Source organism: Durio zibethinus, chromosome 28 (assembly GCF_047325235.1).
Source record: "Durio zibethinus cultivar Kanyao isolate XHJ-2024 chromosome 28, ASM4732523v1, whole genome shotgun sequence".
Classification (NCBI taxonomy): domain Eukaryota; kingdom Viridiplantae; phylum Streptophyta; class Magnoliopsida; order Malvales; family Malvaceae; genus Durio; species Durio zibethinus.
In genome coordinates this window covers 4,276,723-4,413,037 of record NC_143189.1, presented here as the reverse complement: position 1 = coordinate 4,413,037, position 136,315 = coordinate 4,276,723, and the positions used below count along the sequence as shown (strand labels likewise).

The 136,315-nt window shown below is 31.4% G+C and overlaps 10 protein-coding genes and 6 pseudogenes across 18 annotated transcripts; 7 read left to right on the top strand and 9 right to left on the bottom strand.

Annotated features, from left to right (window-relative positions):
- Positions 1-3,485: 3,485 nt before the first annotated feature.
- LOC111280798 (subtilisin-like protease SBT1.5 pseudogene) lies at positions 3,486-6,326 on the bottom strand (annotated as a pseudogene). Its single transcript, XR_016335193.1, has one exon. The product of XR_016335193.1 is annotated as a subtilisin-like protease SBT1.5 pseudogene (transcript).
- An 8,619-nt stretch (positions 6,327-14,945) lies between these two features.
- Positions 14,946-17,913, bottom strand: LOC111281157 (uncharacterized). The gene is made up of 5 exons (XM_022868794.2): positions 17,289-17,913; positions 16,048-16,200; positions 15,795-15,936; positions 15,348-15,589; positions 14,946-15,242 (listed from the first exon to the last, which is right to left on the bottom strand). The coding sequence occupies exons 1-5, from the start codon at positions 17,748-17,750 to the stop codon at positions 15,036-15,038; spliced, it is 1,206 nt and encodes a 401-aa protein (XP_022724529.1). The 5' UTR covers positions 17,751-17,913; the 3' UTR covers positions 14,946-15,035.
- Positions 17,914-20,959: 3,046 nt separating this feature from the next.
- LOC149510670 (1-phosphatidylinositol-3-phosphate 5-kinase FAB1B pseudogene) lies at positions 20,960-22,663 on the top strand (annotated as a pseudogene).
- A 1,596-nt stretch (positions 22,664-24,259) lies between these two features.
- LOC111281127 (1-phosphatidylinositol-3-phosphate 5-kinase FAB1B-like) lies at positions 24,260-30,231 on the top strand. The gene is made up of 7 exons (XM_089757016.1): positions 24,260-25,050; positions 25,138-25,469; positions 25,872-25,995; positions 26,088-26,258; positions 26,758-28,299; positions 29,146-29,412; positions 29,570-30,231. Exons 1-7 carry the CDS (start codon positions 24,631-24,633, stop codon positions 29,891-29,893), a joined length of 3,180 nt encoding a protein of 1,059 aa, XP_089613142.1. The 5' UTR covers positions 24,260-24,630; the 3' UTR covers positions 29,894-30,231.
- Positions 30,232-30,704: 473 nt separating this feature from the next.
- On the bottom strand, positions 30,705-31,306 carry LOC149510669 (uncharacterized; the record flags this gene model as incomplete). The annotated part of the gene is made up of 4 exons (XM_089757052.1): positions 30,705-30,762; positions 30,857-30,984; positions 31,018-31,049; positions 31,111-31,306. Coding segments are annotated over 4 exons (414 nt in total), but the record flags the coding sequence as incomplete, so codon positions are not given.
- Positions 31,307-34,166: 2,860 nt separating this feature from the next.
- Positions 34,167-38,736, top strand: LOC111281203 (uncharacterized). 2 transcript variants are annotated; one of them, XR_016334906.1, is made up of 5 exons: positions 34,167-34,718; positions 34,805-35,387; positions 35,671-36,190; positions 36,258-36,339; positions 37,080-37,134. XR_016334906.1 is itself a non-coding variant. In XM_022868857.2 (5 exons), the coding sequence occupies exons 1-5, from the start codon at positions 34,662-34,664 to the stop codon at positions 37,284-37,286; spliced, it is 1,440 nt and encodes a 479-aa protein (XP_022724592.2). In that variant the 5' UTR covers positions 34,172-34,661; the 3' UTR covers positions 37,287-38,736. The 2 variants fall into 2 exon arrangements, 1 of the variants encoding a protein (XP_022724592.2); XM_022868857.2 differs by having other exon boundaries at positions 34,172-34,718; positions 35,671-36,181; positions 37,080-38,736.
- Positions 38,737-38,833: 97 nt separating this feature from the next.
- On the top strand, positions 38,834-42,087 carry LOC111281373 (proteasome subunit alpha type-5). The gene is made up of 10 exons (XM_022869106.2): positions 38,834-38,925; positions 39,024-39,069; positions 39,141-39,222; positions 39,402-39,482; positions 40,177-40,290; positions 40,372-40,473; positions 40,697-40,755; positions 41,282-41,384; positions 41,623-41,688; positions 41,789-42,087. Exons 2-10 carry the CDS (start codon positions 39,056-39,058, stop codon positions 41,879-41,881), a joined length of 714 nt encoding a protein of 237 aa, XP_022724841.1. The 5' UTR covers positions 38,834-38,925; positions 39,024-39,055; the 3' UTR covers positions 41,882-42,087.
- A 1,403-nt stretch (positions 42,088-43,490) lies between these two features.
- Positions 43,491-50,152, bottom strand: LOC111281371 (alanine aminotransferase 2, mitochondrial-like). Its single transcript, XM_022869104.2, has 15 exons — positions 49,795-50,152; positions 48,168-48,218; positions 47,830-47,880; positions 47,297-47,362; positions 47,147-47,208; positions 46,380-46,458; positions 46,191-46,295; positions 45,986-46,096; positions 45,577-45,714; positions 45,407-45,481; positions 45,169-45,289; positions 44,905-45,059; positions 44,481-44,555; positions 43,985-44,188; positions 43,491-43,734 (listed from the first exon to the last, which is right to left on the bottom strand). Exons 1-15 carry the CDS (start codon positions 49,990-49,992, stop codon positions 43,618-43,620), a joined length of 1,608 nt encoding a protein of 535 aa, XP_022724839.2. The 5' UTR covers positions 49,993-50,152; the 3' UTR covers positions 43,491-43,617.
- A 12,683-nt stretch (positions 50,153-62,835) lies between these two features.
- Positions 62,836-70,195, bottom strand: LOC111280562 (uncharacterized; annotated as a pseudogene).
- A 2,363-nt stretch (positions 70,196-72,558) lies between these two features.
- On the bottom strand, positions 72,559-74,101 carry LOC111280561 (uncharacterized; annotated as a pseudogene).
- Positions 74,102-85,848: 11,747 nt separating this feature from the next.
- Positions 85,849-91,182, bottom strand: LOC111281369 (pectinesterase 3-like; annotated as a pseudogene).
- Positions 91,183-94,096: 2,914 nt separating this feature from the next.
- On the top strand, positions 94,097-101,091 carry LOC111281368 (pumilio homolog 23-like). 5 transcript variants are annotated; one of them, XM_022869098.2, is made up of 12 exons: positions 94,097-94,228; positions 94,732-94,974; positions 95,060-95,423; positions 95,645-95,947; positions 96,526-96,693; positions 97,405-97,548; positions 97,842-97,961; positions 98,254-98,439; positions 98,781-98,929; positions 99,221-99,403; positions 99,704-100,119; positions 100,623-101,091. In XM_022869098.2, exons 2-11 carry the CDS (start codon positions 94,826-94,828, stop codon positions 100,077-100,079), a joined length of 2,142 nt encoding a protein of 713 aa, XP_022724833.2. In that variant the 5' UTR covers positions 94,097-94,228; positions 94,732-94,825; the 3' UTR covers positions 100,080-100,119; positions 100,623-101,091. The 5 variants fall into 5 exon arrangements, with proteins under 5 accessions (XP_022724833.2, XP_089612905.1, XP_022724832.2 ...); XM_089756779.1 differs by having other exon boundaries at positions 95,042-95,423; XM_022869097.2 differs by having other exon boundaries at positions 94,728-94,974.
- LOC149510668 (uncharacterized) lies at positions 100,292-100,848 on the bottom strand. The gene is made up of 2 exons (XM_089757051.1): positions 100,610-100,848; positions 100,292-100,513 (listed from the first exon to the last, which is right to left on the bottom strand). The coding sequence occupies exons 1-2, from the start codon at positions 100,846-100,848 to the stop codon at positions 100,447-100,449; spliced, it is 306 nt and encodes a 101-aa protein (XP_089613177.1). The 3' UTR covers positions 100,292-100,446.
- Positions 101,092-110,601: 9,510 nt separating the features above from the next.
- On the top strand, positions 110,602-113,885 carry LOC111281374 (uncharacterized). 2 transcript variants are annotated; one of them, XR_016334907.1, is made up of 8 exons: positions 110,602-110,941; positions 111,642-111,710; positions 112,299-112,353; positions 113,044-113,082; positions 113,211-113,274; positions 113,369-113,430; positions 113,525-113,669; positions 113,804-113,885. XR_016334907.1 is itself a non-coding variant. In XM_089756781.1 (7 exons), exons 1-7 carry the CDS (start codon positions 110,780-110,782, stop codon positions 113,617-113,619), a joined length of 546 nt encoding a protein of 181 aa, XP_089612907.1. In that variant the 5' UTR covers positions 110,604-110,779; the 3' UTR covers positions 113,620-113,718. The 2 variants fall into 2 exon arrangements, 1 of the variants encoding a protein (XP_089612907.1); XM_089756781.1 differs by lacking the exon at positions 113,804-113,885 and having other exon boundaries at positions 110,604-110,941; positions 113,525-113,718.
- On the top strand, positions 113,762-128,704 carry LOC111280560 (proteasome subunit alpha type-5-like; annotated as a pseudogene). The gene is made up of 8 exons (XR_016335034.1): positions 113,762-113,884; positions 114,513-114,626; positions 114,708-114,809; positions 115,033-115,091; positions 115,619-115,642; positions 128,138-128,216; positions 128,420-128,525; positions 128,617-128,704. The product of XR_016335034.1 is annotated as a proteasome subunit alpha type-5-like (transcript).
- On the bottom strand, positions 115,948-122,194 carry LOC111281372 (alanine aminotransferase 2, mitochondrial-like; the record flags this gene model as incomplete). The annotated part of the gene is made up of 13 exons (XM_089756782.1): positions 115,948-116,207; positions 118,365-118,568; positions 118,871-118,945; positions 119,276-119,430; positions 119,540-119,660; positions 119,725-119,799; positions 119,895-120,032; positions 120,304-120,414; positions 120,509-120,613; positions 120,698-120,776; positions 121,443-121,504; positions 121,591-121,656; positions 122,132-122,194. Coding segments are annotated over 13 exons (1,428 nt in total), but the record flags the coding sequence as incomplete, so codon positions are not given.
- Positions 128,705-136,315: the final 7,611 nt, after the last annotated feature.

The window sequence follows — 136,315 nt, the reverse complement described above, 5'->3', positions numbered from 1 at the left end:
ATATGAGTTTGAGTTTTATTAAATTAAATTTATTATTAAATAATTATTCACAATATAAAAAAAATAAAAAATTTAATTATTTAATCAAATCAATCAAACCGAACTAATTTTAGTCTATTAAGTTATGATTAATTATTTAAAAATTTTTTATTGATTTGATTATTCGTTAAATTAAAGTCGATTAATTCAATTATTGATTTTTTTAAAACTAAACTGATGAAACCGATTAATTGCTTACCTTTTAAGTTACAGTTAAACTAATTTCAGAGATTGCCTAGGAAGAATCACATCCAACAATGATTGAATGGAACTCACGAGTAAGAGATAGCCTTAAATAAACCAAATAGAATAACTTGAACTTCAGCATAGTGCGGAATTTTAGTCACCGCTCTTAAGAGGACAGAACATTGCTATTCTTTTTAAGAAGATTAAAGTTTAAGATAAAATTTTCTGATGCATGTGCATGTGCTTATATATTTTGATTGTTGCGTAAATATATATTCTTGTATTGCAAATCACGAGCCATGATGACCATGCGGATCAAACAAAAAGAACGTCAAAGTTAGATATGAGATTCATTTCCAGAAAGGTAGATTTCTTTCTGGTTTGATCCTGATTACAATCATCCAAGAGGCTTGGGTCATTTTCTTTTGCTATCTGAAATATATATAACGAAGTCAACTACTTACACCAAGGGAGAAGAAAATTATACCACCATTTTCTTCGAAGTCTTTATATTGGACACTGAGAGGCCGCAGTCAGCACTGCTTAAAGTTGATATCAACAAGTAAAAGCTATATATACCTAACAGAGAAAATGGTTATTGCTAGATTTAATTCAGCTATCAAATTCTGTATACAAAGTGATTTCCCAATGTAGAAGCAAAAGGAAGGGGAACTAGATTATTCTGGAAATTTTCAAGCGAGATTTTTACTTTATAAAGTTTTAAACAAACTGATCCAACATATTTTTTTTTCTCTTTCTTTTGTCAAAAAAAGACAAACGTGGATGGTGTACCAATAAGTTGTTGGTTCAGTGGTATTAAAATGGGTTCCAAAATTGAGAGTCTTGAATTTGAATCTCAGTTACAAAAAAAAAGATAATACTTTAAGAGAAGATTATAGCTTAAAATCAAGAATCTCAATCAAAGAGCAAATATCAGAGCATTTGGGTGCGAGAGGATCATTGGGGCAATTGTTGGATAGGCTCAAATGACTTGGATGAACTATATTTTTTTTCCCAGCTAAAAATCTGATCCAAAAATAATGCTAACAAAAAAGGGTTTACGCAATTCACTTTCTACTTGATGAAAAATGCTTTCCTTTACATTCAATGTTTGAAGAGGCTTTCATTTGTCTTAACATTGGAATATAGAAACGCTGCAGGCTATCTGCTATGGGCTTGATTTTATATTATACAGGGAAGCAGCCTAGTTTATAGCCAACAGAAGCCCAAAATAGGCATGAGATATTCTTAAAATATGCTCCTCTCGTTCATGTAGACATGCTGATTTTAGTTGCAATGAACAGTTAGTAACTTAACATTAGCTTTGATGGCCATGGCATGCACGGTCATTAGATTTTGGAGATTGTAAGTTTGACAGAAATTAGACGTATAAAAGTTCTTGTAGTACCCTAACAGATCTTGTCCTTCGGCTCAAATGGTCCAGTCCTCACCTTAGTTTTATAGTTCCAGATCCTGCTAAATTTGGGGGTTCATTGTTGAGAAAAAATACTCTCAAACACAAATAATAAAGCAATTCAAAAGTAAAAATACATAAATATATTGGTTTGATTTAATCTAAAATGATTTACTTCAAACTTAATTCACGGACAAAATAAATTTTTAAAATTATGAAACTTTTAAAATAAAATAAAATTACAAAAAACCCTTTATTCAAACTTAATCGTAAAGCTTAATTATACTATTTTAATAACTCATTTATCTAGTTATTTTTTCAGTATTTAACCATTTAGAATGACCACTAAAATTTATTTATAAATATGAAATCTTTTATAATTTTTTTAAATTTTTTATTGAAATTCAAGATAAAGTCTCAATAATTTTATAATTCCACTAAAATTCTTGTATATTAAGAGATTCAAGGTAAATTCTCTACGTTTCCCCCATTAACCATAAAAAAAAAAAAAATCAGTAGATCCCAAACGTAAAAACAAAACAGAAGGATAAGCGAGGAAATTATTCGGGGAATACGCAGACAAGACACAGATAAGTATTGATGATGACGCAAATGTAAGAATATTGGGTTTGATAGGCCTGTCTCTCCTGTTAAGCCTGGATTTGGTTGCTTCGGCCATCCTCTAGCCAAGTGCGGTTTTAGATATCGGCTAGACCCAAGTGAAGTGGAACAAACGCAAGTTAAGACCATGAATTGATCTTGAACATAAAGTTTGACACATACTGTTTTGTTTTTTTATTCCCAATATGCACAAGAATTGATGATCAAGATTCAAGACCGAGCTTCTTTTTGCCCGCAAATTGCTGCTTTTAGCTTCAATGGCTAAGCTACACGACGAGATTGCTTTTCCCTACCCTCAACTTCATAATTTACAATTAAGGAAATGATCACAAGATGTTAGAACTACCAACCAACAATGAAAAATAATCTAACTTACAATTTTTAAACAGGAATAAAATTAAGTCAAACAAAAATGCTGATAGAAACCGTGGTATAATCATCCAATTTCGAAAAGTGACATTTTCTATCTAAGTTGGGTTTTTTTTTTTCAAAAGATATCATAAGCTAAGTTAAGAGAACAGATTGTAGGTAATAAGATTTAAATCTCAAATTTATTGATATCACTTTTTAAAGATGATCATTGAATGTTATTTTTAAAAGATGATCGTATGAATCAATTGAATTAAGTTTTGAATTTTAAAAAATATAGGAACTGAAATTTGAACCCAACTAAGTTGCTATTGTTGCACGGGTGAGGATTCTTAGGATTACCTTCGTAACGATTAACATTAATTTTGTTCCATTTGTAGGCAGAAATTGGCCTACTTATCCGCATGATTGAGGAAGCACCGATTAGGATTAGGCCTTACTCATACGCTCAAACATTTAACTCTATGATTTTCCCAAGAAAAGGATGAGTGTTACTGATGATGGAAATTTTCTCTTCATTTGAACTGAAAAGATGATAAGTTTAGCAGGGGGACTTTTAATTTGCTTGATATTATTCAAACATGACCACCTAAGGTACTGCCAGTTGAGAAGGATGGTTTATTGCAATAGGATTCTTCTCACTTTTGTTTTTTGTAAACAATTACTTCCCACCAATACTGGCAGACAACATTAATTCGCAGACAAACAACCAAAGTTGACAATTTTACTTGATCAAGCAATCCCACATGATTTTGTCCTAATCATTGTCATTATTGTGATGCCTTTGCTGTTAAGCAGTTAAATATATATATATAATTTGTCTAGACGATTACATGATAATAGTCACCAAGAGAAATTGAATACAGTCAATGATTTATTCATCTGATCAATGTAGTAAAAGATTTGAAGTTTAAATATGACAAAACATTCTTGCTTCTTCATCTTAACAGTAAAGATAAATTGTACCAGCACTTTGCTGTTGCCAGTGCAGCTTATAACGTTGCATTACAATTCAACTCCACCAGATTTCTGATATAGAAAACGCCAGCACAATCTCATTACACATATAGAGATAATTTTTATAAACCCTATACAATGAGGGGACAAAAATCACCAAGACCCAAAAGTCAACGTACAATAAGCTACAGAGGTTGCTGCATTGTCACAATTAAGGGACTAGTTACATTGTGCTTCCCATCAGACCACACTATTGAACCACTTTTCATGCTAGTGCTGCCAGGAGAGAGCTCGACTGCCATGGCCTGCACTCTTACAAGGAAATTCAATTTCTGCCCAACCCTTCTAAATACAAGCTTCTCTGGTTCCACTGTCACAAGTGTGCCACTAGGCGGCCTGATTGTAACTTCGTATACTGACTTTGGGTTCCCAACATTAGTCACTTGCCTAATGAAATGTGTAGACATCTTATGCTTGCTATACTGTTGAAAAACAGCAGAAAATGATGGATAATTCAGATTCCCAACATGGCCAGCCCTTTTTGCCCCACTACAATCTGCACTCCTCCTGGTGATCACTTGAATGTTATTAATTGTATAATTCGAATTGCACAAGAAATCTACATAATCCATTGAACTTGTATCATAAACCAGCCCAGGATTCATCGCCTTTGTGGGATGAACATGACCAGATCCAAAATCCAACACAGTGGAAGTATTCCCACTGGATTCATCGAGCATAGTTTCCCCACGATTATCGACTGTATAAGCAGTGGTCATTAGGGCAGATTTTATGACTGCAGGGCTCCACTCAGGATGAGCTGCCTTCAACAAAGCGGCTAATCCAGATACATGAGGACATGCCATTGAAGTACCTGAAAGAATATTAAACTCTGTCCTTCGCTTATCTGATGGAACCCCAGATGGCCCAACTCTATCCGGCCAAGCAGCAAGAATGTTCAATCCAGGAGCTATCAAGTCAGGCTTCAAAATTTCCGGAGTCTCAGGATTAGGCCCTCGAGCTGAAAAAGAAGCCACAACAGGAGCTGGACGGACCCTTAACCGAGTCCCTTTAAAAACAATAGTGGCAGTGGCTGGTAAGTTGGATTTAGATGCAGAATCAATGTACCTCCTTATCTCATCTCCATTTGATGCACCAACAGCAGTAGCTGGCAACACATGGCAATCGGCAACCAATCCTTCCCCATCAAAAACCCCATTGGCCAAAATCATTCCAATCCCTCCAGCTTTTTTCACTACGTCCCCTTTAGCCGCCCTGGAATTAATCCCTCTATCACACAGAACAATTTTACCTTTCACAAAGTTAGGATCCAAAGAGCCTTCCAAACACAAAGAAGAAGAATAACCATCACCACGGCCACTCCCAGCATAAACCAACGGGTACATTCGACCTGGAGACAAACTCGGTCCATTATAGACACCGACTCCAGGCACAAGTTTCCCATTTCCAAGCTTAACATCAGCTGGAAAATCCCTATCAATGGTCCCAGCACCAATCGTAGCCACCCAAGGAGCCACATTAGTAACAGTCAATCCACCAGGACCGCCGTTCCCAGCAGAAGCCGACACAAAAATCCCTTTATCAGCAGCACCGAAAGCACCAATCGCAATGGCATCAAGATAATAAGGCACCACAACACCACCAACACTCAACGAAATTACATCAACCCCATCAGCTACGGCGGAATCGAAGGCAGCGAGAATATCAGAGTCATAACAACCAGCATTCCAACAAACTTTATAAGCAGCAAGTCTTGCTTTAGGTGCCATCCCAGCAGCTACTCCTCTGGCATATCCTAATGTAGAAGCTGGAAACACATACCTTCCGGCAGCAATAGAAGCAGTGTGGGTCCCATGACCATCCGAATCTCGTGGAGAACGAAACTCCGAGGTTTCGTTCATTTTCCCATTAGTTGCTTCGTAACCATTGCAGAAAAACCTTGCTCCTATCAGCTTTTTATTACAAGAACTGGAACTGAAATCTTTTGTCGTAACACATTGGCCTTTCCATTTAGAAGGAATAGGCCCCAAGTCACGGTCGTTGAAGCTTTGACGCTCGGGCCAAATACCCGTGTCGATTACTCCGATAACAAGATCGGACCCAAAGTCGGATTCTTTCAGAAGGCCAGCGCTGTCGGTGGTTTTGAGGCCTAAGAAATGAGGAGAGCGCGTGGTTTGCAGCTGCCGGACTTGTTCAGGGATGACAGCGATGATATGGGGAAGTGTTTGAAGCTTGAGGGCTTCCGTGTGGGAAAGCTTAGCAGAGAAGCCGTGGAAAACGCTGTCGTAAACGTGAAGAACTTGTATGGGAGTTGAAGGGGAGACAACAGAGGAAAGGGAAGATTCGTACCAGTGCTTGTGAGAGGTGAAAATGGAAGGTTTGGCATCGTGTTGGACTCTAACGATGAAGGTTTTCTGATCCTCCCTGGAAGCTGAAGAAGCTAAAGAGAGCAATGAAAAAAGGAAGAAAAGAAAGACACCCATTGGAGGAAAAGAAGAGGAAAGAATGGAGCTTTGAAGAGAGTGTGTTAATGGATATTGGGGAGTGAGTGTGGATCAAAACTTACATAAAAAGGAGAGAGATTTGAACTGTGTGGCAGCTGGAGCCTTGGAGTAGGAAGTAAAATGTAAGGTACTGCTACAAGCTTACTAGGCAAAGCAGCAAATGGAACGACGAGAGATTGGTGGGGCTTTTTTTTTTTAATTTTGTAAAGGTTTTTTCTTTCTAAATATTTGAAAGGAATTTCTGCCATTGTATGTGCGTTTTTTTTTTTTTTTTTCTACTTTTTTGTATGTTGAAAATTTGTCCAAGTATTCATTGTTTGGGTAACGAGGGAGGAACTATAAATAAAAAATTTTGCTAACGGAAGTTTTTAAACACACTCTTTAAAATTATTATATTAAATAATATATATTTTTAATTATTATTATATTTAATAAAAAATATTTATATAAAATAATTCAATAAGTTTGAGTGTCAAAAATCAGATTTATTCAAAAGGAATTAAGCACTTAAATGCAGCCACCCCAGCAACGATAGTACAATCTACCAAAAATAAAAATCAGCATTGATTCCATGTCACGTGACTTCCATCTCCTCTATTTCACCGATGTTGTTTGCTTTGGTAAAAGTATATAATAATATGAAAATATAAATTATTCATAGGATTAGTTTTGTAATTTCAAGATTTTATTTATTATAGATAAAATGGAGTTTTGTTTTTAATTTTTTTTAATAAATAAAATTATTAGGTTGATCATCTCTTGAATCAATTGATCTATCATAAAAATTAATATTTAAATATTACAAATTAAAAAAAAATTATACGTGTAATGTTATTTTTAATTAGATAAATAATAGAGCAGGAGATCAAAGGTAGATTAGAAACTACGAAAAGTTTTGTTATATGAAATAGTAGTATTTTTGGGGTTAAAATATCCAAATTTTTTTTAAAAAAAATTTTACCATTCAATTATCTCAGTTACTATTAACATTATCCATTCTGGTAAAAGATTTACTACCATTCTCCGTTAGAATAAAAGGGTTAAACTAGATTTCATTTCCATAAGATGCATTTTGTCATTCGGAGTTTTTTTTTTTTTCATTAAATTTCAATTATCTATAACTCATGTGATATCTAAAAGAATCGTAGAAAGTTACACAGACATAAAAACATAAGTGGTAATATACATATAAATTTTTTTAACTCTTTAAGCTATTATTTATATATATAGGGGAGCAGTTGTAACTAAGTTCATGTGACCCTTTACCCCTTGTCTTTCCATCTTGTCGCTAAAGATACATAAGCTAACTTGTTCTCACTTTGTCTATACTGTTAAGAACGTGAACCTTTGACTAAACAAAATATATATAAACTATTTTTATCTTTTTTTAAACCCATATAGTTTATATATATACTTTACTTTTATATATTGATAGTGTAATTTTTTAATTTCACAAACAAAGTTAATATATTATCACATATCTCATTCTTTTTTTGTATTTTTTAATTTTTTATTATACTTTATTAGGTATATGTCATTTTTTAATTTTAAACTTATTTGTTATCATAACATTTAAATCCATGAATTTATCGATAGATGTTGACTTAAAGAGTCATTACTAATTTTTTTTATTTAAGTACGATTGATCATCTAACTGAATTTGTCCTTTTTTAAACAAAAATATTAAGTTTGACTTAGATATCTTTAAAAGGTAAATTCAATATCTATGAAATCAAAATCAGATTTGAGAGTATGGTTACATATGAAAAAGATTATAGTACTCTTACAACGTCCATCAAAAGGTGGTATCAACTTGATTTCGTGTTATCCGTTCAACCTTAAAAATCTTATTAAATAATTAATTATTTAAAATTATTTTTAATTAACTCTAATACTTTTGACAAAAAATTAAAAAAATTTCATCACTTCAAGAGTATAAAAAAAATTATTGTTTTTCTTGTAAGAGATCTGTTGTCGAATCATTTAACATTAAAAAAGAATTTCAATAAAGAAAAAAAATAATACTTCAATTTTTTCTGGAGATTGCTTTTCTTATTTTGTTTTTTTTTTTTAAATTTATGCTTTTATTCAAGAAAAAATTGATACTATCAATTTTTTCTTAAAAAAAAACATCTTTCGAAATCTTTATTTAAAAAAAAAATAATACTCTCAACTTTTTTTTAAAAACATTTTTTGAAATTTTTATTTTTAAGGACAATTGATACTCTCAATCATCCTTTGAAATTTTTTTTTTGAAAATTTCATCTTTAAAAAAAATTGATACTTTTAACTTTTCTTTAAAGCATTTTTGAAAATTTTATTTTCAAGAAAAATTGATACTTTCAACTTTTCCTTAAAAGTTTTTTTTTTGAAATTTTTATTTTCAAGAAAAATTGATACTTTTAACTTTTCCTTAAAGTATTTTTTTCAATTTGATCTTTAAAGAAAATTGATATTTTTAACTTTTTTTAAAAATATTTTTGAATTTTTCATTTTTCAAGAAAAATTAATATTTCCTTCAAAAAACAGTTTTTTGAAATTTTCATTTTTAAGAAAAAGTTATACTTTCGACTTTTCCTTAAAGTAAATTTTTTTTATTTTTAAAGAAAATTAATACTTTCAACTTTTTCTTAAAGTATTTTCTTTTGAAAATTTTATTTTAAGAAAATCATTGGAAATATAAAAAAAGTTTAATTAAATAAATAAATGGTTTCAATTTAATCAATAAATAAATAAGCAAAACATATATAATAATAAATAAATAATAAATAAATGGATATAAAAAAACTTTGGCACAGCTTGGTTGGGCTCAAATAGGATGCAACTCCGGAGACAAACATGGCTGAAGCGGCTTGATGTGTAACTCAGCTAGGTGACTCAACAGGGAAGAATGAAACGGGTAAGAGGGTCAACACGCTACGGGTCAGGTCGGATCTTGGGCAACATACGGATCCTATTCACTTTTAATGTCTCAAAATGGCACCATATCATGTTAGTATAAAAGGTAAAAATTTTCATTTTTTCCTCATATGCTCCCCCGTTCTCTCTCTCTTCTCTTCTTTTTCTCTACGTCTCTCTCTAAGATGTAAAAAACTTCGGTGGAATCTTGCTAGTTTTTGGGTTTTATCGTCGAAAATTAAATTTTTTGCTAGAAAGTCTTTGAAATATTTGAATTTTCGTCAAAAAATTCAATCTAATTATGAAATTTCCAAAAAATTTCACAAAAAATATAAAAAAATCCCCCAAAAAAATTAATCCTCCAATCAAAATTTCCCAGACACTTCTTACTAAAAACTAAAGTTTCTTCGAAAATTTTTTAATTCGATTTCTCTCCTTTTGTCCTTTTCTTTGTTTGTTTTCTTCTTGTGGTTGCTGGGGGTTTATGTAAGGCTAGGCACAAGATTGAATGAGGGTTTGAAAACTAAGATCCTCTTATCCTCTAATTTCTTTATCTTCGTTTAAAAAATAAATTCCTTTCTTGATCCCGTTTTCAAAATTTTAAAAATTTTTATCTTGCAATTTTATTAGGAATAAAACTTTATTTTTATTTATTATTCTTATTTGAAACCCATAGAAAAAACAAATTCAAAAAAATAGGTGTCTACGATTGCAATAGATGTAATAATTTTTTATATAAGAACATTATGATTAAAATCTAAAATGTCTATCCAAAATTTAACCATTTGAGTTTAGTTCAAGTTCAAGTGGCCTAATCATACTCCTTGCTCGAATGATCCATTAACAATCTAACATTAAAGTGGCTATTTAGATTCAAAATTAGGCTAGAATCCGACATACTCCTTGTTTTCTGACCAGTTACATCAATCACAAAAATCAGATTTGCATACGGTTTTGAATGACATATTTCATGGCCATAACCAAGAGGACCACCTTATCAATGTAGCATGGGGAAACTAGCTGGGACCAATTTGGCAAAGCATAGCATGGGGAAGACAGTTGTGAAACGATATCAATGTAGCATCACTGGCGTTGAGGGAGGGCTAAAATGAAGATGTGGGTCCTTGGCTGTAGAAACTAAAAAACTACTACATTTAAATAATGCACGCATGGATTAACCTGTGAGACACTGAGGCCCCAATGAAACTGTAAAACAATATTTGAGAAAGAATGGAGGGGTTTACAAGGATGTTGAAAAGTGGGGTTTTGGTACAGATTACATGCAATTATTAGAAGTTTCATTATTAGAGGTAAAGAAGGAGAGGAGTGGACCTTAAATGGTTGGGTTTTGAATCAAAGCAACTAAAAGCTTCCATATATTTGTCAAATCTTCTTTTTCTAACACCCTTTTTCTTTCTTTCTTTTTTTTTTTAGCATGGTCTTATCTATAAACCTTCTGAAAGGAAGTGTTATCTTAGACTTTAAAGCACTTTTGAAAGGGATAAAGGTTGTATGTAGTATTCAAAGAAGGTTCTTGCATCTTCCATGCTTATAGTCGTGTTCTTTTCCTTCCATTATTGTCACCTAATCCTTATTTTTTTACTTTGGCTGTGCACTAGGTTTTGGAAAGTGATGGCAAAGCAATAACATATATAATATATCAAAGCAAAGGGATTAAAGCTAAGTTAATTATCATGCTTTTTCATATATTATATATATAGTTACCGACACCAAAGCAAAGTTCAGTGATTCAGTTGGTAGAAGAAATTTTTTCTTATTTTTTTATAATTAATGTTCATTCCTTGTACGAAATGCTTCAAGAACAAAATTGTGAATGTATTAAATCCATATGAGAAAATACATCTTTAAAGTCATCCAAAAGAGAGATGCAGACCAAACAAATTAAATTTGAAAAAAATCTTTAACTGTATTATTAAAAGAAATATGTATAGTTACCAACTTAATCTATCAATAAAAAAGATTTATTATTCCTGAATTATATCTACATGATGATGATAACATGTTATACTTCATTACTATAGTACACCATGAATTATGATTTCAATCAGTGTAAAGCTCTATGCAACATGATTTATAATAATTCTACATATATATACTTAAACTTGAATTAATGTTGTATCTTTAATCAGCAAGAATAATACCCTATCAACAGCTAAATGATTAAAATTGTGTAGAAGAGCATCTAATGATGAAATTAGAAGAGTTTGAAGAAAGATTTATTATTCCTCTTGAAACAGGCTTCTATCTCAAATTTAATAAAATTTTAATACTACTTAATTATTAGTAATAAGTTGCTTATGAGAAATTGATTACAAATTGAAAAACAAATTTAATTCACTTTGGCCTCATGGAAGACAGTACATTGCACCAATAATGGTCAAAGGTCATATTGAATATGATTAAATGCTATGGATGGCATTGATGACCCATATATTTTCCTTTTGTTTTGGCATGTTCTTACTTGTGCAAGCATATATGTGTACATAGATAATAAATTTATAGACAAGAAAATATCTGAAAAATGAGAGTTGGGCAGTTTAATATTTAAAACTATTGCGTGCATGTATCTTTCTAATAAAGAATTTTTTTTTTTACTTAATTAAAAGGCAAAAAAAGAGTTGGGATTTTTATTTTTATTTTTTTTTCTTAAAAAAAAAAAAAAAAAAAAACAGTTGGCTCAAAGCATGAAATAGGAAATTCGAAAATACCAAAAAACAAGACAGTTCTTGTAACTTGGACCTTGGGAGGGCTTCACTTGTAAAACATGGAGTCCAAATTTGGGCCCAATTTCAAAAACAAGTAGTTTAGCACTCTACAGACTGTTGGCAATTTCCAATAATAGTTGGCACTCTTGAACAGATTGGCGAGGCCTTTTGCAACTGTGACTCTAGTCTAATGCATATTGGTAATACTGCTTCATCTTGATGTAGCGGGTGAGAAATAGAAATCATCTACCAAGTGAAGGTTGTCAGATCTTGCCATCCCCACCATCTTCGTTACAGACAGTAAGGGTGGCATTGGATTCCCCCCATGCATTTCCTACCATTGAAAGAATAATTAAATGATTGCTTTTTTCAAGAAAAGAAAGAAGTCCAAGCTCGAAATTGTGATGGGACCAATCAAGGGCTTCAATTCTTACAGACGTCCACTGATCCTGCAACTGTGACGATTGTTTCATTAGTCACAACCATCCAAATTCTTTCGATCATACTGTTAAGACCAGATAATAAAGATATTATAATACTTTTCTCCTTGCATACTAATGAGAGTTTTTTAATCAGGTTCACAAATGGATCCCCTGTATTGGTTTGTTAATATTTGGATACAAAAATTTATCATAATGTAACTTATAATCTCCACATAACACTATTAATGTAAAACTTAATTAAGAACCATAAGTAATTGGATTGAATTGATTGAAATGGCAGCAATGACAGGTTACAATTGACAAATGAAAATGATGACACTCTTAAACCACACAGGAAAATGCCAAGATAGCATCATCTATATGGCCATTTCATTATGCAGGCACATGAAACCCTTCTTCTCTCATAGATCATTTAATGTCAAAACCAAAGTATAATTGAAAAAGCAAAAAGACATACTTATCTGCCATTATAATAGCCGATAAGTATTAGCCATTGTCAGCTTTTTTTATTGTTGTAGCCAAGAAAGAAGGATAGTGATGGGCAAGAATGAGAAGGCATACTTATCTTAGAAAGTAATTTTGATGCAAAAAGACAATGCCTTAGATTAGAATTATATTTATCCATTGTTGTTTATAACGATATGTCACAAAAACATCCCAGCTACTCATCACTTTCTTTCACTTTACAACATTAATCAAATATCTTCCACTTCCTCATCTAAAAAAAATTGAAAAAAAAAAAGTTGTATAATCAATAATTTTCTTCTCTTTTATATAGAGAGGAAATCTCCTAATTCCAAACTAAAATCATTATATATATGTAATATGAAGTTATGAATTATGAGACTATTGCCCAATGCTTTTGGTTTTGATGAGGGGATTTATTTCTCCGGCAGAGATCGTCTAGGAGGATGCAGGTATCTCGTCCGCCGGATGCGCTACGATGCCTAGAAGATGCTAGCATCTGTTTAGTAGACAGTTAAAGTTCCCTCATTTCATCCAAAACAATTTGCCTGTCCCTGCACTCTATGCTGCAAAAGCCTTGGTCACCCCTGAATTCACATAATTTCTATCAGAATTTAGCCATATACCAAGATTTTAATCCTTTCTAATATATGTTATCAAGCCCCCCAAAAATATTGGAAAACACAAAATAGCAAAAAAAGGAAAAAAAAAAAAAAAAACAATGTGGGTATGAAATGATTTGTTACCTGTACATGTAAACTTCTTTATCTAGGCTTAAGTTTTTGTGGCATAGATGAAATGACTTGAGAAAACAAGATTGACTGGCAGGCAACCGGCCGGAATGGCCATGGTAGTGCTTTCTAGAGGTGGGGAAGCTAATTTTCAAGTCAGGTTTAACAACAACAACGGCAACATCCGGTTTTCCCTGTGAAATTTGTGTAAGGATTCTCAAACCAACAACTGATGATGAAGTCTTGCTGCAGCTTGCATAAGTTGGATTGTTCTTGTCCTCTCCGGTACTGTCCCCTTCCAGCTTGAAAGGGCTCCGAAGTTTCAGAATCATTGCTGTTTATTGAACAATAAGCAGAGAGCTAGAGAGACAAGAAGATGAGAGGAAAATTGGTGGGAATGAAGAGGCTTCGAAGGGAAGGAGTAATGGATATTTAAAAGCACTAAAATGTAGGCATATATTTTTTATTTAATGAGAGAAACTGGGAACATTTTCAGTCTTTTTGGAGTGTATTTGGCTCTTTTGGACCTTTTTCATTTTCTCAGTTGAAACTACGATTGATAATTCCTATTATAATGACATATAAAATATTATATTTATATTATATTTTATATAAAAATTATGTTTTATAATTTATATCTATATAAAAATATAAAATATAATTTTTTTGATTTTATTAAATTTATTTATAACTTTTTAAAAATTTTAAATTATATTATTTTTATATCTTTTATTTATATCACTTTTATATAGTATAATCATTTTCATATTTCAAATTATGATTCATTCTTTTACAAAACGTGAGAAACGTGTTAAAATAAATACTATATAGTATTATTTGTTTATTTTAGTAATTATTCTTTTTTTGGAACATGTGATCAACATTAACAATTCAGAACGTCCTAACTTCCCAGAATGGAGAAATTATTTAAATAAAAATAAAAAATATATATCACGGGTCATAAATTTCCTAAACAAAAACGTGTTCATTGTTTTTTTTCCTGTGACATAAAGTACATGTCAAGGACCCTCATTATATATATATATATATATCTGGCTTTTATTGCATGGCATGTTTTGTCAAAATTAAAATTTAATTAATTACACTAATCCAAAAAAAGCCCTAATCTTCATTGCCTTTAGGCAGCAAAAGAAAAAGTTTTACTCTGTTAAAAAATTAACTAATGCCTAACAGGTAATTGGCATACAGCTGGCTAGCATTTTTTGTTTTTTTTATACAGTCAAGGTGTCTTCCAATTTTTTTTGAGTATAATTTTGTCTTCTTTTTTTATGAACAGATTCAAAATTTTACTTTTAAAATACTCTTTACAATGATCGAAATCATCTTCATACATTCATAATTTTACTCCTAAAATGCTATCCCAATGATTGAACCTTGGTTGGCAAAAGAAGAGAATTCCTGTCCGTCTGAATTGGACTAATTAATCATTGTTGATATCGCTAGTGTTTTTGTTATTGATGAAGTTCCTCTAGCTAATTATGTACATGGAAAAGGAAATTCCTCATTTTTTATATGATGCATACATGATCCTCTGATTTGTGAAACCAATGGGATGAAACAAGTTTCATAACACATTCAAATTTTAATAATCTTTCCGGACATTTTTTGAAATTTTTAAAGAAAATTACATCCAAGCATCACTATAAATATAGCTGAATAAGTTCATCACTAACCACGGAAGGAGTAAGAACACCCAAATCTGTAAAGAGTAGAGTAAGATATTGAGGAGGAGTGTAATCTCTAGCAGATGTTTCAACCTCGACCTTGGATGGAATGGGTACCCCAAAATCAATGGGGCGTAAGGCAGGACCTATGTCCTTTTGGTCCAATGGATAAAGACGGGCAAACTGCAAAGAATAATATCACAAGTGATTATGCTTTGTAGCTAATCAAAACCTCAACTTCAATTCTATATCAATTCTTTCTTATGTTCTTGTATATGGGATAATCACCTTGTAGCTTTCAGCTGCCACATAAACAGGTTTATTCATGCTATGCGCCACCAATGCAATCTGGTATGTCCCCATCATATTTATGATACCCCCACTTTCAACCACTCCATCTGCCCCAACAAATACCATATCCACCTCATCCATAGTATATGCCACAGCAGAGTCTATTATAAGCTTTACAGGGACATCAAGCTTGGCCAGCTCATTAGATAATCGTAGTCCTGTTCTGTCTGGCCTTCCTTCTGTATTAAAAGCAAGTTTAAAGGTAAGATGGGCTCTGTCATAAACACATAATCTGATATGAATTACTAAAATATAGTCACTTGTCGGAAATAGAACATATGCAAAAGATGACTATGACTCTTTTTAAGACAGCACATTTGATTTAGTCCTGTTAAGAAATAGTTGCATGCAGATGACAAGGTACTTAAAAAGCTCTGGAGAAACCTGTGCAGAAAACTCGAAAAAGTTTCTTGTTTTGTGCTGCTGTCATCAATACTTCTAGAACAACTCTGGAGAAACCATGTACCAAAATGGTACAACCATCAAATATAAAATCTTGACTTAGCATTGCAATAATCCTGCGTGCCTGCAATGTTTGGCAATAATGTCTTTCGGACAGGAATGCTTGAAGTATAATTAAAGTAAAATACTGCAGTGGCGAAGTGGTTACTTAAAAAGCCACAATTATCCGAAATACCTTACAAGATATTTCCCCAAACTTCTCTGCACGTTCAATCAGGCGAGACTTAGCTGAATTAAAGTCCTCGTACTCTAAAGCTGATGTTCGAGTCACATATCGCACGAAGAGATCACAACCTGCTGTCAAAGAGATAGAGGTTGTGTCCCATGACTGGAAAGTAAACATAAGCTTAGGAGTGAGGCAAACCAGAAAGACAGACAACATTATTTAAACATCAAACTAAATGAAAACGGTTCAGGGATATTGTGTCAATTTTCTCAATGGATTAAAACCAACCATAATTCGGCATTAACTGGGATAATTTCTGCATGTTACCCTCTAATTTCCACATCTCCATAAACAGAATTCCTCACCCAAAGTAGTGCAAGAAAATATATGTTAAATTCTTACCAAGTTCACTCTTGCGAATCTAACATTAGTGCCTGGACATTTTGATTATAAAAACCTTATGCCATTAAAATGCTTCACTTCCTTTAATTACTATTACATTCAAATTCTATAAAACAATGTGACTTAGTGTTGTAAAATAGAACATGTATACCTGTCACATATTAAAGGGTAATACCATATACCATAAAGATAACTCATAAATCTAAGATGTATTGGCAACAGATAAGGACAAAGCATCTCCTAGATTTATCATGCCACCCGATCCCTTCCTTCAACACCATTTTATCATCATGTTAAACACCCAATAAGTCATTCTTTATCTGTTTAAAATATGATTTCTCACAAACTAATGTTAAACATCAGGGAGTAACATAAAAGAATTACTTCCAAAGCACCACTATTTACTAGTTACATGCACATTCTTTTGACCAAAAAGCTTCAGATATATCAAACCACACCAAAGTACTAAAGCATATTGCCAATGGTTTAAAATCACAGACCTAAGAATGAGAATGGCTTTATATCAAGAAACCTACGCAACTTATAATACACTTCTGTAACCAGGGTGGCAATACCACTCATAATGTCCATGGGAAACTCAAGAACAAACTCGAAAATGTTCCCAAAAAAATGCAGTATTATTAGGCGTTGACAATCATACAGGCATTAGCATTTAATCGCCTCGCAAAATTGAGACATGCAACAAGAAAACTGTGGCTTTGATAAATTTCAGCGTCCTAGCATAGCAATACAGTAAACACTAGACATAGAAAACAAAATGACTCGCTTTAAGCATAGAAAACTTAAAAAGCATTTTTTAAATTTAAAATAAAAACTAAATGACTGACTTTAAGTGAATCAGAAGCCTTTTTAATCTCAATTTCAAGCTCCATCATGGTGGTAGCCTGGCTAGCCCTGATAACCGCCGCGAGGGCGCGTATAGCCGCCACGGCCTCCGCCAAATCCGGCTGCTTCCTCCAGCTATTGAACTCACCAATAACGCTAAACGCCTTCTCGCCTCCTTTTCCTCCACCAGTCGGGGCGACTCTTACGTCACCTCCAGACGAGTCATCATCGTCGGGGTTGCGGCTGACAGCGGCCTGGGCCTGGGCGAGCCAATCGCTCGTTACAACGGGGTGTTGGGCGGCACGGTTCTGGTAATAGGCGGAAATATTAGATTTAGGGTTTTGGAGAGAATCGGCCATGGGAGGAGGTGGAGATGAGAGAAAGAGGGATTCAGGATTTGGTGGGCCGCCGTCGTTTTGCTCTTGCTGTCTGTCGAGAATGAAAGAAGCAGATCTCCGCCACATTTAATAAAAATTTTGTATTTGGGTAAGGGTTTTTTAATGTGTCTGTGTTTAGAAGCGTCACTTTCTAGGGAAAATTTGAAGGAAAGTGATGCAGTAAAAAAAAGCCAGGATCCTGTTCGGCTGTAGCGGTTGTGAGAGAGATTCTGATTGTCTGAGTGCTTAGGAAAGATATAATTAGGTGATTATCCGCATTATTAGTTGCATACGAATTAGTGAAAAACGATGTCGTATATCAAAGTGCTGCATGCTGCAGCTTTTTATGTACTTGAATTGCAAATGAAAAGAAAGACAAATTAAACTTTTGTTCATTTTTTTTAACAGTTTTTTTATTTTTATTAATCAACTTGAAACTTTAAAAATTTTACAATTTAATCATTAATATTTGCAAAATTTATTAATATTTAAATTTTTATTATCAATATTTCATTGTGATGTGATTTTATAACGATTTGATTATTAAAGTTTCTGGTCGAACAAGGGATTTGGTCTCCTCCCAGTCCAGGCCTTTTCCATAGGATGAACATGGGCCGCTCAGAGAAAGAAAGGAAGTTGGTTGCTTTACCAGTTGCTTGTCCAATCTCTCAACCTTGCATGGTTGGATGACACATGAAGAATATTTGAAGTTACTTTGATTCAGGAAATTTCCAAGGCTTTTTCTAGGAAGGTATAATAATTTCATCATTTCCAATTCTTGATAATATCAAAGCCTTTACTCACATTATATATAATAAAATCTAGATATAAATCCATAAAAAATAAATATGATAATTCGTATCATTGTATAATATAAAATATTATATTCGTATCATATTTTATATGAAAATCATGTGTTATAAATCATATCAATACGAAAATATAAAATATAATTTTTTAATTTTATTAAACTTATTTATGATTTTTTTTAAGTTTTAAGTCATGTTATTTTTATATTTTTTATTCGTATCATTTTTGTATAATATCATCGTGTTGTATTTTAAATTATCAAATCTATTAAAATCAAAATTTTTTTCACTATTTAATTCGATATTCCAATAATATCTTGAACTAATTTCCATAATCTTTAGTCAAGATTCCTCAATTTTCCATTAAAACTAAAAGAAAAAAAAAGACTCTTGCCTACAAAATTCTGAATTTTTATGATTTTTATTCATAAATTTTTATTAAATTTAAATTTAATTATTTTATATAATTATTTTTTTAAAAATAAAATAAAATTCAAATTCAAATATTAATATCCATAACATTTTATTTATTATCACAACTTCTTTTACAATAAAAATATCTGGTTTTTTGTTTATTAATTAATTGTATTCATCAATTTCAACTCTTTATATATCCACATAGGAGGTATATTTTTTAACTATTTATTTATTTAGGAGGTTAACAACTATGATAACTCTTTTTAAAAAATATACAATTCTTCTCAAGAAATTTAGTTTATTATCATTACAAAATCTGTTATTATCTATTGGGCAACATTCCATTAAAAAAAACACAGTACTATTTAAATCAAACACTATAAAAGTCAACTTAATATAATTTGTGGATTTACATTTCATCTTACCTCAATCCTTTCTTTCTTTTCTTTAAAAAAACCCTTTCTTTATTAAGATAACCCTACCAAAATCAGCATGATAATTGCATTATTATTATTATTTTATCTTATTCACAAACAAAGAAATATGTTTGCACTCAAAGCAATAATAAATTTGAATGCTTTGTTCACAAGTAAAACTCTTTCTTTTATTTTTTTAATGACATGAAAAAATAATTTAATAAAAATGTTTGTTTTCCAAAACCAAACTACCAGGTGATGATTATAGCTTCAAAGTTGAAGCGTTGGAGTGCACCGTCGCCGAAAAAACCGCAAACGCGGTTTGGACTTTGTGGGTGAGAGACAGCAAATGACTGACTCATCTGTTTCTGTTGCACAACAAGTCAAAACGTACAAAATGTCTGTCCCTTCTTAAAACTCTTTTTCAGGTCATTTTTGTCCTTCCACGACACAAAAATTGCTCAAAAATTCAATTTTTGTTTACATAAAGCAGAGTCTACAGTTCATATCATGTACCCATGTTGGAGGAGAGCCGCTTTCTCTGGCCCGGGATAAAGGGACAGAATAATATGAACCAGCATTGTCAACAAATTCAAGGACAAGAAAAACACAATTTTATAGAAAAAAAAAAGAAAATTTTGACTCAATTTTAATCGATTGTGAGACTAGAGATTATATACCCAGATTATCTTTTTGTATAAATAAAATGCGTAGGCTATTCCAGGTGTTCTTTTGATACAAATTTGTCAAATAGGAAAAAATGGGATTTTTATTTTTTTTGATTTTGAGAACTCGATGCTCATGATCAAGAATGGTTTTATCGTTTTATTGGTTTTTTGATAAAGAACCGCATTCTGGGTTGTGAGGGTTTTTTCCTTCCCTTGGCTTTCACCTACCCTTTTTTCTTTATAACGGTCTGTTTGCATACGTGGCAAGAATCTGTTGGCAGGCTGCTTCATTCTTGAAGAGGTTGATCATTGATTGATTGATGATGACGTTGTTGATTGGCAATTTGAGGTACAATGGTTGAATCGCGTATAAGTTTGTTGTTTTTATGTGTGGGGAAGGGAAAATTTCGTTTATTTATCGGTGGTTGTGATTAGGAAACGATATCTCTATTGGTGATTTTTTGCTGAATAATGGACTGTTTAATTTACGCGTGGGAGTGATTGGTGACAGATGGTATGAGTTGGTTCATGAGAAAAGGGCGTGGTTTGATCTTATTTGTAGTGACTGAGGATCAGTCTTTTACCCTTTGTAAGGTTTGATTTATTGCAATTTTGTGATTTTGTTCAGCTAGTTCTTGGTTCAAGAATTTGAAGATAGAAGAATTTTCAGGTGCGTATGTCGAAATTTTGAGTTCATTTTAGTTGAACTGTAGAGTAGATTAGGCAATAATTTGGATAGGGTTTGATGAAGTTGGCAGCAGATAGTCATTCTTAGATTGAGATGGTGAAGTAAGAGCAACTTTGATAGGTGGATTGCTGGACATAATAGTCGGTTATTGATTCTTAGAATTTTCAAAGATCTATTGTTGCTCTTGGTGAGATTGTGTCTTCATTTGAGGTGAATTTGGTGCTATCTATTTTATGGTTTGGTAAGAGTGTCAAATGAACATGACATAATAAGCGGGGGGTAGTAGGATCATTTGTAGATGGATGCCACAAACAAGACATTTTCCGAGCTAGTTAGTTTACTAAAATCGTGGCTCCCTTGGCGATCAGAACCTGCTAATGTGTCAAGGGATTTTTGGATGCCTGATCATAGCTGCAGGGTATGCTATGATTGTGACTCCCAGTTCACATTATTTAACCGTCGACACCATTGTCGACTCTGTGGCCGAGTTTTCTGTGCCAAGTGTACAGCAAACTCAGTTCCTGCACCATCTAATGATTCAAGGATTCCCCAAGAAGAGTGGGAGAAGATTCGGGTATGTAATTATTGTTTCAAGCAATGGGAGCAGGGCATAACTACTATTGATGATGGAGTCCAAGTGCCCAACCAGGATCTTAGTACTTCATCATCGTCCACTAGTTTTATCAGCACTAAATCAAGTGGCACTGCTAATAGTAGTAGTTTTACGCTTGGCTCAGTACTATATTCAGCTGGACCATATCAACAAGTTCAACCGACATCTGTTCTCAGCCCTCATCAACTGTCTAAAATGAATAAAAGCATGGATAGTCCTAGCAAGAGAGCACCAAAGAGGAACAATGATCTTATTATGGATGCAGAAGAACCATCTTCAAACCAATATGATTTTTGGTTGAACAGGTCAGATGATCTTGCCCTCTTAATTTCATTTTCTTAAATTTGTTTTGTCTATCAATCAAGCTTAACTTAATTCTTCATATTTGTCTTAGGCCCTTGGACACCTGAGTGTGCATGTACTTGTCTCAACTAGCATTTTTTTTTTTTTAATTTTTGATCAGTGCTATCTATAGAATAAGTCTCTTAGAAACAGAAATAGAAAAAGGGAAAGGAAAAGGAAAAATAAGTAGCCATTAAAACCAATTGGAAGAGTTGGTGGGGAAAGAGGGTCTTAACGTGCTATTCCAATTACTTACCTGTTACTTGATTTTCTTTTGGCATCAGGAGTGATGATGAGGATGATGAGCACAGCTTATATCTGTCTGATTCTGAGACAAAGCATTTCTCTCAAGATAATGGCTACTATAGTCCTATTGACTTTGATGAGATGAGCAACGATGATGGGCCACATAAAATTTATCCTGATAGAGAAAATATTGTCTCAAAAAGTTTAAGCAGTTTTCCGATGAGCCATGGTTTTCCTTCACCAGGTTCAGAAGGAATATCACATTTTGTGAAGAAACAAGAACGTGAAGTTGGTGAAGAAAGTGAAGCATCATCTTCTTTAGATGCTGCTGCGCCTGTAGATTTTGAAAATAATGGACTTCTCTGGCTCCCTCCTGAACCAGAAGATGAAGAAGATGAGAGGGAGGCTGCTCTGTTTGATGATGATGATGATGGGCATGCTACAGGAGAGTGGGGATATCTGTGCAACCCAAGGAGCTTTGGAAGTGGGGAGTCTCGTAGTAGGGATAGGTCAACTGAGAAGCACAAAAAAGCAATCAAGAATATAGTTGATGGACATTTTAGAGCTTTGGTAGCTCAGCTTTTACAGGTTGAGAAACTTCCTGTGGATGATGAAAATGATAAAGAAAGCTGGTTGGAGATCATCACTGCTCTTTCATGGGAGGCTGCTACTCTTTTGAAGCCAGACACAAGCAAAGGGGGAAGGATGGACCCTTGTGGATACGTTAAAGTTAAATGCATAGCTTCTGGACATCGCTGTGAGAGGTTAATGCTACAAAAGACAATAAATGTTTCTATATGATCCATTATGCCATTTTATTCTAATGAATGTGGATATCTCAATTAGTTAAATCACTGACATGACTACTAAGATTAATTTGTAAAATGGATAATCATGTTTCTTGTCTGCATCAACCCTTGACTTTCTCTTTAAGGTTTCAGCATATGAATGTAGTACAGTTTAAGCCTTGAGTCTGGCTACTGAGTAGCAGGTTCCTACTCTAAAACATGTGCAAAAACATTGCTATGGATACTATTAAAAAATGTGCAAAAAAAGAAAAAAACACTTATTTACTTGAATGGTTCCTTCTCCATTTGTCCACGTTCACATATAGAGCAGCAACCTGAGAAAAGTCATCAATTACTGATAAAAGGTTAGAAAATCAAAAGAATTAGATGATTGTGTCAGGAATGACTACCAGTTAGGTAGAGGCAGCTCTCTTTTAACTTTGGAAACCTCACTGTTTGCCCTTGCCTAAACGTGGCAAGATCTGCTACCTCCCTTCCATTCTTTCTTCTACCTCAAGCTATGAGTAAACTGCAAGTTTTCGTAATAGTACATTGTTAAGATTAGACTATTCAGTAGCACCACTTTTATCACTTTTATTTCCTGCATGATACTAACATGCCAATTCAACTACACTGCTGCACTGGTTGTCAACGTTTTCCTTTTCTATTTCTGATTTTGCTGTGGTTCTTATAGTATGGTTGTCAAAGGAGTTGTTTGTAAGAAAAATGTTGCTCATCGACGAATGACTTCAAAAATAGAGAAACCGCAGTTGTTGATCCTTGGTGGAGCTCTTGAATACCAGCGGGTCTCTAACCTATTGTCAAGTTTTGATACTTTGTTGCAGCAGGTGTTTCATGTTATATGTTTCTTTCTGTTTAGGATTATTGGTTTTTTATTTCCACAAGTTACTGTGTTTTTTTTTTTTTTCCTAAATTCTATTGTTTTGTTCTTTATGTTATTGGTTTGACATATTTAACAAGGAAACGGACTATTTGAAGATGGCAGTAGCAAAGATACATGCTCACCAACCCAATATCCTTCTGGTAGAGAAATCAGTTTCTCGATTTGCCCAGGACTATCTTCTTGAAAAAGACATATCACTTGTCCTCAATATTAAGAGGCCATTGCTAGAATGCATTGCACGCTGCACAGGTGCTCAAATAATCCCTTCAATTGATCATCTTTCTTCTCAGAAGCTGGGTTACTGTGAAAAGTTTCACGTTGAGAGGCTCTTGGAAGATCTTGGCTCTGCTGGACAAGGAGGGAAGCAATTAATCAAGACATTAATGTATTTTGAAGGCTGCCCAAAGCCATTGGGTTGCACTGTAAGTTATCAAAACTGACCAAAAACAAAAGGAAATGGAAAATAACAGTAGATGAAATTAAAATTTACACTGACATTTTTGTGGAGAAAATATTTTTGTTTCCAACAGTGTGGGTCTATATGAATTTACTGCTATGATTGATCATTTTATTAGTGTAACTGAATATATACCTGTTTGCTTCAGATATTACTTAGGGGCGCAAATGGAGATGAATTGAAGAAAGTGAAGCATGTGATCCAATATGGAATTTTTGCAGCTTATCATTTGGCTTTGGAGACATCATTTCTTGCTGATGAAGGAGCCTCTCTGCCAGAATTCCCTTTGAACTCTCCAATTACTGTGGCACTTCTGGATAAACCACCAAGCATTGTGAGGTCCATATCAACAGTTCCTGGCTTTAATATTCCTGCCAATAAAAGGTCCCAGGAGCCTCAATATGGTACTGAAACACAAAGAGCTTGCAGCATTCCAACTTTGGATCTATCATCATCAATCATCAGCCACAATATTCAGAAGACAGAAGAAACTCCACCAACTTGTTTACCTAATGCTACAAGCTTCTGGTCTACACAACCCACTTCTTTAGAGTGAACTGCCCTTTTACCATCTACTTCTGAGGAAGTTTTTTCAGATGAATTTTCCGAGAAAACTGAAATGGGTCCCAAAGAATCCTCAATGATAGAAGCTTTTGTAGACAAAAGTGACTCGGCTTTCACGAATAATCATCTCACTTTTAGTAGTGTTGGGCCATTAGAATCTTCGGGACAATTTTCTATGGCACACATTGACCAAGAGAATCATAGCACAACAGTTGAAGTTCAGCCAGGTGGTTCTGAGGCATCATTTGTGCAACAAGATGGTAAAAACCATAATAACCATTCTGAGGAGCCAAAATCATTAAAAGAAGAATTTCCTGCATCACCTTCTGACAATCAGAGCATTTTGGTTTCTTTATCATCTCGATGCGTGTGGAAAGGGACTGTCTGCAAAAGATCCCAACTCTTTCGAATCAAGTACTATGACAGTTTTGATAAACCTTTGGGTCAGTTTTTACGGGATCATTTATTTGACCAGGTAAACTTTCTCTTCCCCATGTTTATATATTTCTTCATACAGACCCCAGCAATTCTCTTGAAACTAAGGAGACTGCTGATTTTTCAGAGTTACCGATGTCATTCTTGTGACATGCCTTCAGAAGCACACGTTGACTGTTATACTCATCGACAAGGAACCCTCACCATATCTGTTAAGAAACTCCCTGAAATTCTCTTGCCTGGTGAAAGAGAGGGCAAGATTTGGATGTGGCATAGATGCCTCCGATGTCATAGGACCGATGGTTTTCCTCCAGCCACTCAGAGAATAGTGATGTCTGATGTTGCTTGGGGTTTATCTCTTGGGAAGTTTTTGGAGCTTAGTTTTTCAAACCATGCAGCTGCAAGCAGGGTTGCAAGCTGTGGCCATTCTTTACATAGAGATTGTCTTCGTTTCTATGGGTAATTTTCTTTCCCTAATGTTTTTATATTTATCGACAAATATCATATATTAGTACAAATAGTTGCCCTCATAAAGAATATTGCTGAAACACAGTCTTTGCAGTCTCTTGATCCACATAATTATAATTCACCACATTGTGTCATTAATCATTATTACATATTCTGTTTGAGTTGAAATCAACCTTCTTGGTCATACAAAGTCAGTCAGATGATATTAATCATAGCATATCTTTGAGTGGTCATAGAGACTTTGTGAATGTTCTAGTGAACTGATTATAAATTTGATATATTATATTGAATGATGTAGATCATGGCCTTGCTGCTGAAATAGCAGGAACTATTTGTGGCAAAAAACTCCATCCATCTTCTCTCTCTCTTGACTCACTATTTTAATAATTGTAGATTTGGGAGAATGGTTGCTTGCTTTCGGTATGCATCAATTGACGTTCATTCTGTCTACCTTCCACCCCAAAAACTTGATTTTGAATATGAGAATCAAGAGTGGATACAAAAAGAAACAGATAAGGTGCAAGGATAATAGTTTTGGTTTTTTGAAGAAGCCAATTTATATCTCTTTGCATTTGGGTAAATCTATTTATATCTTATCATTATAAACAGGTGGTTGACCGGGCAGAGCTTCTCTTTTCTGAAGTACTCAATTCCCTAAGTCAAATTGCTGAAAAAAGAATTGGTACAGGGGCACCTAAAAGTATCATGAAAACACCTGAATTGAGACATCAAATTGCTGAACTAGAAGGAATATTACAGAAGGAGAGGCTGGAGTTTGAGGTAAGACCTCCTTTATGTGTTGTACTTTTTTGCTTTAGCAAGACAGATTTTTGTCTATGCCTGATTGCCAGTGGATTATGTTGACCATATAAAATAAATGAGTATGACTGCTGATTATTCAGGCACTAAAATAACTGTTAGAAAAATGATATCTCTGTATTTTATAAACTTGTCAATACAAAATTTTCAGATATTCAGCAAATGTTTTCTAAAAATTTCATGTGTGTAGAGGTCCACCATGGTAATCCTTTGAATTTATCCATAAAGCCTTTTTTTTTTTGGGTGGGGGGGGGGGGGGGGGAGGGGTAATAGTACTTGGTTTCTTATTATCATAACAGAAAATTGTAGATAAAAATAATTAGAGGTGAATACTCAAAGTGTGTATGACTGAAAAAAATAGTCAAATTTCCCTTGCTTTTGTGTCTGTAAATGAAATATAATTGTCAAATTCATTGCTGTTTTTAATGTCTGGTTTCTTATTGTCTTGGCCTTGGTTTAGGAATCAATGCAAAAAGCTTTGAAAAGGGAAGTGAGAAAAGGGCAACCTGTTATTGACATTCTTGAAATTAATTGGTTGCAGCGGCAATTACTTTTCCAATCTTATATATGGGATCACCGCCTGGTTTTTGCAGCCAATTTAGAAAATTACAGCCTCCAGGACAGTTTCAGCAATTCAATTTCAGGACATGAGGAGAAATCCCTCACTGATAGTGAGAATATCAAAGACATGGATATGTTGGAACTTGGAAAGGACTCCAAATGCTATGACTCTGCTCTTGTGGATGCAAAGCTTGATAAGGGTTCTGACAGAAGAGATAATAACACTAATCAGACAGATGTGACGTATCAAGAAACAGACATAAGTGAAAATTCAAATCTTGGAAACAAAGACTACGTTAATCTTTCTGCTAGCCAGAGTATGTATGATCAATCTGACAATGAGAAACCTAGGGCAAATGTTCGCTGGTCCCTGTCTGAAGGCCAGTTTCCTGTGATAGAAAATTTGTCTGATACCCTTGATGCTGCTTGGACCGGCGAAATTCAGCAAACAACTGTAATACCTAAGAAAAATTCATTTTCACTTTCTGATTCTGCTGCTGCAGATATCGCTGCTGTAGGTGCAGTAACAGAGGGGTTCAATTTGGAAGACCATTCTGAGGAAAAGATTGGGCCAAAGGTTCTTCATTCTCCTTCACCTGCATTGTCCACTAAAGGTTCTGAAATTGTGGAAGACTCTGTAAGCTGGTTAAGAATGCCTTTCTTAAGCTTCTATCGTTCATTGAACAAAAACTTTTTAGGAAGTGCCTCAAAGCTTGATACATTCAGTGAGTATGATCCAGTCTATGTTTCATCATTTAGAAAGTTGGAACTGCAAGGTGGGGTTAGGCTGCTTTTGCCAGTGGGTGTTAATGACACTGTTATTCCAGTTTATGATGATGAGCCCACAAGTATGATATCATATGCTCTAGCATCACCTGAATACTATTTCCAGCTTAGCGATGATGGAGATAGACCTAAAGACAGTGGGGATTTATCGGCCTCTGTATCCTTATCTGATTCAATGAATTTTCAGTTGCTCCATTCTGTTGATGATATAACCTTTGATCCTCATAGAAGTTTTGGTTCAACAGATGACATTACTGGATCTTGCAGCTCCCTGATGAAAATAGATGATGCACTCTCGAGTACAAAGTCTTTGCATGTCAGGGTGTCTTTCGGAGATGATGGGTCATTTGATAGAGTGAAATATACTGTGACTTGCTACTATGCGAAGCGGTTTGAAGCATTAAGGAGAATATGTTGCCCATCAGAGCTAGATTTTATAAGGTCTCTGAGTTGTTGTAAGAAGTGGAGAGCTCAGGGTGGTAGGAGCAATGTTTTCTTTGCAAAGACCTTGGACGATCGGTTTGTCATTAAACAAGTCACAAAGACAGAATTGGAATCATTTATAAAATTTGCACCTGGATATTTCAATTACTTGTCGGAATCAATTAGTTCTGGAAGTCCAACATGCCTGGCAAAGATTCTTGGGATTTATCAGGTACTTGTTCTTAGGGCTTCAGATGCTCTATTGCTACATATCATAGTCAGTAATCTATTGTATAAACAAGAGTAATTGCTAATTTTGGTCATCATTTAAAGAAGCTGGAATAATCCTGACATTTTCTTTAATATTTGCTCCATAATATCTTATTAATGCCCAAATAACTGAAAGCCAGAACTTACCCATTTTTCCCTTTATACTTATGGAGTGCTTATTTTGTTTAATCTGTGCAGAGAAATAAGGTTGTTTTGTATAAATAAATTATAAGCTCACATATTGAACCTTGCCTGCATATAAAATTGAATCATTAAAGGGAATAAATTGTTTAGATATGCAAAATTATGCAGTTTTTTCAATTTACGAGTTCAATATGTTTTTCTACCATCACCACCTAGAAGTCAGCTAGTGTTATGAGCCCACTAGGATGTTAAGTGGTGCCTTAGTAAGTCAGGTGACAGCATTGCTACTTCTCATGTACAATATCTGCAGATGCATTCTGGAAATACTGATGAGATTGACCTCTTTATACTTATATAGCTTCGTTATATAATCTAAGAAGTATTTTCTATTTGAGGAAGGAAAAAGCTTGAGAAGTAGCTGAGAATTCGAGCTATCTCTAAGTTGTCGTATTCTATATTTTAAGATTTAAATTGTCTTGGGTGTTTGATGCTAATTGCTGATACTTTTGAATGAAAACGGTCAACAGGATTTAGAAAGGACAGAAGACCTTCACTTTTTCATTCATTTTGGAATGAGATGGTACCAAGAGTGTGTTTATAGATGGCAAATTGCATATATTTTCTGGGATCGTTATTGACTTCTTATTGTTGATTTTCTTGGAAGGTTACGGCAAAACAACTTAAAGGTAGGAAGGAATTAAGGATGGATGTTTTGGTCATGGAGAATCTTCTGTTTAGAAGAAGTGTCACACGCCTCTATGATCTCAAAGGATCATCTAGGTCTCGTAATAATCCTGATTCTAGTGGAAGCAACAAGGTTCTGCTAGATCAGAATTTGATTGAATCAATGCCGACTTCCCCTATTTTTGTGGGTAATAAAGCAAAGCGGTTGTTGGAAAGAGCAGTTTGGAATGACACTGCCTTCCTAGCAGTAAGTTCTTAATCTTTGCTTGTGTTTTTGGGCCACTGAAGGGAGGGGTGTAGTTTAAATGCCTGAGATCTGTTTGCATGACATGCATTTCTAGTTAACATTACTAAAGTGCACATCATCCAATTTTACTCATTTCTATATCTTTTCCACCTTGCAGGCAAGTGATGTGATGGATTATTCATTGCTGGTTGGAGTGGATGAAGAGAAGCATGAGTTAGTTCTTGGAATCATTGATTTCATGAGGCAGTATACCTGGGACAAGCATCTTGAAACTTGGGTTAAAGCTTCAGGCATCCTTGGTGGGCCAAAGAATGCATCACCAACTGTAATTTCACCCAAACAATACAAGAAAAGGTTCAGGAAAGCAATGACAACTTATTTTCTAATGATCCCAGATCAGTGGTCTCCTCCTACCATTCCAAGCAAATCTCAGTCAGAGATAGGTGAAGAGAATGGACAAGGCGGTACCACAGTCAAGTGATTCTAAGTGTCTCTGGTTGTATATTCAGAAATGTAATTTGGGAGTTAACTCTCCCATTCTGATTTTTCATTTCTTTTGGAGGGCAATTTTTCTTTTTCATCAAAAGATAAATTCATAGTTTTTTGTTAGGAGATGCGAAACAAGGCTGTTTAAAGCCATGGGAATTTCTGTCAGAGGTCCAACATATTTTGACCTCTGCATGAAATTTTTGTACAAAATATTTATTCTTGTATTTAGCATTCCATCATGTACATGTATTATATTTCAACCTTTTTTCATGTACAGTGTGAATTAGACTCTCCTGTGAATTTCCAAAGTCTTCATATATTCTTTCTTTCTGTGTGTATGCTGCCTTTTCGTTGTTAATTGTTCTGGTTTTCATTTACAAAAGTCTATGCTGATGGTTGGTAAGGAATTGCTATTAAGTATTTCCAGCATTCACCTTTTGCTGAATATTTTTTCATGTACAATTTGGTCAGCAACTGCCAAAAAAATCAATCGACAGTTTCAGAGTCCAGATAGTCAATTTTTAGGATACAAGAATCAAGCAAGACTGCTGTTAGCATGTAATCAACTGAAAAATAACAAGAAAGATGAGGGGGCTGTGAGCTTTGATCATCCATATTGCAAAAAACAAAGTGATTACAAAGAGAAAGACGTTTTCTGCTGTTTATATACAATCTCTAATAATTGGAGTGTCTTTATTGTAAAAACAATTATTTCATGAAATCTGTGGTGGAATTTGTTAAAATCATTCCACTTGGAGTCATCTTGCAAAATGGTCACTAACACCTTTATTAGCATTGCTGAATCAGCCACCATTAATAATTTGAAGCCATATCTTGAGAAGATCAAGGATCTCAGCATCTCTGCATCAGTCAACATTGGCAAAAATTTCATTTTAGAGTGCAGGTCACATAATTTGAATATGGCATAACATGGAACCTAGGACAGGGTTCTTACCTCGAATGAAACAATGTTCTAGGAACCTGTTGAGGAAAACGAGAGCCCTCATAGTACCCTTCACGAACTATTTCTCCATTTTCATCTCTCGAAAACCAGTTAAAAAGATGAAGCAGGCATTCAACTATTCATGTTGGTTAGACAATCTAATATAGTCACACCGGGTAGTGTTCAGTTGCAAAGATTTCGTTAGCTTCAATAACAAGAAACATGAAAGACCAGGGTTGCTAGTTAGTATGTCTCGGAATATTAACAAGAAGAGAAAAAGTTATTGACCTTGTTCTTGGAGATCAAGTATCTGATCCGAAGGGTAGATGCTTTCTTTCCAGGAACTTGGTTTTCTTTAAGCATCACAATCTTGTTGGCATGTTTTATAAGTGGATTAGAAGTTGTCATTGGAATATGAAGAAGAAAGAATTTGTTGGTGAGTCGACTCGCATTTTCACAGAATTAATTCCCTTTGTTTCCATGTCTGTATACAAGAAATTATAAGTTTTTAGGTAAAAAAAAAATGGAGCATGATTTTAGAAACAAACTGAACTGATTTTTGAGGTTTACATAACATTTACCTACATGTGACTTGGAAGGAATTGTCACATCTTTTAGAAAAGGGACTCAAATTCTGATCATATATTCTTGTTCACCTCTCATTGAAAAAATATGCCTTCAGTTTATAGTACTTTTTATGCCCATTAAACTCCAATAATAAGGGTTTCAGCTTTTCCTATGTCTGTAAAATAATTGAGCTTGTAAGTGATGCTATCTACTCCCTGTGGAGATTTTTATTTCTGATCACAGGAAATTTCTGCTATCAGCTGCACAGCAACTATACTTTTTCAATTTGCAACACTGTCTCTACCTATTTTTGTAAAAGTTTTCCCATCAATCAACCTCAACTGTTTACCTTCTGCATAATTGCTCTCTACTTTCTTTCTATTAAGAGTCAAAATTCAAAAAACTAGCATCCAAAGACTTGGATTCAATTTCCGTATTCTCCCTTTTCTTTTTTATGTTTTATTGAGGTATTCAATGAACAACTATGAATTCAAAAACTCTAATTTTCAGTGACAGAAGCAAATATATATATACACACACACACACTCACTCATCAAACCATTTTGTGTGATTGAAAGCACTTAAATTATTCTCTTCACATCCATTTTGCATGCAAGTTGTATAGGGCAACAAAGAAATTAGAACCCAACTTCTATCTGCTTCTCTATTTTGTGACAAACCCAACAAAATGTAATCAAATAATCTTTTGTTGATTATGCAATTAGAGTTTCCCAAGACTTTACCTCAACTTAATTTTCTCTTCAAGTGTTTAATAAATTTTGATAAAGAATGAAAACCTTTATAAAAAAAAAAAATGCATGATTTTGCTTCATGCTGACAAAAAAGAATTTTGTCTGAGATAGTCATTTGAGTTTTTAAGATAAAATGAGCAAAATAATCTTACAATTTTTAACCTCAATATCCACGGCTTCGTGGAATATAGAGTTTTCTTTTTTTTTATTATTATTAGGAATTGATTTTGATTATTACAATTAAAATTTTAATATTCTACACTTAGTGATTTTTTTTCAAGAGTAATCACTTTATCAAAGCCTAAATAATTGTATTTAAAATCAGCAACAAGGGGCAAGGAGCACGGATTTTGGAAAGACGCTCTGCGTAAGAATATTGGACTGAAACATACATCAAAATTTGAAAAGCCGGTTCAAGTTCAACTGTTTTAGGAACCCATAGTTCAGCTAGCTGGTGGGTCCTGGTCTATATCCTACACCTTACCTCATGTCTGAGCCTTTCCTTTTTAAGACCTTTTCAATTAGAGATCCTACTTAATAATAAAATTTGATTTTTTATTCTGGAGATAGGGATGTGGTGTTGAGATGGGAATAGAAATGATATCATTTTATTAGATACAATATAAAAATAAATAATATAATATTCTTTTTGTATATGTATTTTGTATATATATATATATATATTTATAAATATTTAATAAATAAAATTTTTATCAAATAATATGAATTATTATTGTAAATTAATTAAAATTAATATATTTTTATTGAAAAAATATATATTAAAATATATATTTATAAAAAAATTATTTAAATATCCATTATAAAAATAAAAAAGTTTAAAAATAAATTTTTATTTTTATTTTTTTTTAAATTATAAGTATGAGAATTATCTATATCTCTTAACTATTCATGAAAATAAAAATAAATTTAAAATATCTATTAGATATAATTACGAAAATAAATATAATACAAAAATTCAAAAATAAAGATAAAAAATACTCTACAGTTCTTGTATTCTAACATTCCTATTTTCAATCAAAGGCTGGACATTCTAACTTCATATATTCTAGAAATGCACATTATATTTTTAATTCTTCTCCCTCCTTTTTTTTTTCCTTTTAAAGTAAAGGTTTATTGAGGTTTTTTTTTTTTTTAAATGAGGTATTAATTAAGTGATGTTAGAATCCATTTCAAAGTTGAAAATCTCGAATTCATATTTCAATTATAGCCCAAAAGATAAAAAATATAATTTTTTTTTACCTTTCATATATTCAGTTGTTATCTTTGTGTTTATTCACTAGGTTGGTTATATTAGAAAAATAGCTTCCTGTTTCTTCAAGTGCTTCAACTATATGTTGAAACCTGAAAATAAAATCTCAAAGATAATAAAGGAAACAAAACACCATCAAACTGCATTATCATCCTTTACTTCTTCTATTCCATTGATTTAAATGACATTAAATCGAGTTGGAATTTCAGATCAAATTGGTTTGTGGTTTGTGTAACTTAAACCAAATCAATTTCAAGCAGTGGCATTGAGTGTCTCTATTAGCCATAAATGATCTATAGCTTCAACAACCGTAGATATATACTTTATGAACCAGAGTACTAAAGCCTGTGTTGTATTCAATTATAGTATATGTTAACTGACATGATTCATTATGCTTTTCTGAATTTTGAAAGAGCAGTCATTATAGTTATTCATGTAGTATATTTATTTGAACTGAAATTTGTCCAAACTTCAAAGAATCAATTTTGTTTCTGAAGAAATTCTCCGAAAAGGCTAAAACTAAAGAGATCAATGGAAAGTGCTTCAGGGAAAAAGAAAAGAAATCGTTTTGTAACTAGTGCTTACCTGCAATGCAACAGCTTATGAGCCTATGAAGTATGAACCATGGAATGCTTACTCTAAACTAGAGATAAAATCCTATAAGAAGCTTCCTATAAAGAATAAACAGAATAAAATTTCCTTCATCTTGCCATTTATTTGCTTTGAAGGCAGGACCGCAGGAGTGCAGCTCAGAACCGATGACTCAAGACTCAAGAGTCAAGGGTTCTTTTATTTATTTTTTTATTTTTTGCGTTCTTCCTTTGTAGTATTAAATTATGTTCACCTCCCAAAGTGCCTCTTCTTTTGATGTGCTATTTCGTCTCCTAGCTTGTCTAATTCTGTGAGACTAGGACAATGTGTCACTGTTGTTTCATTTTGAAAGGGAGAGCATTCAGACAGAGATCAAAGCTTCGTTAAGTGGTTATCCCATGTGGGTTATGAACAGAATAATGGTCAACAGTTTCTAGTAGTCAAAACTTTTCCCTTGTTTAGCCAACTCTGTTAAACTCCCTCTCCAATCGCTTTCTCATTGCATAGTTTGTAGTAGTATATAAAAAATGATGCATCTGGGCAAACCCGCTTGACCAAAGTTACCAAAAAGAAAAGAAAACTGCTGCGCATCCAATTCTTCTGGCTAAAGCACAAAATCAGTTATCTTCAACAAAACATGGATCTAGCAAGTACCAAATACTTTCAAGCTCCACTTTTATTTCCATCTAATGGGGTAATGAGCTTGAAGATCCACATTTGTTGTATTCTTGTCTTTATTGTTTGTATTTTATGTCATAGCATTTGCTTTCATGTATTCAGGAACCACCGCTGGAAACTAATGCAATCCTTTATGGGCAAAGCAACGACAACCCATTTGCAGACACTTTCCCTGACCCACTTTGCAAGCTCAATCTCAAGGAGACATCTGAGTTTGTCAAGGCATTTCCAATGGCAGCTTCAAACAACAAAACATATAACGGAGGAGGAGGGTTTTTGGATGTGTCAATTCAGAGGAGAGAAGGAGTGAACTCTGTCACAACACAAAGGAGAGTTTTGGAAGCTCCTTCTACACCAGGTAGGCCTGTTTTCAGCTTCAGTGGTGGCAATCTTGCTAGGAAGAGCTTTCCTTCAAAGTGGGATGATGCAGAGAAATGGTTAATCAACAGCTCCTGCCATGAGTCTCCCGCTCACACCCTAAACCCACCATCTGAGTCATCAAAGATGAGTAAACAATGTGATAACTTTAAGCAACAAACTGAGGTATTTGCTGAGAAATCAAGGGTCACTGAAGAAAAAGTTACAAAGGTGGTCACAAACTTTAAAGGGTCAGTTTCTTTGGAACACCATAATCCAACCAGAGGTTTTAATGGAATACAAGGCACCACAGATGTCCTTCTAAAAGGTAGGATCTAACTATATTTCAACTTTAACCAAAATTTTGTCATTATAATAGTCTTTTTCTTTACCCTTTTTACCTTTTAAAAGCTTAGTAGTACTTAAAGTGTTCCACTACAGCCAGACAGAGCAATTTTTTCTTCACGAATAAACTTATCCTTTGTGATCATAACAATCTATCCAATGCCAAGTGTAAAAGAGTTTCTTGAAAGCTTATGTTTTATATCATCACTGTTTTATTCATAATTATACTAATTGGAGGGAGTTGGTATAATTTTGGTTCAATGTAGATAAGTTCACGGATGAGGTAGAACCAATTTTACCAAATTTCAGATACTCGGAGCCCTCAAGAGAAGGATTTCTTTTCAGAAACTCAGTCTGTGAAACCATGAAAGATGCAGGCACTGAAGTATTCCATGAGGTTAATCATAAAGATGTTGGGACAGAGATGACTCCACTAGGAAGTTCAACAACTTCTAGATGCCATACACCATTCAAGAGCTCATCACCTGCACGGCATAACACACCAGCTAATAGGTCAGGTCCATTGGCATCCGCCAATTCCAATAGTTCTAATAGCACAATTGACATTTCCCAGCTGCAAGAGTGTCATCTAGCTAAGCTACAACTCGGGACGCAGTATGACTCCATCACATCCAATTGGAGCTCAAGGGAAGAGGAGGACGAAGAAGTATCCAAGAGCCTTAGACATTTCGAAACCGACAGTGCATGCAGGAAAAGTGTTTCAGATTCAAGAGCTGCTGCATGGGAGGAAGAGGAAAGGACAAAATGCTGCCTGAGGTAATTGAGGTAAAATATTTGTTGTCATTGTTTGTTTTATGTAGCATAGCAGTAATGATTATTATTTGGGTCACAGGTATCAGAGAGAGGAAGCAAAAATTGAAGCTTGGGTGAACCTTCAAAGTGCCAAAGCAGAAGCTCAATCAAGAAAGCTTGAGGTACTTTGCCGGTTCCTATTCTAGCACTTGTTGCACTATATCTCATGAAATTGGTTCAATGGTTGTCTATGAGCCCGAATTTCTTTTGCGGCAATTTTCAATTCTATCTGCAATTTTGAGCCACCCCTAACTCTAGGACTTTTTCATTTCTAGCTTTCTTGACTAGTCCACCTTTAATGGAGTGTCTTCCCTCAATTCAATATGCTTTTATCTGCATGCTTCTGTCTTGAATATATAAAAAGAAAGCTAAAAGTCATCAAGATCCCTATTTTTTTATATTGCTACAGTGGTGGTTCATGCTTGTAACTTGTAAGTCCATGTGAAGATCTGGCATTTAGAAATTCGTGGTGAATTGGAATATTTGCTTCAAGTGGGTTGGCTCCTACTTGGAAGCTTGGTTTTTAGCCATTGTTGAATAAAATAAGCTCTAGAGTAATTAATAAAGGTTACACTCCTCGTTTCTCCTCCTGTACTCCACCTACAAAGTGCAAGAGCTAAAATGTAGTCTAAAATGACTGCTAAGAATCTGATTAGTTTAGACCTTAAAAACTTCTCCGGTCAAATCCGGGTGTCTACTACCAATGAGGATTATTCAGAAAAAAAAAAAAGAAGGAATAACTAACATGGTGAAGTTGTCAAGCCTGCAAGCTTTTGATTTTATTTATTTTATTATGTGCGAATAATCCCTCACTGGACGGACATTATATTTGGTATATTATGTTCTGAACTGAACTTTTCAGGTGAAAATACAAAAGATGAGATCCAACCTAGAAGAGAAATTAATGAAGAGAATGGCAGTTGTCCATAGAAAAGCAGAGGAATGGAGAGCAGCAGCCCAGCGACAACATGGTGAGCAAATGCAAAGGGCAACCGAGCAGGGGCAGAAGATAATTAAACGAAATAACTCGCATATTTCTGGCCACAGCTCATGCGGTTGCTTCCCCTGAAATAACAGTCACTAATGAAGATTTTCAAAAGAAAGATCATCTCCATTAATCTTCATTGTGTATCTCATCTCCATTAATCTTCATTGTGTATCTCTCTAAATTCTAATGAAATCCTCAAAACCTCATTCTTGCAGAGCTTTTATGTAGAAAAATCGCATCAATAATGGTAGCAACTATTGACAGGACCATAAAAAATGGGATCATCTTCTATAAAAATTTCACCATTTCTGATACAAAGTGGTACAGATATTGCCTTGACCATTGTAATGATGTGCCAATAACATGGCGATTGGTGGATGGTGCCACTCATTTGCCTCTATATATGACTGCCAATATTTCAATCAAGATTGGAGGTGACATCTTTGTTCGTTTTCTCACCGGAGATAGCGTGATTGAAGAATATGATTGACTTATAATTGAGGCAGCATGCCATGAAGAACGACAGCCGGTCTTTTCATAATCCAGTACAATTGTGTATAATATGAACAATACCAGCGAGGACAATGAAAAAGGACTAATCACTATTTCAGAAATGAAATATCAACAAATGGTTTTTACTTATGTTGCATTTGCAACATGAATTTTGATGAATTAACGAGTTGTTTAATTGACAATGCTTCCCTCAAATCAAAGAGTCCTGCCCTGTTTCATAATCCAGGACCAATCATTGGACAATATTCCCCTTTGGTGACAAGTGGTCATACCCCAAAATCTGGTTTTCCACACACCAGGAGACAAAAGCTGCGTATATCATCAGAAGACATATTTTCCACTCAAATTAAAAAAAAAAAAACAAAAAAAAATCCAAAGATACCGACGAAGGCAACAACATCCATGTATTTCCCGCATGCAAGAAGACTAGAGCTTTTATATACGATTCGCACTAATAGGCTAGTAGCTTATGTCTTGTTGATTTCTGATTCATCATTTCATCAGCTTTTATCTTTTCAATTTCTTGACTGCCATAGTATCTCAGGAAAAGATATTGAAAATGTCTTTGAGCGCATTTTTTGCGGATCAAAAAAGTTAAAATGGTAACAAATGAGGAAAGAAAAACAAAAGCAAACAACCAGAAAAGCACACAAAACCAAAAGCAGGAGGAAAAAAAAAGTAGTTGTGGAAGAAACAGAAGCGCAGACAGGGCTAGCTAGGTTCTAGAGAGTAGCTAACAGGAAGGGTCCTTACTCCTTTCCGTTCCAAGGTGTAGGGTTTGCTGCAATGGATCCAATGTGAAAACAAGTTGTAACCTTTTTTTAATTTGCAATCATATTTGTTTATTTCAACGCCATTAAGATGACTTCTTCCATATTATAATTGGACTCTTATATGACAACCAAATGGGCCAAGAACTGCAGATAAGCCCTAAATTATTAGGCTATAAGCTGTTCTTTGCAATAAGAAAAAGCTGTTTTAGACAAAAACGTGGCCCATTAACATTTGGACAGATATCTTCTCAACTCAACTCACTTGGACCAAACCGGACATTAAGATTAAGATAATTACATGCAGCCCAGCCCAATATAGCATCGATATTCCTTAAGCGCGATCTGAAACTGAGCCGTTTTATAGCATTGCTTGTTTTGCAAGAAGATTCACAAAAGCACGAAGATCTCTCGCTCCGTCTGATACTCGTTCAGGAGTAAATCATCTCTCTCTTTTTTTTTTTTTTTTTTTTTCCTTTTTCAAGTTAATTTTCTATTTAAAAAATATTCTAAAATTTGTGGGTTTTTTCTTTAGGTTTTGTTCAATCTAAATCTAATCGATCCATCATGTTTCTCACCAGGTAAGCATATTTGTTACTGCTAAATTTTCATAATATGTATATTTTTAATGTTTGGTGATTGGTCTGTGAAGGACTGAGTATGATCGTGGGGTCAACACATTTTCTCCGGAGGGAAGATTGTTCCAGGTGGAATATGCTATTGAGGCCATCAAGGTAAAAAAAAGGATCATTTTCTGTTTGTTTCTTCGGAAAATCATCCAACTCTTTAAAGTACTCTCGGGATTTTTTTTTCATTAGTATATTTAAACCATGTAGTTTAACTTACAACTGAAATTTCTTTGTTTTTGTTTTAACGTAAATGGTTTTTTTTTTTTTTTTTAATTGAACTTCAGTTGGGTTCAACTGCAATTGGGTTAAAGACAAAAGATGGTGTCGTTCTGGCTGTCGAGAAGCGTATTACTTCACCACTGTTGGTCTGCAGTTTGCACTCTTACTCGATTTAATGTTATTATATTTGCAAACTATTTCTGCTAGTTACTTGTGTAGTTAGCCTTTGCTTGTTTATAATAAAAGAACAAAGGCTTTTTTTTGGCTTTTTTTTTTCTTTGCTTTATTTTGGCTTCTTTGCTAAAATGTAATAAAAAAGAATGTGTTTTTTAAGATGCGGAGTTCCATGAAGATTAAGGGAAGTAATGGTTTGCTGTTAGGGTCTTAAGGAGTCTCTTTTGACAAATTACTAAGTCTTCAGTTACAAACATGTGAATATTGGTTGATGGTCAAGACTCTAGACTTGAAGATCAGGTTGCGAGTAGCAGACTTTGCAATTGCTTATTCCTTCCATATTCTCAATTTATTGTTGGATTCCATAATGTGTTAGGCAGTATGTCGGCTCTATGTAGTGTAATGTAATGGCTTAAGACATGTCAGGTATTCTATTCGACTAGCTACTGCCTTATTTTTCTCAATATGCTACTCCATACTCCCTAAAATTCCTTTAGATGCCCCTTGTTTACTTTGACTAAATGCTTGTACACTTGAAACCACACTCATGTTGTTAAAAAGCTACCAGAAGTCCAGCATGTAGCATGTGTCACATATATTAGATATAGTGGAATGTGGATTGTTGCAACTTCTTCCAGGCCTCATAGGTACTTGATTCTCTTTCAGGAACCCAGCAGTGTTGAGAAGATTATGGAAATTGATGAGCATATAGGATGTGCTATGAGTGGGTTGATTGCTGATGCACGTACGCTTGTTGAACATGCACGAGTTGAGACTCAGGTACCATAGTTGTTAGTGCCATTACTTTTTTATATGAATTTATTTTTACTTTTTTTGCTGATATATTTTACATTCACACAGAACCATAGATTCTCATATGGTGAGCCAATGACTGTAGAGTCCACAACACAAGCTCTTTGTGATCTGGCCCTTCGATTTGGGGAAGGAGATGAAGAATCCATGGTACAACTGCATATCTTTTTATGTATATAGTTGTAGCCATTTTAATTTCTTTGTCTATGTTGTGTTGCTTTTTGCTCATATTGGTAAGCAATAAAGAGAGGGCCACACCTAATATGACTTGTGTAGTCATGCATTCAGTTTCTTTTTCCATCTGATACAGAATTCCGCCTATGGCATTACTTTTGAAGTGCTTATTCAGGTATACTAACATTTTTTTGTGCAGTCCCGACCATTTGGGGTGTCTCTTCTCATTGCTGGTCATGATGAGAATGGGCCTAGCTTGTAAGTATCAGATAATTTTACATTGTGTTGGTTTTGCTGTGGTAAAATTTCTTTCAACATATGAGAAAGATGAATGAATTTTTGTTGTATTACTAGCACTTTAGGACCGACATTTCTCTTAATCATGTCACTAGAAAATAATATTATCACTATTGTGATTAGTCAAAACTTAGTCATGCAAATGCCATTCTCTGAAGAATGCTGCCCTTTAACAAATTACTGTCACCACAATTAAAACAGTCACCATGGTCTGGTAGGCTGGTTTCTAAACATATTCATTTGCGACTGATAATTCATTAGAGATATAATTATAAGGTACATGCTTCTTACTGCCTGCTAGTTTTAGATTGTAAAATTTTAAGTTAAATTGTAACAAGCTGAAAGAGCTAATGCATCATGTACATGATAAAGCTACCATGCCCCAACCTTTAATGCAAGGTTGCACGGTCATGCATCAAGACTTCATTCACTTAATCAACTTTGATTTAAGTTCATTCTCAGTGGCTTTGCAACTTCTCTTCTGCAGATACTATACTGATCCCTCTGGCACATTTTGGCAATGCAATGCAAAAGCTATAGGTTCAGGTTCTGAAGGTGCAGACAGCTCTTTGCAAGAGCAATACAACAAGGTATCTTCACTTCTGTTCTTATGTTGTTTTTTGTCCTTGAGAGTGCTTAATTTGGTAACTTGATTGTTTTAGGATTCAACTTGTTATTAAGTTTTATGATATCCACTTCAGCAATGTCTAAATAACTAAAATTAACACAGCCTTGTTGTGATAATATGTTCCATAGTTTTGACTCTCTCGCATATGCATGAGTTATTTGGTGCTGATTAACATTAATGACGGTTTATTTCCCATGCAGGACCTAACTCTTCAAGAGGCCGAAACAATTGCTCTCTCCATTTTAAAGCAAGTAATGGAAGAAAAGGTAAAGTTTTACATCAAATATATGCAATTTTGTGATTGCACGCTATGTATTTGTTTATTTTTACTAAAATTTCTGTTATTGAACAATGTTGCTATTACAGGTGACTCCCAACAATGTTGATATTGCCAAGGTAGCACCAACATACCATCTATACACTCCTTCAGAGGTGGAAGCCGTCGTTACTCGCCTATGAGAATGCTTTGTTGTAAACAAGTTGTAAACAATCTTTTCATGCAACAACTATCTTTCCTGTCATAACGATGCATGTGTTGAGGGAGAGACTTGTATTTGTTTCTGGGCTGTGAAACCTTATTTTTGGTGTGCCACTAAACTCATCTAAATTTCATTTGGATAATTTGATTACACCTGGTCAGAAAAAAACCTTTTAATTGGATTTAATTTGCTTTGTCAAATTCTAGCATGTGGTTAACCACATTACTTTTTTAAACTCATATTTTGCCTTGTCAATTTCAATGATTTCTCCGAATTGGTTCAAGTTGTTTTATTTGTTTTAGAGTGACGGGTGTTTTACGGAGTAAGTGATGTGTCCTACTTTATTCAAAATCTGAATTTGTTTGCCTGCTATCCAACTTACCCAAATTGTGTTGCATACTGAATAAGCACATATCTGGACCGAATCAATTGCAAATTTGTAATCTACTGTTGGCTCCCTTCTCAGGGTCTAATGTTTTTAACTATTTATTTCTGCCGTTAAAGTCTGATTGTGATCCCTTTGTTCGAAAGGCCAAAATTTTCTTTTTATGTTCTTTCTTGAAGTCATTCTATGTATGTCGTGAACATTGATTCAGAGACCAGTATGATCCTAGACAATAGCTTGTTTTCTGCTATAATCCCAACTCCAAAGAGCACATGATAAGAAATTTGTGGTGGTTCATGCTCTTGCAATTAAAACAGCTAAAACATCACCTTTCAGGATTAATACTTAAGTACTCAAGTACCATATTTATCTTCGTATGCCAACTAATAATTTGTATGGCAACAAATGATTCCAAAGCCAACGGGAGAAGCTGTCAGGTCAGGCGTGCGGGTTTATAAAACATTTTAAAAGACATTCTAGAAGGGTCGAACGCGGAAACAGATGTGGGTACTGTAGCACTCAAGGGAAGAAGTGTTTGGAAGGCACCAGGCATGAGCACTCTACGAGAGTCTAGAATCTTTCGGATCCGGTGTATCACAGTGTCTAGAACTATTATTTTTTTTTTCTAAGTCATAGCTAATCTTTTATATGTCTGAGAACCTTGAAAATTTTTAGAATGTATATAAGAGTTATACACTTGATTTTTTATGTCTAAAGAGTTTTGAAATTTTCTAAAATCTTATGTCTAGAGATTTTGGTATCCTTTAAAATAAGAGTTACATACTTGATTTCCTACTGATCACATAGATCATGAGAAAAGGGTCAACCATGCACCTGGTTCCTCAATGCCTCACGAGACTAACTCATGAACTAGTAAACTTGAAAACCAACAAGCTACACAAGCACATTAAGATAAAAATCGAATATTTTGTTTATAAAATTTAAATTTAATTTTTGTTATAAATAATTTATCAAAAAATAATTTATTTTTTGATAAGTGATTTATAAATTTAATATAAATTTTCATCAAGATCAATGATATATAATAATCTTACAATAAGATAATACTCTCTCACTTAAATTTTCAAAGATCAAAACAATAATTTCAACTAATATTAACTAAAAGAAGCGATTATCCATATAAATGATGACAAGGTTTTTTAATTAGTAAGAGATTGTATTTGCAAAAACTTGATGGACTTGGTGCACAAGCGAAAAATATTTGTGTATCTTTCCATTAAATTAGAAAAACGGCGAAAAAATAAGGAACGCCTACATTAAAAAAAAATGGCACTGTCTTATTCAGAATTTTTTCCAAAAGCTACTAATACTCAGTTACAGAATTCATTCAAGAAACTTTTATGAAAATCAGTTAGACGGGTGATAATGGCCGGAATCTTTTCTTCTTGAGGGAGTATTGTGCACCTAAAATGCCATGTACCAGGAACCTGTAACAAAAACCACACATCAATTATAGGCAAAGATAAAGAAAAGACAAATCAATTGACATCAGAAACCATATCCTTGATGAACCGAAATATTTAAGTTGATCCAATCAAATTGTCACCAATTTCTGTTGATCTTTAGTTTTGTTGAATTTCAAACATTCTATTGCTAATTTCTGAAAGTGGAACGACTGAAATTAAAAGGAAAATTCCAAACCAAATAAATCCATCATAATGGCAGTAATTAACTCACCTGCCCAAAACCAGAACCAGGAACGAAAACAATTCCAGTAGCAGTGAGGAGACGACGACAGTAGAATGCATCTGGTGCTGTTTTTGTAGCTTCAGCAGCTTTAATTGCCTTTTCAGTCAGACAAATTCGGGGAAAAAGATACATTGCACCTTCTGCCTTATTGCATGTCACACCTTCCAACTCGTTGAATGCATCTTCTAGTGTCTATATTAGTAATAAAAACATTATCATGCTAAAATGATCAAGTGTAATTATAAAACCAGTAAAAAGGGGAATTGAATAAAAAATGCCAACAACGATTTCATTTGAGTCTCAATTAATAGAATTTTGTTAGTTATATAATTTAAATAAGCTCAAACTCTCCTACACTGGCAAAACTGCACATTTCCAAATTTCTTGGTAAGTGTGGAATTTAGCACTCACTTTTGCTACAACTAAACATTAATGCCCCCTATTTAATATTATGTAAACTAATCCAATCTAAGAGAGGACTAACCTTTGCACGCCTTGCTAAAGATGAGAGGATTCCATCTCTTTCAGCATTGTGTGATTTATAGGATTCATCTCCAACCTGCAAGTTTCATTTGTAACAAATATCACATCATATATAAGGCATGCATGATATAATTTAACCAATGACAAGCTTTTACAAGCCACCTATGTAAGCATAATGTTTTATTCCATTATCCCAGAACAGTACTGGTCTAGACCAAGTTGTGTACCAGACAGTTTCCAAATTGTCAACCATAATAAAGCATAAAAGATGAGAGATTTTAATGCTCCTATAAGAATCAATGCTTGCAAGGAGCTAGTCAAAGCTCAAAATCTGTCTGGTTCTATCTCATCTCATCTTTATATCATAGATCCAATGTCATTGGAATAAATATAGAAAACTGATTTTAAATGGAAAAAGATTTAACCTTAGGTGGACTCATGACAAGGCTAGCAAGAATTTGACCAGAGATGTTAGAACACAGATTCACAGATGACACTTTGTATATTTGCTCCCTGACATCAGCACTGAACCCAGTAACCTCCATATAACCTCCCCTTTTTCCACACTCTCCATAATACCCTGGAGACAGTAAAAGAGTGCATGTTTTTATATCAAACTTCCAAAATTTGCATAAGTTCTTTCACATTCTATAAATGCAATAATAGAGCTAAGACAAAACCAATTTTACCTTTTGAGACTGACTGAAAAGATACTAAGGATATATCCTTCTCATCATAACCCATAGACCGGGAAACCTTCTTAAAAGAGTGGAATTTCTTTTCAGGTACATAAACATTTTCCTGGTAAACCTGTAAGAACGTAAGTGGTTATTAAAGTTAATGCAGGAGCTGACTCACCCTTGGAGCTCATACAAGGAAAGAAATTTCATTGCCAATGAATGGCAAAGCCAGAACATATCAGCCTACCTCATCTGCCAGCAGTACAAGTCCTTCTTGCTTGCAGAATTCTACAATAGCCTTCTGGTTTTCCTCAGCAAGAACCTGCAATCAAAATGAGAAAATAAAATCATGTATAAACAAAATTCAAGACATTTCTTCATTTAGAATATACTTTTGGCATGCTTATCATTGATTACCTGTCCTGTTGGGTTGCCCGGATTTATTACAACCAAAGCCCTAACTGTGATGCCCTTGGACCTCGCAGTCTCTAGTTGTTTCTTAAGCTCAGATACTTCCAAACCCCATCCTGTAGCTTCATCAAGATAGCATGGAACCTGCAAAAGCCAAAAGAAAGTTGTGAACAATCTGCCAATTAATACATCACTGAATGATAAAAGAAATCTGTACTTCCAACCATTTTACAAGTCATACCAAGAAAGGTAGCTTAAAACTAATCCTTAAGAAACATAAGGCAACTTGATTTTGGTCAGTTAAAGCTTGGCCAATAACCAACAAAAACTAAGTACTTCAATGACAGCTAAAGAAGCCAGTTAGCTTACAAATATCTAAAATTCTAAATAATGCTTTAACATGTTATATGCATACCAAAGTTCCACCATGCAGAGCAATTGAAGCAGAGTATAAAGGATACAGAGGGATGGGACAGAGAATTCCATCCTTCTCAGATCTGATCAGTAACCGCATCATCATATGCACCTGGAGATAAGGAGGAAAAATCCATTCTGTTACACATGTGTTCATGAGGAACTTATCATTCATGGAAACAAGAAGTTTTGAGATAGAAACATGCCGCAGGGCTGGCACCATCTGTCAAGAAAATGTCATTTGGATCAGCAGGAAAACCATCACGATCCTCAATCCCAGCAGCAATAGTATCACGTAATCCCTTGATACCCTGACATCGAAAGAAAATGAAAAAGTATGAATAATACGGAAGCATAAATGGTCAAAGTTCCAAGATGTGAGCACCAATCACAACCTGGCTGTGACTGTAGGCACCAGTTGCCCTTCCAGGAATTTGATCAAGAATTTGCCAAGCCCGCTCTATGGAGTCCGCACTGCAAAAGGCCACCAACCAAATTACATGAGGCAGAGGAATGACTGTCAAAGAAAAACTGGTAATCTGCCAAAGTAAAGATTCAATGGCTAGCAGAAGAGAACATCTCTTTATGTTTCCTTTCACTGGACTCAATCGAGGTTGATAGAGTTTTCAATCCTTGTGAACCATCAAGCATAGATTTCAGTGAAGAACGGAAAGCTAAAAAGCAGGAAGAACTCCCCTTCTATTCTGATAGACTGAACAAAAATGCAAGCTTTTTAACAAAATGTAAGCAGAAGACTATAGCTCATATACCACCAAAGACCAACTCAGGTGGTAGGAGGATGGGGTTTTATGGAGATTCTAGGCATAAAGGAGGAACATATGTTTTCGGATTCTCTGGTATTCAAAGTCCTCTTGGTGCCTATATTTAGACAGGGAGGGGAGGAGGGGAAAGAGATAATTTGTATGAATGAGGTAATAAACATATCATTATAAATTTGTGCACAGTAAGACACAAAGTGTTATATATATATATATCTTCAATTCATATCCATTACGGATATGGATGCGCCTATTGAAGGGCCCAGATTAAACACCCTATCTGAAAACTGAAAGCCTTATCAGCTAAAAGAAAGCAAATGAAACAATTATAAAATTTAACACAAACAACCGCAAAGCTGATGGCTAATATTAATTCTCAGTACCTGAATAAACCCTGTGTTTCGCTTTTGTCCAAAATGGATGGATGGTCGCATAATGCAAGAACCTGTTGCAGAGACATCCTAATTACAATTGCTTCATTCACATGACACAACTTTATGGTAATCAATATCACCTAGTAAGAAAACACCAACCTCTCGGAAGAAAGTTATTGGCTGCTGACCAAGAGACTGTGGATTTCCAATGTTGCAGTACAGTATCTGCAAAAGATGATTAATATTTAATGCCAAATAAAAAAACTGGTAGAGTGTCAAAAAAAAGTTCATGTAATACAATTATAGCAAAAAATTGATGTTAGAAGGGTCATCCCCCCACCCTAATTTCCACTTCTCTATGGAACCTTTATTGTGCCTCTTTTGGAGAAGAGTCATTCCAACAAAATTATACTTCATGAGAAATAAATAACATCCAGACTACAGAATTCCACAACCATCAAAGTCAACCAGACGAAATCCACAACTCCAACCATAAAAGCCTCTTCATTGTAGTTCAGGTTGCACACCTTTATGCAATCAATCATTCATAATGGTAATATGATATAACCATGACATTTCTATTCAACCATGGGAAAGCAAAAGGAAGGGGGAAGAGGGATATTGTCTCAATGAAGTATAAATGATACTCCAAGCATCCATTAAAAAACTATAAGCAAGAGAGAAATATATACCTCTTCAAAGGGATGAGCCTCTGGCTTAGTCTGTATCTCTTGTTGCAATTTCTGAGAGAGATATTAAGAAAATCTCATTAAAGGACTATCCATAAATTTTATAAATAAGTACATCAATCTTCATACACCAAACTATGTCGGCAGCTTTTACTTCAAATTTTCTAAAACATAATGAAAACTTTCAACCAACATGGACACTGATGCTGTAATCACCCAAAAGTCATCTTTTAGTCCATTTTCCGATTATGCTTGGATGTGCACACAAGCGTGGGAATTAACTATGGACAGAAATAAAAATGTTGCAAATACATTAGAGATGATGCAGATTGGCATACTACCTGGGCAAGGGTGACAATCTCCCCACGGACAGCATACTCGCATTCTAGGACCTGATGATAAAGAGAGAATCAGTGATAAAGAAACAGACCGATCACACAAAAGCTATTAAGCTGGCTTCAAACTAAAATGAGAATATTCCATATCCTGAATCAATACACAGAAGTGCTTAGAAACTTGAATGATTCAGGTCTCCACTTAATGCCATTGCCTTTAAATTAAAAAAAAAAAAAAACTCTAAAATCAGCAAATCTGTTTCTAATTTGCAATTGTAGTGAGCTTTAATGAATAGAACTTGCTTAATAGACGCTATGAGATTGATTTGAGCATAAAAGGAGTACAATCAATTCAGTACATGTACTAAAAACAGGCACTACTCATCGTAAAGCCAGGATTATATAAATGCAAAAAGAAAGAAAAAAAGAACCATTCCCATGAAAGACATGCTAATAAAAAAAAAAGGAATAACTACAAATCAATAAAAGGTGAAGAGAATAAACAAGCACAACATTAAATCATCATTCGACTAATGAAAGAGAAGTATAAGATGTATATATGCAAGTAAGTGCTCTTCCCTTTCATAAGAAAGCACTTATTACAAAGGGAGAACTCCCCTGACCCTACGGATGCTAATCTTACCCCTATTCAATAGGAACCTGATTTTTTATTTGAATGAAGATGTATATTATATTATGAATATGGGAATAAAGATGAGTATAATTTTAAATTTTTATGAAGAAAAAAATAAAGATGAAGATGAATAATATAATATTCAGATATCATATCTGCACCTTACATATATATTTACATATATTTAATATATAAATTTTTATTAAATAATATAATTATTATTTTAGATTAATTAAAATTAATATATTTTTATTAAAAATATATATTAATATATATTTATAAAAAAATTATTTAAATATACAAGATAAAAAAAGCTAAAAAATTAAATTTTAGTTGTTATTTTTTTTTTAAGTTATAAATATGAAAATTATCCATATTTATTAAATAATCATGAGAATAAGGACAATGATAAATTTAAAACTATTAAATATTTCGGAAATGAGAATAAATTTAAAATATCAATTAAATATTTTAAATACTAACAAAAATAAGGATGAAGATAAATTTAAAATATCTATTACGTATTTTAAATACTCACGAAAATGAATAAATGTATTATCCATATCTATTAAATAGTCACGAAAATGAAAATGGGGATAAATTTAAAATCATTAAATACTCACGGGAAAGGGATTGGAGATAAATTTGAAATAAATTTAAAATATCCATCTAAAATGAAAAATGCTTTACTCTACTCATTGCTATCCCACCAGACTTCATAAGCAACTCGATTACTACCTTTAGTAAACTGGTATTAAAATAAAAGAAGAATCGGTAAACAGGAAAGGAATTAAATGAATTCAAAGACCAGTCTTCACGGTCAAAGATGTAGACTTTTTGAAATAACAAGACAAACAAAATACACAAAGCATAAAATCGAGATTCAAAAACATTTATAGATTAATGCCTAACATCAAATCAAACACTAAAAAAAAAAAAGAAAAACAAGAGAAACCCGGGTTTAGAAACAATCCAAATAAAAAAAGGTAAAAGAGATACCTTGGGGTTGATAGTATTAATAGAAACTGGAGGAGCCATTGTTGACGAAAAAGAGGAAGAATCAAAATTAGCAGCAGGAGTTGAGGACAAAAAACGATGTGCGGATTGAGGAGAAAAGAGTTGGGATCGTTGAAAGTGATAGTTTTGACGCGAACTTTCAAGAAGATTTCTAGCTTTGCTAATCATAAATCGCTGCATCTTTGTTTAGATATATAGACACACTACACGCATAAAAAAAATACAAATGTGCAAGAGACAAAAAGGTTGTGCTTTGGAAGTAGGTAGAGAGAGATTTTATAGTTGTCCTTTTGCCCGGCCTTGTTTTTTTTCGAAAGAATCGAAACTGCTTAAAAAGTTGTTGTTAGTTCACTTTTGGCCCACGGTTTGAGATTTTTTCAACTCTTCTAGGCCCGAAATACCCCTTACCTTTGCATTTGTTTTTTCTTTTTCATTCACCCACCATTTGAGATTTGTGTTTTTTTATTTATTTCGTTTTTAATTTCGTAAATTTTAAAATGTTTCAATACGATTTAACTTTTTTTAAAATAAAATTTCAAAAATTTTTAAAAGATTTTTAAAAATTTTTTGGAAAAGTTTTTTGAAAGAATTTTTAAAAATGAATATTAAAAAATTTTTGAATCTGAAAGTCTTTAAAAGCTTCTAAAAATGGATTTTTAAAAATTTTTAAAGAGTTTCGGATATCCATTTTTAAAAATTCACTTATCTAATCATTATAATCGTTATATCCAAATTTTTATTATTGCAATTGTTTTTCTCAAGTTCACTTTTCATTTTGACAGTATATAAGATATTATAAATTTTGATTATAAATTTTGACAACAATATAATTTGTTGCTTGAAAAAAAAAAGAGAAAAAAACTACGACTAGTTTAGAAACAAAAAAAAAAAAGAAGAAGAAAGAAATGTGAAAGGTAAAAAAGTAATTGATTAATAGATATTTAAATAATTTTATTAAAATTTAAACTTATAAAAAAATTATTATATATTTAGTAATTTTTAGGTACAAATAAAATCCTTTTGACATTACCATATGTTTTGACTCTTACTATAAAAGTTTTGGCATTACCATAAGTTTTGATTCTTACCATAAGTTTTGATATTACAACGTCTTTCATGACTTCAGCATACAGTGACGGATCATATCTATTCTGTCATGATAATTTTTAAGACTTTGATTTATACGACACCATTATTTTAAAAAAATTTGGAGGCTAGCTAATTGGCTTTGTCTTATATCACATCATTTATGAGTTTAGACTTTTCATTTTTTGTGCCACATGCTGAGTTATATTTTATTTAGTTGGTAGTATAAGCATACAAGGCAAGAAGCTATTACTCCATTTTTATTAAGTGGCAGGATCTTTGCTTTTGTGAATCAAAAGAAACAATATTCCTCAAATTTTTGGTGTGGGATGTAAAAAATCAACAAAAATTCAATAAAATCAAACAACATGAATTTTTACAATAAATTTAAAATTTTTTACTTTATTATAAGATTATTAAATAATAACCGTTAGATATAAAAAGTTAATATAAATTATTAATATTTTTTAATTGTAAAAATAATTAATTACCTATTAATTTAATTTTAATTAATTAACATTAAATACTATTTATTAAATAAAGCAAAAGAAATTTTTAATAGATAAATACAATCTATTTAAAATTTCTAAAAAAGTGAACAAGATAATATAATATTAAAAAAATTTAATTGAAAATTAGTTAACATAAAAATATGAAAATTATCATAAAATTAGTATAATTTGATATAAAATGTATTAAAAGTGTCGTAACACCTTAAGAGAGAATTGTAATAATTTTAAATGTAATGAAGGTAAAAATATATGTAAAAAAATATTATTGTAACGTAAATAATTAAATTGATAATATAAAAGAATTATTACCTTAAACCTAAATAATAATTCTAAACCAATAAATAAATGTTAACGTAAAAACATGAGAATAATTATAAAATTGATATCACTTAACGTAAAATAAATTAGAAGTGTCATAGCTCCCTAATAAAGAATTGTGATAGTTATAAACATAGTGAAAAGTAATAATAGACATAAAAAGGTATTATTGTAACAAAAATAATTAAATTGGTAATGTAAAAAAATTATTATTACAAATAAAAAATAATTTTAAACCCAAAAATAAAAGTTAATATAAAAAAGTGAGAATAATCGTAAAATTAGTATTATTCGATGTAAAATGATTACAAATATTGTTATACCTTAATAAAATATTGTGATAATTCTAAACATAATGAAAAGTAATAATAAGTGTAAAAAAATTATTAAAACGTAAATAATTAAATTGGTAATGTAAAAAAATTAGTGTTATAAACAAAAAATAATTATACACCAAAAAGTAAGTGTTAACATAAAAAGATAATCGTAAAATTGATTTTTTTTTGCCTAAACTAGTTAAAAATGTAGTACCACCATTAAAAAAAAGTTATGATAATCTTAAATATAATAAAAGGAAACAACAAGTGTAAAAAGATATTATTATAATGTAAATAATTAAGTTAATAACATAAAAAAATTTATTATTATAAATAAAAAAGAATTCTAAAAAAAAGGTTAACGTAAAAACGTAAGAGTAATTATAAAATTAAAATCATTTGGCGTAAAGTGTGCTAAAAGTGTCATAACATAAAAATGTAAGAATAGTTGTAAAATTAATGTCACTTGGCATAAATTAAATTAAAATTGTTGTAATATTCTAACAAAAATTGTAATAAATTTAAATGTAATAAAAAGTAAAAATAGTCTCAACCATTTGGGATGTCTTTTCTTATTGCTGGTCATGATGAGAATGGGCTTAGTTTGTAAGTATCAAATACTTTTACATTGTGTTGGTTTTGCTGTGGTAATATTTCTTTCAACATATGAGAAAGACATTAATTTTAGCACTTTAGGACCTGCATTTCTCTTAATCATGTCATTATATAATATTATTATCATTATTGTGATTGGTTAAAATTTAGTCATGCAAATGCCATTTTCTGAAGAATGTTGCTCGTTAACAAATTATTGTCACCACAATTAAAATAGTCACCATGGTCTGGTAGGTTGGTTTTTAAAAATATTCATTTGCGATTGATAATTCATTAGAGATATAATTATAAGGTACAATCTTCTTATTGCTTGCTAGTTTTAGATTGTAAACTTTTAAGTTAAACTGTAACAAGCTAAAAGAGCTAATGCATCATGTACATGATAAAGCTACCATGCCCCAACCTATTAATGCAAGGTTGCATGGTCATGCATCAAGACTTCATTCACTAAATCAACTTTGATTTAAGTCCATTCTCAATGGCTTTGCAAGTTCTCTTCTGTAGATACTATACTGATCCCTCTAGCACATTTTGGCAATGCAATACAAAAGCTATAGGTTCAGGTTCTGAAGGTGTAAATAGCTCTATACAAGAACAATACAACAAGGTATCTTCACTTCTGTTCTTATGTTGTTTTTTGTCCTTGAGAGTGCTTAGTTTGGTAACTTGATTGTTTTAGGATTCAACTTGTTATTAAGTTTTATGATATCCACTTCAACAATGTTTAAATAACTAAAATTAACATAGCCATGTTGCGATAATACGTTTCATAATTTTATCTCTCTCGTATATATATGAGTTATTTAATGCTGATTAACATTAATGATGGTTTATTTCCCCCGTAAAACCTAACTTTGTTCATTTTAAAGCAAGTAATGAAAGAAAAGGTAAAGTTTTACATCAAATATATGCTATTTTGTGATTGCACTTTATGTATTTGTTTATTTTTATTAAAATTTCTATTATTAACAATGTTAGTATTACAGGTGACTCCCGACAATGTTGATATTGCCAAGGTAGGACCAACATACCATTTCTACACTCTTTTAGAGGTGGAAGTCATCATCACTCACCTATGAGAATGTTTTGTCGTAAATAATCTTCCCATGCAATAACTTTTTTGTCATAACGATGCATGTGTTGAGGGGAGACTTGTATTTGTTTTTAGGGATTCAAGCTGTAAAACCTTATTTTGGTGTGCCACTAAACTTATCTACTTTTCATTTGGATAATTTGATTACACCTGATCAGAAAAGAACCTTTTAATTAGATTTAATTTGCTTTGTCAAATTTTAGCACATGGTTAACCACATTGCTTTTATAAACTCATATTTTGTCTTCTCAAATTTAATGATTTCCTCGAATTGTTTCAAATTCTTTGATTTGTCTTAGAGTGACGGGTGTTTTAGAGAGTGAGTGATGTGTCGTACTTTATTAAAATTTTGAATTTGTTTGCCTGTTACCCAACTTACCTAAATTGTGTTGGATATTAAATTTACTTGATAGCATATATCTGGGCCGAATCAGTTGCAAATTTGTAATCTATTGTTGGCTCCCTTCTAAGGGTCTAATGTTTTTAACTATTTTTTTTGCCATCAAATCATGTTGTTAAAGTCTGATTTTGATCCCTTTTGTTCTAAATGCTAAATTATTCTTTTTATGTTCTTTCTTGAAATCATTCCATATATGTCATGAATATTGATTTAGAAACCAATATGATCTTAGACAATAGCTTTTTGTCTGCTATAATCTCAACTCCAAAGAGCATATGATAATAAATTCGTCGTGCTTTATGCTCTTACAATTAAAACAACCAAAACATCACCTTTTAGGATTAATATTCAAGTACCATATTTTGGCATTAATCTTCGTATGGAAACTAATGATTTGTATGGCAACAAATAATTCCAACGCCGATGGGAGAAGCTTCTAAAAAATCCCAGATATGTGAGCGGGCACTTAAGGCGTGAAGGCTCTAAATAAACCCCAAGTCAGGCCAAACACATAAGCATATAAAACATTCTAGAAGACATTGTAGAAGAATTAGATGCACAAACGGGTGCGAGTACTGTAACATATAGGAGATGAAGCATCTAGAAGGCACTGGGTACGATCGAGCACTCTATGAGAGAGCCTAAAATGTTTCAGACCTGGTGTACTAAAATGTCTAGAACCAACTTCTTTCTAAAAGAGCCATAACTGACCTTTTATGTGTCTGGACGTCTTGAAACCCTCTAAAAAGTATATAAAAGCCACACACTTAGCTCCTTATGTCTGGGGGCCTCAGAACCCTCTACACTTAGTTCCTTAGTGAGCACATAAGCCATGAGGCTCAAATATAAATAAATATGCCTCTTCCCTATGAGACCAACTCATGAGCTACTGAACTTGTGAACCAACAAACTACTTAAGCACATTGAGGTTAAATATTTCTCTTGTAAAGTTCTCTATATTTCGATAAGCAATTTGTAAATTTAATATAAGTTTTCACTGAAATTAGTGATATATGTTGATCTTAAAATAAGATAATAACCTCTAACCTAAATTTTCAAAAACGAAAATAATGATCCCAACTAATATTAGCTAAAGAGCAATTATCCTTGTAAATGATCACAAGGTTTTCTTAGTAGTAAGACATTATATCTGCAAAAACTTGGTGGACAATCCAAAAATATTGGTGTATCTTTCATTAAATTAGAAAAGCATTAGCAAAATAGGGAACGCATTAACAAGGTGTTCATATGTCTATATGAAAAAAAATGGCACGTCTTATTCAGAATTCTTTCCTAAGGCTACCTCACACTCAGTCACAGAATTCATTCAAGAAACTTTTATGAAAATCAATTAGACAGGTAACACCAGTCGAAATCTTTTTTTTCTTGAGGGAGTATTGTGCACATAAAATGTCAAGTACCAAAAACTTATAACAAAAATCACATATCAATTATAGGCAAAAATAAGAAAAAGGCTAATCAATTGACATTAGAAACCATATCCTTGATGAACCAAAATATTTAAGTTGATCCAATCAAATTGTCATTTCATAAAACCCGATTTCTTTTGATTTTTATTTTTGTTTAATAAATTAAAACATTCTAATTGCTAACTTCTGAAAGTGGAATAAATGAAATTAAAAGGGACTAAGTTTCGAACCAAATAAAGCCATCATAATGCCAGGAATTAACTCAGCCGCTGAAAGCTAGAACTAGAAACATAAAACAATTTTAGTAATAGTGATGAGACAATGACAGTAGAATGCATCTGATGCTGCTTTTGTAACTTCAACAGCTTTGATTGCCTTTTCAATGGCAAATTCAAGGAAATAGATACATTGCACCTCCTGCCTTGGTGCATGTCACACCTTCCAACTTGTTGAATGCATTTTCCAATGTCTATGTTAGGAATAAAAACATTATTATGCTAAAATAATCAAGTGTAATCATAAAACCAATAAAAAGATGCATTGAATAAAAAATGCCAACAACTATTTCATTTGAGTTTCAATTAATAAAATTTTGTTAGTTACATAATTTAAATGGGCTAAAACTCTCATACACTGGCAATCAACTGCACATTTACAAATTTCTTGGTTAAGCAATCAATTGCACATTTCCAAATTTCTTGGTTAAGTGCCATATTAGAAGGTAAAATTTAGCACTCACTTTTGCTACAACTAAACATTAATGCCCCATATTCAATATTATGTAAACTAATCCAATCTATGAAATAACTAACCTTTGCATGCCTTGTTAAAGATGAAAGGATTATATCTGTTTCAGCATTGTGTGATTCATAAGATTTATCTCTAACCTGCAAGTTTCATTTGCAAAATGTAAGCAGAAGAGTATAGCTCATATACCACCTAATTACAATTGCTTTATTCACATGACAACTTTATGGTAATCAATATCACCTAGTAAGAAAATACCAACCTATCGGAAGAAAGTTATAGGCTGCTGACCAAAAGACTGAGGATTTCTAATATTACAGTACATTATCTGTAAAAGATGATTAACATTTAATGTCAAATAAAAAATAAAACTGGTAGAGTGTCAAATAAAAGTTCATGTAATACAATTATAGAAAAAAATTGATGTTAGAAGGGTCATCCCCCTACCTAATTTCCATTTTTTTAAAAAACCTTTATTGTGCCTCTTTTGGAGAAGAGGCATGCTAACAAAATTATACTTCATGAGAAATAAATGACATCTAGCCTACAGAATTTCACAACCATCAAAGTCAGCCAGACCAAATCCATAACTCCAACCATAAAAGCCTTTTCATTGTAGTTCAAGTTGCACACCTTTGTGCAATCAATCATTCATAAATAGTAATATGATATAACCATGACATTTCTATTCAACCATGGAAGAGCAAAAGGAAGGGGGAAGAGGGATATTGTCTCAATGAAGTATAAATGATACTTCAAGCATCTATTAAAAAACTATAAGGAAGAAAGAAATATATACCTCTTCAAAGGGATAAGCCTCTGGTTTAGTTTGTACCTCTTATTGCAAATTTTGAGAGAGATATTAAGAAAATCTCATTAAAGGACTATTACGCTAGCTTCAAACTAAAATGAGAATATTTCATATCCTGAATCAATACATAGAAATGCTCAAAAACTTGAATGATTCAGGTCTCCACTTAATGCCATTGCCTTTAAATTAAAAAAAATCTCTAAAATTAGCAAATTCATTTCTAATTTGCAATTGTAATGAGCTTTAATGAAAAGAACTTGCTTAATAGACGTTATGAGATTGATTTGAGCATACAAAGAGTACAATCAATTCAATACATGTACTAAAAATAGGTCACTACTCATTGTAAAGCCACGATTATATACATGCAAGAGAAAAAAAAAAAAAAACCATTCCCATGAAAGACTTATGCTACAAAAAAAAAAAAGAATAACTACAAATCTATAAAAGATGAAAAAATAAACAAACACAACATAAAATCATCATTCGACTAATGAAAGATAAGTATAAGATGTATGTATGCAAGTAATTGCTTTTCTTTTTTGTAAGAAAGCACTTATTCCAAAAGGAGAACTCATTGACCTTAGGGTTGTCAATTTTACCCGTACATAACGGAGAAGCCAACTTTTATTTAAATGGTGATATGTATTATCTTATGGGTATAAGGGTGAAGATAAGTATGATTTTAAATTTTCATGAGGATGGAGATGGAGATGAATAATATAGTACCTATCCTATAGTTGTACTTTATATATATATTTATATATATTTAGTAAATAAATTTTTTATTAAATAATATAAATTATTATTTTAGATTAATTAGAATTAATATGTTTTTATTAAAAAAATATATTAATATATATTTACAAAAAATTACCTAAATATAAAGATAAAAATAAAAAAGGTAAAAAATAATTTTTTATTTTTATTTTTTTAAAAACTATAGGTGTAGAGATTATCCATACCTTTTAAATACTCGTGAAAATGGATATGAAAATAAATTTAAAATCAATAAATACTTACAGAAACGAGATGAAGATAAATTTAAAATATCCGTTAAGTATTTTAAATACTCACTGAAATGGGGATGAAATTATCCTTGATGGGGATAAATTTAAAACCATTAAATACTCATAGGAACAAAATGATAATATATTTAAAATATTCTTTAAGTATAAGTATAGAGATTGATATGATATAAAAATTCAAGATGAAAAATGCTCAATCTTACCCATTGACATCCTACCGGACTCAATAGGCAACTCGATTACTACTTTTAGTAAACTGATATTAAAATGAAAGAACTGGTAAATGAGATAAGAATGAAATGAATTCAAAGACCGATCTATGCAATCAAATATGTAGACTTTTTGAAATAATAAGATAAACACAATACATAAAGCATAAAACCCATATTCAAAAACATTAACAAATTAATACCCAACATCAAATTAAACACTAAACAAAAAGAAAACAAGAGAAACCCATATTCAAAAACAGTCTAAAGAAAGAAACAGAAAAAAAAAAATAAAAAGAGATACCTTGGGGTTTATAGTATTAACGAAAACTGGATGAGTCATTGTTGATGAAGAATAGGAAAAATGAGTATCAGCAGCAAGAGTAGAGGACAAGAAACGATGTGGGATTGAGGAGAAGAGAGTTGGGGCCGTTGAAAGTGATAGATTTAATGTGAACTTTTAAAGAATTTCTAGCTCTGTCAAGCACAAATCTCTGTATTTTTGTTTAGATATATAAAGACACTACACACAAAAAAAAAAGATGCCAAAGGGAAAAAAAAGTTATGCTTTGGAACTAGGTAGAGAGAGAGAGAGATTTTATGCTATTGTTGGTTGGCTTTTCACCCACACCTTATTTTTTTCTCAAAAGAATCAAAATTGCTTGAAAAGTTGTTATCAGTTCACTTTTTGCACACGGTTTGAGTTTTTTGCAACTCCTTACTTTCATACATGTTTTTTTTTTTTTTTTCACTTGTATTTGGTTTGAGATTTGTGTTTTTTTGGATTTATTTCATTTTTACTTTCCTAAAATTTAAAATGTTTTAGTATGATTTAAAATTTTTGAAAACTTATTTTCAAAATTTTTTAAAGATTTTAAAAAATAAACGTCTAAGAGTTTTTAAGAGCTTTTAAAAATAAATTTTCAAAAAATTTTAAAATTTTTCAGAATAGTTTTTTAGAAGAATTTTTAGAAATGGATGTTTGAAAACCTTTAAAAATTTTTGAATCTGAAAGTTTTTAAAAGCTTTTGAAAATGAATTTTTGAAAATTTTTAAAGGCTTCTAGATTACCATTTCTGAAAGTTAACTTACCCAATCGTCATAATCAAGTTTACTTTCCATTTTGACAATATATAAGCTATTATAAATTTTGATTATGAATTTTTACAACAATATGATTTGTTGCTCGAAGAATGAAAAGAAAAAAACTACGACTAGTTTAGGAACGAGATAAAAGCAAAAAAGAGAAAAGAAAAAGAAAGAAATGTGAAAGGTAAAAAAGTAATTGATTAATGGGTATTTAAGTAATTTTATTAAAATTTAAATTTACAAAAATATTTTATGATATATTAAGTAATTTTTTAGCACAAATAAAATCCTTATAACATTACCATAAGTTTTGACTTTTACCATTAAAGTTTTAATATTTCCATAAATCTTGATTCTTACCATAAGTTTTGACGTTACCATGTCCTTCATGACTTTAGCACACAATAACAAATCATATCTACTCTACCATGACAATTTTTTAGACTTTGACTTATATCACACCATTATTTCAAAAATAATTGGAGGTTGGCTGGCTGGCTTTGGCTTGTATCACATCATTCATGAATTTAGACTCTTCATTTTTTGTGCTACATGCTGATCTATATTTTATTAAGTTGGTAGTATAAGCATACAAGGCAGGAAGTTATCATTCCATTTTTTTTAAGTAGCATGATCCTTGTCTTTGTGAATTAGAAGAAACAATATTCCTTGAATTTTCAGTGTGGGACGTAGAAAATCGACAGAAATTCAATAAAATCAAACAAACAAGCCATATTTGATGAATTTTTTTTTTAACAGGAATTCTTACAGTAAGTTTGAATTTTTTGACCTAATTATAAGGTTATTGAATAATAACCGTTAGATATAAAGAATTAATATAAACCATTAATTTTTTTAATCATAAAAATAATAATTACCTATTAATCTAATTTTAATTAATTAATATTAAATATTATTTATTAAATTTTAAAAGAAATTTTTAATAGATAAATACAATCCATTAAAAATTTCTAAAAAAATGAACAAGATAATATAATATTTTAAAAAATTTAATTGAAAATTGGTTAACGTAAAAAGATGAGAATTATTGTAAAAATAGTAACATTTGACATAAAACGTATTGGAAGTGTCGTAACACTCTAAGAGAGAATTGTGATAATTTAAAATGTAACAAAGATAAAAACAAATGTAAAAGATATTATTATAATGTAAATAATTAAGTTGACAACAAAAAAGAATTATTATCTTAAACGCAAAAAATAATTTTAAAACAATAAATAAATGTTAATGTAAAAATATGAGAATAATCATAAATTTGATGTCATTTAACGTAAAATGAGTTAAAAGTGTAGTAACACTCTAACAAAGAGTTATAATAGTTATAAATGTAATTAAAGTAACAACAGGTATAAAAAGATACTATTGTAACAAAAATAATTAAGTTGGTAATGTAAGAAAAAATATTATTACAAATTAAAAAATAATTTAAAACCAAAATATAAAAGTTAACGTAAAAAAGTAAGAATAATTGTAAAATTAGTATTATTTGACATAAAAAGATTACAAGTACTGTTATACCTTAACAAGACATTATGATAATTTTAAACGTAATGAAAAGTAACAACGAGTGTAAAAAAAATATTATTAAAACATAAATAATTAAATTGATAATGAAAAAAAATTAATATTATAAATAAAAAAATCCTACACCAAAAAAAAGATATTAACATAAAAATATAAGAATAATTGTAAAATTAGTATTTTTTTGGCTTAATAGGTAGAAGTGTTGTAATACTTTTAAGAAAAAAGTTATGATAATTCTAAATGTAATGAAAAGTAACAATATATGTAAAAATATATTATTATAAAGTAAATAATTATATTGACAACATAAAAAGATTTATTATTATAAATAAAAATAATTCTAGAAAAAGTGATAACGTAAAAAAAAAGAGTAATTGTAAAATTAAAATCATTTGGGATAAAGTGTGTTAGAAGTGTTGTAACGTAAAAAAGGTAAAAATAGTTGTAAAATTGGTGTCACTTGACATAAATTAGATTAGAATTATTATAAAACCTTAAAAAAAGTTGTGATAAATTTAAACACAATAAAAAGCAAGAACAAATGTAAAAAAAAATATTATTGTAATATAAATAATATTTTTTACGACGTAAAAGAATTATTATTGCAAATAATTAATAATTCTAAACCAAAAAATAAGCACAAGTATAAAAAAAGGATGAAAGTTGTCATAACGTCTAGATTCTATGACCTATCGCTAGACATTAACTTATGGAGTCGCCACCAATGTTTTTTGTTTAGGTGCAATTGGCCACCTAAGGAATCTATCATTTTAAGGAACACCTAAGTATAAGGGTCCCTAAAAGTTTGGGAGTACGATTACATGTGAGAAAGGTTATAGCACCTTCACAACGCCCATCGAAAGATGGTACCAGCTTGATTTTGTGTTATCCATTAAGCCTAAAAAATTGATCAAATAATTAATTATTAGAAATTATTCTTAATTGACTTCAATACTTTTGATAGAAAATTAAAAAAATTCCCTCACCTCAAGAGTATATAAGAAAACTATTGTTTCCCTTGTAGAGGCTTTATCGTCGGATTATTTAACATTAAAAATTTTTAAGAAAAGAAAAAGAGAAATAAAATAAAAAAGAAGGAATAATGATTCAACTTTTGATATAAATTTTTTTATTTTTATTTTTTAAAAAAACTCATTACTTTTGTACAAGAAAAATTGATACTTTCAACTTTTCCTCAAAATATTTTTTTTTATGAAATTTTAATTTCAAGGTGAATTGATACTTTCAACTTTTCCTCAAAATATTTTTTTATGAAAATTTAATTTCAAGAAAAATTAACACTTTCAACTTTTTCCTAAAAATATTTTTTAAAACCTTTTTATTTTCAAGGGAAATTGATATTTTCAACTTTCCCTCAAAATACTTTTGGAAATTTTTATTTTAGAAAATTTTTTTTAAGAAAAATTGATACTTTCAACTTTTCCTTAAAACCTCCTTCTTGAAATCTTTTTTTTTTTTAAGAAAAATTTATATTTTTAACTTTTCCTTAAAAATATTTTTTAAAAATTTTTATTTTCAAGGAAAATTGATACTTTCAACTTTCTCTCAAAAATATATATTTTTAAAATTTTTATGTTCAAAAGAAATTGATACATTCAACTTTCCTTTAAAAATATTTTTTAAAAATTTTCATTTTAAAGAGATCATTGAAAATTAAAAGATGTTTAATTAAATCAATAAATAAATAATAAAATTAAATATAAAAGAAAAAAAATCTTTGGCGCAGTTCGGCTAAAAATTTGGCACAATTCTAGAGACAGAATTGACTGGTTGGCTTGGTACGTGGCTCGGTTCAATGGCTCAATTAGCCATCCATCCTTTGATAATCTTCACCACTATACTTCATTGCCTGATTAACCATTCCGGATCGATTTCCTTTTCTGGAAGTATATCTAAGCAATGAGATCCATTGACAGTATATAAGACAATAATGCTTTCTGAAATGTTTTTCAAAACCTCGCCTCGACTATAAGGATCTCGCAGCCCATTTGAAAAGATGATGTTGCTACCAAACCTCTAGAGAATCAATTTTATATCATGGCCACCGTAATAGGAAGTGACCCAATGAGGTCGCGGAGGAACGCCGTAGTAACTCATGCACTGTTGTATAAAGTTGTTTAGGTCGAAGGGATCAGGTTGGAACATGGTGTTATTGTCGATACCAATAGGTATCACCATTTCATTGTATGTCTACCATCTTCACCCTACAGTTGTTTCGGATTGGTTGGTTGGTTGATTAATATAGCAAGAACGATTCACTCTATAAGCAATAATGCCAGTAAAAATCTTATTGAGAATATCTAGTTTTTCATTTTCATCAATGCCTCCGCATATCAAGATTACTGGATACCTTGGGGGTTGATTATATTGAGCTGCTGAAGCATACATGTTCGTGATCACATTTTTAAGCTCTGAAGAATTGGTTAATGGATTGCAAATTTTGAATTTCATGCGGAGGATGGAAAGACCACGGGGTTGGAAAGTAATTTTGTTAATTTTAGACCAAGATTTTTGTATGGTTTGGTAGCAGGTCTCGCTCACTTCCCTAAAATCTTAATGACGACTAAAAAGTAAGCACTGTTTGGTGTAATTTTATCAAAGTAGAGAATTGGAACTGATGAGGCCCCAACTCCCAAAGCTACATGAGGGTACTTCAGTCGAAACCATGAAGCCAGAATTCCCCCATATGATCCTCCGATTACGATGACCGAAGAATAAAAAGCATGAAGTTTCTTCTTGATATGCATGATGATTTCTGTGTAGTTTGCTATGGCTTGGACAAAGTTGAAATAGCCAAGAGTGCTTGCATTTTTTAAGGCTTCTTCCCTTGATCCGAATGGTATTGATTTTCCATAGTATCGATGCTCAATGTATACAAAGAGAGCATTGAAGCGGATGGCATTGTCATTGAGGAAACCAATAACAATAAGATCATCGTCCAAAGGCGCTTCAGCTCCAAGATAGGCTAGAATTGGTGTATTAGCATTGGCTCCACCCCAATACTAAGAGTTCATCACATATCTTTATTGAAAAGTGGAATAGCTTTCAGGCTTGTAGTTGGAGTGATCAAGTGTTTGGGGGTAATAAAAAGTTTGCAGATCCTTTAAAACTGTTACAGATGACACAATATCAGGCTGTTCCAAGATGAATGTTCCTTTCGTTGGACTCAGTCTTGGAATGTCAAACCGATCAGCACTGTAGCTATTCTCTGATTTTTATCTCTTTTTTAAATTTTTTTATGTCTGCTTCTTTTGATTGCCGAACCGTGTTGGTTCTATTTTAGGTTTATTGCTTTCTATTTTTTAAATTGATGTAACTTTAACCATTTTTGCCTTTGGAAAGAATCGATTCTGTCGGTTGGTGTTGATGATTGTGGCAATGGCAGCATGTGAGTGGCTTGGTGATTTGTGGTCACTATCTAAGGCTGGAATTCGTGGTTGGCAACTGGAATTCATGGCTGGCAGGACTTGGTTAGACGTTCAGGCAGAGGTGATAGTATAGAATTGATGGTGTGGAACAGAATGGTATTTGTGGTGGTAGAGGATGAGCTCTCAAGACCTTCTATCGTCAGTTGCAATGATGGTTAATGATAGTGATTAATGATTGAGCTGCAGTGGGGTGAAGGTCATGGTCTTTCTATGTAATCTGTTTCTTTGTTTGTTTTCCCTGATCCCTCCTCCCCTGTTGCCGATGAATCACCATGATTAATAAAACTATGTTGATAGAGTTTCAGTTCAATTCTGATTAGCATCCAAAGTTAAATATTAGTATCTAGATAACAATCATCACAATCACCAAGCCTAATCTCGATCTTTTAGCTTTTTTTTCTTTTTTTTTATTAATTAATCAGATAATGGAGAGAAAGAAAAAGAAAATAAACAATAGATAAACCATAAAATAAAATAAAAAATTATAAATACAAAACAAAAATATGAAATAAAAATGAATAAAAATTCTTACAATCGAGCTTGGACTGGTCTTAATTGATAAAAAATCTCGGACAAAATGGGGTATCTATAGCTGCCCTTCTTTACGCAGTTCTTGTGTAACAGGAATTATTCAAAGACGTAAACACCCTTTATATCTAGATAATTAGCTCGAGACATTTTTTTTTTAAATTAACCAAAGCTCCTCTAAAAAAAGGCTCAACGACTTTGAAAAAGATAAATAAAGCTTATCTAATCAGATGTTCAACAACTTTGAAAAAAATAAACAAAACTCATCTAATCAGAGGCTCAACTACTTTGAAAAATAGACACAGCTCCTCTAATCAGAGGCTCAACGACTTTAAAAAAAAAAACACAACTCCTCTAATCAGAGGCTCAACAACTTTGAAAAAAAAAATAAAGCTCCTTTAAAAAGAAGCTCAACAACTTTTGAAAAATAAACACAGCTCCTCTAATCAGAGACTCAATGACTTTTGAAAAATAGACATAACTCCTCTAATCAGAGGTTCAACGACTTTAAAAAAATAATAAACAAAGCTCCTCTAAAAAAAAGCTCAACGACTTAAAAAAAATGCTTCTCTAAACAGAGGTACTACAACTTTAAAAAGTAAAAAGCTCATCGACAATCGTGTCTAGAGGAGTTATAGATCATACCTGATAAAATTTGTAATGAAAACTCAAAGATTCGTAATATGAGTTTGAAAGTCAAAGGTTTAGATTTGCAAGAACCTTTCAACTTCACCAGAATTTACTGAAATTTGATTCTCAAAACTTTTGTTTCACAAGAATTCAAACTTGCAAGATTTCAGGCACGTAAGAATTCAGATTTACAATATTCGCATTTGCAAATTGCAAGACTCACATCTAACAGTTAAATATTCTCATTTGAATTTTAGAGATTCACATCCAAAAGTTCAAAGCATTTTGTTCGAGTTCAAAGGTTCACATTCAAGAAATCTTAAAGTTTCACATCTAAGTTCAAAGGTTCTCACTAAAAAATTTAGAGATTCGCAGCCAAAAGTTGAGTTTAAAGCTTTTCGTTTGAGTTTTGGAGATTCACATCCAAGAAATCTTAGAGTTTCACATCTAAGTTCAAAGGTTCTCACTCAAAAATTTAGAGATTCACATCCAAAAGTTGAGTTCAAAGCTTTTCGTTTGAATTTAGGAGGTTCACATTCAAAAGTTTAAAACTTTTCATTAGTTAGAAAATTCACACCCAACAAACTTTAGTGTTTCACATCTTAAAGATTCTCATTTGACAATCAAAGATTCTCACTTGAAATTCAAAGATTCTCATTTAAATTCAAAGATTCATATTTGACAAATTTTAGGTTTCACACCTTAAAGATTTTCATTTGACTACGTCTTAAAAAATTTTATTTAAGACTCAAAGATTCTCATTTGAAAATGTCTTAAAGATTTTCATTTAAAACTCAAAGATTCTCATTTTAAAATGTCTTAAAGATTCTCATTTAAAAACGTCTCAAAAATTCTCATTTAAAACTCAAAAATTTTCATTTGAAGACTCAAAGATTCTTATTTAAAAACATCTTAAAGATTCTCATTTGAGGACATCTTAAAAATTCTCATTTTAAGACTCAAAGATTTTCATTTGAAAACATCTTAAAGATTCTCATTTAAAACTCAAAGATTCTCATTTGAAATTCAAATATTCTCATTTGAGGATATCTTAAAGATTCTCATTTAAAAACGTCTTAAAGATTCTCATTTAAAACTTAAAGATTCTCATTAAAAAAATTAAGATTCTTATCAAAAGATTCATAATTTTTTTCTCAAGTGACTCAAAATTTTATACGTCATGATCAAAGATGCAAGTGCAACAATCTGGATTCACACAATAATGTATATGCCATATCCTAAATCATAATTCCAATGTTTGCTAGTTGATGTATGTCCAAAAAAAACTTTAAATATTCACCAAATCATGTGCATGTACTATTCAAACGACGATGCAAACATAATGCATGTAATACAAATAAATGTCATGAAACTCTAATTAATTATAGTAATATGGTTATCAAGACTTCATTATTTCTCATCTTCTTTTTATAGCTCTTTAGCACTTTAGAACAAGTTTCGTCAATTGATATTTGATCGTAATTCACAAGCCTTTTCAGCACTAACTATTCCAAAACAAATTTTTTCCTTCATCATTTGATCACCACTCATAGGCTTCTTAGCACTAGCTGTTTCAGAATAAATTTTATCCATTGATCCATATTATTTCTTTCATTTAATTATAGCTAATAGGCTTTCAATCCATATTTTTTTATCACTTAACTCATAGGTTTATCGGCACTAACAAAACAAATTTCATCCCTTGATCTACACTATTTTCATCATTTGACCACAACTCATAAGTTATGTTAGCCAATCAATCACTGTATTCATCATTTGGCCATCTTATATGTCTTTTTTCAAGTTTCAGCCATCTCTTCATCATTTTTGCCTTATCATCTTAGATTTCTTTCAAAGGAATGTAAAAATCTTTTATGCACATTATCATTTATTCATCATCATCTCAATTCATAATAAAGATAATGCAATCATACATTTTTTTGATTCATTCTGGAGATACGAGAATAAAAAAACACTAGGTGAATTAGGAGAAAGGTAATCAATGAAGACGAGTTTGGTACAAAAACAAATGAAAAAAGAAACAAGTTGGATGGATGTCATTGGGATGAGTGGTATATCCAAACAATGAATATTCAAACAATTCTAAACATTAATTCAAGATTTTTTTTCAAAAACTTGTTCCATTTACTATCGAAATTATTTAAACTTATTAAATTTTCCTCCAGCTTTGAAAGATCTTCAGATGTCATTGACCTTTCATTCATGTAAATTATTTATCCAACTCTCAACTCAGAGATTTTTCTACCCAAATCGCTTTTTCAAGTTTTCAATTTAAGTCTTTTATTTTTTTTCATTTTCATTTTTTTTCATTCTTTCATTTTCTCTTTTTTCTTTTTTCTTTTGTCCTTTTTATTTTCTTCTCTTGTTTTTCTTTCTCTTTTTCCCTTTTTCATTCATTAGTGATATCTCTTCACCAATCAATCTCTAGAGCAATATAACATGATTTCATCATTCCATCATAAGCACGCCATTATCTAACATATGATTATTCAATTCGAACATTCATACTTGATCCAAATAGACTTTTCAAGGTTGTAATGTAGGCCATGGTAAGGGGTCATGAAAGAAATGGATAAAATAGGCTCAAAACATGTGTTTAAAGGGTTCAAAACCAAATGATCATTTATTATTTTATGCACTTGACATTTTACCATATTCCTTATTTCATTATTTTTTTTCCTTTTCATCGATTTCATTATTCACAAAAAGATTCCCTTTACTTTGCCCCAAATCATGTGTAGCATTCATTTTTTTTCTTTTATTTTTCTTTCTCTTTTCATCCTTTTTTTTTCTTTTTTTTTTACTTTGAGACCTTTTATGATCTTTTACTTTTTTTTTCAAAAATTATTCCTTAGTGTGGAGGGTGATCCTTGGTTAAGATTCTTTAGAAAGAATAAAAAAAATCATAATAAGCTCAAAGGGGTGTAATGAATGGTTTTTCGAATGATAAAAGAAATATGGTCATTTTTCATCTTAAATATGAATGTTTTCGTTAAAGTCATCTATTGAACAAAAATAAGCTCATGAATCTTTATAAAAAATTACATCTTTAAGATATATCTATTCTATATCTGCTAGTAGCTAGCTTTTTTTATTCAAATAATCTTTCTAAATCAATGTGAATGAGTTCTTAAAATTAAATCCCAAAATTATTGCTATCATTGTCTAAACATTCATCGTTTGGAATTCAAGAATGGGAACGTAAAGTTATGAAAGGTGACAAAGCATGGAATAATAGTTAAATGAAAAAAAAAAATGTAATGAAATGCATCGACTTGTCTTTTATTAAAATGATAACAAATGAAATCCTATTGCATAAAAGAAATCCTAACATTACTTTAAAAGAAATCTTAAAATGACACGTAACTTTCAACTAGCTTTGACATTATTCTTTAAAATCATGCCCCTGTGCAATCAGGTGAAAAACTTTTATTGACATCTTGCCCTCTTGATTCATCGAAACTCACTAAGCCTTTTTGGATCAAACTTTACATTTTATTTTTAAAAGCAGGGCAAGTTTCAATAGAATGACCCACATTCTCATTATGATAATTATACGTCACGTTAGCATCATACCACTTTGGATAGGGTGACTGTAATGATTCTAGAATAACTGGAGATATCAAGTTATTTTTAACTAATTTTAGGAATAACTCAGTATAAGTCATGGGGATAGGGTCAATATGTGCCCTTTCTTAGTTATCCCGAGATCTTCTTAAACCTCTTACTTGGTTGTTAAGCCTTGAAGCTGATGTAGGTACTTGAAAGGCTAACTGTGGATAAATTGGTTGTGGATGTGGTTGGTAAGGGTAATGTGAGATATTATTCACAATAGGATAGTACGGATAGTAACCTTATTATAGATAAAGTTGATATCCCCAGAACTATCTATCAAGGCTTATGACTTGAGCTTCAGTCTCTTTCTTCTCTGGTAGCTTTTTGGTTTCCCCTCTTTTCAACTTGCCATTTTTAATGACATTCTCAATGATTTCGTCTGAGATCACCATGTCGATAAAATTTTTTATTGTATTTTCTATCATCTTTTCATAATAAGAAGATTTTAAAGTACTGATAAATAATACTATGGTCTCTTTTTCAGTCAGAAGAGGTTGCACTTGAGAAGCAATATCCCTTCACCGTTGGGTATATTCTTTAAATGATTCAGTTACTTTTTTCTTCATATTTTATAAAGAAAAACGTTCAGGGGCTAAGTTTATAATATGTCGGTACTAACTAATGAAGGCATGAGCTATATCGCTCTAAGAACGAATGCGAATCCTGTCCAACTGGATATATCACCTAGCAGTAGAACCCATGAGGTTATCTTGGAACACATGCATTAATGTCTTCCCATTATTAGCATGGATAACCATTTTTTGATAGTACATGGTAATATGGGTCTTCGAACATTTTGTACCATCAATTTTTCAAACTCTGACACTTTAAACTTTGAAAGAATAACAACATCAGAGATTAAACAAAGTCTAGCTGCATCCACTAAACCATAAAAACTAACTCTTTCCATTGCTCGAAGCCTTTCCTCTAACAAGTTCATCTTCTGTTTAGCTTTTGAGGCTTTTAAAGTCTCTTTCTTTTTGGGCTTCAACCTTTTTTTTTTAGATCATTTAAATTAGGGACTGGTATTGGTTCTACTACCTTCTCAATAAAGACATGATTTATATAACTCTGATACTACCTTGGATTTGAAGTTGATGGTATTCTAAGGTATGTGTACCCAATAGGATAGGTAAACTGTTGTGGTGGTGGATCTTGTACAGGTTGAGCTTGATGTAGCCCAAAATCAAAAAGGTATAATGGGTCATCCACTTCTTGTGATAGATGATCTTGTTGACTAGTGCTTTTTTCTATACCTTTCCTCTTGTTTAATTTGTTCAAAGCCTCCAAAATCCTATTCAACTCCCCTTCTAGCTTCTCTTGGGCTTTCTCTACCCTCTCAAGGAGATTGAAATTTTTTTATTCCATCTGTCTGACTCGAGCCCTTGTATTGTATTGGTGAGTAAGGTTACTTGATGGAGCTATCTTTGAACCTTTAGCACCACAATTATGATTAAAAATGTTATGCTATGTTCTATGATATGCTGATGCATGAATGGAATGTAGATCTTCATTAATGAAATGAGAATGATGCAAATGATAATGTTAAAACATGATCATGAAAATAATGCATAGAATGAAATAATACAGATGCACAAAATCAGACAAACAACATAGTTAGTTTTATAGATGAAATAAAAATGATGCAGATGCATAATGTTACATACGATAATAAAAATGATGCACAAAATTAGACAATCAAAATGATTAGATAAACACCTTTATTGTGTCCTAATTTCAGGATATATCTATCATTTGATAGGAATGGCCCTATCTTAGGGTTGGCCTCTTAAGTGCACACTATATGCTGGGTTAGACAATTTTAACCACTAAAAGTTCTCAAATTGTTTCTTACATCATCGTACATCATAGACTAGCAAGGCAATCCAAACCTCACCCATAACAGGCTACTAATAGAAAGGATTCAATTTAAGTGAGAGTATTTCGCTAGCCACTGTAGAGGCATTAGAACCTCATGAAAGCATAAGTACTTTACTCCCTCCTAGAGGGATGAAACTTGGGTATAGAGCTCATGTTGTGCATATGCTTATGAATGACATAGTTTGCAACATAAATAAATAAAATGAATAGAAAAGAAAGAAGAAAAAAATACTTACAAAGAATTCAATTTTATTAGGCTTTTTTGGATAACACAAATTTATTTATTGACCTAACTCTTGGCTTGTCTCCAGCGGAGTCACCAAATTGTCATAACGTCTAGATTCGAGAACCTATCGCTAGACATTGACTTAATGAGTCGCCACTAATATTTTTTGTTTAGGTGTGATTGACCACCTAAGGAATCTATCATTTCAAGAAACATCTAAGCTTAAAGGTCCTTAAAAGAATAGGTTCTGATCTATTAACTAGAACAATGTTTAGGAGTATGGTTACGTGTGAGAAAGGTTATAGCACCCTTACAATGCCCATCGAATGATGGTACCAGCTTGATTTCGTGTTATCCATTAAGCCTAAAAAATTAACCAAATAATTAATTATTAAAAATTATTCTTAATTGACTCCAATACTTTTGACAAAAATTTAGCAAAATTCTCTCACCTCCAGAGTATACAAGAAAACTATTGTTTCCCTTACAAAGGCTCCGTCATCGGATTATTTAACATTAAAAATTTTCAAGAAAAGAAAAAGAGAAATAAAATAAAAAAGGAGAAATAATGATTCAACTTTTGATATAAATCTTTTTATTATTATTTTTGAAACTCATTGCTTTTGCACAAGGAAAATGATACTTTCAACTTTTCCTTAAAGCATTTAGAAGTTTTTACTTTAAGAAAAATTGATACTTTCAACTTTTCTTCAAAATATATTTTTTTTGAAATTTTAATTTCAAGGAAAATTGATACTTTTAACTTTTCCTCAAAATACTTTTCTTGATAATCTTTATTTTAGAAATTTTATTTTCAAAAAAAATTGATACTTTCATCTTTTCCTTAAAAATATGTTTTGAAAATTTTTATTTTCAAGGGAAATTGATACTTTCAACTTTTCCTCAAAAATATTTCTTTTAAAATTTTTATGTTTAAAGGAAATTAATACATTCAACTTTCCTTCAAAAATATTTTTTAAAATTTTCATTTTAAAGAGATTATTGAAAATTAAAAGATGTTTAATTAAATAAATAAATAAATAATAAAATTAAATAGAAAAAAAAACTTTGGCACGGCTCGGTTGAGAATTTGATGCGACTCTAAAGACAAAATCAGTTAGTTTGCTTGGTATGTGGCTCGGTTCAACGACTCAATTAGTCATCCATCCTTTGATAATCTTCACCGCTATATTTCGTTACCTGATCAACCATTCGGGATCGATTTCTTTTTCTAGAAGTATATCTAAGCAATGAGATCCATTAATTGTAATACGATAATAATGCTGTCTAAAATGTTTTCAAAAACGCCATCCCGACTATAAGGATCTCGCAGCCCATTTGAAAAGATGATGTTGCTACCAAACCTCTGGAGAATCAATTTTATATCATGGCCACAATAATAGGAAGTGACCCAATGAGGCGACGGAGGAATGCCGTAGTAACTCATACACTGTTGTATAAAGCTGTTTAGGTCAAAGGGATCAGGTTGAAACATGGTGTTGTTGTCGATACCAATGGGTATCACCATTTCATTGCATGTTTGCCATCTCCGCCCTATAGTTGTTTCGGATTGGTTGGTTAGTTGATTAATATAGCAAGAATGATTCCCTATACAAGCAACAATGCCAGTAAAAATCTTACTGAGAATATCTAGTTTTTCACTTCCATCAATGCCTTCGCATATCAAGATTATTGGATACCTCGGGGGTTGATTATATTAAGCTGCTGAAGCATACATGTTCGTCACCGCATTTTTAAGCTCTCAAGAATTGGTTAATGGATTGCCAATTTTGAATTTCGTGCTGAAGATTGAAAGACCATAGGGTTGGGAAGCAATTTTGTCGATTTCAGACCATGATTTTCGTATGGTTTGGTAGCAGGTCTCGCTCACTTCCTTAAAATCCTTAATGATGACTAAAAAGTAAGCATCGCTTGGTGTAATTTTGTTAAAGTAGAGAACTGGAGCTGATGAGGCCACAGCTCCCAAAGCCACATGAGGGTACTTCAGTCGAAACCATGAAGCCAGAATTCCCCCATATGATCATCCGATTACGATGATCGAAAAATATAAAGCAGAAAGTTTCTTCTTGATATGCATGATGATTTTTATGTAGTCTGTTATGGCTTGGACATAGTTGAAATAGCCAAAAGTGCTTGCATTTTTTAATGCTTCTTCCCTTGATCCGAATGGTATTGATTTTTCATAGTATCGATGCTCAATGTATACAAGGAGAAAATTGAAGCGGATGACATTGTCATTGAGGAAACCAATAACAGCAAGATCACCGTCCAAAGGCGCTTTAGCTCCAAGACAGGCTAGAATTAGTGCATTAGCATTGGCTCCGCCCCAATACTTTGAGTTCATCACATATCTTTGTTGAAAAGTGGAATAGCTTTCAGGCTTGTAGTTGAAGTGATCAAGTGTTTGGGGGTAATAAAAAGTTTGAAGATCTTTTGAAATTGATGTAGATGACACAATATCAGGCTGCTCCAAGATTAATGTTCCTCTCGTTGAACTTAGTCTCAGAATGTCAAACCGACTAGCATTGAGCTATTCTTTGATTTTTGCCTCTCTCTTTAATTTTTTTGTGTTTGCTTCTTTTGATTGTCGAACCATGTTAGTTCTATTTTGGGTTTGTTGCTTTCTATTTTTGAAATTGATGTAACCTTAACTATTTTTTCCCTCTTAAAGGAATCGATTCTGTCGATTGGTGTTGATGATTGTGGCAATGACAGCATGTGAGTGGCTAGGTGATTTGTGGTCACTATCTAAGGCTGGAATTCATGGTTGGTAACTGGAATTCATGGCTAGCAGGACTTGGTTAGACGTTCAGGCAGAGGTGACAATATGGAATTGATGGTGTGGAATAGAATGGTATTTGTGGTGGTGGAGGATGAGCTCTCAAGACTTTCTATTGTCAGATGCAATGGTGGTTGATGGCAGCGATTGATGATTGAGCTGCAGTGAGGTGAAGGTCGTGGTCTTTCTATTTAATTTGTTTCTTTATTTGTTTTCCCTGATCCCTCATCCCCTATTGCCGATGAATTACCAGGATTTCTAAAATCATATTGATAGAGTTTCAGTTCAATTCTAATTAGCATCCAAAGCTAAATATTAGCATCTAGATAACAATCATCACAATCACCAAGCTTAATCTCGATTTTTAAGTTTTTTTTTCTTTTTTTATTAATTAATCAGATAATGGAGAGAAAGCAAAAGAAAATAAAAAATAGATAGACCATAAAATAAAATAAAATAAAATAATGATAAATACGAAATAAAAATATGAAATAAAAATGAATAAAAATCCCTCCAATCAAGCTTGGACTGGTCTCAATTGACAAAGAACCTCGGATAAAATGGGATGTCTACAAAAATAATCATAAAATTGATATTATTTGGCGTACAATGGTTAGAAGTGTCATAATACATTTAAGAAAAAAGTTATAATACTTCTAAATGTAATAAAAGGTAACAATAAATATTAAAAAATATTATTAAAAAATAAATAATTAAGTTGACAATATAAAAAAATTTATTATTACAAAAAATAATAATTTTAAATAAAAAGTTCAAAGTTAATGTAAACGGTGAGAATAATCGTAAAATTACTATTTTTTAATATAAAATAGTTAGAAGTGTCATTACATCTTAAGAAAAAAATTATAATAATTATTAACGTAATGAAAAGTAACAATAAATGTAAAAAATGTTATCGAAACGTAATAAATTAGTAACATAAAAAAATTAGTATTATAAATAAAAAATTAATTCAATCAAAAAATAAGTGTTAACGTAAAAATGTAAGAATAATCATAAAATTGGTAACATTTGACGTAAAATATATTAGAAGTGTCTTAATACCTTAACAAAAACTTGTAATAATTCTAAATATAATAAAAAGTAAGAAAAAACATATAAAATTTTATTGTAACATAAATATAAGTTAACAATATAACAAATTATTATTATAAATAAAAAATAATTTTAAACAAAAAAATAAATGTTATCATAAAAATATGAGAATAATTAAAAAATTGAAATCATTTGGTGCAAAATATATGACAATGTTGTAACATAAAAGGATAAGAATAGTTGTAAAATTGGTGTCATTTTGTGAAAATTGAATTAAAAGTGTCGTAATACCTTAACAAAAAATTGTGATAATTTTAAATATAATAAAAAGTAGGAACAAGTATAAAAAAATATTATTGTAACATAAATAATATCTTTGACAACATAAAAGAATTATTATTACGAATAAATAATAATTCTAAACCAAAAAATAAGTATTAATATAAAAAAGATAAGAGTAATCATAAAATTGATATAATTTTGGATAAAATAATTAGAAGTATCATAACACCTTTAAAAAAAGTTACGATAATTTTATACATAATGAAATGTAATAATGAGCATAAAAAGACATTATTATAACGTAAACAGTTAAACTAGTAATGTAAAAAAATTATTATTACAAATAAAAAATAATTTTAAACAAAAAATAAGAGTTAATATAAACGTTAAGAATAATCGTAAAATTGATATTATTTTACGTAAAATGGTTATAAGTATCGTTACACCTTAACAAAAAAAATTATAATAATTTTAAATGTAATGAAAAGTAACAACAAACATAAAAATATATTATTGAAACGTAATAAATTTGTAACTTAAAAAATTAGTATTATAAATAAAAATAATTCTAAATCAAAAAATAAGTGTTAAAGTAAAAATATAAAAGTAATCATAAAATTGGTATAATTTGATGTAAAATACGTTTAAAGTGCTGTAATGCTTAAGAAGAAGTTGTGATAATTTTAAATATCATAAAATATAAAAACAAGTGTAACAAATTTTATTGTAACATAAATTATTAAATTGACCACATAAAAAATTATTATTATAAATAAAAAATAATTTTAAACCTAAAAATAAGTGTTAAATAAAAATATGAGAATAATCCTAAAATTTGTATAATTTAATGTAAAATCTTTTACAAGTATCGTATTATAAAAATGTGAAAATAGTCATAAAATTAATATCATTTGATGTAAAATAGATTATAACTATCGTAATACTTTAAAAAAGAGTTGTGATACTTTTAAACATAATTAAATATAAGAATAAACATAAAAAAATATTATTTTAACGTAAATGATTAAGTTGACAACATAAAAGAATTATTATTATTATAAATAAAAAGATAATTCAATAAAAAAATAAGTGTTTACATAAAAATATAGAATCATCGTAAAATTTATACCATTTGGCATAAAGGTTATTAAAAGTGTTGTAATATGTTAAGAAAAAAGTTGTGATAATTCTAAACGTAATAAAAGATAAAAATAAGTATAAAAATATATTATTATAATGTAAATAATTAAATTGATAACATAAAAAATTATTATTATAAATAAAAGGTAATTCCAAACCAACAAATAAGTGTTAACATAAAAAAGTTAAAAAAGTAAATATAATCATAAATTTGATATAATTTGATGTCATAATATCTTAAACAAAGGTTATGATAATTATAAACAAAATAGAATGTAAGAACAAGTGTAACAAAAAATTAAAGTAAATAATTAACTTCATAATATAAAAAAATTGATATTTTTAAATTAAAAGATTCTAAATAAAAAAATTGTTAACATAAAATAACTATAAAATTCATATCATTAGATGTAAAATGAGTTTAAAATGCCTTATTCTAGAAAAATATTTTAATAATTCTAAATGTAATGATAAAAAAGTATAAAAATATATTATTAAATATAATTAATTAAGTTAATTTCATAAAATAAATTGATATTATAAAATTAAAAAATATATCATTTTTAATTTGTTAAATTAATAAATTAAATAAAATAAGTATATATTTTTTTAATGTTTAGCTATTAACCTATTTTTTAAAATTATATTATTTTTATAATTTATCATGATATATCATGAGAAATCATGATATTTTATGATCTTAAAATAAGATCTATATATTACGATCTTATTATAAACAAACTCAAAATGGAATAAAATAGTCAAAGCTGGATGAATTGTTCAGCTGTCGAGCTATTATTTTGTTAGAAAAAAATGGTCAAAGAGAAAAGTAATTGAGAGAAAGAGTGAGTGAGTGAGTTCTACAAACAAATTTTAATGACGAATGAATTTTTGTTGTGTTACTAACACTTTAGGATTGACATTTCTCTTAATCATGTCATTAGATAATAATATTATCACCATTGTAATTGGTCAAAATTTAGTTATGCAAATGCCATTCTTTGAAGAATGTTTCCTTTTAACAAATTGCTATCACCATAATTTAAATAGTCACCATGGTTTGGTAGGCTCGTTTTTAAATATATTCATTTGTGACTGATAATCCATTAAAGATATAGTTATAAGGTACATGCTTTTTACTACTTGCTAGTTTTAGATTGTAAAATTTTAAGTTAAATGACAACAAGCTAAAAGAGCCAATGCATCATGTACATGGTAAAGCTACCCTGCCCCAACCTATTAATGCAAGGTTGCATGGTCATTCATCAAGACTTCATTCACTAAATCAACTTTGATTTAAGTCCACTTTCAGTGGCTTCACAAATTCTCTTCTACAGATACTATACTAATCCTTTTGGCACACTAATTCTTGGTAATGCAATGTAAAAGCTATTGGTTCAGGTTCTGAAGGTGCAAACAACTTTTTGCAAGAACAATACAACAAGGTATCTTTACTTCTGCTCTTATGTTGTTTTTTGTCGTTGGGAGTGCTTAATTTGGTAACTTGATTGTTTTAGGATTCAACTTGTTATTAAGTTTTATGATACCTACTTAAGCAATGTCTAAATAACTAAAATTAACATAGCCATGTTGTGATAATACATTCCATAGTTTTTACTCTTTCACATATGTATGAGTTATTTGGTGTTGATTAATATAAATGAAAGTTTATTTTCCTTACAGGGCCTAACTCTTTAAGAAGCCGAAACAATTGCTCTATCAATTTTAAAGCAAGTAATGGAAGAAAAGGTAAAGTTTTACATCAAATATATGTAATTTTGTGATTACACTCTATGTATTTGTTTATTTTTATTGAAATTTTTGTTATTGAACAATATTACTGTTACAGGTGACTCCCAACAATGTTGATATTGCTAAGGAAGCACTAACATATCATCTATACACTCCCTCAGAGGTGGAAGCCATCATTACTTGCCTATGAGAATGCTTTGTTGTAAACAATTTTCTCATGCAACAACTATCTTTCCTATCATAACGATGCATGTGTTAAGGGAGAGACTTATATTTGTTTATTGGGATTCAAACTGTGAAACTTTATTTTTGGTGTGCTATTAAACTCATCTACTTTTCATTTGGATAATTTGATTACACCTGATCAGAAAATAACCTTTTAATTGGATTTAATTTGCTTTGTCAAATTCTAGCATGTGGTTAACCATATTGTTTTTCTAAACTTATATTTTACCTTGTCAAATTTAATGATTTCTCAGAATTGGTTTAAGTTCTTTGATTTATCTTAGAGTGACGGGTGTTTTACGAAGTAAGTGATGTGTCCTACTTTATTCAAATTCTAAAGTTGTTGCCTGCTATCCAACTTGCCTAAATTATGTTACATATTGTATCCATTTGATAGCACAAATATGGGTCAAATCAGTTGCAAATTTGTAATTTATTAATGGCTTCTTTCTTAGGGTTTAATGTTTTAAACTATTTTTTCTACCATCAAATCATGTTGCTAAAGTTTGATTTTGATCCCTTTGCTTCAAAAGTCAAATTATTCTTTTTATATTCTTTCTTGAAGTCATTCTATATATGTCATGAACATTGATTCAAAGACCAGTATGATCATAAACAATAACTTATTATCTGTTATAATCTAAACTTCAAAGATCATACTTCATGCTTTTGTTATTAAAACAACCAAAACATCACCTTTTAGGATTAATACTCAAGTACCATATTTTGGCATTAATCTTCATATGGCAACTAATGATTCGTATGGCAACAAATGATTCCAACACCAATAAGAAAAGCTTTTAGAAAGCCCTAGATATGTGGTGTAGGCACTGAAAGTGCGAAGGCTTTAAATAAGCCCCGAGTCAAGTCAGATACATAAGTATATAGAATATTTTAAAAGACATTCTAAAAGAGTCAATGCGAGCGATAAAGGCATGAAAGCTCTAGATAAGCCTAGAGTTAAGCCAAGTGCATGGGTATATAGAACATTTTAGAAGAGTCAAATGTGAGAATAAGTACGGGTATTATAGTGCTCAGGAGATGAAGCTTCTGGAAGGCACTAGGCATAAGAACTCTGTGAAAGAGGCTAGAACTTTTCAAACCTAGTGCGTCACAGTGTCTAGAATCAACTTCTTTCTAAAAAAGCCATAGCTGACCTTATATGTGTCTCGAGGCCTTAGAATCTTCTAGAATGTGTGTAAGAGCCACACACTTGGCTCCTTATGTTTGAGGACCTTAGAATCCTTTAGAATATTTATAAGAATCGCACATTTGGTTCTTTAGTGACCACATAAACCATAGAAGAAGGGTCACCCTTATTTATATAAGAACCACACACTTGGTTCTTTAGTGACCACATAGGCCATGAGGGCTTAAGTATAAATAAGGGTGCCCCTCCCTATGAGACCAATTTATGAGCTAGTAAACTTGTAATTAAACAAACTACTCAGGCACATTAAGGTAAAAATTGAATATTTCACTTATAAAGCTTAAATTCAATTATCATTATAAATAATCTATCAAAGAATAATTTATTTTTTGATAAATGATTTGTAAATCTAATATACGTTTTCACTTAGACCAGCAATATATACTAATATTAAAATAAGATAATACCCTTTCACTTAAATTTTCAAAAACCAAATCAATGGTCTCAACTAATGACCAAACTAATATTAGCTAAATGAGTGATTGTCCTTATAAATGATCACAAGATTTTCACTTTAGTAAAACATTATATCTGTAAAAACTACAAGCCAAAAATATTTGTGTATCTTTTTATTAAAGTAGAAAAGGCATACCTTGGTGTTGATAGTAATAACAAAAATTGGATGAACCATTGTTGACAAAGAAGAAGAAGAATAAGAATCAACAATAAGAGTAGAGGACAAGAAACAATGTAGGGAAGAGGCGATGAGAGTTAAGACCGTTGAAAGTGATAGTTTTGACTCGAACTTTCAAGGAGATTTCTAGCTCTACCAATCACAAATCTCTGCATCTTTATTTAGATATATAAACACACTACACACATAAAAAAAAATACATATGTAAAAGAAAAAAAATGTTGCATTTTGGAAGTTGGTAGGGAGAGAGATTTTAAACTGTTGTTAGTTGGCTTTTTGCCTATACCTTGTTTTTCTTAGAAAAAATCAAAACTATTTGTAAAGTTGTTGTTGGTTCACTTTTCGCTCACGGTTTGAGATTTGTGTTTTTTTAGATTTATTTAGTTTTTAGTTTCATAAAATTTAAAGTGTTTCTAAAAATCAACTTACCTAATCATCATAATCGTTACATCCAAATCTTTATTATTGCAATTGTTTCTCTCAAGTTCACTTTTCATTTTGACAGTATATATGATATTATAAATTTTAATTATGAATTTTGACAACAATATGATTCATTGCCTAAAAAAAGAAGAGAAAAAAACCACCACTAGTTTAAGAACAAGAAAAAAAAAAGAAAAGAAAAAGAAATAAATGTGAAGGGTAAAAAAGTAATTAACTAATAAATATTTAATTAATTTTATTAAATTTTAAATTTATAAAAAACTTTTGTGATATATTAAGTAATTTTAAGTACAAATAGAATATTTTTGACATTACTATAGGTTTTGACTCTTACCATAAAAGTTTTGACATTACAACATCCTTTATGACTTCAGCACACAGTGACAGATCATATCTACTCTATCATGACAATTTTTAAGACTTTGGCTTACATCACACCATTATTTCAAAAATAATTGGAGGCTAGCTATTTGGCTTTGGCTTATATCACATCATTCATGAATTCAAACTCTTCATTTTTTATGTTACATGTTGATCTATATTTTATTGAGTTGGTAGTATAAGCATATAAGGCAGAAAGCTACCATTCCATTTTTATTAAGTGGCATGATTCTTGACTTTGTGATCAAAAGAAACAATAGTTCTCGAATTTTCGGTGTGGGATGTAGAAAATCAACAGAAATTCAATGAAATTAAACAACAAGAATTTCTACAGTAAGTTTAAATTTTTTGACTTTATTATAAGGTTGTTGAATAATAACCTTTAGATATAAAAAATTAATATAAACCATTGATTTTTTTAATTGTAAAAATAATTAATTACCTATTAATCTAATTTTAATTAATTAACATTAAATATTATTTATTAAATAAAACAAAAGAAATTTTTAATAGATAAATAAAATCTATTTAAATTTTCTAAAAAGATGAACAAGATAATATAATATTTAAAAAATTTAATTGAAAATTGATTAACGTAAACGGATGAGAATTATCGTAAAATTATAATCATTTGACAGAAAATGTATTAGAAATGTCATAACACCTCAAGAAAAAGTTGTGATAATTTTGAACGTAACGAAAGTAAAAATCAATGTAAAAAGATATTATTGTAACGAAAATAATTAAATTGATAATGTAAAAGAATTATTACCTTAAACCCAAAGAAAAATTCTAAACCAATAAATAAATGTTAATGTAAAAAGGTAAAAATAATTATAAAATTAATGTCATTTAACGTAAAATGAGTTAGAAGTATCGTAACACCTTAACAAAAAGTTGTGATAGTTATAAATGTAATGGAAAGTAACAATAGACATCAAAATATATTATTGTAACGAAAATAATTAAGTTAGTAATGTAAAAAAATTATTATTACAAATAAAAAAATTTAAACCAAAAAATAAAAGTTAATGTAAAAAAATGAGAATAATCGTAAAATTAATTTTATTTGACGTAAAATAGTTACAAGTATCGTTACACCTTATAAAACATTGTGATAATTTTAAATATAATAAAAAGTAACAACAAGTGTAAAAAAAAATTATTAAAATGTAAATAATTAAATTGATAATATAAACAAATTAGTATTATAAATAAAAAATAATTCTACACCAAAAAGTATGTGTTAACATAAAAAGATAATTGTAAAATTGGTATGTTTTTTTTGTGTAAAATGATTAGAAGTGTTGTAACACCATTAAAAAGAAGTTATGATAATTCTAAACATAATGAAAGATAACAATAAGTGTAAAAAGATATTATTACAATGTAAATAATTAAGGTAATAACATAAAAAAATTTATTATTATAAATAAAAAATAATTCTAAACAAAAAAAATATTAACGTAAAAAAGTAAGAATAATTGTAAAGTTAAGATCATTTGACGTAAAATGTGTTAAAAGTGTCATAACATAAAAAAGTAAAAATAGTTGTAAAATTAGTGTCACTTGGCATAAATTCTATTAAAATTGTTATAACACCCTAAAAAAGAGTTGTAATAAATTTAAACATAATAAAAGCAAGAACAAGTGTAAAAAATCATTATTGTAACATAAATAATATTTTTGGCAACATAAAAAATTATTATTACAAATAATTAATAATTCTAAACCAAAAAATAAGTGCTAGTATAAAAAAATGAGAATAATCATAAAATTGGTATTATTTAACTTAAAATAGTTAGAAGTGTCATAACACCTTTAAAAAAAAGTTTTAATACTTCTAAACATAATGAAAAATAACAATAAGCGTAAAAAATGTTATTAAAACATAAATATTTAAATTTGTAATATAAAAGAATTATTATTACAAATAAAAAATAATTTTAAATGAAAAGCTAAGAGTTAATGTAAAACAGTGAGAATATTTATAAAATTAGTATTATTTAACATAAAATAGTTAGAAGTATCATTACACCTTAAAAAAAAAATTTTAAACAAAATGAAAAGTAACAATAAATGTAAAAAGATATTATTGAAACGCAATAAATTAGTAACGTATAAAAACTAATGTTATAAATAAAAAAATAATTCAATAAAAATAAGTGTTAAAGTAAAAATATGAAAATAATTGTAAAATTGGTATCATTTGACGTAAAATATATTAAAAATGTTGTAATACATTAAAAAAATCTTGTGATAATTCTAAATATAATAAAAGGTGAGAACAAACATGAAAAAATTTATTGTAAGATAAATATAAGTTGATAATATAAAAAAATTATTATTATGAATAAAAAATAATTCTAAACAAAAAAAATACTTGTTAACATAAAAATGTGAGAATAATTGAAAAATTAGAATCATTTAGTGTAAAATATATTACTATATTGTAATGAAAAAGGATAAGAATAAATGTAAAATTGGTGTCATTTAGCGTAAATTGGATTAAAATTATCGTAACACCTTAACAAAAAGTTGTGGTAATTCTTAATTTAATAAAAAGTAGAAACAAGTATAACAAATTATTATTGTAATATAGATAATATCTTTGACAACATAAAAGGATTATTATTACAAATAAATAATAATTCTAAACTAAAAAAATAAGTATCAATATAAAAAAGGTAAGAGTAATCATAAAATTGATATTATTTAGCATAAGATGGTTAAAAGTATCATAATAACTTTAAAAAAAAGTTATGGTAATCCTAAATGTAATAAAAGATAACCAGCAAAAAAAGATATTATTATAATGTAAATAATTAGTTGGTAATGTAAAAAAATTATTATTACAAATAAAAAATAATTTTAAACAAAAAATAAGAGTTAACATAAAACGGTGAGAATAATCACAAATTTGATATTATTTTATGTAAAATAGTTAGAAGTATTGTTACACATTAACAAAACATTGTAATAATTTTATATATAATGAAGAGTAACAACAAACGTAAAAAAATATTATTGAAATGTAATAAATTTGTGACATAAAAAAATTAGTATTATACGTAAAAAATAATTTTAAATAAAAAAATAAGTGTTAAAGTAAAAAGATGAAAATAATAATAAAATTGGTATAATTTGACATTAAATATGTTTAAAGTGTCATAATACTTAAAAAAAAATTTGTGATAATTTTAAATATAATAAAATATAAGAACATACATAACAAATTTTATTGTAACATAAATTATTAAATTAATAACATAAAAAATTATTATTATAAATAAAAAAATTCTAAACCTAAAAATAAGTGTTAACACAAAAATGTTAGAATAATCGTAAAATTGATATAATTTAACATAAAATTTGTTAAAAGTATCCTAATGTAAAAATGTGAAAATATTCGTAAAATTAGTATCATTTGATATAAAATAGGTTATAACTATCGTAACACTCTAAAAAAAATTGTGATACTTTTAAACATAATGAAATATGAGAATAAGCGTAAAAAAATTATTTTAACATAAATGATTAAGTTGACAACATAAAAAAATTATTATTATAAATAAAAAATAATTCAATAAAAAATAAGTGTTTAGGTAAAAATATAGAATCATTATAAAATTTGTATCATTTTGCATAAACTGTATTAAAAGTGTTGTAATATGTTAAGAAAAATATTGTAATAATTTTAAACGTAATAAAAGATAAAGATTAGTGTAAAACATAAATAATTAAATTGGTAATGTATAAAATTATTATTATAAATAAAAAGTAATTCCAAACGAAAAAATAAGTGTTAATATAAAAAAGTAAAAAAAAAAGTGAAAATAATTGTAAAATTGATATTATTTGATGTCATAATACCTAAAAAAAGAGTTATGATAATTTTAAATAAAATAAAAAGTAAGAACAAGTGTAACAAAAAATTAAAGTAAATAATTAACTTCACAATGTAAAAAAATTGATATTTTTAAATTAAAAGATTCTTAAAAAAAATTGTTAACGTAAAAAGATGAAAATAATCATAAATTTCATATAATTAGTGTAAAATGAGTTTAAAATGTTTTATCCTCGAAAATTTTTTTAATAATTTTAAATATAATGATAAAAAAGTATAAAAATATATTATTAAATATAATTAATTAAATTAATTTCATAAAATAAATTGATATTATAAAATTAAAAAATATATCATTTTTATTTGTTAAATTAATAAATTAAATAAAATTATTTATATTTTTTTAATGTTTACCTATTAATCTATTTTTTAAAAATTATATTATTTTTATAATTTATCATAATATATCATAAAATATATATTTTATAATTTTAAAATAAGATCGATATATTTCGATCTTGTTATAGATAAATCCGAGGTAGAATATAATGGTCAAAGCTGGATGAATCGTCCACCCAAGAAGCTATTATTTTGTTAGAAAAGAATGGTAAGAGGGAAAAGTAATAGAGACAGCGAATTCTACAAACAAATTTAAATGTCAAAAAAAGAAAAACCATTATCTCAATTTTTTATCTTTGACCTTATTTCAACCCTACCTTTGAATCTATTATCAGGTCATAAAGCCGGTTGATTCGTGGCAGTGGCATCTGGCAACCAATCTTCACCTTGTATGAACGTTTTCACTGTGAACTTCCCAGCTTCAACGTCTGAGAGAGTGGGCCTATATCCTGCCCATTTCACTCTTTGATCCACGCTTGATCCAGGTCCACTGTTTTGATATTCTGCATAGAAAATTGAGCTAGGTGGGTCAACATTGGTAACCCATCCTATCCAGCCGACTGGGTCTAAGAATGCCCCAATGTTTGACTGCATAATAACAGTAGCGGAGTATTCTTTCCAGGGAGTGCCGACGTAGGTATCAGCTGTAAGTTTGCCAAATGCAGCAAGTGAACAGTTCTGAATAGCCAGTGTTTTGGTTAGGGTCGTTTTTGCCTTGAGCCGTGATGGTATTGAACTGGTTAGGTAAAGGTTGCCTTGGCTGGATGTTGCAGCTTTGGAAGACAACCGCTGCATTCCCAAAAATGAAGTCAATTGTGCCCAAAATGTCACATTCTCGGTAAAACTGACGACCGGAATAGGCATAGAGAGTGTCCTGGTAGGCATCAAATGAGCAGCAGTAGAATACTGAGCGCTCGGAACCAGACGGCATAGCCACTGCTTGTTGCTTCGCTGCACCTGCTGAGTTGACGGACTCTATGCCTTTGCAATGAATCCTTTTCCTGTCACAGCTGGTAATTCACACAAAAATTATCAGTAATTGACAAAAGCACATCTGTAATTTAGCTCTGTTTTAAGACACTTTCCACCAAATAGGCAAAAGGACATTATTGATTGTGTAACACTTTCTCTACAACTAGAAAGAACCATTTGGCAGAAACTGGGGAGAGTGTTGTGGGCAAACCGAAACAACGGTGCACAAAGCCAGCATACATGTCGCATGCGGCTGCACTGCAGTTTGCAAGGAATGAATTTCTTCCTCGTTTTAGGCCCATTTTACTCAACTAATCCTTCAAGCGCTGCCCATTTTGATGTCTCACTATTCCACATTCAAACTTTTCAAACTGGAAAGAGAATGGAAATAGAGCATACGGAAAACTTGAATTTAAATTGGTTTTCCAGGAATCTCATAGGAAAATTGAAATCAAGATCTCATAAACCTGTTTTCCGTATCATCGTCAATGATGAAACGTTTTTAAAACTAACATTAGACTTTTCACCACATTTAGAAATGCCTTTCTCCAGGTTTCAGATCAGCTTTACTAATAGATTTTCTAGATAAACTTCCAATAACAAAACTATAAAAGCATTAAAATTGACCGATGCCCGTCAGCATCATACAATTGATCAGTTTAGATCACCATCTAATGGATAAGGCTACAGGCGAGCACTAAAGAACAATTTTCCTTGGATATACCCTGACATAGACAATTTGTAATACTAATTTATGTAGTATGGTATTATATCAGTTAAAGGCCTTTAAAATTGTTGGGAGGACTGGATCACATGGAAAGATACTTGTAAATCACAACTAGACAGAACATGGTGGGGCAACCAACATCCAGGCTTCAGCCTTATTTGTGGATTGAAAATTTCAAAAGTATGCAGGGCAACCAACATTAAATTGGATTAATATAATTTCATTTTGTGAAAAATGAGGCTGCCAAGATTTGAACTTAGTTATTGAAACTAAGAGTTCAACATTAGTGATTAAAACTAAGAGTTCAACAATCTATCAACAGATCTCGCGACAAATTAGCAAAATTTTAGTTGACTAACTCAACAAATGCACATAGTGGCACACAAGCACAATATGGTTTTCTTTATCTTGTTCATAAGAGATGACACTGTGCTGTCTGAGGAACTCTAGCACATGGTTTAAGCTTCATCATGATTCATGAAGTTTCACAAATCTAAAGCGCAAAGACAACATAAACAGTTTGAGGGTTTATTTTCTTTGTTTGGGATCACAGCTTGAGAGTACTTCCTAACGAACATTAGATGCACTAAGGGATTTCATAATCAAATTATTCATATCTTTAATATCTTTCAAGGAATTTTTTTTTAATTAACAAATCTCCATTGTAGCTACGAATCTAAAACTGATAAAAAGATGATACTAGAAAATAGTAGCATGGTCAATAACGATAGAAAATTACTTACCGAAAGTAGCTGTAGCAAAGGTGGGAGTTCCATCAACAAAATTCAGGCTACCGGAAATTGTAGTCTTATTTTGCCATCACCGTAATGTTGGGAAATACCACAATACCCAACAAGTGGTATCAGAGCGAGGTTCGATGTTTAAGGTTCGTGGGTCCAAGAGATCGTGAAGCAGTGTTTGAAGATGTCTGAAGAAGGTATGTCTGATATGTCTATGCCTAAGTTTGAGATTCTGTTATTTGATGGAAAGAGTAATTTTATGTTATGCCAAAGTACGATTCAAGATCTGTTAGTACAACAAGGGTTGGATCAGGCATTAGAGAGTAGTAAGCCTGAGGGAATGTCTAATGCTAATTGGAATAGGATTCAAAAAAAGGCTGTTAGTACTATTAGATTGACGTTAGCTCCAGAAGTAAAGTATAGTGTATTGACTGAGAGTACTCCGAAGAGTTTGTGGGATAAACTTGAAGGTATTTATGCTTCGAAGTCATTGACTAATAGATTATGTTTGAAGATGGATCTGTATTCTCTGAAGATGGAAGAAGGTATGAGTCTTCATAATCACCTGAATGAGTTTAATAGATTGGTTTCTCAATTGCTAGCGATTTCTGTTGATGAGTTAAAAGATGAAGAGAAGGCTTTAATTTTGCTGTCATCTTTGCCCAAGTCTTATAGGGCTTTAGTTCAGACTGTGTTGGTGGGCAGGTCTACTTTGAAGTTGGATGATGTGACTGCCCTGTTGCGTGAGAATGAAAGGTTCATGGGAGCTCAGAACTCATCACCTAGGGAGAGTACACTAGCTGTAGAGGGTTTTGATCGAGGGAGGACTCAAAAGAGGATTGATGGATCAAGATGGAGATCTAAGTCAAGAGACAGAGATTGCAGTGATGTAGAATGTTATTATTGTGGTGAGAAGGGACATATCCAAGTGCGCTGCAGGAAGCTGAGAAGAGATATGACTGCTTTCAAAATGGCGAATGATGAAAAGAAATCAAATGAAAAAAAGAGTGATATTGCTGCTGTCGTGTCTGATGATGATGATGTTGTTTTGACAACTTGTGTGGATGAGACTCAAACTTTGAAAAGTGATAAAGGTTGGATTTTAGATTCAGCTGCTATAGTTCATGTTTGCAATGATAGGAGCTGCTTTGTGGAGTTGAATGAGAATGAAAAGTATGAGGATATTGTGGTTGCTAACAAAGAAAAGGTGCAGATTCAAAGCATTGGGAGTGTTCGCCTTAGATCTTACAATGGTGTTATTAGGACACTTCGTCATGTAAGGTATGTACCAAATTATCACTACAATTTGTACCAAATTATCACTACAATTTGATTGCTTTGGGTGAGTTAGCTTCTCAGGAGTACACATTTTATGGTAATAATGATTGGTTGAAAGTGTATAAGAATGATAGTGTGATTCTACAAGGGAATAGGGTCAATCACTTGTACATGTTTGATGGAGGCTCAGTTGCTGGAATGCCTGTGATGAAAGAAAAGAAGAAAGGTAAGCATGTTAGCTTTGCAGATACTGTTGAAGTGTTTGGAGATTCAAGTCAAGAGAAGATTTGTTGAGATTTGCCTTGAATCTCAGAATCCCACATCGAAAGTTAAGTGAGTTTGAATTTGTCATGTATCCCACATCGGGAGTTTAGTAAAAGTATAAAGGGTTTCACCCTTATAAATAAGATGTTTTGATTTTAGTTTAGTAACCCCAGAGAATTAGACACCAAGAGAATAGCTAAGTGAGTAGGCTATTAAAGGGTGTAATTGGGCTTTGGGTTAAGTTTTGAGTAAGGTGTTTTAGGAGACTTTTCTCATTCTAAAAGTTTCACAATTGTAAAAATTTATTTGTTAGTGGATTGTGTTTGGAGTAGGCCATTTTGAGTTGGGCCAAACCAAATATATTTGTGTGTTCTTATTCTTGATTTGAGCTTGCTATTTTGTGTGTGGTTGCTGCGTGTGGGTGTTGTTTTTCCCAACACGTAAATCATCACATTCCACTTGTATTTATCCAGAATCACATTCTCAGTTTCCTTCCTTCACATATATGACGAATCTCGATTCATTCTTCTTTCCTACCAATTTCACCACCTCGTTAATCGTCTTGAAATTCCCGGAACCATCTTAAGCCACAATAACATTTGGGGTAGGCTTGGAGTCCTGCAACAACCTCCTTTCAGTGGGACTAACCCAAGCTGGAAACTCTGAATCTGCTCCCTGAAACCCAAGCAAACTCCTATGAGTCGGATTATTATTGAAATCAGTCAACAGACCCAAGATCTTAGCAACGATAGCCAAACTGTTGCTGGCATATTCACTTGAGTTCTGCATGGCAGTTTTCACTTCTTACAGAAGTGTGGCGTTGAAGTCATTTGTAGTTCTCAACTCCTCCAAGGCGTCTAAACATGTTTCTTGGTCGGTTATGGTTGCACTTAGCCAAGTCTTCAAGTCCTTAATCTTGGATGCTGACAACAGCTTTTCTCCTTCGCCAACTTCCAGGGAAGTTCTGAATCATTCAGTCGATCCAACGCGTCGTCAAACAGAGTTCAGCATACTTCTAAAGCAGATTTCACTAGGGCATTATTGGTTTCAGCTTGTAGCTTGCTGGGATATTGAGACAATCTGGAGAGCTCGTCGATGGCTACTCTCAAAGACAGCTTAAAGAGGAGTTCTGGGTCAGTTGTGTTTAAGGATGCAATGGAAGATATGCTGGAGAAGCAGGAAGCTGGGTACCGAGTCACACTGCAAACTGCTTTGAGCGAAGCTGCTGGAGTCAACTCAGATGGTGGAACAGTGTTGGTAGGCGATTTGCTTCCCTTGTGTGTCAGAGTCCCTGTAACTGCGCCAATGATAACTGTTAATAGCACGACAAAGGAGATGATAAGGATAATGAGACGCCTTCCTGTCTTTCGCTTGAAAGCTTGTTCTTCGACGTCATCAACTTTACCATAGCCCTTCAATGACTTGATTGAATCCATAGCTCTTTTGAAATTCCCTGCTGAACTTAATTTCTAGAATCCACTTTGCCTATGTTGTTTTTTTCTATAGGATGGAATGGGGAAGCTTTTATGGGGGAGTCCTTTTTATACAAAGAGAGGTAAAGCTTTGATGCAACTTGTTAACCCTGAAGCAGAATAAATATGCACAGGTTGACATAACTCGATGTGGGTACTTTTGGTTTTCATGGAACTGCGAATTGCATAAATCCAAGCTGTATACGAATATAGTATAGTTGTACCTTCTTACACGATCTAGGAAGAAGAAAAAGAAAAAGAAAAAGAAAATGAAAAATCTTTCGCAGTTGGGGGTGAACCAACCTCGGTTTCATCATTTTGAATGAGAAATGCTGTGACAAATCTAGCTGTATAAATAAAATATATTAATAGTAAACTCTTTCTTTATTCCACGTTACAATTTTCTTTATATCAAAAAATTTTTCTTATTTATAAGTCGAATTAATTTAAATTAGATAAATCATACCAATGCAGCTTATATCAACAAAGTTTAATTTAATAAGAGAGAGTCAAATTAACTTGGTAAGAGCCTCATCAAATATATGTTACCAATGGTTGCTAGACTAAGCTCGTCAAGTAAAGATTTTATTTAATTTACACCCGTTTTCCAAGTTCAAAAGATTTCTTTCAAGTTGTGCCTAACCTAATAAAATGCCACTTAAAAATGACACAGATTTTCTGTCAAGGAAGCTTTAGCATCATCAGCAGCGTAACAAACAAATTAGAAAAAAATGCATGAAAAGGTCAACCAAAATATTTTTTTCTAGTGTTACCACTAATTAATTGGCTAGCCAGCCGCATCATCTTCACTTGGATCCCATGCAATCTCTCTCTCTCTTTATACATACATATATATATATATATTATATATACACATATATACATTCTAGGTATCTTTAAATTTTACTTCAAGTACTATCCCATCTTAAAAACATATTGTTTTACGTGCGGCAGAATTTTATTTTTGAATATAAAAATCCAATCCAATAAAGAAGGGAAACTGCTTACTTAGCTAATATTTTGTAAATTGAGGATGTATTTAGTGCATAAAATTATGATAAAATAATATTATAATTAATATTAGATTAAATAATAATATTATTTTTATATTTGATATATATAAAGATAAAGATAAGATAATTTATTTATTGATTCAAATTGTTTTTTTTTTAAATTTTTATAATTTAAATTATTGATATAATTTTTAAAGATATAATAAAAAATATAAGTTTAATTCTATGAATTAAAAATAATCATCTATATTTTTTAAAAATTGAATCACTCTGTATTAAAAAGATAATTAATTTTTTTTACAATCTTATTTTTTTTATATACAAATCAAATAAACATAAGATAATTATCATGTTTTATAATTAATTTTTTTTTTATAATCTTATTTTTTTATGTATAAATTAAATATAATATAAGATAATTATCATATTTTTCTATCAATAATTATATATATAAAACATGATCTGAATCCCGTATGAATAGAGCATGTGAATTCTCATTATTTTATTAGATCCATTAAACAATTTATCTTCATCAAACTAATAATTTTATTAGTGTTGGATGGCACTAATTTCTAAGATTGACAATTTCCTTCTATGTTTTTTTATTGGAAAGGATTGCTCATGCGGGGGTGATGCTTTTAGGGTCCTTCTCACTTGGACGGATTCCCATGTGCACTCCCTTCCATGTGCTAAATGTGCAACATCATTATCATTATCATTAGATTTTATAATTTTAAACATGACATGAATATAATTAAAAAATAATATATATTTAAAAAAATGTGTTTCGTGTTTATTCATTTTAATATAAATATTAACATTATATAATTTGTGTTATATATATGTTAATACGTTTAAATACGTGATATAATACAAATAATATATTTAATTTAATATTATTATATGAATATATATTTAATATGTTTAATACATTTAACATATTTTTTATATTTATTTTAATTTAATATAAATACATAAAAATTATTTTAATTTTTAATTTTTTTAATTACGATACTTAATTAACTATTTAATGTCATTTACAAATTATTTTAAACATTTAATTATGATATTCATTTAATAATTATTATAAAATTATTTTTTATATTAATAATATAAATACAATATAAATATTAATATTAATATTATACATTATTATTTTGTTTTTTAATCTTTAATAGTTTATCATTTTGAATTTGATACTAAAAATATAATATAAATTAAACTTAAAATATATATTAAATATTTACTAAATGAGTATTAAATTTTTTATTTTTTAATATATAAGTACTTTTATATTATTAATATATTAAGTTTATTAAGTTACAAATGATGGATAATTTATAATTATTTATTATTTTAATCGTATTTTTTTTATATATTCATATCAGTCGTATCTATTTATATATATCTATATTAATTATATTTATTTATATATATGTGTTAGTCATGTATATTCATATTATTTGTGTTTTTTATATCGTATTTAAACAAATTAATTATATACGTGTTAATCGTATCGTATCGCATATAACATATATATTAAACGTGTTGTGTTTATATTGAGTATTTAAACATGTTTTATACTTTATATTATATTTATATTTTAATAATTTATATTATTATACGTGTTAAATATAATATAAAAATATAGATTATAATATCTAAATATCATTAGGCTGCCCATGATTTTGTCAATAATTTTTTTTAATTTTTTATCTATGCTTTGATTTTGCTTTTATGATACCCACATTTTTAATTTTAATATTTTTAAAGTTTATGTCGAGGGATTTTTGTCTTTGGATTTGTGGGCATCAATTCCTTTGAGAAATGGTGGTTCGAAGGGGGAAAAAAGAAACGACCTAACGAGGTTAACATTATTTAAAAGAAAAAGAAAATAAAAAAAAAGGAGAAAAAGTATCTATCTACCGACCTCGGGGAAACGGGCTTAGAGCTGTGGCCAATGTAATCCCGTTAAGTTATTGATAGGCTTAATTTTGGTGTTTCGAATCCCTGATTCAATTGATCCCAAAAGAAAAAGACCCAAACAAAGAATGAAAGAAACAACGCCGTTTTAGTTTACAATTCAAAAATTTTCGGTGCCCTTCGCGTAGCGGCGATACAAAGCGGTTCAATCTCTCCTACTCCTCTCTCTCTCCCCCTCCCTCTCATAAGCGTGGTTTTCTTACAGCTATTAGGTTTCAGCTCCGGAACACATCTCCTCCCCCGCACTGTAAGTCGTCTTAAGCTGAACAAACTTTGAATCTAATTTGATTAATTATTTGTTTTTGTTCTGTTATTAGTCTACTTAAAACGATGTAGTTTACAAAAAAAAATCCAATTTGAGTTGAACAATATTTGGTTGTTGATTTTTGTTTCTTTCAATTTTCTGATATTGGCAATCTAAAACACCGCATGATGATACGACACGAATACAATACGAATAAAAAATATGAAAGTTACATTGTTTAAATTTTTAGATATAATTATATTTGGGTTTAATAAAACCGAAAAAAATATATTTCATGTTTTGTGTCGACATGTATTTTTACATGAAATTTAGTCTAAAAATATGGTACCAACATACAAATTTTAGTATTTTATACTACATGAATACACGAATCACCGTAAGAAGGAAAATAACAATAAAATTTTAGTTGTTAAAACTTAAAACTATTGATTCTGTTGAAAACTTCTTAATACTGTTTATCTTTTTTTTTTTTGGGCATTAGGAAGGCATTGAGGAAAGCACAGTTTCTATTGGGGACAAAAAAAGGAAGTTAATTTTAAGAGTATAAAACTATATAAGAGGATTCAAAAGCAAAAGAAAATGGGGAAGAAGGCCAGGAAAGGAAATGGTGGTGTTGATGGGGATGGTTATAACAAAAATGTATTGAGGCAGGCGAGTGATGGGATTGGAAAATTTAAGAAATCTTACAAGCATCGCAAGAATTCGGATTCACAAACACCGGTCATCAGGTATTATTACTTTGTTGATACAAGTTGGAAAAACAATTTTTAAGTTGTGTTATGAATGTGTTAACAGATTTGATAACCCTTCTAGGAAACAAGTTGAGCCCGAAACAGCAAAATACTTTTCGGAGATTGCAAGTCTTTTTGAAAGTCAAGGGGTGGATGTGGAGGAACGAGTGGTTATATGTGGTAATGCTCTTGAAGAAGCTAGGGGGAAGGAATTCGAACTAGCGACGGATTATATCATAAGCCATACTCTTCAGACTCTACTTGACGGCTGTGATGTGGACAATCTTTGCAGTTTCCTTCGAGGCTGTTCAAATGTCTTTCCTGCTATTTCAATGGACAGATCTGGTTCTCATGTAGCTGAGACAGCTCTTAAGTCATTAGCCAGGCATGTTCAGGATACAGAGGCCTACAACGTAATTGAAGAGACTCTGAGAATGATGTGTGAGGTATCAAGTATTTGATTTTTTCTCAAATGGCAAATGAAAACTAACTCTGTCACATCTTATCGTTATGGGACTCCAGGAGGTCTTACCTCTCTGGCATGCACTTGTTTTTAGTGTAATTAGCAAGTACTTCTGAATATTACGAGAGAGTATTTTTAGAGGAAAACTAAGATTATGTGCTAAATTTTGCAACTTGCCCTGAATCTTTCTTTGATCCTTTTCAGATGATTGTAGTCAATCCTGATGATTTAATGTGTAATTGCTATGGATCTCACGTTCTTCGAAGCCTTCTTTGTCTTTGTAAAGGAGTACCACTGGACTCCTCAGAGTTTCATGGAGCAAAGGCATCAAAAACTCTAGCAAAGCGGTTAAATTTCAAAGTATCTCCATTGGACGGGAATGATTCCCAGCACCTTCAGCAACGATTTCCAAATTTATTAAAATTCCTTGTATCAGGGATGATAAACACTACAAGAGCAGACATTAAGACCCTACAAGTTGATCAGTATAGCAGTTTGGTTCTGCAGGCACGTCTTCGTTTGATCCTGCTATTTTATCTTATTATCATTTGTCGACATTTTATTGTGTCAGACATACAAAAGCAATCTGTATGGATGGATTCTGCTGCCTTATGGCTTTTGGCATTCATGACTGGCAGAGTCAGATAAGTATTATGATATTCAACTATTTGGGACCATGCTTCGGTATGTTAAGTTGTCAAAGGTGATAACTAATCCCCAGAAACCTTCCACATTCTTGAAATTCACTCAACTAAGTTAAGTAGTTTATTGAAACTTCATTATTTGGAGTCTACATCATACAGAATTCTCATTTTTTAAGTAGTTTCTATACTAGCATGTCAAGTTCTTATCAATATGTTTGTCGACTCTAACAAAAACTCTCTGTCTCATATGCCCTTAATTTATTTTTTATGGGGAGGGGGAGTGTGGTAATTGAGGGGAGGGATGGAAGGATGTTTATGGCCTTTTCTTGAGTTTTCAAGTTCTTAAGTTTGTCCTTGTGGGCTTTTTTCTCCTTTTTGAAATGAGTTATTAATGGAATGTGCCAATCTAACACTGAACTTTTTGCACTTCTCACTTGTCAGACAGCTTTGAAGTTATTAGCGGGGGATGATCAAGAATTACTGCAAATAATTCCAGTTCTGCTTGGCTGCAACAAGCAAAATTTGGTGGAAGGAGAGTTCATTGACATGACCATTGCTGGTGAAGCTTTAGAATCAATGAAAGAAACTGCATTTAGCCACTTAATGGAAGTAAGCAACTTATTATAGGAAAATATTTATTTATGTATTTTATCTTTTTACATGATTATAAGGTTTTCTTTTTTTTTTTTTTTCTGTATCAAATGTCTTGTTCATTTCTCTGTATACATGAAGTGTTACTGCATTTGGAATTGACTCAATGTCATAAAAAGCAATTCAGACGGCATCTATGTGAGTATCTTCTCAAGGATATGAACCCAAATAACAATGGTATCTTAAATAGATTGCTTAGATAGCTTCAAAGAAATAAACTTAAAATTTTGCACCTAATTTCCTTAATGGCCTAGTAATCAATTACTCCCAAAAGTATATGTCTTCTCTTAATAATTGCCAGTTACAACATCAGCTCTACTAGTTGTAACCCTTCTGGACCCTGTTCTGGAAGAGTTAACTTTTCCTTTTCTTATATTTGAATTCCCTTAATTAGGGACAAAAGCGGGTTTGCAGTGAAGTGAAAATTTTTCCTTATTCCCTCTCTAATAATTTCACCATAAGATTCAAAACTGCTGTTGCCACTGCATTGTCTATTCTCTAAACATTCTTGTGCTTTTGCACAACTGGATAAAGATGATCCGTTAAATAATAGTTAATTTGCCCAGATCATCATTTCCCTTATATGCTGCAGTTAAATCATCTGTTATTTGCTTGTGCTCTTCTTTTTTGTGTATTCTACAGTGTTGCTTCATTTTCTGCAAATTGCAGGTAATTCTGGAGGTTGCACCTGAAAGCCTGTATAATGAAATGTTCACAAAGCTTTTCAAGAATTCATTGTTTAAGCTTTCATCCCATCATTGTGGAAACTTTGTCATTCAAGCATTAATTTCTCATGCAAGAACAAAAGATCAAGTATGTATTCTAACATTCTACTATGGATAGAAGCTTATGCTTCATGAGATTCTTTACAAGATTCTAAGCTAATGCAAATCTCCTGAAATGATTGGATATACTGCAATGAATACTAATGGTCCATTGGTAAAATTACGTTATCGTCTTATCTATATTTATTTGCTCCTTATTTTTGTATTATCTTTGGCTGCTGTCTAAATCTTCAGTCTATGAAATCTATTTTTGCTGCTGGATATCCTGCAAAGCTCTACTGTTCTCAGATTTGCAAAAACTTTCTGCATTTTGTCTCTTAGATGGAGTTGATCTGGGAAGAGCTTGGATTGAAATTTGGGGATCTTCTTGGAATGGGGAGGTCAGGAGTTATTGCTTCTCTCATTGCTGCATGTCGAAGGCTCCAAACTCATGAATATAAGGTTTAGTAATTCAATACAATTCCTTTACTACTTGCTATTTAGTCAGTCTGAAGGAACTTGGCAATTACATTATGTAATTCCTTTATAGTGAAACTTCTCTTTGATATACACCCATGCCTTGTCCTAACCATCAGTGAATTTTCATTCTTTTTTTCAGTATTGTCAGGCACTTGCTGCCGCTGTTGCTTCAAAAAATGAGACTTCAAATTGCATTATAGTGAAACTTCTCATTGATGTACATCCATACCTTGTCCTAACCTTCAGTGAATTGCCATTCTTTTTTTTTTTTCAGTGTTGTCAGGCACTTGCTGCCGCTTTTGGTTCAAAAAATGAGACTTCAAAGTTTATTGTCCCTCGAATACTGTTTCTTGACAGTTACTTCAGCTGTGAAGACAAGTCTAGTTGGAGCTGGGCAGGTGGAGTTAAGATGCAAGTCATGGGTTCTTTAATTCTGCAGGCCATTTTTAAATTCCGAAGTGTATGTTGCCTTTCTTGAACATGTTATATCATTCTGATCTTGTCCAATTAGATTACTGGCTTTGGATATATCGTGCATTATCATTAAGTTGTCAGCCACTTTTGCTTGCATAAACTACACCTAAGTCAATGTCTCTGTGTGCACGTGCACTCACATTGAACTTCTCATTATCAGTAGTGTTTTCAATTATGAGCTTCAAGCTTCTGATTAAGATGTGAATATAGAAATAGTTCTCATCATCACATTGAATTCGGTGTGATATTGGCTTGACTACTTCGAACAAAAGTGTGAATTGTTAGCTTTCTAACTTTAGCATGCGATATCTTGCTTTTTGGTTACAGGAGTGGATACAGCCTTATCTTTTGAGTATTGCATCCATGGCAGCTGAGCATGTCCTTGAGACAGCTAAAGATGCTGGAGGATCGTGTGTCATTGACGCATTTCTTGCTTCAGATGCTTCCGATAAACAGAAGCGCAGATTAGTTGTGAAGTATGTTGAGCTGCTCCTTTGGCAGTTATATTTTTTGCAGGAAGTTCTTGTCAGTGCTTGGTTCATTTGGTCCATTGATAAAATGTGATAGCAATGGAACTTGTCTGCACAATGGGCTTTGTTTTCTGATGATAACTTTTTGGTCTGGTCTTTTTCTATACGGAATAACACCTGCTACTCTCGTTTCCTGAGATTCGATATGGAGCTGTTATTTTGATGCATATTAAAATTTTTATGATTCCATTGCTGTTATATTGACTTCATATTGTTTGTTTGCTGTTAATTATGAAGGCTATGTGGACATTTTGGGGAGCTTGCAATGCACCCATCCGGTTCATTTACTGTTGAAAAGTGCTTCAATGCTGGTAGCCTGTCAATAAGGGAAGCCATAGCATGTGAATTGTTAGCTGTACGAACTGAACTCTCCAAGACAAAACAAGGCCCTCATCTCCTTAGGAAATTAGATATCGATAGGTAAGTAAATTGCGGCGTGCTGGTTTGGCTGGATGCGATTATTTCTTGTGCTGCATCATATCCTGAAATGCAATGCCTGTCAAGTTTGATAGGAAAAATAAACTAAAATTCAGTTGCTTATTTCCTGTTTTAATTTGTTTACTTAGCAATTATGATATTAGATGTTAGATTCATCTGTTTCGCATAGTAGTTGCTCACATGGTAAAATGTTATCTCATCTATGCCACATTCTTAAAGAAACGTGGCTGTTTATATTTTGTTTTTATCATATGTTTTTTCACCTTTGTTTTATCATGACAGATATGCTACCAAACCTGATCAGTGGAGATCAAAACAAGCATCAAAACAATCAGCTTACAATGAATTCTATGTTGCATTTGGCACTAGTGAGTCACCGACAAAGAATAAATTCCTTTGTGATGCTTCTATGAACATATCAGAGCCCAAAGAATTGAACACAAGGAAAGAGATAGACAGTTCTCTCAATTCCATTTCCATGGTTGATGATACCTTGGCGGAGAAAAAAAAGCAAAGGAAGAAGAGAAAAAGAGATGTGGGGTCTGAAGATGGACTTGGTTCTAAGAAGGTGATGGAAAATGCAGTGAAAAATTTTCTCTCTTCTGGCGGCATAGATAAGAAACAACGTGGAGCTTCGAAGCATAAACTGAAATTTTGAAGTTGCGGATAATCTGCATTTTGCTGAAATTTTATGATAGGTAACTTAAGCTGCATCATTTCACATCCTACAACTGGAGAAAGTTATTTTGTTTGTATTTACACCATTGCATTCTCCAATTTGAGATAAATTTTGGTTGTGCCAAGCATTTTGGTTAGGCTAGAAAATATAAACCTTCCTGGAAAAGCTGGGAATTCACTTTGTATCCAATATCATACCAAAAATTTGCAGTTTAGCAATAGAAATTTGATAAGAGTATGGTAGCAAAACTGCTAATGCATTATGTGATTTAATAAATGTTGCTCTTAAGCTATTACTCTACATTAGTAGACAATGTAACAAGAAATTCTTTAAATAGAAAAAAAAATTAATGTTTTAGAGATCTTGGTATCTGCTGTCTTCTACTTCTTTCTCCTTGTAATGGAGGGCTGCACCTGGTGCAAAAAACATTGTATCGAAATCAACTTAGGAAATCTGAGATTGGCAGAAAGACATGAACTGTTGATGTGATTGTGAATGCGAGAATTTACTTGTTCTGTATAGGATTTGAAGTGCTTGGAGGCATTCTCCGGAAGCTCGAATCGACTTGGTTCTGAGGATTTTTCTTGTCGGCTTGCAAATCTCCAAGAGCTTGGGAGGATGAACCCTTGCTTGACAATGATGAAGAATGAGGCTGTCGAATGGGACGAGCTTCAGCTTGACCTCTGTTAACCCAAGTAGATAGAAGCAGAAGAGTAAGAACTGTTAGTGCTAGAGTGTGTGCCTTCATGATTGTGCTGATTGTTAAGAATTTATGTTGCTTAATGAGTGAAAATGATTGAGACTGGATTGTTTGATCTTGGGTTCCCTCCCAAACTTGCTACTTGTAAAAACCCTGATTTGGGATCTGCTCCCAAAGTGAGATCATGTGCTCTACTTTGACTGTTACATGTTGCAACTCTGATCTGCTGATTTGGTAAACAGTGGTTTATATTCAGAGAGGTCATGTGATTAGGCACATGATTTTTAGTAATTTTTCTTGGGGAGCTAAAAGTGGTTGGTTTTATATTCTTAATGTTGGATCTCTATAGTTATTCCTTGATGTTGAATTTTGTATCGGACCCTAGCCGGGCCAGGCAGTTGTTCTGCCTTGCTCAATAAGCCGGCTGTTAGGCTGATGTTTACCGGGAAAGACTTGGATAAAATTTTAAAGTAAAGTTTATTAAATTTTTTTATTAAAAACAGTTAAATAAAAATTAAAAGATTAAAAAATTTTGTTACATAGATTAAGTGTGTAAAATTTAAAAAAAATTTAATAAATATTGATACATATTTTTAGATAGATATTTTAGTAAAAATAATATTTTCGTTGTTGAATAAGTATTAATTAAATTTAAATTATAAATAACATTTAAAATAAATTTTTTATATATTATTAATTTTTATATTAAATTTTATTATCCATCTATTTGAATTTTTTTATTAAAATTTTTATTAAATTATTTTTTAAAAATTTTATAAAATTCATTTAAAAAATTTCTTATAAATTTTATCCGATGTCTCCATATCACCTACCCCAAAAATACTTGGAATTTCATGACAAAATGGCAAAAACAATGATATAGAGGTTAGAAATAAATTTCTATTGGTCAGTATTTCAAGATCAGAATGGGAAAAGTAAATGAAGATGTGCTGAAAGGAGAGACAGATGAAGAATATAACAAAATGTAATAAAGTAGTTAAATGTGCTGAGTTGTTTACTTGTAATTAGTTGACTTGATAGTGGGAGCTGCGAGGAGTTGTGGGAATATAGAGTCGTTGCAATTCAGGAGAAAAGGAAAATTGTGAGATATTGTATATAAATAATACTTTAATCACATGAAATTCATGAATGAAAACTTCTACTTTTTTTCTAAACATTCTTATTTCTCCTTCTGGTCTTTATCCTTATGATTCTATAACAATTTTGGTATCAGAGCTTTTACGATCCAACCACAATCTGGGTAAAAGAAAGAAGAACGCAACAATGGCAGAAGGTACTAGGCCGTCTGCACTCTAAGAACAAATGTAGACTTTGCAGAATCTGATGGAAAAGATACAGGCAGCAGGGGAGGAAAACAGAAAGAGCACTGACGCTAAGTTGACCGAGAATCAGGAATGCGTAAATCAGTTGCTAGAGCAGCTGTCACCAAAGAAATCAACCTAGAATCAATCACAATCAGGAGCGGTTACCAATAACCAACCGACACCAACTTTACAATTTAAGAAAAAAGACAAGGCTCCGGTCGAAGTTACCATTGTCGACGATCAAGGGAGGTATACGTTTAAAACTTCTGAACCTGGATTATTGGCCAATACCCATTCGGACAACAGCTCATTCATGCATCAAAATCATCTTAATCAATTTAAGCCGTCGATGACTCTGCTGGGAATAGTTCTTTTACAACTACTGCTCATGTTTTTTCTTCAAGGCCTAAAGTTGAGTTGCCATTTTTTGATGGTAGTAACCCGAGGGAGTGTAAGAAATATTTTGCATTATTTTTCATTACAGATCATCAAAAACTAGAGATTGCTGCTATGTATTTGGTTGGAAAAGCAGAAATATGGTTTGATGGCTATATAATGCAGAAACAAAGGGTTGACTGGATTGAGTTTGCACGATCTCTGCCAGAGATTCTTGGTAGATCTTGTTCAGATGTCATTAAAGAGTTTAACAAACTCTTTCAAAGATCTACGGTAGAGGAGTATCAGGAAAGGTTTGAAGAACTCAAACCTTATATGTTGCAGTATAATCCTTACCTTACTGAAAATTATTGTTTCTAGTTTTATCAATGGACTAAAAGAAGAGTTGAAACCTAGAATCAAAATAAACGAGCCTACTTCCCTAACTACAGCCTACTGAATAGCTAAACTGCATGAACTTGCTTTAGAATGGGAAGCTAAGAAACACAGGATAGCCCCAAAACCTAACCCTGTCACATTTAACATGTCCAATACCAAACCAAATAATTCTTTATGCAACCCATCTCAGAAGTTCACTCCTACCTCTACTATTACCAACCTTAAACAGAACCTATTTGAGCAAAACAGAGCTCAAAACCTATGTTTCAAATGTGGAGATAGGTACAGTCCAGGTCATATCTGTAAAACTAAGCAGCTAAATGTAATTACAGCAGAGGATGGAGGGATGGACGTGAAGGCATTGTGGCTATAGAAGTGGAACATGAGAATGCTGATGGTGAGCCAATTGGGGATAAGAAAAAACAGGAGGATGCCTTGGAAATATCCATTAATGCCTTAACAGGTATGTAGGACATAGTACCTTTAGAATATAGGGTAGTGTGAATGGTAAAGCAATGAGTGTGCTCATTGATAGTGGTAGCACCCATAGCTTTGTAACTCCTAGATGGGCTAATGACGGAGTAGAATTGGAGCATAGAAGTCCATTATCCATTACAGTGGCTAACGAAGAAAAGTTACATAACACAGCAAGGTGTAAAAGATTGAATGGACCATGCAAGGGCATCAATTTTCACAATCAATTTTCACATGACCTGAGAGTTTTGTAAATGGGGGGGCAGTGACATGGTTTTGAGAGTCGACTAGATGAAAAAATATAGTCCCCTGACCCTGGATTTCAATGACATGTCCTTGACGTTTTAGAAGGAAGGACTTTTAGTTACACTTAAAGGCAGGAACAACCACTGCAGCTCTCAAGACCATTTCTGGGGAAACGTTGCAAAAATTGGCTATTACAGACACTGAATCGATGGGAGAGATTTTATGATCAGTGTTGATTATGAAGTGACAGAATTACCTACAGAACTCCAGACACTACTTGCTATATATTCGGATATCATTGAAGAACCGAAGAGCCTTCCACCAGTGAGAAAATATGATCATAGTATACCTCTCAAGGATTCACCACCTGTGAACTTAAGACCGTATAGGTATACACATCATTCGAAAACTAAGATAGAGAAACTGGTTTCCGATATGCTAGCTTCTTCGATCATCCAACATAGCCAAAGTTCTTTTGTCTAACCCTGTTTCCTTGTCACGAAGAAGGATGGGACATAGAGGCTATGCGTTGACTAATGGCAACTTAATGCCATTACAGTTAAGAATAAGTTTCCCATTCCTGTTGTGAAGGATTTATTAGATGAATTGAGGGGCGCTATATTCTTCTCTGAGATTGACTTAAGGTCAGAATATTGGCAAATTAGAGTCAAGGAGGATGATATACCAAAAACAACCTTTAGAACACATCAAGGCCACTATGAGTTCAAGGTAATGCCTTTTGGACTCACTAATGCTCCTGCTACTTTCCAATCTTTGATCAATGATGTGTTTTCTCCATATCTAAGAAAATTTGTACTGGTTTCTTTTTATGATATACTTGTGTATAGCACTAACTTAGATGAGCATGTGAAGCATTTATATATTGTCTTTGAGTTACTGAGATCACATAGGTTATTTGCAAAGAGGAGTTAAGTGTTTTTTTGGGCAACAACAAGCGGAACATCTCAGTCATGTTATTTCAGCTAATAGAGTGTCCACTGATCCTTCCAAGATAGAAGCAATGAAGAACTGGCCCATGCCTACAACATTGAAGTCATTAAGGGGTTTGACTGACTGGTTACTATAGGAAGTTCATTAAGGATTATGGCTTAATTAGCAAACCCTTAACTGACATGTTAAGGAAACACCAAAGATGAATGAGTTTTTAAACCGACGTAAACAACCATATGTCCTTTAGACCAAACTAATATGCTGGCCAAAATATAGAATGAAATGAGAAATACATACAAATTTCACTACACACATATTCAACAAGTTATTCATAGTATACTGATCATCACGTCGAGATCTGTTTTCGTAGGAAATAATCCCGACCTAATTGAACAAAAAGAGATAATTGATCAAAAATTGGACTCGAACGAAAATCAACCTGAAGTTACTGAGAACCTCATAACCTTTTCGTTCTGGGATAGCATTCTTTAAAAACACATGCAGATCAGAGCTAAGCTTCAACATAAGGATTAATTAATTCAACTCCTGAAAGATAATGCTAACTTGGACACTATCGATATGCCCAGTATTGATACTGAAATGATGATTTGTAGGCTACACACTAATCCCGAGGTAAAATCGATTCGACAAAAAAAAATCATTGCCCCATAGAGACAACAAGTTATTGAGGAGGAGGTCGAAAAATTATTATTAGCAAGCATTATCAGGGAGGTTTATTATCCTAAATGGGTAGCCAACATGGTCATGTTAAAAAAATACAACAAAAAATGAAAGATGTGCGTGAACTTTATTGACCTAAACAAAGCTTGCCTAAAAAACAACGTTTTTTTCCCTAGCATAGATCAATTGGTGGATGATAGTATCGAACATGGCCTCTTTAACTTTATGGATGCCTATTTTGGTTATAATCAAATCAAAATGTTAGAGGACGACGAGGAAAAGACAGTCTTTATTATTGAAAAAGGTTTTTACTGTTACAAGATAATATCCTTTGGATTGAAGAATGCAGTGATGACCTACCAAAGACTAGTAAACAAGGTGTTTAAAAATTAAATCGATTGCAACATGGAAGTATATGTGGATGTTATGATAGTTAAGAATAAGAGCTCAATCGAGCACCTGAAAAATCTCAGAGAGACCTTTAACACCTTGAAGAAGTATAATATGAGGCTCAACCAGAACAAATGTGCTTTTAGGGTTACGTTAGGTAAGTTCTTCAGTTATATGATCAACAGAAAGGGGATTAAGGTGAACCCAAAAAAGGCTTAAACAATCCTGAACATAAAGGCACCAATCTTGGTAAAAGAAGCATAAAGGTTAATGGGCAAAATAACCATACTAAGCCGATTCATGTTCGGGTCCACAAAATGATGTTTGTCATTCTTCAAAATTTTCAAGAACGTTTTTTACTTCATAATGACTCCTTGGTGCCAAAAAGCTTCTGAAGGACTCAAAAAGTTTTTATCCTCTTTACTTGTTTTGTCCAAGCCAAGATCTGATGAGATTTTGTCCCTATATATAGCCAACATGGATTAGGCCATTAGCTCGACTCAACCCTTGTCCAAAAGGAAAAAAAGAAATAAAAATTGATCTATTTTGTAAGTAAGGTACTGACAATGTTAGAAATTAACTATAGCAGTATAAAAAAACTAGCTTACGTCATTATCTCCTCAGCTAAGAAACTTAGGTCGTACTTTCAAGCCTACACAATTTACGTACTAACCGACCAATCATTGATATAGGTTTTACATAATCTTGAAATGTCAGAAAGATTAATTAAATGGGTGGTAGAGCTTAATGAATTCAACCTATACATGTTACCTAAATCAGCTTTAAAATCACAAGTACTAGCAGACTTTGTCGTAGAGCTCATCTTGGTACAATTAGAAAGGCAATCCGAGAAAAAAGAAGAGACCTCGGATAAAATTGATTAGAAGCTCTATGTTGACGGATCAACCACAAGCCATAACGGCGGAGCTGACCTAATTCTGATCAGTCCAAAAGGGTTACTGTACCTATACGCCTTGAGATTCAAGTTCGGTTCATCCAACAATGAGACAAAATATGAGATGTTGATAATTGGTCTAAAATTGGCAACTAACCTAAACGTTTAACAGATAATTGCATATAATGACTCTCAACTAGTGATCGATCAAATAATAGAGTTTGGAGCTCGAAAAGATAGGATTCGAAAGTATCTTGATAAACAGCTGACCTTGGTGGCTAGCTTCAAGAAAGTCGAAGTGAAGAAGATATTTAGGTCAGAGAATTCACTAGCAGACTTGTTGTCTAAGTTGACTTTAAAAATAACAATAAAAATCCTGGATCAAGTTCTAGTAGAAGAGCTAACATACAAAAACACCAAGAATTAGCTCGTAGAATAGATCATAAAGAAAGAAACTTGGATGACACTAATTAAGGTATACTTGACCACAGGAGTACTACTTGATGAAAGAATTCAAGTTAAGGCACTAATGAGAAAGATCCCTTAGTACACAATGATTGAAAAAAAATTATACAGAAGATCTTTTAGTTTACCCTACTTAAGATATGTTGATGAGAAAAAGACAAACTACATCTTATGAGAAATTAATGAAGAAATATGTGGAAGTCACTTTGGATTTCGATCATTAGCCTATAAAATGCTTAGGTAGGGCTATTATTAGCCTACCATCATGAGGGATGCAACCGACCTGGTAAAAAGATACGACAAGTGTCAGAGATTCACTCGTGTGCAACATTTCCCCTTGATTGAACTTACCCCTATCATCAGTTCGTAGCCCTTTATATAATGGGGAATGGATGTTCTCGGATCACTCACCTCAGCCACAGGTCAGAAAAGATTCATTATAGTGACAGTAGATTACTTTACAAAATGGCTTGAAGCTGAAATCTCGGCTACTACCATAGAGTCCCAAGTTGATAAATTTGTGTGAAAAACATAGTTTGTAGATACGACTTACCTTAATCTATAATAATGGATAATGGCAAACAATTTAAAAACTTGAGGTTCAAGGAATGGTGCTTAAACCTTCACATCAACCTCAGGTTCACGTCGGTTGCCTACCTTCAATCCAACGGGTAAGCCAAAGTTACGAACAAAATAATATTAGAAGCTCTGAAGAAAAGACTTAATGCAACAAAAGAAAAATGGGTCAACGAGCTACCAAGAGTGCTATGGGCTCTAAGAATGATTACAAAGGTACCCACTAGTGAAACCCCATTATATTTTTAGCATTTGGAACAGAGGCTATCGTATTGGTTGAAATCAACTTTCTGAGCTTAAGAGTTGAACTAACGTCAGAAAAGGGAAATGAAAAAGCGCTTAGGGTCGACCTCAATGTTGTTGAAAAACAAAAGGACATAGTCTTAAGATGAATAGTAGCTTATCAGTAAAAGATATCCAACTATTATAATAAGAGAATTAAGCACATCGGGAAGGTGACCTGGTACTTAAAAAAGTTGATGCCTCAAGAATAGACGATCGAGGTGGTAAATTAGTCATGACCTAGGAAAAACCATATGTTGTTAAAGAAATCATCTATGATGCAATCTACAAATTACATGACCCGAATGACAATGTCATCCTAAAGACGTGGAATGCAAATATCTTAAAGGTTTATTACTAGTTAGACCAAGCTCACACTAGTATTTTATTTTATACTTGAATACATGAGTTAAAATTTTCTTAATAAGCTTACATTTAATCGATCTAACGGAATTTGACTTAAAACTTAGATGGATTCTCAAGTTAGTTTGATCCAAGTAATCACATAAATCCTCAGTTTAGTTAATCGTGCTCAAACTTATGCCAAAAAAAAAAAATCATAATAGAATTGAGCTAACACTTGAACAAAACAAAAAAAATTTTCTATTTCATTTTTGTTAAATACATCAGTTGTTGGTTAGGCAGATTATCCCTACCCGAGCTCATCACAAATATCAACCTCATACATTAACAAAAACTTACAACAAATAAAAAATAAAAAGTCAAAAGAATTATTCATCAACAATATCAGCAGTAGCAACAGTGGGAGCAACATCTTCATCAGCAGGGGTAACGGCGACAACCTCACCCTCCCAAACCTTTTCCACCTCATGCTTAGGCCCTAAAGCTACCTTCAACTTGACTTCCAAGGCTTTATCCTCATCATCTTTTTCCTCATCCTCATCCTCATCTCATCGGGCTGATTTGGATGAGTCTTCAATATGATATTGTTGATATCAATATAAAAAAGGTTGAGGTTAAAAGCAAAAAATTTAAATTGCACCTCGTTCTTGGCCAACTAGAAAGTACCAAGCATATTTTTCCTAAAAAACTCCACTTTCATCCGAAGGCACTCATTGGAAGCCTTGAACTCCTCCACGACTTTATTTTTCAAGTAATCCTCCTTCTTTTCAATAGCCTCGAGTTTGGACCTCAACTTTGCGACTTCAGCCTGAGTGTCATTAAGCTTGAGCACGATTTGTTCCCTCATTGAGTCAGCTGAAGCTTTGTCAATCAAGATGACCTCTAGCTTCGCTGTTAGCTTGTCAGTTCTTTTCCTTTACTTAGCTTCCTTTTTTATGAGACACACTGAGACTAGATTGGACATTGCCTAGTGCATCTGAGCTATTTTTGTGTTCCTCAGCTAAGGTAGTCATATCTTTCTTGACCCTCAGTAGGTAGGTGATTGCGAGGTAGAGGTGGTGGAGGGCTTCACTAGTGTTTTTTAGGGGTTGAAGGGAAATTTTCTATTAGACTGCTCAAAATGACCTCATACTTAGTAAAATAAAAAATACTGATAAAACCAAGTTGAAATTAATCAATGCTTACCAAGATGGGGGATTGCAACTTTGCTGAATCTCTTTGCTATAGCCAGGTTAGTGATAAGGTCATCAGCAAAAGTGTACTCAAAGCTGGTAGAGATCTTCATTGAGCTTAGCTTTAATACCCTAGCCTCAGAGTTCTCTAACGTGGAAAATGAGGCATCTACACATGTCTTTTTGGCAAGAGAATGAGGAGATGTTGGTGCTGAGGTTAAGGACAGGTCTCGACCTACCCTGGTTTATCTCTCACAGATCCTATCGATTTGTATCGAGTTAACCAATCTTGCTTGCATAATAGAAAAAGCAACTGGTTTATCTCTCCATTAAATTAAATTAGCTAAAGGTGTGCGTTCATGAGCCCATATAAAGTTTCAATCAATTCTTTTGAAATAAAAAAATTCAAGTCTGATCGAGAGCAAAGAAAGTAGAAAGATGAAAAATTAAAGCCTTAGCGGCTCTTTATATAAACACACCATAGATCAGATGAACGGCATAGGTCGCGCCATGTGTTGAAGCAAAGGCGAGAATACGTCTTTTCATCTAACTTTTTAAAATTTTTCCACTCAAATTACTTTTCTTTTCATTTAATGCTATTAGATCGATCTAACTGAATGAACCTCAGGTCAGATCGACTAAAACGAATGACTCTACGGGATAAATCGAAAGTCCAATTCATCGTTAAAATCCAAAGTAGAAGCTTAAATTCAAGTTTATAAAATAAAATATAAGTTTCATCACAGTCAGATGAATTCCAACACTAATCTCGAATCATTTAGAATAATTACCACTTCGACAATATTTAAGCTTACTATACACTCAACCCAAGATGTATGTGCGAGATCAAGCTATCGCAAGATCGAATCACAGCTCAAAGCTAATTATCCCTTAAGACCAACCTTTTTTTATAATATCAGTTTCGAAGAATCAAACTTTCAAGTGATCTCTTTCAGCCAATCTATCTTACACTAAAAATATCGATCATATATTCAACGATCTGATACTCAAATCGTTTGGTAAGGAACAAAATGTTAAAGCATTTAATAGTTTAAAAAGTATAATAATTTTTTCTCTTTTTTAAACTTTCAATAGATAATCAAAAATATTTTAATCATTTATATTAATTTGATATGTCATATTGATCTAATATATTCAAAATCATATTGATTCGATATTATTTTTATTATCTCATAATAGTTTCTCACAGTTTACTTATAAATATAAAGTTCCAAGCACCGTGGAAGACAGATTGATCCTACTCTATTCTGTTCTTGCTACTTCCTTTTGCAACCCAAATCTTTTTAATTTGCACGTCTGCAAACACAAAGAACACATCTGTTTCTGCCTCTAACCATCATTCTCTTCTGTCTTTCTAGAAAAGGATGAGGTCCGAGCTCAGCGCAAACAACCTTCTTATTTCTTCTTCTAGTCTCTATTCTTCTGAATCTATAACAGATTTTACTCTCTCTCGTCTTTTCTTTTCTTATTCTAATAATTCTAATTCCGGTTTCTATTCTCCTTTGTATCAAGAAATAACCGCCTCGGTAATTCTCCCTTTTTTTAAAGAAAAAAATATTTTCTTGCTAATTTCGGGGTTTTTTTTTCCCATTTTGGAATCGTTTACTTGAACTTTTTGTTTGTTGAATTTCTGTACTGTAAACGCGATCTCCTTTTTCATTGATTTTTTTTTTTTCGTTTTGGGGGTTTAAATTGGTAGATCCTTGTTTGGGCTTTTACTTTAAATTTAGTTTAATTGATCATCAAAATTCATCATTCAATCAATTTCAGTTTAATTAGATTTTCCGATTTCTGTGTTAATTAATTGGTAATGATTTAGGGTAAAATTATAAGAAATTGAAAATTAGTACCCTAAGGTAAATTTATACTTAGTTTAAATTCTGTTGTAATCTTTATTTTATTATTAATCACTGTTAATTAATGTAATTTAAGAAAAACATATTTATATTGCTTTTGCTGAGTTATTCTCATGATTCTTCATTCCGAGCTCGTCGAATTCATTTTGGAGTTTTAAGTTCTTGATTACTCAATAATTTCACTGGATTGTCATTCTTTTAGTTAACTGATTTGCCTGCTAACTGTGCATCTTTCGCTAGAGGATTTTGTCAGATCTTTGTGAATTTATTATATGGTCTTCTATTTGAGTAATTGTCTTCTTATTTTGCTCTATTTTGTGTCAGTGAATAATTGTAAGTTACCGGTTTTATATTTTTGTGGCTGAGACAGCTTTTGGGTCTTGAGGAATGGCAGAGAAATTTTGTGTTAAGCGCCTTCAGACAGAATATAGAGCACTTTGTAAGGCGTTGTTTTCTCCCTGTATTTCCTGCAATTCATTTTATTGTTACTCGTGCTTTTTATACAAATTGCTGAAACCTGGAAATGCTTAGCTGTTGCAGAAAGCTTGTTATATTATCTAGTTAACCTTTAATTAATTTTTTGGTCTTTATGTGTCTGTGGATTATAAACTCTTTTTTCAATGCAAGGAAAATTTTATGCCTTTGGTACCCTGTGTATGAAGCTTGTTACTGCAGAGCTTGCATCAATAGTGAATGGATTGAGAACGTTGTGTTGTATGATATGATAGTCTATTGTCTGTTTTATTGGTTTATTAAACAGCAATTCAGCATTATGAATTTATGTTTAGCTTCAAGTGACAAGTAAAAACAGTTGGATATCTTTTCACTCCCTGCACGAATAAATTGGAGATTATTAGAAAATGTATTGGTTCTAGAATAACAAATTTTTGTTATTGTTGTAACTTAATTATAGTTTCTTCTCAGATAATTTTAACAGTTATTCTAGAATAACAAAATTTTGTTATTGTTGTAACTTAATTATAGTTTCTTCTCAGATAATTTTAACAGTTATTCTATGAATTTGTAGGAACCAGTTTCTCATGTTGTTGCTCATCCATTCCCAAATGACATCCTTGAGTGGCGTAAGTTTATTAAATCTTTTTTATCTCCTTTCTTTAGATAAGGCTCTGTAATACTCACATAAAAGCATCTTCTATAATAACCAAGAAGTTGCCTACTATCCTAGACTTTATCCTTGTAAAAGCAGGAAAATAATTGTTTTCACGTTGTCCAATACCATTGAAGAGTGATACATTGAAGGTATTAACCTGACTGTTGGTCAATTGTGTATTGGGGTGTCAGTTGAGATGCAAGTGTATAAAACTTCCTACTTGCGAAGTTGTGGACTGTAAATTTGGGACTGAGTGCGCAAAAAGCCCCTGACATTTGGCAGGCTTCTTTAATAAGTGTACAAGGAAGTAGAGTTCAATCTATGTTGTTTTCTAATCTTATCTAATTAAAACTTCTAGATATTGCCTTGAAGGAATTGAAGTCAAATCTTAAATTTGTTAGTTTTTTTCTTTTTTTGCTGTTGCTAATAATGATGAGTTCTGATATTATAATGATTGGGACATGGAATTGCGTGATAAAATTGGCTTGTTCCCTGGATACTACTCGTGTTTGATGTGTAATCGTAGCTTCTCTACTCTTTTTGAACTAATCTGAGGTTATGGCACTGTGTTGATTATGATTAAATAAATATTTTTCTGTCATAATACTGATGTATTAGGTTTTCTGGACATCTATTTAATTCTTGTGCTTCACCATTACAGATTATGTGCTGGAAGGGAGTGAAGGAACACCTTTTGCAGGTTGGCTAGTTTCCCCATGATAGCTTGTGGTTATTTTATCTAGCTCATTGTAGACTCCACAGGAAGCTATCTGATAGTGCAATCTGATTATTATTATTATTTTTTTCCTTTTCAATTGGTTTCCTAAGGTGGGTATTACTATGTAAAAATCAAGTTCCCTCCAGAGTCTCCCTACAAGCCTACTGGAATCATGTATGCACTTTCTTTCTGTTTTGACCTTTTCAAAATTTGCGATAGAAAACACACAGCTATTTCTAACATCAAACTGCAATTTTCTTCTATGTAGCATGATCACCCCCAATGGACGATTTATGACACAGAAGAAAATATGCTTGTCTGTGAGTGATTGTAAGTATTTTGAAAGAATAATATAGAGATTTGTGTTTTATTTTTATATCTAATAACTGATCTTCATTTTAACCTCGGTCCTGTTCTTTTTCAGTTCATTCAGAAAGTTGGAACCCTATGTGGTCTGTATCAAGATACAAGGATTTCAGTCTAATTGCAAGTTCTTTTGTTGCTGCACCATCTTTTTAAACACCTATACCTGTCATAGGGTGCTTTTGACATGTGAAACAATTGCCAAAGTTTGTATTTGCTTCTTTAACTGTTTGAACTAAATTTCTTTCTGTTTAATAGGGCAGCATACTCACAGGGCTTCTCTTTTTCATGGTGAGACTTTGTGTGTAAATGGGTTTTTCATTTTTTAATTGAACTTCAGCTGGGTTCAACTGCAATTGGGTTAAAGACAAAAGACGGTGTCGTTCTAGCTGTCGAGAAGCGTATTCCTTCTCCAATGCTGGTCTGCAGTTTGCACTCTTACTTGATTTAATGTTATTATATTTGCAAACTATTTCTGCTAGTTACTTGTGTAGTTAGCCTTTGCTTGTTTATAATAGAAGAAAAAAGAATGTGTTTTTTAAGATGCGGAGTTCCATGAAGATTAAGGGAAGTAATGGTTTGCTGTTAGGGTCTTAAGGAGTCTCTTTTGACAAATTACTAAGTCTTCAGTTGCAAACATGTGAATATTGGTTGATGGTCAAGACTCTAGACTTGAAGATCAGGTTGCAAATAGCAGACTTTGCAATTGCTTATTCCTCCCATATTCTCAATTTATTGTTGGATTCCATAATGTGTTAGGCAGTATGTCGGCTCCATGTAGTGTAATGTAATGGCTTAAGACATGTCAGGTATTCTATTCGACTAGCTACTGCCTTATTTTTCTCAATATGCTACTCCATACTCCCTAAAATTCCTTTAGATGCCCCTTGTTTACTTTGACTAAATGCTTGTACACTTGAAACCACACTCATGTTGTTAAAAAGCTACCAGAAGTCCAGCATGTAGCATGTGTCACATATATTAGATATAGTGGAATGTGGATTGTTGCAACTTCTTCCAGGCCTCATAGGTACTTGATTCTCTTTCAGGAACCCAGCAGTGTTGAGAAGATTATGGAAATTGATGAGCATATAGGATGTGCTATGAGTGGGTTGATTGCTGATGCACGTACGCTTGTTGAACATGCACGAGTTGAGACTCAGGTACCATAGTTGTTAGTGCCATTACTTTTTTATATGAATTTATTTTTACTTTTTTTGCTGATATATTTTACATTCACACAGAACCATAGATTCTCATATGGTGAGCCAATGACTGTAGAGTCCACAACACAAGCTCTTTGTGATCTGGCCCTTCGATTTGGGGAAGGAGATGAAGAATCCATGGTACAACTGCATATCTTTTTATGTATATAGTTGTAGCCATTTTAATTTCTTTGTCTATGTTGTGTTGCTTTTTGCTCATATTGGTAAGCAATAAAGAGAGGGCCACACCTAATATGACTTGTGTAGTCATGCATTCAGTTTCTTTTTCCATCTGATACAGAATTCCGCCTATGGCATTACTTTTGAAGTGCTTATTCAGGTATACTAACATTTTTTTGTGCAGTCCCGACCATTTGGGGTGTCTCTTCTCATTGCTGGTCATGATGAGAATGGGCCTAGCTTGTAAGTATCAGATAATTTTACATTGTGTTGGTTTTGCTGTGGTAAAATTTCTTTCAACATATGAGAAAGATGAATGAATTTTTGTTGTATTACTAGCACTTTAGGACCGACATTTCTCTTAATCATGTCACTAGAAAATAATATTATCACTATTGTGATTAGTCAAAACTTAGTCATGCAAATGCCATTCTCTGAAGAATGCTGCCCTTTAACAAATTACTGTCACCACAATTAAAACAGTCACCATGGTCTGGTAGGCTGGTTTCTAAACATATTCATTTGCGACTGATAATTCATTAGAGATATAATTATAAGATACATGCTTCTTACTGCCTGCTAGTTTTAGATTGTAAAATTTTAAGTTAAACTGTAACAAGCTAAAAGAGCTAATGCATCATGTACATGATAAAGCTACGATGCCCCAACCTATTAATGCAAGGTTGCATTGTCATGCATCAATACTTCATTCACTAAATCAACTTTGATTTAAGTCCATTCTCAGTGGCTCCGCAACTTCTCTTTTGCAGATACTATACTGATCCCTCTGGCACATTTTGCAGATACTATCTTCACTTCTGTTCTTATGTTGTTTTTTGTCCTTGAGAGTGCTTAATTTGGTAACTTGATTGTTTTAGGAATCAACTTGTTATTAAGTTTTATGATATCCACTTCAGCAATGTCTAAATAACTAAAATTAACACAGCCATGTTGCAATAATACGTTCCATAGTTTTGACTCTCTTGCATATGCATGAGTTATTTGGTGCTGATTAACACTAATAACAGTTTATTTCCCCTGCAGGACCTAACTCTTCAAAAAGCCGAAACAATTGCTCTGTCCATTTTAAAGCAAGTAATGGAAGAAAAGGTAAAGTTTTAAATCAAATATATGCAATTTTGTGATTGCACTCTATGTATTCATTTATTTTTACTGAAATTTCTGTTATTGAACAATGTTACTATTACAGGTGAATCCCAATAATGTTGATATTGCCAAGGTAGCACCAACATACCATCTATACACTCCTTCAGAGGTGGAAGCCGTCATTACTCGCCTATGGGAATGCTTTGTTGTAAACAAGTTGTAAACAATCTTTCCATGCAACAACTGTCTTTCCTGTCATAACAATGCATGTGTTGAGGAAGAGACTTGTATGTGCCATTAAACTCATCTACTTTTCATTTGGATAATTTGATTACACCTTATCAGAAAAGAACCTTTTAATTGGATTTAATTTGCTTTGTCAAATTCTAGCACGTGGTTAGCCACATTGCTTTTCTAAACTCATATTTTATCTTGTCAAATTCAATGATTTCCTTGAATTGGTTTAAGTTCTTTGTCTTAAAGTAACGGGTGTTTTGTGGAGTGAGTGATGTGTCCTATTTTATTCAAATTCTGAATTTGTTTGTCTACTATCCAACTTATCCAAATTGTGATGTATACTGAATCTACTCGATAGCACATATCTGGGCCGAATCAATTGTATATTTGTAATCTATTGTTGGCTACCTTCTTATGGTCTAATGTTTTTAACTATTTTTTTCTGCCATCAAATCATGTTGTTAAAAGTCTGATTTTGATCCCTTTGTTCTGAAGGCCAAATTATTTTTTTTATGTTCTTTCTTGAAGTCATTCCACGTGTGTTGTAAACATTGATTCAGATACCAGTATGATCCTAGACAATAGCTTATTGCCTGCTATAATTCCAACTCCAAAAAGCACGTGATAAGAAATTCGTGGTGCTTCATGATCTTGCAATTAAAACAGCCAAAACATCACCTTTCAGGATTAATACTCAAGTACCACATTTTGGCATTAATCTTCGTATGGCAACTAATGATTCCAACGCCAAAGGGAGAAATTTCTAGAAAGCCCCAAATATGTGGTGCGGGTAGGAAAGGCACGAAGACTCTAAATAAGCTTCGAGTTAGGTCAAGTGCGTGGGTATATAGAATATTCTAAAAGACATTTTAGAAGAGTTAGATGCGGGAACAGGTGCGGGTACTGTAACGCCAAAGAGAGGAAGTTATTGGAAGGCACTAGGCGCGGATACTCTGCGAGAAGAGTTTAGAACCTTTCGGACCCAATGCATTACAGTGTCTAGAACCAATTTTTTTTTTTTTTAAAGTCATAGCTGATCTTGTACGTGTCTGGAAGCCTTAAAACTTTTTAAAATGTATATAAGAACCATACTATTAGCTTCTTATGTCTAAAAGTCTTAGAATCCTCTAAAATTTTTTATCTAGAGGTCTTAAAATCCTTTAAAATGCATATAAGAGACACTTACTTTTTTAATAACCACATAAACCTAATTATATAAGAGCCACACACTTAATTTCTCAGTGATCACGTAGACTTAATTATAAAAGAGCCATGCACTTGGTTTCTTAGTGACCACACAACATTCATTGGTTCCTTAGTGACCACATAGCTCAAGTATAAATAGAAATGCCTCTCCCATGAGTTCTCATGAGCTAGTAAATTTGTGAACCAACAAGCTACTCAAACACAATAAGATAAAAAATAAATATTTCGTTTATAAAGTTTAAATTCGATTCTTGTTATAAATAATCTATCAACAAATAATTTATTTTTTAATAAACAATTTGTAAATTTAATATAAAATTTTACTCATATCAATGATATTTACTGATTTTAAAATGAGATAATATTTTCTTACTTAAATTTTCAAAAATCAAAACAACAATCCCAACTAATATTAACTAAAGGAGGTATTATCCTTAAAAACGATCACAAAATTTTCTCATTAGTAAGACATTATATCTGCAAAAACTTGGTGGATAAACCAAAAATATTAAACCAAAAATATTGATGTATCTTTTTCATTAAATTAAAAAAACAGCGCAAAATAGGAAACCATTAACAAAGTGTCCATTGTCTATATGAAAAAAAAGAAATGGCACGTTTTATTTAAAATGTTTTCCAAAAACTACCTCATACTTAGTCACAGAATTCATTCAAAAATTTTTATGGAAATCAGTTAGACGGGTAATAATAGCCGGAATCTTTTCTTCTTGAGTGAGTATTGTGCACCCCACACATCAAGCAAAGATAAAGAAAAGGCAAATCAATTAACACCAGAATGTTGATCCAACCAAATTGTCATTTCACAAAACCCGATTTTTTTTTTATCTTTAGTTTTGTTCAATAAAAACATTTTAATTGCTAACTTCGGAAAGTAGAACGACTAAAATTAAAAGGAACTGAATTCCAAACCAAAGAAAGTTATCATAATGGTAGTAATTAACTCACCTGCCCAAAGCCAGAACCAGGAACAAAAACAATTCCCGTAGCAGTGAGGAGATGACGACAATAGAATGCATCTGGTGCTGTTTTTGTAGCTTCAGCAACTTTGATTGCCTTTTCAGGCTGGCAAATTCTGGGAAAGAGATACATTGCACCTTCTGCATTATTACATGTCACACATTCCAACTTGTTGAATGCATCTTTCAGTGTCTATATTTAGGAATAAAAAATGCTAAAATGGTCAAGTGTAATTATAAAACCAGTAAAAAAGGGCATTGAATAAAAAAATGCCAACAATTATTTCATTTGAGTCTCAATTAATAGAATTTTACTAATTATATAATTTAAATAAGCTCAAACTCTCCTACACTGGCAATCAACTGCACATTTCCAAATTTCTTGGTTAAGTACCATATTAGAATGTGGAATTTAGCACTCACTTTTGCTACAACTAAACATTAATGCCCCTATTCAATATTATGTAAACTAATCCAATCTAAGAGAGGACTAACCTTCGCACGCCTTGCTAAAGATGAGAGGATTCCATCTCTTTCAGCATTGTGTGATTCATAGGATTCATCTCCAACCTGCAAGTTTCATTTGCAACAAATATCACATCATATATAAGGCATGCATGATATAATTTAACCAATGATAAGCTTTTGTAAACATAATATTTTACTCCATTATCCCAGAACAGTACTGCTCTTTACCAAGTCGTGTACCAGACAGTCTCCAAATTGTCAACCATAATAATAGATAGAGAGATTTTAACGCTTCTATAAGAATCAATGCTTGCAAGAAGCTAGTGAAAGCTCAAAATCTGTCTGGTTCTATCTCATTTTATCTTTATATCATAGATCCAATGTCATTGGAATAAACACAGAAAATTGATTTTAAATAGAAAAAGATTTAACCCTAGGTGGACTCATGACAAGGCTAGCAAGAATTTGACCAAAGATGCTAGAACACAGATTCACAGATGCCCCTTTGTATATTTGCTCCCTGACATCAGCACCGAACCCAGTAACCTCCATATAACCTCCCCTTTTTCCACACTCTCCATAATACCCTGGAGACAGCAAAAGAGTGCATGTTTTTATATCAAAATTCCAAATTTTGCATAAGTTCTTTCACATTCTATAAATGCAATGATAGAACTAAGACAAAACCAATTTTACCTTTTGAGACTGACTGAAAAGATACTAAGGATATATCCTTCTCATCATAACCCATAGACCGGGAAACCTTCTTAAAAGAGTGGAATTTCCTTCCAGGTACATAAACATTTTCCTGGTAAACCTGTAAAAACATAAGTGGTTATTGAGGTAAATGGCAAAGCCAGAACGTATACAAATCAACCTACCTCATCTGCCAGCAGTACAAGTCCTTCTTGCTTGCAGAATTCCACAATAGCCTTCTGGTTTTCCTCAGCAAGAACCTGCAATCAAAATGAGAAAATAAAATCATGTATAAACAAAATTCAAGATATTTCTTCATTTAGAATATACTTTTGGATTGCTTGTCATTGATTACCTGTCCTGTTGGGTTGCCTGGATTTATTACAACCAAAGCCCTAACTGTGATGCCCTTGGACCTCGCAGTCTCTAGTTGTTTCCTAAGCTCAGACACTTTCAAACCCCATCCTGTAGCTTCATCAAGATAGCATGGAACATGCAAAAGCCAAAAGAAAGTTGTGAACAATCTGCCAATCAACACATCACTAAATGGTAAAAGAAATCTCTACTTCCAACCATTTTACAAGTCCTACCAAGACAGGTAGCTTAAAACTAATCCTCAAGAAACATAAGGCAACTTGATTTTGGTCAGTTAAAGCTTGGCCAATAACCAACAAAAACTAAGTACTTCAATGACAGCTAAAGAAGCCAGTTAGCTTACAAATATCTAAAATTCTAAAAAATGCTTTAACATGTTCTATGCATACCAAAGCTCCACCATGCAGAGCAATTGAAGCAGAGTATAAAGGATACAGAGGGATGGGACAGAGAATTCCATCCTTCTCAGATCTTATCAGTAACTGCATCATCATATGCACCTGGAGATAAGGAGGAAAAATCCATTCTGTTATACATGTGTTTATGAGGAACTCATCATTCATGGAAACAAGAAGTTTTGATATAGAAACATGCCGCAGGGTTGGCACCATCTGTCAAGAAAATATCATTTGGATCAGCAGGAAAACCTTCACGATCCTCAATCCCAGCAGCAATAGTATCACGTAATCCCTTGATACCCTGACATCGAAAGAAAATAAAAAAGTATGAATAATACGGAAGCATAAATAGTCAAAGTTCCAAGATGTCAGCACCAATCACAACCTGGCTATGACTGTAGGCACCAGTTGCCCTTCCAGGAATTTGATCAAGAAGTTGCCAAGCCCGCTCTATGGAGTCCGCACTGCAAAAGGCCACCAACCAAATTACATGAGGCAGAGGAATGACTGTCAAAGAAAAGCTGGTAATCTGCCAAAGTAAAAATTCAATGGCTAGCAGAAGAGAACATCTCTTTATGTTTCCTTTCACTGGACTCAATCGAAGTTGATGGAGTTTTCAGCCATTATGAACCATCAAGCATAGATTTCAGTGAAGAACAGAAAGCTAAAAAGCAGGAAAAACTCCCCTTCTATTCTGATAGACTCAACAAAAATGCAAGCTTTTTAGCACAATGTAAGCAGAAGAGTATAGCTCATATACCACCAAAGACCAACTAAGGTGGTAGGAGGATGGGGTTTTAGGAGATTGTAGGCATAAAGGAGAACATATGTTTTCTGATTCTCTGGTATTCAAAGTCGTCTAGGTCCCTATTTTTATTTAGACACAGAGGGGAGGAGGGGAAAGAGATAACTTGTATTAATGAGGTAATAAACGTAACATTATAAATTTGTGCACAGTAAGACACAAAGGGTTTTATATATATATATATAGATATGCCCATTGAAGGGCCCAGATTAAACACCCCATCTGAAAACTGAAAGCTTTATCAGGTGAAAGAAAGCAAATATAACAATTATAAAATTTAACAGAAACAACCGCAAAGCTGATGGCTAATATTAATTCTCAGTACCTGATTAAACCCTGTGTTTCGCTTTTGTCCAAAATGGATGGATGGTCGAATAATGCAAGAACCTGTTGCAGAGACATCCTGATTACAATTGCTTCATTCACATGACAACTTTATGGTAATCAATATCACCTAGTAAGAAAATACCAACCTCTCGGAAGAAAGTTATTGGCTGCTGACCAAGAGACTGAGGATTTCCAATATTGCAGTACAGTATCTGCAAAAGATGATTAATATTTAATGCCAAAAAAAAAAAAAAAAACTGGTATAGTGTCGAATAAAAGTTCATGTAAAACAATTATAGAAAAAAAAATTGATGTTAGAAGGGTCATCCCCCACCCTAATTTCCACTTCTCTATGGAACCTTTATTGTGCCTCTTTTGGAGAAGAGGCATTCCAACAAAATTAAACTTCATGAGAAATAAACAACATCCAGCCTACAGAATTCCACAACCATCAAAGTCAGCCAGACGAAATCTACAACTCCAAACATAAAAGCCTCTTCATTGTAGTTCAGGATGGACACCTTTATGCAATTAATCATTCATAAATGGTAATATGATATAACCATGACATTTCTATTCAACCATGGGAGAGCAAAAGGAAAGGAGAAAAGGGATATTGTCTCAATGAAGTACAAATGATACTCCAAGCACCCATATAAAAACTGCAAGGAAGAGAGAAATGTATACCTCTTCAAAGAGATGAGCCTCTGGTTTAGTCTGTATCTCTTGTTGCAATTTTTGGGAGAGATATTAAGAAAATTTCATTAAAGGGCTATCCAAAAATTTTATACATAAGTACATCCAGCTTCATACACCAAACTATATCAGCAGCATTTACTTCGAATTTTCTAAAACATAATGAAAACTGTCAACCAACATGGACACTATTGCTGCAATCACCCAAAAGACATCTCTTAGTCCATTTTCCGATTATGCTTGGATGTGCACACAAGCATGGGAATTAACTCTGGACAGAAATAAAAATTTTGCAAATACATTAGAACTGATGCAGATTAGCATACTACTGGGCAAGGGTGACAATCTCACCACGGACAGCACACTCGCATTCTAGGACCTGATGATAAAGAGAGAATTAGTGTTAAGGAAACAGACCGATCACACAAGTTATTAAGCTGGCTTCAAACTAAAATGAGAATATTCCATATCCTGAATCAATACACAGAAGTGCTTAGAAACTTGAATGATTCAGGTCTCCACTTAATGCCATTGCCTTTAATTTAAAAAAAAAAAAAACTCTAAAATCAGCAAATCTGTTTCTAATTTGCAATTGTAGTGAGCTTTAATGAAAAGAACTTGCTTAATAGACGCTATGAGATTGATTTGAGCATAAAAGTAGTACAATCAATTCAGTACATGTACTAAAAACAGGTCACTCCTAATTGTAAAGCCACGATTATATACATGCAAGAGAAAGAAAAAAAGAACCACTCCTATGAAAGACAAATGCTACAAAAAAAAGAAGGAAAAACTACAAATCAATAGAAAATGAAAAGAATAAACAAGCACAACATAAAATCATCATTCGAATAATAAAAGATAAGTATAAGATGTATGTATGAAAGTAAATGCTCTTTCTTTTCATAAGAAAGCACTTATTCCAAACGGAGAACCGCGCTGACCCTAGGAATGTGAATCTTATCCGTACACAACGGATATTCCTACTTTTTATCTGAGATGAATATTATATTACGGGCCTGAAAATAAAAATAAATATAATTTTAAATTTTTATTAAATATGAGGATAAAAATGAAAAAGGAGATAAATAATATAATATCTATTTATCTTACATATATATTTATATATATTTAGTAAATAATTTTTTTATTATATAATATAAATTATTATTTTAGATTAATTAAAATTAATATATTTTTATTAAAAAATATATTAATATATATATTTATAAAAAATTATTTAAATATACAAGGTAAAAATTAAAAAACTTAAAAAAATAATTTTCATTTTTATTTTTTTAAAAGCTATAAATGTAAAGATTATCAATACCTTTTAAATACTCGCGAGAATAAAGATAGAAATAAATTTAAAATTTGTGAAAATGATATGGAAATAAATTTAAAATATTTGTTAAGTATTTTAAATACTCATTAAAATAAGGATGAAATTATCCAAGATAGGTATAAATTTAAAACCATTAAATACTCGCCAGAACAAAAATAATATTAAATTTAAAATATCCTTTAAGTATATGTACAAAAATGAATGTAATATAAAAATTCTAGATAAAAAAATGCTCTTTTCTATCCATTGACATCCTACTAGACTCGATAGGCAACTTGATTACTATCTTTACTAAACTGATATTAAAATGAAAGAACCGATAAATAAGGTAAAAATGAAATGAATTCAAAGATCGGTTTACTCGGTCAAAGATGTAGACTTTTTAAAATAACAAGATAAACACAATACATAAATCATAAAACCCGCATTCAAAAACATTAACAAATTAATAACCTACATCAAATTAAACACTGAAAAAAAAAAAAAAAAAAAACAAGAGAAATCCAGAAACACTCCAAATGAAAGAAACCTTAGGGTTGATAGTATCAACTAAAATTGAAGAAGCCATTGTTGACGAAGAATAAGAATAGGAATCAGTAGGAGTAGAGGACAAGAAACGATGTGGAGATTGAGGAGATAAGAGTTGGGGTCGTTGAAAGTGATAGTTTTGACATTTACTTTCAAGTAGATTTATAGCTGTGCCAATCACAAATCTCTACTTTTTTGTTTAGATATATAGACTCACTACATGCGTAAAAAAAATTACTGATGCCAAAAAAAAAAAATGTTAAGTTTTGGAAGTAGGTAGAAAGAGAGAGATTTTATACTATTGTTAGTTATTTGTTTACCCATGCTTTGTTTTTATTTTTTAGAAAGAATCAAAACTACTTGAAAAGCTATTGTCAGTTCATTTTTCACCCATAGTTTGAGATTTTTCCAACTCCTCAGGCCCGAAACATCCTTCATTTTTGCACTTGTTTTTTTTTTTTTTTCACTCACCACGGTTTTGAGACTTGTGTTTTTTTGGATTTATTTCATTTTTAGTTTCCTAAATTTAAAATGTTTCAGTAAGATATAAAATTTTTTAAAACAAATTTTCAAAAATAGATGTGCGAAAACCTTTAAGAATTTTCAGATCTGAAAGTTTTTAAGAGTTTTTGAAAATGAATTTTTAAAAATTTTTACAAGCTTTCGGATATCTATTTTTGAAAATTAACTTACCAAATTGTCATAATTATCATATCCAAATTTTCATTATTACAATTATTTCTCTTAAGTTCACTTTTCATTTTAACAATATATAAGCTATTATAAATTTTGATTATGAATTTTGACAATAATATGATTTGTTGCCCAAAAAAAGAAGAGAAAAAAACTATGACTAGTTTAGGAGCGAGAAAAAAAAAAAAGAAGAGAAGAAGAAAGAAATGTGAAGGGTAAAAAAATAATTTATTAATAGGTATTTAAGTAATTTTATTAAAAATTAAATTTATAAAAAAAGTTTATGATATATTAAGTAATTTTTAGGTACAAATAAAATCTTTTTAACATTACCATAAGTTTTGACTCTTACCATAAAAGTTTTGACATTTCCTAAGTTTTGATTCTTATCATAAATTTTGACATTACCACGTCTTTCATGACTTCAGCACACAATGATAGATCATATATACTCTGCCATAACAATATTTTAGACTTTGACTTATATCACACCATTACTTGTTGGTTGGTTGGCTTTGGCTTATATCACATCATTCATGAATTCAGACTTTTCATTTTTTTTGTTACATGCTGATATATATTTTATTGAGTTGGCAGTATAAAATACAAGGCAGGAAGTTGTCATTCCATTTTTATTAAGTGGTATGATCCTTGCCTTTGTGAATCAAAAGAAACAATACTCCTTGAATTTTTGATGTGGGATGTAGTAAATCGACAGAAATTCAATGAAATCAAACAAACAAGTCACATTCAATGAATTTTTTGCTAGGACAAGAATTTCTACAATAAGTTTAAATTTTTTGACCTTATTATAAGGTAATTGAAGAATAATTGTTAGATTTAAAGAATTAATATAAATCATTGATTTTTTTAATTGTAAAAATAATTAATTACTTGTTAATTTAATTTTAATTAACTAATATTAAATATTATTTATTAAATAAAACAAAAATATTTTAATAGATAAATACAATCTATTAAAAATTTCTAAAAAAGTGAAGAAGATAATATAATATTTTAAAAAATTTAATTGAAAATTGGTTAACGCAAAAATATGAGAATTATCGTAAAATTACTATCATTTGACATAAAATATATTAGAAGTGTCAAAACACTCTAAGAGAGAATTATGATAATTTTAAATGTAACTAACGTAAAAAAAAAACATAAAAATATATTATTGTAATGTAAATAATTAAGTTGAAAATGTAAAAGAATTATTATCTTAAACCCAAAGAATAATTCTAAATCAATAAATAAATGTTAATGTAAAAATGTGAGAATAATCGTGAAATTGGTGTCATTTAATGTAAAATAAGTTAGAAGTATCTTAACACCCTAATAAAGAGTTGTAATAGTTATAAACATAATAAAAAGTAACAGCAAGCATAAAAAGATATTACTATAACAAAAATAATTAAGTTGGTAATGTAAAAAAATAATATTATTAGAAATTAAAAAAATAATTTTAAACCAAAAAATAAAAGTTAATGTAAAAAAGTGAGAATAATAGTAAAATTAGTATTATTTGATGTAAAATAGTTACAAGTATCGTTACACCTTAATAAAACATCATGATAATTCTAAACGTAATAAAAAGTAATAATAAGTATAAAAAAAATTATTAAAACATAAATAATTAAATTGACAATGTAAAAAAATTAGTATTATAAATAAAAAATAATTCTACACCAAAAAATAGATGTTAACGTAAAAAAGATAAGAATAAGTGTAAAATTAGTATTTTTTTGGCGTAATAGTTAGAAGTGTTGTAACACCTTTAAAAAAATTTATGATAATTCTAAACATAATGAAAGATAACACTAAGTGTAAAAATATATTATTATAATGTAAAGAATTATGTTGATAATATAAAAAAATATATTATTATAAATAAAAAATGATTCTAAACAAAAAAAAAATGTTAACGTAAAAAAGTGAAAATAATTATAAAATTAAAATAATTTGATGTAAAGTGTGTTAAAAATATCATAACGTAAAAAAAGGTAAAAATAGTTGTAAATTTGGTGTCACTTGGCATAAATTTAATTAAAATTATTGTAATATCTTAATAAGAGTTGTGATAAATTTAAACATAGTAAAAAGTAAGAACAAATGTAAAAAAAATATTATTGTAATATAAATAATATTGTTGATAATGTAAAAGAATTATTATTACGAATAATTAATAATTCTAAACAAAAAAATAAGTGCTAGTATAAAAAAAATGGTGAGAGCAATCGTAAAATTGATATTATTGGGCATAAAATAGTTAGAAGTATCATAATACCTTTAAGAAAAAAAATTATGATAATTTTAAACGAAACAGAAAGTAAGAACAAGTGTAACAAAAAAATTAAACTAAATAATTAAATTCACAATGTAAAATAATTGATATTTTTAAATTAAAAGAATTTAAATAAAAAAATTGTTAACGTAAAAAGATGAAAATAATTGTAAAATTCATATCATTAGATTAAAAATGAGTTTAAAATGTCTTATTCTAAAAAAAAGTTTTAATAATTCTAAATGAAATGATAAAAAAAAGTATAAAAATATTATTAAACATAATTAATTAAGTTAATTTCGTAAAATAAATTGATATTATAAAATTGAAAATATATCCTTTTTTATTTGTTAAATTAATAAATTAAACAAATTAATGTATTTTTTTAATGTTTACCTGTTAACCTTTTTTTTTAAATTATGTTATTTTTATAATTTATCATGATATATCAAAAGATATCATAATATTTTATGACCTTAAAATAGGATCGATATATTACGATTCAATTATAAACAAACCTGAAATCGAATAAAATGGTCAAAGTTGGATGAATTGTCCAGCTATCGAGCTATTATTTTGTTAGAAAAGAATGGTCAGAGAGAAAAGTAATAAAGAGAGAGTGAGTTTTACAAACAAATTTTAATGACAAATGAATTTCTGTTGTGTTACTAGCACTTTAGGACCCACATTTCTCTTAATCATGTCACTAGATAATAATATTATCACTATTATGGTTAGTCAAAACTTAGTCATGCAAATGCCATTCTCTGAAAAATGTTGTCCTTTAACAAATTACTGTCACCACAATTAAAACAATCACCATGGTCTATTAGGCTAGTTTCTAAACATATTCATTTGCGATTGATAATTCATTAGAGATATAATTATAAGATACATGCTTCTTATTGCCTACTAGTTTTAGATTGTAAAATTTTAAGTTAAACTGTAACAAACTAAAAGAGCTAATGCATCATGTACATGATAAAGCTACGATGCCCCAACCTATTAATGCAAGGTTGTATGGTCATGCATCAAGACTTCATTCACTAAATCAACTTTGATTTAAGTCTATTCTCAATGGCTTCGTAACTTCTATTTTACATATACTATACTGATCCCTCTAGCACACCGGTCCCTCTAAAACATTTTGGCAATGCAATGCAAAAGCTATAGGTTCAAGTTTTAAAGGTGCAGACAGCTCTTTGTAAAAGCAATACAACAAGGTATCTTCACATCTATTCTTATGTTGTTTTTTTTTCTTTATGAGTGCTTAATTTGGTACGTTGATTATTTTAGGATTCAACTTGTTATTAAGTTTTATGATATCTATTTCAACGATGTCTAAATAACTAAAATTAACACAGTTATGTTGTGATAATACATTTCATAATTTTGACTCTCTCGCATATGCATGAGTTATTTTGAGCTTATTAACATTAATGATGATTTATTTCCCCTACAGGACCTAACTCTTCAAAAAGCTGAAACAATTGCTTTGTCCATTTTAAAGCAAGTAATGGAAGAAAACGTAAAGTTTTACATCAAATATATGTAATTTTGTGATTTGTTATATATATTTGTTTATTTTTATTGAAGTTTTTGTTATTGAACAATGTTACTATTCTCCCAATAATGTTGATATTGCCAAGTAGTACCAACATACCATTTATACACTCCTTTAGAGGTGGAAGCCGTCATTACTTGCCTATAAGAATGCTTTGTCATAAATAATCTTCCCATGCAACAACTGTCTTTCCTGTCATAACAATGCATGTGTGGAGAGAGAGACTTGTATTTGTTTTTAGGGATTCAAGCTGTGAAACCTTATTTTTGGTGTACCATTAAACTTATCTACTTTTCATTTGGATAATTTGATTACATCTGATAAAAAAAAATCTTTTAATTGGATTTAATTTGCTTTGTCAAATTATAGCACGTGGTTAACCACATTGCTTTTCTAAACTCATATTTTGCTTTACCAAATTCAATGATTTCTTCTATTTAGTTCAAGTTCTTTAATTTATCTTAAAGTGACAATTATTTTATACAGTGAGTGATGTGTCCTACTTTGTTCAAATTCTAAATTTGTTTGCCTGCTATCCAACTTACCTAAATTGTGTTGCATACTGAATCTACTTGATAGCACATATCTGGGCTAAATTAGTTGCAAATTTGTAATCCACTGTTAGCTTCTTTTTCATGGTCTAATGCTTATAACTATTTTTTTCTGCCATTAAAACATGTTGCTGAAGTCTAATTTTGATCCCTTTTGTTTCAAAAGCCAAATTATTCCTTTTATATTCTTTTTTGAAGTCATTCTATGCATGTCATGAACATTGATTCAGAGACTAGTATAATCCTAAACAATAGCTTATTATCTACTATAATCCCAACTCTAAAGGGCACATGATAAGAAATTTGATGTGCTTTATGCTCTTACAATTAAAACAACCAAAACATCACATTTTGGGATTAATGCTCAAGTACCATATTTTGGCATTAATCTTTATATGGCAACTAATGATTTGTATGGCAACAAATGATTCTAGTGCCAATGGGAGAAGCTTCTAGAAAGCCCTAGATATTAGTGTGGGCACTAAAGGCACAAAGGCTTTAGACAAGCCTCGAGTTAAGCAAGGAGCGTAGGTATATAAAACATTCTAAAAGACATTGTAGAAGAGTCAATGTGGGCATTAAAAGCGTGAAAGCTCTAGATAAGCCTCAAGTCAAGTCAAGCGTGTGGGTATATAGAACATTCTAGAAGGCCTTCTAAAAAAGTAAATCGCGAGAATGGGTGCAAGTACTATAGCACCCGTAAAAAAAAGCTTCTGAAAGGTGCCAGGCGTGGGCATTCTGTGAAAGAGCCTAAAACTTTTCGGACTTAGTGTGCCACAGTGTCTAGAATCAGCTTTTTTCTAAAAAAGCCATAACCGACCTTGTATATGTTTAACGACCTTAAAACCCTCTAGAATGTATATAAAAGCCACATATTTGGCTTCTTATGTTTGAATACCTTAGAACCCTCTAGAATATATATAAAAGCCATACACTTGGTTCCTTAGTGACCATATTAGCCGTGAGAAATGGGTCACCCCTATTTATATAAGAGCCATACATATGGTTCTTTAATGACCACTTAGGCCATAGAGCTCAAGTATAAATAGGGTGCCCTTCCTTATGAGACTAACTCATTAGCTAGTAAACTTGTGAACCAACAAACTATTCAAGCACATTAAGGTAAAAATTGAATATTTCACTTATAAAGTTTAAATTTGATTCTCGTTATTGTCATAAAGTCTAGATCCGTAGACCTATCACTAAATATTGACTTGAGGAGTCATCATCAATCTTTTTGTTTAAGTGCGATTGATCACCTGACTGAATCTATCCCTTTTTTAAAAAGAAATCCTAAATTTGATTTATGTATCTTTAAAAGGTAAATTTAATGTCTACAAAATCAAAACTAGGTTCGGGAGTACGGTTATGTGTGAGAAAGGTTATAGCACCTCCACAATGCCTATCGAAAAATAGTACCAGCTCAATTTTATATCACCCATTAAGCCTTAAAAACTTTATCAAGTAATTAATTATTAAAAATTATTTTTAATTAATTTCAATACTTTTGGTAGAAAATTAAGAAAATCTTCTCACCTCAAGAGTATACAAGAAAACTATTGTTTCTCTTACAGAGACTTCGTCGTCGAATTATTTAACATTAAATATTTTTCAAGAAAGGAAAAGAGAAAAAGGAATAATGCTTTAACTTTTGATAGAGATCTTTTTTTTATTTATGTTGTTTTAAAAAAATAACTCATGCTTTTATACAAAAAAAAATGATATTTTTAACTTTTCCTTAAAGTATTTTGACATTTCTATTTAAAAAAAAAAATTGATACTTTCAACTTTTTCTTAAAAATACTTTTTTTGAAAATTTTATTTTCAAGAAAAATTGATACTTTCAATTTTTTTTTCAAAAATTCCTTCTTAAAATCTTTATTTTTAAGAAAAATTGATACTTTCAACTTTTCCTCAAAAATATTTTTTTTAATTTTTATTTTAAGAAAATCATTGAAAAATTAAAGAATGCTTACTTAAATAAATAAATAATTCCAATTTAATCAATAAATAAATAAGAAATAATAATAATAATAATAATAATAATAAATAAATGAATAGATAAAAAAAAAACATTGATGCGACTTGGCTTGGTTGGAATGGGTGCGGCTCTAAAAACAAGAACGACTGAAGCGGCTTGGTGTGTGGCTTGGCTTGACGGCTCAACAAGAATGAATGAAACTAGTTGGTGGGTCAATGCGCTATGGGTCAGGTTGAATTTCGGGTTTCACACGAATCCTACTCACTTTTTAACTCTTCAAAATGGTGTCGTTTCGTATTGGTATAAAAGCTAAGAATTCACCTTTTTCTTCAAATGTCTCCCTTACCCTTTCTCTCTTCTTTTCTGCTTCTCTCTCTAAGCGATTTTTTATCATCGTTTGCCATTGAATATCGTCAAAAAAATTATTGATTTCTAGGTTTTATTGTCAAAAATTGAGTTTTTTGCTGGAAAGTCATCGAAACATTTGAATTTTCGTTCGAAAATTCATCAAATTCTAGAAATTTTCAAAAAATTTCCAGAAAACTTAGAAAAATCTACAAAAAAAAAAAACTAATTAAAAGCCATGAATTCCCCATGAAACTTTTACTAAAAATTTTTTTGATTCTGATTACTCTTCTTTTCTTTTTTCTTTCTCTATTAGTTCTCGTGATTGCTAGCTCTTATATCGGCCTTCATTCACTAGATTTCACAAGGATTTGAAAATCAAAGTCCTTTATCTTGTCATCTGTTCATCCTCATTTAAAAAAAAAATCTTTTTTATCTCAGTTTAAAATTTAAACTCCTGATCTTAAAGTTTTAACAGGATTAAAACTTTGCTTTTACTGATTTTATTTTTTTATTAGCCTTATCCAAAGCTTACGGTTTAAAAAGTAGATGTTTACAATTACCATTCTTTGCATATTTTTTATGGAATAAAAATTATGCAAACATGTAAACACTCATCATGGCTTTTTTAAGAAAAGAACAAACTGGACTAATATGAAGTCTGAAGATAAAAAAATCAGATTGAATCGAAACTTAAGATGAATGACTTGGACTAAATTAACAAAGACTTGGCGTAGGTTAAAATCCAAAAATGATGACCTAAATCAAACCAAAATCTGAAACGAACAGCTTAAACTAAGCCAAAGAAGGATTTAACATAAGTCAAAATTCAAAATAAAATGATCTGGATTGAACCGAAGTCTAAAGTGAATAACTTGGAATAAACCGAAGAGGGATATGACATAAGTCGAAATCCAAATATAAAATGACCTGGATTGAATTGAAGTCTGAAACGAATAACTTGGACTAAGCTGAAGAAGAATCAGGCATAGGTCAAATTTGAAATGAAAAGACCTGGATGAAACCGAAGTCTAAAAGAATAACTTAGACTAAACCAAAGAGGGACTTGACATAAGTTAAAATTCAAAATGAAATGACTTGGATGAAACCAAAGTCTAAAAGAATAACTTAGACTAAACCAAAGAGGGACTTGACATAAGTCAAAATTTGAAATGAAATGACTTGGATGGAACCGAAGTTTAAAAAGAATAACTTAAACTAAACCAAACAAAGATCTGGCATAGGCCGAATCCAAAAATAAAATGACTTGGATGGAATCGAAGTCTAAAATGAATAATCTGAACTAAACCAAAGAAAGATCTGGCATAGGCCAAAATTCGAAAACAAAATGACCATGATGGAACCGAAGTCTGACTTTACATCAATTATGAAATTTCAAAACTTCAAAGGTTCATGATTTGAAGCATTCAAAAAATTTCATAATTGAAAATTCATAATGCAAGTGACAACTCAAAGATTCACAATTGAGTTAAAAAAAATCACAAATTTGGAATTCAAAGGTTTGCAATTTAAAGATTCGCAGGATTCAAAAATTCACATGAATTTCATATTTGCAAGAATTGGAGATTCACAAAACTTTAAAATTTTCAAGAATTGGAGATTCATAAAACTTTCAAATTCGTAAGAATTAAAGATTCGTAAGATTTTCAGATTCACAAGAATTGAAGATTCGTAAGACATTTAAAAGATTCATAAGATTTTCAAATTCACAAGAATTAGAGATTCGTACTATTTTCATATTCATAAGAATTAAAGATTTGTAAGACATTGAAATTCACAAGAATTGGAGATTCACAAAACTTTCAAATTTGCAAGAATTGGAAATTCACAAGACTTTTAGATTTGTAAGAATCGAATATTCGCAAGACATTTAGATTTGTAAGAATTAGAGATTTACAAGGCTTTCAAATTTGTAAGACATTCAGATTCGCAAGACTTTCAGATTGAAGATTCACAAAACTTTCAAATTCACATTTGAAAAACTTTTAAAGATTCACAACTAGAGTTTCAAAGGTTCTTATTTAAAAATTTTAAAATTTCATCCAAAATTTCCAAGATTTTAATTTAAAAACTCTGGGTATTCACATAAAAAAATTTTTTTAAAACTCAATGATTCTCATTAGAGATTATTTTTGGAGCTTTTACAAATCATTCTTATCATTGAAAATGTTTCTTCAAAAGGTTTCACAACTTTAAAAATAGGGATGTTTTCTTCGTCAAAAATCTCATCATGAAATTTTTTTTTGAAGTTTCAAAGTTCAGAATTCCCCTACCAAAGTTAAACCTTTGTATGATAATGATGCGAATGTTTTCTCAATGATGCAAATGCAACAACCTAGATTCTCTCAACAATGCAGATGTCATACTCTAAACCGTGATTCACATGTTCTCTACATGATGCAAATGTGTGAATAAACCATAATGCAATGTAATGCAAATGTCATTAAAATCAACACCGTGACATTCTAATTGATTGTGGTAATAAGGTTCTCAAGACTCCACCATCTCACATTTCCTTTTTAGCTTCCTAGCAATAACATTTTTAGAATCATTTCACCAATTTTGTTAACTGATCTATGTTTTTTCTAGCATTTGGTCACAACTCACGTATTGTATTGGCTAATCCATCACTATATTCATCACTTGGGTACCACATTTGCCTTTTCAAATCAACTTCTCAGCCTTTTTTCATCTTTTTTATTTTTTTCCCTATCATCTTGGATTTCTTTTAAAAATTAATGTATGAATTTTTATAGACATTGTCATTCATTTATTATCATTTCAATTCATGATAAATACAATGCAATCATATATTTTCTTGATTTATTCTGGGAAAGCCAAAAGGAGTGAAGGTAAAGTGAATTGAGAGAAAAGAGAATCAATATAAGAACAGGTTTAGTACAAAAATAAATAGATCAAGGAATAAATTCAAAGCATGTCACTAAGGTAAGTGTTTGAATGGTATAACAATATCTAAATAATGAATATTCAGATAATTTTTAATATTAATCCAGGGTTCTTTTTTAAAAACTCATTTCGTTGACTATCAAAATCATTTTGAGCTCTCACACTTTACCCCATTTTTAGAAGATCTTAAGATGACATTAACCTTTCATATATTGAACCATCATTCTAATTTTTAGCTTAAAAAATTTTTTTTTACCCAAATCGCCCTTTCAAATTTTCAATTTGAGTATTCATTTTCTCTTTTTATTTTATTTTTTCACCTTTTTTATTTTTTATTTTTCATTTTTTTTGCTTTTTTATTTTTTCACGTTATCCATTATTAGTATTCCCCCAAACATCAATCTCTAAAACATAAGAACATAGCACAATTCCATTGCTCCATCACAAGCATGCCTTAGTCCAACATATGATCATTCAATTTGAGTATTCACATTCGATCAAAATAGGCTTTTAAAGGTTATAATATAGACTATGATGAGGGGTCATGAAAGAAATGGATAAAATAGGCGCAAGACAGGTATTTAAAGTGTTTAAACTAAATGATCATTTCTCATCATGTGATACAACTTAGCATTTTGCCCCATTCTACATCATTTCATTACCTTTTTCTTTTTCATTCATCTTATTTCTTACAAAAAAATCTTACTATTTTACCCCCAAATCATTTGTAGTATTTATTTTTCTTTTTTTTTTTTTGTATAAGGGGTTCTTATTTCTTTTCATTCCCTATCTTTTAGACCTTTTGTGATCTTTTTTTTTCTTTTCCAAGTAATTTTTTTTTTCAGAAATTATCCCATAGTGTGAAGGGTGATCTTTGGTTAGGATTCTTAGAAAAAAAATCATAACATGCTCAAAAAGGGTAGTAATGGATGATTTCATTTTTATGAATGGTAAAAAAAATACGATAATTCTTCATCTCAAATGTGAATGCTTTCTTCAAAGACCATACTTTGAACAAAGACAAACTAATTAGATGCCTCTAAGACATGTCTATTTTTCATGAATGATATCTGCTCATAAATTACTTTTTGCTCAAATAATCTCCACAGATTAATATGAATAAGTTTTCAAAATTAAATCTTAAAATTATTGTTTATAATTGTCCAAACATTTACCATTTGGAATTTGAGAGTGGGAATGAAATGGATATGAAAAGTAACAAAAATAATGGTTTGGATGAAAGAGAAAATGAAATGAAATGCATCAACTTGCCTTTTATTAAAATGATAAAAAATGAAATCTTATTACATAAAAGAACTCTTAACATTACTCTAAAAAAAATCCAAGTAACTTTCAACCGGTATCAATATCATTGTCCTTTCTCAAAACTATGCCTCTGTTTGATCAAGTGAAGGATTTTTACTAATATCTAATTTTTTTGATTCGTCAAAGCTCACCAAGCCTTTTCGGATCAAACTTTGCACCTTATGCTTGAAAACAGGGTAAGTTTTTATAAAATAACCCACATTCCTATTATGGTAATCACATGTGACATTAGCATCATACAATTAAAGATAGGGTGATTTTAATGGTTCTAGAATAACTGGAGATACTAAGTTATTTTTAACCAATTTTGAGAATCACTCAATGTAAGTCATGGGGATAGGGTCAATGTGGGCCTTTTTTTGGTTATTTTGAGATCTCCTCAAACCACCTGCTTGGTTATTAGGCATTGAAGTTGGGGTAGCAATAAGACTGGGCCTATATGTGGGTGTTTGAAAAGTTGGTCGGTAAGCTGGTTGTGAAAGAGGATAGTAAAAAACTAGAACAACATGATTAATGGTTGGATAATAAACATGATATACTGGCTGTGTGTATAGGGTATAATTTCTGAACTTTTTTCATTCAAAACTCACAGCTTAAGTTTCACTTTCTTTTCTCTTAGACATCTCA

Excerpts from the sequence above, each read along its gene's own strand:
- LOC111281157 (XM_022868794.2), bottom strand. The coding sequence starts at position 17,750 with ATGTGGCGGAGATCTGCTTCTTTCATTCTCGACAGACAGCAAGAGCAA. Across the intron at positions 16,201-17,288 it reads AGGCTTCTGATTCACTTAAA|TCATGGGACACAACCTCTAT; the intron begins GTCAGTCATTTA and ends TTTACTTTCCAG. Across the intron at positions 15,937-16,047 it reads TTGGGGAAATATCTTGTAAG|GCACGCAGGATTATTGCAAT; the intron begins GTATTTCGGATA and ends CAAACATTGCAG.
- LOC111281127 (XM_089757016.1), top strand. The coding sequence starts at position 24,631 with ATGGGTCCCAAAGAATCCTCAATGATAGAAGCTTTTGTAGACAAAAGT. Across the intron at positions 25,470-25,871 it reads GATTGTCTTCGTTTCTATGG|ATTTGGGAGAATGGTTGCTT; the intron begins GTAATTTTCTTT and ends TAATAATTGTAG. Across the intron at positions 29,413-29,569 it reads ATGACACTGCCTTCCTAGCA|GCAAGTGATGTGATGGATTA; the intron begins GTAAGTTCTTAA and ends TCCACCTTGCAG.
- LOC111281203 (XM_022868857.2), top strand. The coding sequence starts at position 34,662 with ATGGATCTAGCAAGTACCAAATACTTTCAAGCTCCACTTTTATTTCCA. Across the intron at positions 34,719-34,804 it reads TTTTATTTCCATCTAATGGG|GAACCACCGCTGGAAACTAA; the intron begins GTAATGAGCTTG and ends TCATGTATTCAG. Across the intron at positions 35,388-35,670 it reads CACAGATGTCCTTCTAAAAG|ATAAGTTCACGGATGAGGTA; the intron begins GTAGGATCTAAC and ends GGTTCAATGTAG.
- LOC111281373 (XM_022869106.2), top strand. Across the intron at positions 39,483-40,176 it reads GTATTACTTCACCACTGTTG|GAACCCAGCAGTGTTGAGAA; the intron begins GTCTGCAGTTTG and ends ATTCTCTTTCAG. Across the intron at positions 40,474-40,696 it reads AAGGAGATGAAGAATCCATG|TCCCGACCATTTGGGGTGTC; the intron begins GTACAACTGCAT and ends TTTTTTGTGCAG.
- LOC111281371 (XM_022869104.2), bottom strand. The coding sequence starts at position 49,992 with ATGCAGCGATTTATGATTAGCAAAGCTAGAAATCTTCTTGAAAGTTCG. Across the intron at positions 45,482-45,576 it reads CGGGCAACCCAACAGGACAG|GTTCTTGCTGAGGAAAACCA; the intron begins GTAATCAATGAT and ends TTTTGATTGCAG. Across the intron at positions 45,060-45,168 it reads TTTTCAGTCAGTCTCAAAAG|GGTATTATGGAGAGTGTGGA; the intron begins GTAAAATTGGTT and ends TACTGTCTCCAG.
- LOC111281368 (XM_089756779.1), top strand. The coding sequence starts at position 94,826 with ATGGGGAAGAAGGCCAGGAAAGGAAATGGTGGTGTTGATGGGGATGGT. Across the intron at positions 94,975-95,041 it reads TCACAAACACCGGTCATCAG|ATTTGATAACCCTTCTAGGA; the intron begins GTATTATTACTT and ends ATGTGTTAACAG. Across the intron at positions 95,424-95,644 it reads CTCTGAGAATGATGTGTGAG|ATGATTGTAGTCAATCCTGA; the intron begins GTATCAAGTATT and ends GATCCTTTTCAG.
- LOC149510668 (XM_089757051.1), bottom strand. The coding sequence starts at position 100,848 with ATGAAGGCACACACTCTAGCACTAACAGTTCTTACTCTTCTGCTTCTA. Across the intron at positions 100,514-100,609 it reads TCAAATCCTATACAGAACAA|GTGCAGCCCTCCATTACAAG; the intron begins GTAAATTCTCGC and ends TTTTTGCACCAG.
- LOC111281374 (XM_089756781.1), top strand. The coding sequence starts at position 110,780 with ATGAGGTCCGAGCTCAGCGCAAACAACCTTCTTATTTCTTCTTCTAGT. Across the intron at positions 113,083-113,210 it reads TGAAGGAACACCTTTTGCAG|GTGGGTATTACTATGTAAAA; the intron begins GTTGGCTAGTTT and ends TGGTTTCCTAAG. Across the intron at positions 113,275-113,368 it reads TACAAGCCTACTGGAATCAT|CATGATCACCCCCAATGGAC; the intron begins GTATGCACTTTC and ends TCTTCTATGTAG.